We start from the raw sequence: 144179 nt of genomic DNA, 5'->3' as shown, positions 1-144179 counted from the left end.
AGTAGTTAATGAACCTGATTGGTAACCATGAGATTTCAGGTTCGATCCCTGGCCTTGATCAATGAGTTAAGGATCTGGCGTTGCCATAAGCTGTGGTGACGTCACAGATGCTGCTCAGATCCTGAGTTGCTGTGGCTGTGGCGTAAGCCGGCAGCTACAGCTCTGATTCACCCTAGCCTGGGAACCTCCATATGCCACAGGTGTGGCCCTAAAAAGACAAGAAGGAAGGAAGGAAAGAAAGGAAGGAAGGAAAGAAAGGAAGGAAGGAAGACAGGAAGGAAGAATGAAAGAATGAAAGAATGAAAGAAAGAAAGAAAGAAAGAAAGAAAGAAAGAAAGAAAGAAAGAAAGAAAGAAAGAAAGAAAGAAAAAGAAAGAAAGAAAGAAAAAGAAAGAAAGAAAGAGAAAGGAAGGAAGGAAGAAAGAGAGAAAATATCAGTGATCTAAAAGATGTAACTCAAGGGAGTTCCTGTTGTGGCTCAGCAGGTTAAGAACGCAACTACTATCCATGAAGATATGTTTGATCCCTAGCCTCACTCAGTGGGCCAAGGATCTGGGGCTGCCACAAGCTGTGGTGTAGGTTGCAGATGTGACTCCAACTGGACTCCTAGTCTGGGAACTTCCATATGCCACAGGTGTGATGTAGCCATAAAAAATAAATAAAATTTTAAAAAATATAAGAAATAATTCAATGTTTACCTTAAAAAGTCTACTTTGATCCTTCATTTACTGTTCAAAACTACAGTGGAAAATTTATGGATGATCTCCTTGGCACAAAGTAAATTTTCAAAGCAGAGATAAATAACCAGCCTTACTCTGATTGTGCTGAGAGTTTCTATTTAAAAAGTTAATTATGTACTTTGGATATGGGAAATATTATTCCGGTGAGCTTTTATTCTAGAATACTGATGCTCTGTAATTGGATTGATAGTCACAGATCATTTACTTGATAAACAGGGAAAGAAAACTTTGTGGCTGTTGCTGCTTTCACCTCACAATTAAGAGTGACATAATTAGATACTATACCTTAGCACCCTGTTATAAGATACAGGTTTAAACCTATCCCTTACATCATGAAACCAACAAGTTTCCGTCTGTGTGCACCAGCAGCCCTTCTCAGTGAACTGAAATGCATTAAATGTTCTGAGCAGACAGTGTTCTGCTGAAGCTCTCAAACAAACATGGAACACCCAAGTTCCCCACTATAGTTCCAAAACTATAGTGCCACCTAGGTATCATTGTTTCCTAAACTTTCCTGATCACAAGAATTAACCTAGTTAACAGTTTACAACACTTTTTCCTAAGGCAGGTCTTCGAGAAATTTCAATTTAATAGTCTGGGGCATGAGGATCTGAAGTGTAGACAAATGTCACAGGCGACCAGGCATATTTGAGACACACATCTTTTAAATTAAAACAAATTTTTAAAATTAAAACAAAATAAAGCATTTGTACCTCTTACTGGGCATTATTAGAGTAATGGAAATAGTAGGAATTTTACTATAAATCCAATTTCAGTGTTCTGTATTTATGAATTTTCAATCTCTTTTTCAAATTCTGCTATAAAAGGTAATAATAATATATATATATATTTCAGATGTATTTTAAGTATTAAATATGAAAGATCTAAGCTTTTGCTACACAAACAGTGGTCTGGGAGTTCCTACTGTAGTGCAACAGGGTTAGTGGTGTCCCGTTTCTGAAGCTTCTGCGATGTAGGTTCCATCTGGCCCCACACGGTGGGTTAAGAATCCTGTGTTGCTGCAGCTGTGACAAAGGTCACAACTGTGGCTTGTCTCTGGTCCCCGGCCAGGGACCTCCATATGCCTCAGGGTGGCAAAAAAAAAAAAAAAAAAAAAAAAAGCAGCAGACTCTCAGGCTTTGCCCCAGACCTGCTGAATCCAAATACACTTGTTAAGAAGATGCCCTGGATGATCCATGTGCACATTAAAGCTGGCCAAGCACTGACCTGAGTAAAGGTTCAGGAATCTTTCCTTCTCCTTGTAGTCATTGTACCAATAATTTAATTCACCTGGGGTTCAGCGAGTGTCACCACCATTGCTTACTGTTGGTGTAAGCCTATCAGGCACACAGTAGAACGGTAGAAAGGTATTCATAAATAAACAAACACATGGGCTGGACATCACGCTCCTGCAAAAGAGCTTTACCCTCAAGTCTTTGCTCCACTCACTGCCACAGGTGTGAAACCCACAACACAGTTTTCAGTACTTTCTAAGGATTACTCTAGAGCTTCTCACATGTGCCTCACTACTACTTAGCAATTCATGGTAGCAGGGGAAGCCTACAACTTACAACTAAACTGGCCGCTGCTCAAATAAAAATTTGGGAGGTTTCATAAAAAGGTTTTGGGGTTTCCTTTTTTTACTTTCTCCTTCCATAGTTTATCATTGAACCCTGCAGAGTCAGGAGAGGAGAATTAGGTACAACCTGTCTTACTGCATCAAAGACCTTTTCAGTAATTGCCTGCAGTTAAGGTGTAGAGCACATGTCAGTACATGACAAATGGAAATGAGGACTACACTTTAAATGTTGGGGGTGCACTCAGGGAACAATGGAAAAGGTTGGGTGCTGCAATGAATGTTTTATTAAAACATCAAACAAAATTAGTTTGTTTAAAAATAAATGAATGAGCTAATTCTCAGATTTATAAATATCCCAGCCACATGCACAAAAAGGAATTCTGTGCCTCATGTTACTTAACAAGTGTGCCCCCCAACAAAGTTTATTAAAACATGGCATTTGTAAATGTTCCATTACTGATAAGATCATATAAAAATATTCTGTCTCTAAGCCATCAGCCTGACTTCAACCACAAGCATGTCACTCCCAATTTCTACAGTTTTGCAGAAAGTGGTAAGGTGGGATCTCACATATTAATACTAAATTTCTAGGGAGAGATCTGTGTCTTGAAAGACTGGAACACCATAATTGTCATTCCTGGAATACTATTCAGTAGGCCTTTTCTTGTTTTGTTTTCTATCTTATTGAAATATAGTTGACTTACAATGTTGTGTTAGTTTCTGGCGTGCAACAAAATGATTCAGTTATACAGATATATAACAGTTTGCATTTGCTAATCCCAAACTCCAATCCATCCCTCCCCCACCCCAGTCCTTGGAAACTACACATCTCTTTTCTTTGTCTATGAGTCTCTTTCTGTTTTGTAGATAAGTTCATTTGTGCTGTATTTTAGATTCAACATATAAGTGACATCATATGGTATTTGTCTTCTTCTTCCTGACTCATTTCACTTAGTATGATAATCTCTAGCTCTGTCCATGTTGCTACAAATGGCATTATTTAATTCTTTTTTATGGCTGAGTAATATTCCTTTGTATACATGTACCACTTCTTCCACTTTTCTGTCAATGGACATTTAGGTTGTTTCCTTATCTTGGCTATTGTAAATAGGGTCGCTACGAACCCTGGGGTGACTGTGTCTTTTTAATTTATAGTTACGCCCAGGAGTGGGATTGCTGGATCATATGACAACTCTATTTTTCACTTTTTATGAAACCTCCATACTGTTTTCCATAGTGACTGCACTCGTTTACATTCCCCCATGCACTAAGTCTTTGAGTTCTCTGCCAATTCTTTTCAGTATTGTGGAGGCAAGCTTATCTCTTCTCCCCCATTTCAGTGAGATAGATCAGCAGTGGAAATGAGACAGGCCCTGAAATTGAGAAAGTAAATAAGGAAGAATCATCTTTCACAAAAATCAATGGATCATCAAAGCCTTCAAGAAAAAGACTTTGTACCTGTATTCACAAAATAAACCATTCTTCATATTTTGGATTAAATTGTCTCACCCCTAAACCCATATGTTGAAGTCCTCACCCCCTCCCAATACCTCAGAATGTGCCCTTGTTTAGAGATAGGGTCTTTATGAAGGTGATCAAGCCAAAATGTGGTCCCTGGAGTGGACCTTACTCCGCTATGACTGTTGTCCTTCTAAGAAGAAGGAATTTGGGCATAGACACTCAGAGGAAGACTATGGGAAGGGATCTAGGGAAAAGACAGTATCATCAAGTCAAGGACAAAGGCCTGGAACAGATCTTTCCCTCACAGAAGGAGCCAACCCTGCTGATACTTTGATTTGGGGCTTGGAATTTCAAGAAGGAGAGACAATACCTTTCTGTTATTTAAGCCACCTAGTTGTGCTACTTTGTTACAGCAGCCCTGGCAAACTAGTATCCTTCATGAATCATTGGGAAGAGAAAAGAGCAGTGGATTAGTAGCTATCAGAAGTAGGGCAGCTAAACTCTCATTATGTGCTTATAGCATAAAAAAAAAAAAAGTCTGCCAGTTTGATTTTTTTTTTTTCATGCTAGCCTTGGCTTTCTTTTGGTTTAGGAGTAACAACAGGGTAAACATTATACTGCCATAGTTCAGAAATGCTTTCATTTTTATGATTTCATTCCATTAGTTGAGTTGATCTCCAGGGAAATCTTGAGCCAGAAGGGAGTTTAGCATACCACTCTCAAGAATGGGACCACAAACCAGGACATAAACATCACTAATATCTTCTGTCTTTGCCGATCACCTATATGCTTACAGAACTGGGTGGGGTTTTATTCCCCGGTCAGAAATAATTGTGGCATAGAGCAACAGCAAGCAGAAAGTGTTCTGGTTTGAGATAATTTTTTTCTGAACTATTTGGGCAAAGGGTTCATCCATCATGCCATTTACCCTTTAATATTTCAGTGTGTATTTCCTAAATCCTATCATACTTTGGCATATCGTCTGGCAGTCACAAATATTTTTTATTGTAACTATCAAGTTTATACCCTTTCCTGCGCTTAATTCTTTCCAACATGGTATATATCTGTGTTTTTCATACGCTATTGCTTTCTGAATATTTTCAGTCTCTGAGTTCTCCTACTGGACCTAGCTAAATAGTGAGAGCTTCCCAATTCTTTGTCTTTCCTCATGGCTTTGTTCCTCTACTGCCTGTACGTTATCTCTGTATTTCAGGTAAGGAGTGGTCATAACTGAATCATAACTTTGTTCCATACTGCAGCTTTAAACTTACCCACCCAGAGCTCAGTTGTTATCTTGCAATCCCTCAGAATTATCCCATATTCATATCACAATAAAGCACTGGTCATTTTATTACTTTTTCGCTTTTTTCTTTTTAGGGCTGTACCCATGGCACATGGAAGTTCCCAGGCTAGGGGTTAAATCAGAGCTACTGCTGTCAGCCTACACCACAGCTACAGCAATGTGGGATCCAAGTCATCTCTGCGACCTACACCAGAGCTCACAGCAACACCAAATCTCCAACCCACTAAGCGAGGTCAGGGATTGAACTAGAATCCTCATAGATACTAGTCAGATTGGTTTCTGCTGAGCCATGACGGGACTCCCATTTTATTACTTTTGTTTCTGTTATTTACTTTTACTTTGAGTTTCGTGTGGTTTGAGTAACTAAAGGAAGTACCACTTGTAGAAGCAGTTCATGCATGTGAATTAGTGATTCCAAACAATTATGATTCTCCTGCATCTTTTTGTGGCCACAGGCATTTGCTGGGGTCAGAGGACCCAAGCTGTTGCTCCACTTCTGCCATTTGTCAGATAGGTAACTTTTGCCAATCATAATTTGCCCACAAGCTTAGTTACCACAGTTACAATGATACTCAACTTCTCTCTCAGTTCTCTAAAAACCAACATTATCTACTTCAATGATTCTTTTGAGGATAAAATTATAAGATGTGTGTGAAAGGGCTTTATAAGAAATGCCGGAGGAGTTCCTGTTGTGGCACAGTGGAAACAAATCCGACTAGGAACCGTGAGGTTTCGGGTTCCATCCCTAGCATTGCTCAGTGGGCTAAGAATCCAGTGTTGCCGTGAGCTCTGGTATAGGTCAAAGATTCGGCTTGGATCTGGCATTGCTGTGGCTGTGGTATAGGCTGGCAGCTACAGTTCTGATTGGACCCCTAGCCTGGGATCCTTCACATGCTGAGGGTAGAGCCCTTAAAAAAAAAAGAAGGAAAGAAATGCCAGAGTGTTTTGAAACAGTACATATATAAACATTCACAATTGGAAAATTCATAAGATTAGAAAATGAATGACCAGAAAGATTAATTTGTTCACATTTATTGAGCTATTTGCAAAGCCAGGCTTCTTCGTACCTAAACCAGTGTTTTTCTATCTCAGCAAACTGTCTTCCTGGACAGAGTCTACCTCAAGTTGCTCAAGCTTATGCTTTGAAGTTATAAAGAACATGATGCCAGGTGCCAAATATTTTTAAAGCACCAAATGTACAGTGTATAAAAATACAAGTTTAGAAAGAGAGAAGCAGCTTAAAGAAAATGCACAAGGATTATAAGAGACTTAGAGCTTTGACTGGCATTGCTTGAAATATCTAAGAAATCATTCTTGCTCATTGAAGTGCAGGCTTTGTAAAATCACCAATGACCACGAACTATGTTAAATTTGAACAGATGAGCCCTCAATTCATCATCAATAAATGGTCAATAATCATCAATTTTCAACTGATTTTATTCCAATCATGCAAACACAGTATAACAGGTTAACAGTAGAATAGTTCTGCCTAAAGCTTAATTGAATGCTCTAAAATTTTAGACTTTATTTATTGAAGAGTCTACTAGCATAATTTTTAGATAACACAGGCAACAGATTAATTTGTTTATAGTGCTGACTGTTGGAAGAATATCCTCCTGGACATTGAGTTGCATCTATTCTGTGCTGATTCATACAGAATCTCACTGGTATAAGTTTTAAAAAGGTAAGAAGGGACACAAGGCTTGAAGCTCAGCAATCTAAGAAGATTTTAGAACTATTCTGATAGCAAATGTCTTCACTGTGTACCCTGTTTAAATCAATCTTTTTATCCCAGTTAATTATATGAAGATTTATTCCCAGGTTTCAATCAGAGAAAAGGCTACAATCTATGAAGTTCAGACCAATTGCCTTGGCATGTTAGAGCTGAGCAGACCTCCAAAATTTCTGTCAGGGCTTGTGCTTCTATAATCTTATCAGAGTTATTCTACCATCCTCAGTGAAGTTCTCAATGGTCAGATCCGAGATTTTATACATATTTTTACAGACAGTAAATTTATAATAAATGCTTGCGTTCTCAGCCTCATCTAGATTGTGCCTCATGGAAATTTAAACATGAGGAGGATAAAATCAGTTTTAAGTTGCTATTGATCTGTTTTTTGAAAGCTGAGGGAAATTTCAATAAATAATAGAATTTGAAAAGTCCATGATTTTCAACCAGGCTGTGTAATTTCTTTTTTAATTTAATAACTCCCCCCCTGAATATAAAAGCAACATGGCAGTCCTTTATCAATTACGGAGGTTAAATTCCTAAAAAGTACTGTGGTTGGCAAAACCACCATTGTTAGGATCTAAACACAAAGAATATACCACGTTAGGAGAAAAATGCAAGCCATAAAAATATGACATGTGTTTTTCACTCAGTAAATAAAAGTAGAAGCCTTCCACTTTAGAAAGAAACAGATTTATTGGCATTAAACATCTGTTCCAGTAAGTCACCCTTTTCCTGAGTCAACTTTAATTCATTATTCAGGAAAAACTGTTGAAGTGGATTTTTAAGTTAACATCATGTTATCAGACTATAACTATATTGTGCTTTTGAATCAGCATTCTCTACTGTAAAATGTAATTGTTGTTGTTATTGGGCTTTGTTTTTGTTTTTTCACTTACGCTTTTTTTTTTTGCAAGTCTCAGAAAATATTTGTGTAACACTCAGATTTTTTACAAGTTTTCTCAATACTTAAGTCTTAGGGGAGAGAGGAGGAAGGATGGTTTTGAAGGCATAAACAGAGAGGGTCGGGCAAAGAAGAGCTGGCCGTGAACATGTATGTGTTCTCTGAACTGGGTAAGGATTCCACTGCAAGGAACAGAATGAAGCCACACATAAGTCAATTCAAGCTTTTTTTTTTTTTTTTTTTTTTTTTTAAATCTCAAAGTCCATAGCTCAAAAATCCTCTCCAGACTGCACTAACTCAGAAATAGATCCAACGAGATAGAAGACACTTTCATTCTACATTTTATTAGCAACAAAACTAGGTTTGCAGTATAAAGCTTCCTCCTGAGGCCTCTCCCCTACCGCCTGCATTGCCCCACCTACGTTGAATTGATGGCAAACAGCCAAATGTGAATAGCCAACCTGATGTTTACACCCCGTCACAGGGTAAGAGGCTGGTTCTGAGAGAACAGGACCCTGTCAGGGCCTGCGGGAAACCAAACACACCTGCCAGCTTACTGATCAGAACCTGGAGGTACAGAGAACCCACCATGCTTGAGGGAAGCAGTCCAGAAAGGATTCTAAAGGCTAAGCCCACCTGGCCTTAGGATGGTCAGGCTTTTCCCACTAATTAAAAAGCTAACTATTCTTGCCTTGGGGAAGAGAAAAGAGAGGATGAGGAAAGAAAGAGACAGAGAGAAATAAAGTAAATACATTGTCTCTGGGAGAGCAGAACAAAAGTCCTCTTCATTATGAAACTGACAAGAGCAAATCATCAACAACCAAACCTCCCCACTTCCACACACACACACACACATACACACACACACACACACACTTGCAATAGTTGGAAAAATAGATAACCATTATTATTTTGGATGTGACTCCATCTTTCCATATGTATTTTGTTTTATCAGGTGGTAGTGATTTCAAAAAATACAATTATGGGCACAACTCAAGTTGGAAACAGCTATTCAAGATTTAGAATAAGATGTCAGTCACAGTCCACAGAAACCAAAGAATAGACCCTGAGGATGGGAGAGAGCCACGAGAGCTTAACTGTTTTTCAGTTTCTCTCTCTTGCTTTCAAAAGATAATGCTAAGTCTAAGAATAAATATAAGGTACTTACAAAGCATCCTCTAGATTTCTACTGGAAATATCTCATTTACTTATTGATACAATTAGAGAAAATTTTTCTAAGTTGACATTCTTTCCCTAAAAGGATAACCATGAAAACAAAACAAAAATAAAAATCTTTCTTCCATCCTACACTGATTGCAAGGCTTTCAGAAGCTTCTCCACCAATTCTAGTGCTCATATCTCCAGTAATAATATGTACCACAAAATATGTGAAATAAAGAGGGCACCAAATTTAACAACGAGCAGCATATACCCTGGCAAGAAAGATATGAACACAGAGACAGAACACATCTAAGATACTAGGTGATCAGATTGAGCAGTCAAGAACAGATTCTTGTTCTACAGAAGAAAATAGAAATCCCCTCAAGTTTGGTAGAGATCAAAGTGGTTAGCTTATCATTTCCCGAGCCAAAATGTTCAACATAAGGAAATGCATTGTTTGAATGCCAAATCTTTCCCAGAGACACTCATTAAAAACACATCAGGGAGTTCCTGCTGTGGCACAGTGTACTCATAATCAGACTGCAGCAGCTCAGGTCTTTGCAGAGGCCTGGGTTTAATCCTCCGCCTGGCATGGTGCAGTGGGTTAAAGGATCCAGTGTTGCTGCAGTTGTGGCCTGGATTCAATCCCTGGCCCAGGAACTTCCGTATGCTGCAAGTGTGGCCATAAAGAAAATGAAACAAACAAAAAACATCAGACAACCCAGGAAGAAAACAGGCAAAAGATTTGAACAGACACTTCACAAAAAAAAAGATGCTTAACATCATTAGTCATTGGGAAAATGTATCTTAAAACCACTACACACCCATTAGAGAGTCTAAGCCTCTAATGTGTAGATGAGGTTGTAGAGGAACAGAAACTCTAGTACACATTGTTCATGGAATGCAAAATGGTGCAATGACTTTGGAAGGCATTGTGGCAGTTTCTTAAAAAGTAACATGTACTATATGCCAATTCCATTCCTAGTTATTTATCTTAGAGATGAAACAGATGCCTGCATATTTCAGGCTTATTTGTAATGTTGAAAATTTGAAACAACCCAAATGCCCATCAATAATGAATGGACAGGAGTTCCCGTCGTGGCGCAGTGGTTAACGAATCTGACTAGGAACCATGAGGGTTTGATCCCTGCCCTTGCTCAGTGGGTTAACGATCTGGCGTTGCCGTGAGCTGTGGGGTAGGTTGCAGATGCGGCTCAGATCCTGCATTGCTGTGGCCCTGGCATAGGCTGGTGGCTACAGCTCCGATTGGACCCCTAGCCTGGAGCCTCCATATGCCACAGGAGTGGCCCAAGAAATGCCAAAAAGACCAAAAAAAAAAAAAAAATAATAATGAATGGACAGGAGTTTCTGTCACAGCTCAGCAGAAACAAATCCGACTAGCATCCATGAGGACACAGGTTCAATCCCTGGCCTTGCTCAGGGGGTTAAGGATTCAGTGTTGTTGTGAGCTGTGTTGTCACAGATGTGGCTTTGATCCCACGTGGCTGTGGTGCAGGCCAGCAGCTATAGCTCTGATTAGACTCCTAGCCTGGGAACCTACATTTGCTGCAAGTGTGGCCCTACACAAGGCCAAAGAAAAATAATGAATGGATAGACAGTGGTAAATCCATAGCATGGGATACAACTCAACAACCAAAAAAGGAAAGGACAGTTAATTTTCACCCCACGTAGATGAATCTTAAAATGAGTAACTGAGCAAAAGAAGCTGGGCAAAATAGAGCACATAGCAGATGACACCATTTAGTTTCAGAAAATGTTAATTAATCTATAATAACAGAAAACAGAGTAGTGGTTCTCTGGGGAAGGGGGTGGAAGCAGAGAAGGATTACAAAGAGGCAAAGGAAACTTTTGAGGTTGATGGAAATGTTCATTATCCTGGTTGTGTTATGGGCATATGTTAAGCTGGATGAAAGTGTATACACTAGATGTGTGTGCTTTGGTACATTTCAATTATACCTCAGTTAAGATTGGGGATGGAGGAACACCTTGAGAAACCTAACACTTTAATACATTTAAATTTAGGTCTTTCTTGACTCCATTCCAGGAAAGGAAATCTTTGTCACTTAGGAGGCACAAACCAGAGCAGACACTGTATTGGAAAACTGCATCATGGACTTTAGACAGCCTACAGCTGACAGTTGAAAGAATTGACCTTGTCTGATAAAATGCATATAGTCAGATCTTTGTGGTAGGAGACTTACTTATTCAGATTTAAGTCTAACTCAGTGACACAAGAAAGGCTATTGCAGATCCTTGTAGCTGAGCATGAACAGGTTCTTGATCAAGTTGAACAAATCTTAGCCTTAGGAGGTGATGTCAGTAGTCCTATAATCAGACTGTGGTGGCTATATAAGTGATCAAATTATATAGAAGTTCTATCCATTCCAATAAAGAAAGAATTGAATTAAATTATTACTTGGTTAGGCTCCTGAATTTCCTAGACCCATTTACTAGATGAAGATCCAGGCTTCCCAATACTATCTTCTTTGAACTCTTCTATGACTTTCAATTTTTTTTTTAATTTTTTCTTTTTAGGGCCACACCTACAGCACATGGAAGTTTGCAGGCTAGGGGTTGAATAAGAGCTGCAGCTGCTGGCCTCCATCCCAGTCACAGCAACACTGGATTCGGGCAACATCTCTGACCTATGCCATAGCTTGCAGCAATGCTGGATCCTTAACCTATGGAGTGAGGGGATTGAGCCATCATCCTCACTAACACTGTGTCAGGTTCTGAACTTGCTGAGCCACAATGGGAACTCCTCAAACTTTTTTTTTTTTTAAAGAAATAGACTTCTTAATCAAACAAAATCTCACTCAAAACACTCACGTCAGGGTAAATAAAAGCAGAAACTTAGGACCATATGTTTATTTTATAAGGTTATATTTTAAAATCCTTTTTGACAAGTATAATGCAACGAGAGGATAAAATACAGGCTTGGATGACTGTTGCTGATATGTCAACTTCAGCCTCCACTTCTGTATCTTACTGAGATTGCAGAATTTTCAGAAATTCTAGATTCATACAGATAAAGAATCTCAAGTATTTTTTTTAATAGGTGCCCATGCAAAACTCTTCACTTAAACGGATCCAGAAGCTTCAGAGGATGTTAATCAAAGTTTGTCTCTAAGAGGAATCATCAATAATATCGAACAACTAATTTCATTCCTTGTGCAAATGGCATGCAAAAAGCCCTAAAGACTTATAATAAGTATTAAAATCATTTAACATGAAAGTATTGGAGTTCCTGCTGTGCATGCAGTGGGGTAATGATCTGGCTTGTCTCTGCGGAGGCTCCAGTTCCAATCCAGGCTCCTCACAGCCATGGCATAGGTTGCAGCTCCAGCTCGAATTCGCTCCCTGGCCTAGGAGCTTCCATATGCCACAGGTGTGGCTGAAAAATGAAATAAATAAATAAAGAGTGAGAAAACACTAAAAAAACAAAACATGAAAGTATCACAACTCCACGTCCTGTGCATTTCCTTTAATTGCACAACTCTACTCCATTGTGAGCACACACAAAGCAGTCATAACCTCGCCTAGCCTGATATTTCACAATGGTGCACACACGTAACAGTGTCTTTACTTGTACAGCTTTATGTGTTCAGACATGCAAAAAAATTAAGATTGGGAAAAGAAAAAGCTGAGTCAGACCTGAGTGACAAACTCAATAGCTGGTGAAGCGATACAAGGGGTTCGAGTGTCTAATCCAGATGGCAAAGGTAAAGGGGATTTGCAGGTGTAATGAATATGCCTGATTAGTTTACATTGGGTTGATCAAAAGGGAGATGATCCTTGGTGGCCTAACTTAACCAGGTGAACCTTTTGAAGAGGATCCTAAGATCAGAAGCAGAAGCCAGAGAATCTTGTGTGGATCTTGAGGAAGCAGTCTTCCAGGAGTTCTATGGCCACAAGGGATGAATACTGTCAACAACCATGTGGGCTTGGAGGAAGACTGAGCTTCATACTGAGACCTGGACCCAGTCAATGCCTGGACGATTCCCAAGAGAGGAGGACCCAGCAAACCTTGCCCAGACTCCTGATTTGCAGAAACTGTGTGATAATAAATGTGTATTGTTTTCAAAGACTAAATGTATGGTAATTTGTTATCCATCAATAGAAAATGAATACAGATGCTTTATTCCAGAAAAATAAATGCTGTGAGCACTTCACGAGGGCTGTTGTTCAGTGCTAAAACCTCTTTAAGTTCAGAGGCATAGCTGATAGTGATCTCAGATTAGCTCAGAAAATTCAGCTCAGTGAAAGAAAAAACACAAAGGGAATCATCCAAAATTACATTGTAACATTCTGAGGAAGACAGTAAACTAGCCTAGGCTCTATGCAAACACACGTTAAGCCAGCAATTTGAAATGGTTTCCAATGTGTTAGAAGTTGATTTCTAACATATTCCAGTGTGTTTTTTCATCATTAAAAATTTATAGCCTACATACTAAAATATGTATAAATTACAAAAGTGAAAAAATGTAAACTTACAACCACTATGGAAAACAGTAGGAGGTACCTTAGAAAACTATACGTAGAACTATCTTATGACCTAGCAACCCTACTCTTAGGCATATATCCGAACAAAACTTTCCTTGAAAAAGACACATGCAACCACATGTTCATTGCAGCACTATTCACAATAGCCAAGACATGGAAACAACCCAAATGTCCATTGACAGATGATTGGATTAGAAAGGTGTGGTATATATACACAATGGAATATGACTCAACCATAAAAAATAATAAAATAATGCTATTTGCAGCAACATGGATGAAACTAAAGACTTTTATACTGAGTGAAGTAAGTCAGAAATAGAAAGACAAATACCATATGCTATCACTTATATCTGGAATCTAATATATGGCACAAATGAACCTTTCTACAGAAAAAAAAAATCATGGACATGGAGAATAGACTTGTCGTTGCCAAGGGGGAAGGGGAGAGAGTGGGATGGATTGGGAGCTTGGGGTTAATAGATGCAGACTATTGCCTTTGGAATGGATTAGCAATGAGATCCTGCTGTGTAGCACTGAGAACTATGTCTAGTCACTTCTGACGGAGAATGATAATGTGAGAAAAAAGAATGTTATACATGCATTTGTAACTGGGTTGCCATGCTGTATAATAGAAAATTGACAGAACACTGTAAACCAGCTATAATGGAAAAAAGAAAAAATCATTATATATGTACATATGTATATATGTATGTATGTATAAAATGAAACCTTACAGCAGGGGAGCTTGCCAGACTCCATCTTAATCAAGTGATCAAAGTCGACTGACCAGTAATGGAACAAATTGAAATCCTGTATCTACTGATAGGATATAATGAGAAGAACACAGTATCACTTCTGTGGTATACCTGCCCAAGTTGCACCCCTGTATTTAAGGGAACAATGTTGCAAAAGTTGCAACATTTTTACCTGCATTTAATCACAAGAAAACATCAGACAAACCCAAATTGAAGAAAATTCTACAAAATTACTGACTTGTAATCTCCAAAAGCTTCAAGGTCGTAAAAATCGACAAAAGACTGAAGAATTGTTTAGTAATTGAAGGAGACTGAAAGAATATGACAACCAAATGAACTGTTATGACTCTAGATTCTTTTGCTATAAAAAATGTTGGGACAACTGGCAGAATGGGGCCTGAGGATCATAATCATATATAAATGTTAATTTCTTTTTTCTCCCTCACCTATTTTTTGTTTCTGTCTTTTCAGGGTTGCACCCGAGGCATATGGAAGTTCCCAGGCTCGGGTTCAAATTGGAGCTGCAGCTGCCAACCTACACCACAGCCACAGCAACACAGGATCCAAGCCTCATCTATGACCTATACCACAGGTCATGGCAATGCTGGATCCTTAACCTACTGAGTGAGGCCAGTGGTCAAACCCGTGTCCTCGTGTATCCTAGTTGGGTTCATTCCCACTGAGCCACAAGGAGAACTCTGTAAACGTTAATTTCTTGATTTGACGGTTTTATGTGATTGCTTTGGAGGAAAATATTCTTGTTTGTAAGAATCACACATTAGGAGTTTCAGCTGTGGCTCAGTGGTTAATGAATCCAATTAAGAACCATGAAGTTGTGGGTTCGATCCCTGGCCTTGCTCCGTGGGGTAAGGATAGGGTGTTGCTGCAAGCTGTGGTCATGGAAGAATGAAAGAAAGGAAGAAAGAAAGAAAGAAAGAAAGAAAGAAAGAAAGAAAGAAAGAAAGAAAGAAAGAAAGAAAGAAAGAAAGAAAGAAAGAAAGGAAGGAAGGAAGGAAGGAAGGAAGGAAGGTAGGAAGGAAGGAAGGAAGGAAGGAAGGAAGAAAGAAAGAAAGAAAGAAAGAAAGAAAGAAAGAAAGAAAGAAAGAAAGAAAGAAAGAAAAAGATGGAGATGAGTAAGGGAAGCAAATGAGGTTATAATACTCATCAAGAGAGCTGGCTTTGGAGTTCCCATCACGGCTCAGTGGAAACGAACCTGATTAGCATCCATGAGGATGCAGGTTCTATCCCTGGCCTTGCTTAGTGGGTTAAGGACCCTGCATTGCTGTGGCTGTGGCATAGGCTGTCAGCTACAGCTCCTATTTGACCCTTAGCCTGGGAACCTCCACATGCTACAGGTGCAGCCCTAAAAAAAAATAAAAATAAAAATAAAAAAAAAAAAGAGAGAGAGAGAGAGAGAGCAGGCTTTGCTCTTTCTTGTTCCTAAGGCTGCTGCTATATCATATTTGGTTCTTCAGTGGGGAAGCCTGCAGAAACTCTGATTTTCTGGATATAACTCACCTTCTTCAACTAGCACTTTTCTTCTCCCTCCACCAAGCGATCAGACTTGCAGATGAACATGGTCATGTGTTCAGGCCTGTCATTCAGAGCTAAACATTTCTTTAAGCTCAGAATTAGAGCCAAGAGCAATCTCTGAAACTCAGATCAGCTAAAGAGGAAATAATATGAAGAGTTATCAAAAATGATGCACCATAAACCTGAGAAAGATAAATAAGCTCCTTGCTGAAAATGTCAACTTAAGGAGGAACAGCATAATGGACAAACAGGGCTTTAGGTAACATGTGCAACATGTACAAATATTAAAATTATATATAGTCAAAGGTAAATCTGTATTTCACCGCAATATATAATTCAAAGAGCTCAGTTTTGAAGCCAGATGGCCACACTCTAGCTTTATTATTTATCAGTTAGGTAAGCTCTGATGGGTAATTTAACCTCTCAAATGCCTTAGCTTCCTCATGTGTAAAGATACGGAGATAGTGCTATTTACTTTACATGGTGTTGCAATGATTAGCTATAATGTGAAGGTAAGTATCCAGCCCAAGGATGGCCATGTAATAAACACCCAGGAAAAAATGGTAATGATCCTTCATATTCATGACATGATGAGTGGAAGTACAAAAAAGGAAGTATCGTTTCAATTTTTTAAATTGTTACACTTTTTCCAAAATCATATGTGGACATGGTTCAAAAAGTAACATAGTACTAAGAAGTAGATGAAGAAAATATGCAGTACTCAGCCCCATTTCTCCAATCTTCATTCCCACTCTCCAGTGGCAACACATTTCTGCATTATTAGTGGCTTCCTCTAGGGTGGAATCACTTTCCCAATATTTGGTTGAATCACTGAAATATTGTTACCAATTACATAATATCAAAATACTATAACCACAATTATATTTCATTTCTTTTTTCTCATAAAATTAATGATTATTTCTTTTAAAAAACTTCTTAGTGGTCTATGTAATTATAATTGATTTCCTCTGCCTCCCCATCACCACAGTCTCCAAGAGCTTTCTTTTCTTTTTTCTGCAGCTGCCAGCGTATGCCACAGCCACAGCAATGCCAGATCTGAACTGTGTCTGTGACCTACACCACAGCTCATGGCAACGCTGGATCCTTTAATCCACTGAGTGAGGCCAGGGATCAAACGCACATCCTCATGGATACTAGTTGGGTTCCTTTCTGCTGAGCCACAACAGGAACTCCTCAAAGAGTTTTCTAATATAATCTTCTGCATATGCATTAGCATAGATAAAGCAGTCCTCTATTTTTTTTTCCTAGAAATATTCCTTCTTTGTCCTCTGCCCCCAACCCCTAATATTGCTCTCTGGGCCTACTGCACATCTCTTAGGAGTTCTTTTCCCCATCACCAAAGGCATTCCTTTGCCTCTCTCCAGTGTTACCACAAGCCCCCTTTCCTGGATCCCCCATCTTCCTCAGTCTTGCTTTATCGTCTGTTTTGATAGAACACATCATTCAGCAGCCTCCTTGGAAAGGATCCTTAGAAAATTTGTATATCTTCATTACGCTGGGGTCTCAGTGGGCCTATCAATCTGGAGACTCCTGCCTTAGAATATTCCTCAATTTACTCTTCTTTGCTTTTCCTGTTTCTTAGTTCTGAAAGTTTTATTGCTCAAATGTTGGACTTCCAATTTTTTTTTCCCCCCCCAATCTTTTTTCTGGAGGATTAAAAAATTTTCTAATATGTTTATTGATTTTTTAAAAATTTTGCTGTCATAGTTACATTTCTAAGAGCTCTTTTTAAAAAAAAATTATTGTATAGAAGTATAGTTGATTTACAATGTTGTGTTAGTTTCTGGTGTACAGAAAAGTAATTCAGGTATACATATATATATATTTTTTCACATTCTTTCCCATTATGGTTAATTACAGGATATTGAATATAGTCTCCTGTGCTATTCAGTAGGATCTTTGTTGATTATCCATTCTACATATACTATTTTGCATCTGCTAATCCAAAACTCCCAATCCATCTCTCTCCCCCAACACTCCCTTGGCAACCACAGTCTGTTCTAAGATCTCTTATTCTCTGATTATTCCTTTTATATTAACATTTTTTTCACCTTGAAACATCTTCTCAATATGTTAATCTCTGAGTATGCAAATTAGAATTCCTTAAAAAGTTTATTCATTCTTTTCATTGCTCTGTTTCTTCCAAAGTTATTTTTTCCCACCACTTTTTACTCTGTTTTTCCATGTTAAGATTTCCCCAAAAGTCTGGGGATTCTAGGCTGCCCATATTCAAGAGTAAAACATGAGAAAACTGGAAGCAAATGTACATGGACAGGAAATATTTTAAGAATGACTTCAATGAATAAAGAAATAGTACAATACACAGAAAGAAGGGCCTCTATGTCCCAAGAAAAAGACTTGATGCTGAAGAGTTAAAAAAAAATCCTCTGAGAAAAAAATTCATTGTACACAAAATGAGGAAGAAACAGGATAGGATACCAAGTAAACGTGCTGAGGCCAACTTGGTGAAGCATTTGAAATGCAATCAATTGAAGGACTTGGTTTGATTAAGATACAGTGAAAAGGTACCATAAGAACCTAAGAATGGGGTGATGGGATCCAAGTGATAGTGAGAGAAGACATTGGAAGTGAGTTACGTACTGGCTATTTTGCTGAGGAATCTAATACTACAGTAATACTATAACATTAGTTCAAGGAAGAGAAGTCTGCAGTCTGGGCATTGTGCTGCTTCTATGGGGGTGACAATGACATATGGCATAATCTGCCTTTGGTTATGAGGACAAGGTCAACAACAAAGTGCCAATGAGTAAAATGAATATTAAAATATGATGTTCTGATTATCTCTCTTATTTCTACACCCCAATGGTCTCTGCAGGTGATGTGCAAAAAGTTACATCAGCAACAACCCCAATCCCATTCAGGTGTATCTTGAATGATTAAATAGTACATACTCACTCTAAAATGATGTTTCTTTAGCAAAGAAAATTCACATTCTCATTACGTTCAAAAGAGTTTCACATTTCAAAGTATGTTTAGAGATTATTCCCTTGTCTTATCAGTTTCATGATTATCAAGGTTAGGCAAAAACTAGACCTGAATAAAATTACATTTCTTTCCAATCACATTACTGACTTTCCCTGTGTTCCCCCCAACTCTGCAGTATATGCCCCAGTGAAATATCACAGCATGCTTCACTTTACCATAATATTGCAGCAGTATCTTGTTCTTCCATCTTATTAGACATCTCAGGTCTTATTAGTTATTTAGAGTTAACTCATTTGCATATTTTCCAAACTTCTCAGGAAAAAAAACTTTAATAACAATGATATAAAGATATTTTAAGGGACAGTTTTTGGTGCTAGCAAATGATACTGTTATTAGAAGGAAATTTCTCTCTTCTGCTTTTGGTTTTTGTTTTTTGTGTTTTGGTTTTGGTTATTGGATGTACTCGAGGAGTGTATAAGTTCGTGGACCAGGAATTGAACCCGAGAGACAGCAGGGACAACACATAAACCTTAACTGTTAAGCTACCAGGAATTCCTTTACTTTTGTTTTTAAGGAGAGAGTTGATTTTGTTTTATTTTGTTTTTCCTAAATACTCCTGTTCTCTTGCCCTGATTCCCTGAAGAGATAAAGCAAATTGTGCATTTGGGAAATCTTTGGAGCACAGGCCCCTTCTCCCTTCTCTTCCTCTTTGGCATTTTGATGCCTATCCAGCCCATTTGTTCTTGATTATTTTTGGCCATGTTATAAAGACTAAAATTATAAACAAGGCCCCTGGGGTGAAGGGAGAGACGCTACACAGCCTAGTCCTAACCAGACAGTATAGTTGATTACATTTTGGGGGCTGGCTCACACAAGCCCATTCAGCTCTCATACTGTGCTCTGTCCATCCTCTAGCCAAGCTTTTTTCAGTAAGAAAGGAGTTATTTTGGATATTATATTTCTTATTCCTTTTCTTATTTCTTTATCAGATTCACTATTCAAGAGGTGAAGGCGTTCCAGGCTTTGGGTCTCTCAAGACCTCATCAGAAGCCAATGAGTGTGGTCACTTTTTTCATCTGGAGAACTGGTATGGAGTATCTATGGTAGGATGATCTTGCCATTGCTGCCTAAGTCACGCTGGCGTCAGAGGGCAAAGTTCAGCTCCTGTGGCTAAATCTCCTGAGTAGGTCACACTGCCAAGGGTGAGCATGCAGAATGAGAAAATGAAGCACCTAAAGATGAAACCTCGAAGAACACCATCACTTAAGAAACTATTCAAGAAAGAAGGCAACTGGAAATTAATAGGCAGAATGAGAACCAGAAGAGTATGATGTCTCAGAAACCAAGGAAGGAAAGAATTTCAAAAAGTAAGGGGTAGCCAGAGACAAATATTAATTTTGAAGAATTCTCTTTGCTTAGGAAGAAAGGATATGCTCAGGAGAATGCAAATTATGGTACTTCTCTTAAACTTGAGAAATACACATATTCTTTTTACAAGCAAAAAATTATTGAGGACATCCCCCCACCACTACTGGTGTGGAGGTAAATTATTGTCTTGATGTTACTCAAATATGCAAAACAATGAAACTTGTTTTAACCTCAATTTGCGTATGATTCTTATGTAATTAAAAAATGAACACATTTATAAGTTAAAGGTAAGTGAAAATTTCAAATAAACAGTCATCAAATTAAATCAATTTACTATTGTGGATGATTCCCAACCCTTCCAATGACCCTCCCCTCACTCTGCCCCAGACCAAAGCCAAATCACTGATTTCAAGTGAATATGGTACAACTTGCCACTAGGCAGATAGTCTGGGTTTGGATCCATGAACACCACTGTGTTCTTCAGGTAACAAGTTTTTCCCACCACTTTTCTCTGATTGAAAGACAGCAAAACATTTATTCACTGTGTCCTAAAGTTATTTGGCTTTCATATGGTACAACCTTGTCATTCACCTATTAAGTTGGCATCTGTTCCCTTGTCATTAGTCAGTGTCATTCAAAATAACACTTTGTTACCATCTAGATCAATCTTGGGCAGTGAAATAAGGTGGCATGACTTAGACTTCAGGTGTTTTATACTTATATTAGGGCCTTTTTAAAAAAACTTGTTTAATATAATGATTTTTTTTCCATTATAGCTGGCTTACAGTGTTCTGTCAATTTTCTACTGTTCAGCATGGTGTCCCAGTTACAAATACATGTATACATTCTTTTTCTCACATTATCATGCTCCATCATGTGACTGACATAGTTCCCAGTGAAGAAAGATTTTCTTGAAATGCAATGTTCAGCTGTGGAAACACTGATTAGGCTCTCCTTCCCCATATCTACTTACCCTACTCAGGGCTCAGAGGACAGTTGCAATGAAATGATGAAGTTCAAAGATAATTTACTGGACCATGTTCCCTGGAGCTGGAACTGTCATTGCAGAAGCAAGGGGATAAAAATTAGAGCCAAAGTAGAGGGGCTCTCTTGGACTACATTTCCTTCCATCAGTGTATGAAAGGGAGGCCTTTCTTGGTCTGCTGCTGCCTGGTCAAAGCCTACCAACCATTCTCCTTTGCTTTCTGTCTCTCCTCTCTGACTCTTCTCTTGACTCTTTGGAATCTTTTACCCAGAGGTCTTAAGCTTGGGAGCTGCTCAATTTCCAGCAAGATACACACACTTCATCAAGGGAAGGAATCGTATCTCAGTAAAGAATGCTTTCTGCTGCAGTGATATAAACACCCAATAGTGGTTTAATCCCCAAACAGTCTAGTTTCTCAAATAACCCAGAAGCCTGGAGATAAAGAGTTGCAAGATGTGGTTCGGCTGCTCAATAATGCCATTCAAGCTCCATCCTCTGGCTCACCTATTCTTAGGATGTCTGCTTTTTATCTCTCTGTTCTTTGCTTCCCAGTTGCAAGCTTCGGAAATCATGTCCACGTTTAAGGCAGGAACAAAGGGAAGAGGCTAGTGCCAATCATGTTGCTGTTTTATTTTGCTTTAATAGAGAAAAACTTTCTAAGAACCACCCCCAGCTCTTCCACATTCTCGTGTAAACTAGACTGGGATAACTGGTATTCAGATTTTTTTAGTCCCTAATAATGCAGGTACACAAGGAAGATTGGTAATGGGTGTTGCTTTAGGCCAACCAATGTGTCTGCCACAGGTGGTGACAAAGTTTGCTGGATCATAGCTATTTGCAGCTTCCATCTCAAAGGACAGGCTTACAAGCTGTGCAGAAGAATATGTGACTTTAATAATAGATGCTTGGAAATGTCCATCAACAGAGGAGTGGATCAAGAAGATGTGGTATGTATATACAATGGAATATTACTCATCCATTAAAAGGAACTAAATGATGGCATTTTTAGCAAACTGGATGGACCTAGAAATTATCATGCTAAGTGAAGTCAGTCAGACAATGAGACACCAACATCAGATGCTATCACTTACATGTGGAATCTGAAAAAAGGACACAATGAACCTCTTTGCAGAACAGATACTGACTCACAGACTTTGAAAAACTTATGGCTTCCAAAGGAGAGAGGTTGGAGGGTGGGGGGATGCACTGGAAGTGTGGGATGGAAATACTATAAAACTGGATTGTGATGATCACTGCACAACTATAAATGTAATAAATTCAGTAATAAAAAAAACCAAAAAACACTTCCTACTTCATAGAATTATGAGAATCAAAAGGAATAAAGTGCTTAGAAACAAACAAACAAATAATAGATGCTTGGAGATGAGCCATATGAGTATTCAAGGTTATCTGTAAAATTGTGATTAACTTGTTTGGGAGTCTTGAGGTCATTGAAAAGTTGGAATGTAAAGTCTGAAAGTATTTCAGAATGGAATCATTAGGCCAAATCGTGGGATTGCTATTATTATTATTATTATTATTACTGTTATTATTATTTTGTCTTTTACAGCTGCAACCATGGCATATGAAGGTTCCCAGGTTAGGGGTTTAATTGGAGCTGTAGCCAATGGCCTACGGACAGCAACAGCAATAGCAACTCGGGACCCAAACTGCGTCTGCCAACTACACCACAGCTCACGGCAGGGCCAGATTCTTTAACCCACTGATCGAGGTCAGGGATAGAACCATTGTCCTCATGGATACTAGTTGGGTTCATTACCGCTGAGCCACAACAGGAACTCTGCCATTAGTTTTGTAAACTATGCTAAAAAGTACCACAAATTAGGGGTAAATCAGAAATTAGCAAAGAACAAAAGAAAAACTCTAAGAATTTTGTAAAAGTTTCCAAAATAAACAAAAGGACATTGAAATATATGTGTGCATGTAATTTCAGAGACTATTAGGATGAGTCAAATTATTTGAAGTCAAAGAGCAGAAACATAAATGGTGATAAATATACAAATTCAGAAATGATTGTTTAGAAGTAGAGTCTCATTTTGTGATTAGGTCTTTTATGATACATATTCCACGAAAGTTTGGAGAGACCACTCTGAAGAAAACAATATAACTGTCTTATAATTAAACATATTTATAAAATGAATTTAAACCTCATTTTTTAATTAAGTCAAATTTATTGTTAAATAACTCTTGGGTCATGGAAACCTATCCACATTTTCTAAGACAAGAACAGCTGTTAATACTCTGATTTTACATAATCCATGTGATTACATACTTCCATTGATAAGAAAATACGCTGCTCATCATTTTGAGAGTACACAATTTTTATAAAAATGTCTTAATTTCATTTACTCATCAAGTATCTAATAATCCCTCCCATGTTCCAGGCAAGCCAAGGCATAGGCAATGGGAGATTCAATGGCGAACATGAAGCCTGGCCTTCTAGGCTGGTAGGGGAAGAAAGACAATTAAATAAGCAATTACAATAAGGTACAATAAACAGATGGGGGAAATACCTAATGGTAGGGTGACATACAGTACACAACTCAGGGGGGTGCAGGAGGGCAGGGGTTAGAGGAAATCAGAAAGGGCTCCTTGGGAGAAATGATGTCTCAGGTGAGACCTAAAGGATAAATAGGAACTAGTTAAATATAGGTGCTAGGATAGAGATGGGGTGGACGCAAAAGAGCTTTTTCCATTTGCTATAGGAACAAGTTGAAGAGTGAAAAAAACCAGAGACAGCAGGGCAGGTTGAAAGCAGCTAAGGAGACAAAGCACTAAGCCTGGAGTCTGGAGATGGGTTCTAGCTCTAGCTCTGTTACTTGCAAGACTTAGAGAGAGACATTGGGAAAAGCATTTACAGCAAGAAATCTCCTGGCAAGAGGTATTTTTCCATTGACGCAGTGACTACTCTTTCCTCTCTTGTGAACAGCAGCCATTGTCAGCCCTTATTTCTCTAGATTATGTGTCCCAGTATTCTGGTATTTTGTAGCCAGAATTAAGTTAAAACAATAACAACAAAACCCTACTGGTTAGTGTGTTAAGTGGTACCTCAGGGCTCTACAATCTAAATGTGGCTTTCTTTCTACACTTAGTACTGTGTTTTCTATTTTTAGGAAGTTAAATCAAATAAGCGTCTCTCCATCCCTTAATCCTAAACTCTTAATATTAGCCACTCACCTATGGCTAATGTAACAAGCAGCAGGAAATTTAAAACACACAAACACTATCTTCTGAAATAATTTCCCTTGGTTCAAAACTTACCTCTCCTTGTTTTCTCTTGCCTTTCAAGTAATTAACTCTTCTCTTTTTAGTTTGAACTGTGCAGTGTAAGATTTCTCTGTAGCCATTCCAAGTGGAAGGTAATAAAAAAAATTATTTATACTGCATGTACTTGAAAGTGTCATTCAGCTTCCCGACATGCCATGCCAGCAGTATTTTGTTTTAGTTGGAAATTAGGTGAACAGTAGTGGGGCCAACTCAGTGAATCATAAAACCTGCTAATTAGGGCTGGAAAATGGTTTTCGGCTATGCCCTCACTCCTGTTTAAGGTCTTGATAAATTCTGACCACACTGTTTGGACTGTAAAGAGAGGGAAAGTTATGCCCCTGTTAACACTTGACGTAAATATGCTCATTAGAAAAAGTAAGGCTTCCAACATTTAAATCCTTCTTTTATTTTCTTATTACATCCAAAAATTCAAATGCAGGTTATATATTTGTTAATAGATATAAAGATCTCAAAACCATTCACTACGTCAGACTCTTTTTAAGTTCCATTTTCTGAATTTGTTCTATTTTGATTAATAAAAATCCAAACTAACATTGATTTTTCTTGAAAACTGCATTTTCTTTAGCGGCTTAGTAAATAACAAAGGGAAAATATTTTAAAGAATAGGTAGGCTTCCAGGAGTGACAGTTGGTGTTTCAGCACCTGCTTTTCCACCTGGGAGTAAGAGATTAAAGGTGGTTAAATCTCTATTGTTTGCTTAATGGACCAGATTTCATACATAATTCTCCCTTGCTGACTTCTACTTTTTCCATAAGGCAAAGCCTGCAAGAACTTTTCCATTGCAAATGAGATAGAACTGAAAAATTTGGTCACAACTTTGCTGCCTGAGAAAAACAGTGTTGCTATTCTTTGAGGAGTGATAGAAAAATGCATCTTCCCAGAATTATAAAAGGATTATTATTTGTCCAGTGTTTTAAGAGAAACAAAAGGATTTATCTCTTAGGCATTTTGCATTCATCCTCTCAATACTTTTAGGTGTCATCTAGTCCCTGTGAGAATGTAACGGTTTCCATAATTAGATTGTTTTCTTCTTTTTGTGAGAGAATAAATAAATGTTTTTGTTTGTTCATTTGTTTTTATACTTTCGTTTAAGGTATCAGAAAAATTCAAGTGTGACCAAAAATGCTTTTAAAATGCCTAAATTAGGTTTTTCTTAACAGAGGGAACATTCCACTATATTCCCTAGGATTTAGCAAATAGAATCTGGTAGTAGAAGTCAAAATACCTTAAACTGATAGTGATTTATTCCATTAAACATGCTTTTATATCCATATATCATCTCATCTACAGCCTTGTTAGACACAAGTAAAAAATTCTGGAGCTCCCATTGTGGCTCAGTGGAAATGAATCTGACTAGTATCCATGAGGACGCAGGTTCGATCCCTGGCCTCGATCAGTGGGTTAAGGATCCAGTATAGCCATCAGCTATGGCCAGCAGCTACAGCTCTGATTCCACCTCTAGCCTGGGAACCTCTGTATGCTGGGTGCAGCTCCTAAAAAAAAAAGAAAAGAATAAGGTAAAAAATTCCTAACTCTGTCTTTTCCCACTATCTCAACTATCATTTCTACTAGGATCATTGCTCGTGTTTATCCTTTACTTTTTAATTAGGTGTGAAAAAGCAAAGCTCTTCCTCTTAGAGAGTGTTGATTATTCAACTTCGATCTTATGATTCTCTGACTTTTATTCCTTCACCTGAGCTTTAAATGTAGATGTTCCTTAAGGTTCAGGTTTTTGTTCCTCTTTCTTTTATTATTTTTCTAAAAATTTTAATTAATTAATTTTAACCAAGCATGCTCTTCCTTGGAGTTCTTCCTTGCAAAGTTTCCTTCAATTGTTACTTTCACAAGATGACTTCTATTTCTTTCCTTCTTCTTCTTCTTCTTTTTTTTTTTTTTTTTTTTTTTTTTTTTTTTTTTTTTTTTGGCTTTTTTAGGGCTGCACCCATGGCATATGGAAGTTCCCAGGCTAGGGGTCAAATCAGCTACAGCTACCAGCCTATGCCACAGCCAGAGCAACACAGGATCTGAGCTATGTCTGTGACCTACGCCACAGCTCATGACAACGCCGGATCCCTGACCTGCTGAGCAAGGCCAGGGGTCAAACCCACATCCTCATGGATCCTAGTCAGATTCTTTTCTGCTATGCCACAATGGGAACTTCCAAGATGACTTTTAAATGTATGTTTCCAGAACTGACCTCTCTCCTGAGAACCTGACTTTTTCAACTCTTTGCTAGACACATTTCTAGATAGATTTCATTGAGGAAGCCATAGCTTAGTGTATCTCAACATTAAAAGAAGACTACGCTTCTTTCTACGTTTGAGTTGATGTTTGTTTGCATATGTTGCAAAGACAAATCAAATAAATTTTGATTTTCCATTATTTTTATAAATTGATTTTTTCATGCACTAAACTTGGCTCTCAATTTTTAGGTCCTATGGATACAAAAACTGAAGATAGTTTAACACGATTTTCAGCATTCCATATCATCTTGAATTTCAAAAGCTTAAACATAGAAACTGTGCTCCTCTGAAATGGAAATCAGTTTTCTTAATTAGTTTGGTATTATTCTTTAAAATCACTCCTGACTATGACTTCGTAAGTCCAAATGAGTTCCCTGTAGATTCATAAAGGCTGGTGACAGTGGGGTTAAGTTGGTCTTTCAACATAAGGGTGTATTCACAAGTCAAAGGCCATTCATGTTTCTCAAAGAGGCTATTAGACAAAGAAGTCTAAATTAGGAAAAGATCCTAAGAAATTTGGTAAATTTTAGGTGGATTCAGGGAGTCCTGTCATTTTACTGGGAATTTAGAGGTAAAGCCTGTAGAACTGGAGGAAACTTCCAAGTTGTCATTTTCCTTCCTAGCCTTACAAAATTCTAGGAGGATAATCAATCTAGCCTCCTAAGGCCGGGAAGCCAGACTCCGGAGGATAGTGAAATCCCTTTATTGGGCGCTTCCACTCAATCCATCGACCTGAGCTCCTGGGCAAGTTATGAGGTAGAGGCAAGAAAAGGGGTGTCACCTATGCCTTTAAATGAGTAGTCGAGTTAAAAATATGAAATACATATTTTGTTTGTTCTTTAATTGGGAAGCAAACGTAGGTAAAATCACACGGTGGGAGAGGTTAACCCAACTGAAACAAAATTACCGCAGTCACTCTTTTTTTTTTTAATTTAATGATTTTTATTTTTTCCATTATAGTTGGTTTACTACTAAACTCACCCTTAACATTCCTTCACCCGGCGACTCCGGGTCCAAATCGCGCGCCCTGAGGGGGCGGGGGCCGGAAGGGCGAGGCCGGGTGCGGAGCGGGTGGGGCGGGGGGCGTGTCCTCGAGGAGGCGGAGACAAGATGGCGGCCCTCAGAGCTTGGAGGACCTAAGAGGCGGTGGCCGGGGCCACGCCCCGGGCGGGAGGGCCGCTCTGTGCGCGCCCGCTCTATGATGCTTGCGCGCGTCCCCCGCGCGCCGCGCTGCGGGCGGGGCGGGTCTCCGGGATTCCAAGGGCTCGGTTACGGAAGAAGCGCAGCGCCGGCTGGGGAGGGGGCTGGATGCGCGCGCACCCGGGGGGAGGCCGCTGCTGCCCGGAGCAGGAGGAGGGGGAGAGCGCGGCGGGCGGCAGCGGCGCTGGCGGCGACTCCGCCATAGAGCAGGGGGGTCAGGGCTGCGCGCTCGCCCCGTCCCCGGTGAGCGGCGTGCGCAGGGAAGGCGCTCGGGGCGGCGGCCGTGGCCGGGGGCGGTGGAAGCAGGCGGGCCGGGGCGGCGGCGTCTGTGGCCGTGGCCGGGGCCGGGGCCGTGGCCGGGGACGGGGACGGGGCCGGGGCCGGGGCCGCGGCCGTCCCCCGAGTGGCGGCAGCGGCCTTGGCGGCGACGGCGGCTGCGGCAGCAGCGGTGGCGGCGGCGCCCCCCGGCGGGAGCCGGTCCCTTTCCCGTCGGGGAGCGCGGGGCCGGGGCCCAGGGGACCCCGGGCCACGGAGAGCGGGAAGAGGATGGACTGCCCGGCCCTCCCCCCCGGATGGAAGAAGGAGGAAGTGATCCGAAAATCTGGGCTCAGTGCCGGCAAGAGCGATGTCTACTACTTCAGGTACCGCCTTGGAGGCGGGGAGGGGGCGGCGGGGTCAGACCGAGGTCAAGGGTCAAGAGCTGACCTGGGTAGGGGATGTCCAGATGGGAGCAGGGGCCCAAGGGGAATGGCAGAGACAGGCCGGCCTGGTAGTGGAAGGTACCTGAGCCCTCGGGTGAGAGTTGACCCCAGTGCAGTGACAGTCACAGTGTCTGAATGGTGAGAGCCCATAGGAGGGCGTCTTACATTGAAGGTGTTGCAGAAAATGATTTGCGAAAAAAGGGTTACTCTGGCGGGGATGACTGGGCTAGTGAAGGGTTAAAAGAAGGTGTATTCATCGAAACTATAAAACCAGTCACTGTTGGCTCTTGTCCCAGCCTGTCCCAGATTCATCATCACAAGAGTGTTTAATCATGCACATGTGGAAGAATTAGCTATCTACAGTAACAAGGTTTCAATTACTTTGTGGGATCCAGGAAAGTTTCATATAAAGTAGCCGTTTGGAATGTAGATTCTTGAAACTTTCTTGGTGCTGCAGAATTCACTCCATTTTGAAAACAAACACTGTATTGAGTTGTTAGATTCCCAGACCAAAATTTGTCCCTCAGGGAACATTTGGCAATGTCTGGGGACATTTTTGATTATCACACCTTGCAAGGGGGTGCTACTGGCATCTAGTGGGTAGAGGCTGGGGATGCTGCTCAACCTTTTATAATACACAGGACAGCTCTCACAACAAAGAGTTGTCTGGTCCAAAATGTCACAAGCGCTGGATTGAGAAATCTTGGTCTGAATGATAAAAGGTTTTCAGCCTGATGGTGAATCCTGTGGTCAGCTGTCCATATCATTAATTTTGATGTCCTGGTAAGCTCAGAAAAGAGTCTGTCGCTGTTGATACCAGAGGAAATTTTTTTTTTTTTTTGGTGTGTGTCTTTTTTTAGGGCCGAACCTGAGGCATTTAGAGGTTCCCAGGCTAGGGGTCGAATTGGAGCTACAGCTGTCAGCCTACGCCACAGCCACAGCAGCGCCACATCCCAGCGGCATCTGCGACCTACGCCCGCAGTTTACAGCCACGGCAGATCGGATCCTTAATCCACTGAGCTAGGCCAGGGATTGAGCCCACATCCTCACGGATGCTAGTTGGGTTTGTTAACCGCTGAGCCACAGCAGGAACTCCCAGAGAATTTTTTATCGGCAGATTTACTAACATTTCTTATAAACTATATCATTTCTAGAAGAAAATATAAACATGTTATGGTCCGTGCTTGGAGGGCCATGTTTGTGGGCTGATTGAATCATTTTTAGGACATGTATGGTAGTTATTTGTCATTTAGCTGTTGGAATATATTATGAAGGATTTCCTTTTTTCCAACATCAAGTAGGTTTAATACATTATCCCTGGGAGAAAGTACATGCATGTACACACACACACACACACACACACACGCACGCACTACATTGTTTATTAGTTGAGAATAATCTTAGATTTAAGAAGTTAAATATACATGTATATGTGAATATATGTACATATATACATACAAGATCTGATCATTACTGGTATAACATGTAACTATGAATATATTCCTATTCCCGATGATTGCTAAAATATATGGATGAGTAGTTTCAGTACAGGTATTTCACCTCTTCAAGTGAAAAAAATAAAATGAAGGTGGTGTTGCATTAGAATTATTTGTCACTTAATCTGAGATCACTCATTTTGAAATCTTAAATGATAAATAGAAAGCTTATTTTAAACATACAGAGGTGATAATCTTGTTTTGTACTTCCGCATCATTAAATATTAGATTTACTTCAGGAGTACTAAGAAAGTTATTGTGGAACAAACCGTTACTACTCTCTAGTTCACTTGTTTCATGCAGCGTTTTTCACAATTGCTCCTTTTTGGATAGTGTTTCATTAGTAGCTCCTTCTGTTTACTTTCTAAGCAAGTAGTAGGCATACTCTCGAACTCTGTATTGATGTAGTCAACATTTGTCAAGACCATTCTGTGTCTGGGATTGAACTCCTTGAGGAATAGGTGACTGGTCTATTCTTAGCAGGGTGTCTTCAACTTTGAATTTCACTCCCTATGGTATTTCTCCTGGGACATTGGTTTGTTTGGTTTGGGGATGATGTGTTTCTTCAGATGAACTTTTGGTTGTTTCAGAGTTTTTTCGTTGTTGTTTTTCTTGAAGTGGCTGGAACAGTTATTTCAAAAAGGCAGATTGCTATCTATAATTTTCATCCTGATATGTGGTCGCCTTTTTTTTTTTTTTAAATGTGTTGTAAATTTTGATGTTAACTTTTTTTTATACGGAGTCAATGGGTATCTTATGGTAGAAAAGCTGATACAATCAATCTAAAACAAACTTTCACATTCATCCTAAGAGGAATCACAAACCGGTTTAGTGATAATTACTCCCTAAAGTCTGATGGTTAGAATGCAGCGTAATTTGCTTTTTACTTGCTCAGGCCAAATGAAAAGACATATTGAGAAAATTTGTGCCACATGTGCTTAGTTCAGGGCTGCAGGGAGTGTTGTCTATTATTTGTTGTCTATCTATATCCAGTCTTGATTTCTTTCTGAGAGGTTACATTCTGAGTCAGGAGGACACATACGGGGTGATGTGATACTTGTGATACAGTAGTTACCCTGACTTTGACTTCTGCTTTCAGCGATGAATGATGGAGGTCACCCTCTCATATTAAAGGTGAACACACTATTTTTCAATCCACAGTGTCATTGCTTTGCATGTTAGCATCTGCATATAAATGCCACCCATTAAAACCAGTAGCTCACAAAATACTAGCTTTATCTGTTAACAGGTGGGTTCAGAGGTAACTTTGCTGTTAGTAACATGAACACCTGCACCCAGTTGTTCACACAGATTCTAATAATGCAAACTCCTGATTTAGCTTGCCCCTGGGGAGATTAACCAAATCTGTGCGTGTTAACGGAGGGTGTGTTTTACACTTAGTGATTGGACTTAAATTAAGCTCATGGAGAAGGCCTCAAATTTTGGTAGAATGTCTTTTTTGCCATTTCCTAAGATTGCCAAGTTCTAATAGGAAGGCGTGCTTCTGGTTGCCAGTTAAGCAATATAATTATGCCTCTGTCAGGATTACCGATAGTATTGTGGCAGCTTGTATATTATTCATGCAAAGTTTGTTTTTAAAAAGAGTGTGGTTTGATAAAGTGTGGGATCCATTGGTATAGTTTGTGAAAAAATTCTTTGCCATCCTGTGAACCCATTATTGAACAGTACTTTTCTTACTGGTCTACTTGACCCCTGTCATGTCTAATTTTTGGTTCCCTGGACTTGTAGATTGATGAGAGTCATGGTAGACCATTACAGCTTCTCCCATAAAATAACATCTAGTTGGGGTATTGGAAACATAACAGTAATCATTTTGGATTCTTTGTCAAATTATGATGCATTTGCATTTGATCACTTCTCTGAAAAAAATATAAAAATGAAACCAGACAACAATTAATCATTAGGGAGCAGGTGCAGGCTGAGAGACTAAAGAGATTTCACCTTGATCTGGGAAGAAGAGGACTCACGAGGCAATGTAATTGAGGGCTTTAAACCATGAGGGAGATGATAAAAGCAGGAGTCCCAGGGAAGGCAGCACTTAGCAGTGGGGGCAACCTTGAGTAAGTCTTAACACTTCCCAGTGCTGTGGATTTTCCATTTGTGGAGAAATGGGTATGATGGTACCTGTGCCTCATAGTGTTACAAGGATTCAACTTTAGAACACCGAAGTAAATGCATCAGTGTCTTAAAGCTTTGGATATGTTTAAGACTAATTAAGGAAAGTAGTTCATTAAATAACTCAGGTTGTATAAAAAGTGTGTACGCATACCCCATTTGTTGTTAAAGGCTGGTATGGTCTTTGAGAGCATGAATTCTGAATCACTGAGGATGCCAAAGTTCACCTAGTCTCTCTCTCTTTTTTTTTTTTTTTTTTTTTTTGGTATTAAAAAAATAGACTCTCCCATGTAGTTTTGGGAAAAACTAGCTCAGTGCACCAAGAGTTACAGTCCTTAAATTAAAGTCTCTTTGACATTTGGCAAGATCTGTACAGTATCTTTCTCTCTATATATATTTTTTTTCTGGCTCTCACCATGTATTTAAACGTGGTATCTCCTGTATTACTCACATGTTTATCTCCTTAGAACCTGTGGCTTTCTCACAGAGTTGTCTTCCTCCTCCCAGATACAATGCTGAACACACAGATACCAAATAAGTGTTTACCAATTGATATGGCACCTACAATTTTGTAAAACAAGAGAGTTCCCACTGTGGCTCAGTGGAATCGAATCTGACCAGCATCCTTGAGCACACAGATTCAATCCTTGGCCTTGCTCAGTGGATTAGGGATACGGTGTTGCTGTGAGATGTGGTGTAGGTAGCAGATGCAGCTCAGATCCCATGTTGCTGTTGCTGTGGTGTAGGCCAGCAGCTGCAGCTCTGGTTCAACCTCTAGCCTGGGAACCTCCATATGCTTCAGGTGTGGCCTTAAAAAGACAAAAAAAAAAAAAAAATGTGTAAAACAAGGCTTATAACTTCCTAGCCTTTGCTTTATATTACCTGTGATATTATGGTGTACAGTTATCTCCATTTTACAGGTAGGGAGTTAGGACAGGGAAGTTAAGTGATATGTTTGAGGTTATACTTCTACTAAGTGCAGAGTTAGAATCCTGATGCTGGTGGTTTAACCCACCATTCTTAACTACTCTGCTGCCTCAGATAGAGATCCCTACTTGTATTCTCAAATATTGCAATATCTCATGCCTAATCTACTTTATTGAGCTTGGGGTACCTCTAGAATGGTGTGATTATTTACTGTTATGCTGCATTCTGAAGTTGACAGAGGGTAAATTTTAAGCCCTATTTTGTAGTGAAGCCATTGTACCAAAAGATGATCTTCCAGTTCGATGTAATACTGAAGGGGGAAAAATGGAAAAATTGTGGTAAATTAGCATAATTAAAGCAGTCTTATTCTTTAATAGAAGTGATCATTTTGTTTAGAAATGTTTCTTTCTCTTGTTTATCCTAGGATTGACCTCTTCTTTCTCAGATCTTCAGATACGCAATGCATTCCCCAAGGAACAAGCTTATATAGGCCTTCTTCACTTTAAAAGCTTTAAAAAATCAAAGCATTTTGATTTTAGAAGAAATCAAATGCAGATTAAATACCGCTTATGAAATAGTTTTGTAAGGTTCCTGCAAAAAGTCTATGTTTCTTTCAGAGTTGAGATACAGTTGAAATGTACCCATCAGACCAGTTTAAAAAAAAAAAAAAAGAAAATCCCTTTAGGTGGAGAAAGGAACAAAATGCAATATTTATTAAATGCTTATTGCATCATTGAAAGTTTGAATTGCTTTTAGTCTCTTTTCTTGATAATGCCTGTTTGAAGCCAGGATCCAGAAATAAAAGACATAGGTGTGGTGGAAATTGTGCTCTGGTAATTATTAATTGTACCATCACATCTTTTTGTGATGTGCTGGAGGGATTTTTGTTAGGGTGCGACCTTGCCATCTGTCCTATCTCTGATTTTTAGAGTGTGGCATGCAAAGTCTCAGCTGCCAGACACCCACAATACCTGTAGTAGAAGAAATGTGTAGCTCAAAAGGAACCGATACATGTACATTCTAAAAATAATCTCCAGAGCTCCCCTTGTGGCTCTTTGGGTTAAGAACCTAACATAGTGTCTGTGAGGCTGCGGGTTTGATCCCTGGCCTCTTTCAGTGGGTTAAGGAGCCAGCATTGCCGCAAGCTATGGTGTAGGTTGCAGATGTGGCTCAGATCTGGTGTTGCTGTAGCTGTGGCATAAGCCACAGCTGCATCTCCTGTTTGACTCCTAGCCCGGGAACTTCCAAATGCTGCAGGTGCGGCCATAAAAACAAAACAAAACAAAACAAAAAAAACCTAAAAATAATCTCCAACAGAAATTGATATATGATTTTTTAATTGCTTTTAAAATTTTATTTGTGAGATATAGAATCACAATTTAATTTTTCATAATGTAGTTTAAATTAGTGGAACCAAGCAGGCGATGATTTTATTTTGTATTTGTTTAAAAGCTTTAGCCTGTGTTTGAGATTTTTCAGACCTGCATGATGGATTAGATATAAATCATCAACTCTTATTTCGTGGATTTACTGTTTGACTTGACAATAATACCCTTTGCAGTTCTTGTCTGTTGATCTTTTATTACTATTTGCATTTCCACTAAAAAATAACTAGGCAAATTGAAAAATGAGGTTTTACTTAATTCTATCAGGAATTCTAAAAACTAAAACTTCTCAAGGAAGGAGAACAGAAGTATGAAGTAGAGTGAAATTTGAATAATGTTTGTTACGATTTTGCCTTTTTTATTATAGTATAAATTCAAACTCATTTGTATGGGAACTTGGTTACATAAGCAGTATATAAATATGAATAATAGTAAATATGTTTAAAATTAGATCTTTAAATTGAACACTTAGCATTTGTCAGGAACAATTATGAATGATTTACAAATGTGAGGGAGAAAAACATCCTCTTGATGATTTTTTTCTATTTATAATGATTTTTATTTTCTCCAATATAGCTGGTTTATAGTGTTCTGTGAATTTTCTACTGTACAGCAAGGTGACTCATTTACACATACATGTATACATTCTTGTTTCTCACATTATCATGCTCCATCATAAGTGACTAGACATAGTTCCCAGTGTATACAACAGAACTCTTGATAATTTTTTTTTAATTTAATTTTTATTTTACATTGGAGTATAGTTGATTTACAATGTCGCTTTAGTTTCAGGTGTACAGCAAAATGACTCAGTTAAACATATACGTATATCTTTTTTTTTTTTTTTTTTTTTTTTTTAATGGTTGCTCCTGTGCTTATGGAAGTTCCTGAGCTAGGGGTTGAATCAGAACTGCAGCTGCTGGCCTCTACCACAGCCACAGTAAGGCAGGATCCAAGCCGCCTCTGCCGCCTACACCACAGCTCATGGTAACATTAGATCCTTAACCCTCTGATCGAGGCCAGGGATCCTCATGGATTCTAGTTGGGTTTGTTACTGCTGAGTCACAATGGGAACTCCCATATATCCATTCTTTTTCAGATTCTTTTTTTCATGTAGGTTATTACAGAATATTGAGTAGATTTCCCAGTGCTATACAGTAGGTCCTTGTTGATTATTTTATATATAGTAGTATGCATATGTTAATCCTAACGTCTCCCCCAGCTTTCCCCTTTGGTAACCTAAATTTGTTTTTGAAGTCTGTGAGTCTGTTTCCATTTTGTAAATATGCTCATTTGTATAATATATTTTTTTTAGATTCCACATGTGATAGCATATATTGTCTTTTCTGTCTGACATAGTTCAATTAGTATGACAGCTTTTGAATAATATATCTTGGTATTCTTTCCCTTTTCTTTTTATACTAGAAGAATCCATAGATTAAAGCAAAGATGAAAGTCTTTAGAATTCTTTATAATATATATGCAGTGATGCATGTCTTTAAAAAGGTCTTCCCTGGAGGCCCTAGCAGAAATGGGTGATGTAAGTGGGTATATGAAATACGTGTTTCAAGTCATTACTGTTACATGCTCCAAGTCATAAATTTACCATATCAGATTACCATAGCAGTTTCTAAATGCTTTCTCTCCACTTCTGTACTTATTTGAAAACCTTTGAAGTAAGTCCGTCCATAGACTACACTAGCATAGCACTGGTCTAGAATTAGAATAGGGACTTTGAATCAGAGGATTGGGACTTGAATCTTGCTTTACTGTCTTAATGTGGACATATTTTAAACCTCTCTAAGCTTCTGATTCCTCAGCTCTAAATCAAGGGTAAGAATTTTACTTTATGGAATTTTTTTGAGATAAAATGAAGAGACATGTAAGGCATTTGGCATACAGTAGATGGCGAGTAGGTCAGTAAGATGTTAGTTTCTTTGTCTTCACTTAATTACTCAACATAAATAGAAGCATGTGCTGTTAATTATGTGAGGATTTACAATATTTTGCTTTGTTTTGCAGTGTGATTAGGGTAGAGCTTAAGTTACACACTTTTTCAGAGTTTTAAAAAATACTGATTTTTTTTTCTTGATTATAGAAGTAACCCAGGCTCATGTGGCAAATTGGGAAAATACAGAAGATTATATAAAGAGAAATGACAGTCCTTATGTAGTCCTAAAGAGAATCACTGTTAATATTTTGACATATTGTCTCTAGGCTGTTTCCTGGATATATTTGTCTGTGTGCATACATATTCACTCATACATGTATGTTTGTGTATGTTTTTTATAGTTTTTTTTTTTTTTCATATTGGAAGAATCTATAGATTAAAGCAAGGCATAATGAACTTGAAATTCTCCACTCCACCCCTCTACCCCAGCTGCTAAAGAAATTCTTTAATGCCTGAATTTACTTTCCTAAACTCTTCATATTTTTAAAAAACAACTTTGCAGTTTTCAAGGGGAAATATTTAGCTTGCATACTTTAATGTTTATATTTTAAACATTGTTACAGAACATTTCAAACATATATACAAAAATAGAGAGAATTTATATAAAAACTACCAAGTATCCAATTTGGCAGTTGTCAGTCTTATTTCATCCTTACCCAAATCTCCTACCCCTGACTAAGCCTTCATTATTTTGAAGCGTATCTGACATTTTATCATTTCGTTTGAGAATAACTGCAGTTCAGTATGCTTTTTGTGAAGAAAGGATTTAAATTTGTAGACGTTTTACAACCGTGCAGAACCCAGTGTTTCAGACTAGAATACAATAGATGCCAACAGGCAGTTCATGATTATTTGTCTGATTCCTATCACTTCCGTTTTATTAAGGCTTAATGGAAGAGGTATAAGATGGATTAGTATTTTCATAGAAGCATGCATGCTGAACCAAGTGAAAGGCATGGTTTGCATAGGGCTGAAGAGGGAAACCTTTCAGCCTGTTTATTCAGAATATACTTGAATAAACCAGTATGGTTGGGGCAAAGGTCACTTTGTAGGAGGAGTGGAAAATAGGATTGAAAGGTTAAGAGAAGAAGAGATGAAAAAAAAAAAATCTCAAATTCAGGCCTTGGATGTTTGGTTCCCTTTTGCTAATGGGCTGAAGTCCATTGAAGGCTTTTAAACTGGAATTGTGGTAATAGTGGTAATTTAGGAAGAGAAATCTGGATAGTTAAGGATGCAGAGAAATTAGCATAAAGAAAGTCAGCTTGTCTTGGTGATATAGATCTACGATAATAAAGAGTTGATTTAGGAAGTCAGTGGCAATGGAAATGGAAAAGAAGGGTGGATTCAAAGGTGATTATGGAGGAATTGTATTTAGTAATTGATCAGAGATGGGGGGGTCCTAGATTAAGAGTACATAAATTCTATACAGGATAAACTATAGAGGAAGGTTGATGATCATTTTGGGAAAGGCCTACATTTAAAGTTTAGGAGGAGAGGAGTTAAGGGGATATGGGAGGTGAATTTTTGATGGATTTTCTTTGTGTGTATGTCATGTATATTTGAAAAAATCATATATATTTCTTTGAATTAATTGTTTTGGCAGTTTTATGACTATGTTTTATACCTCCATACAAAAAGATAATTTTAACTTCAGATTTTTAGTCTTAGCTAAAATTTGATTTCTGGAGGTAATTGTTATTTAAAGTTGGAGAAATCTTTTTTACAGTACGGAGACCCTTGTAAGTAACAAGTAAACTTTAACTTTTAGAGAGATGGGAAAAATAGGAAGTTGTTTCATTCTCAAACATTTCCAGTGCTGTAGCTTATAGAATGTTTATTATTCCCCACAAAGCCCTTCCTGATATTGTTGGAGAGTGATGTTCCTCAGAACTTGATCTTGAGCCCTAGAGCTAACTGTCTGCTGTCCACAGTGCTCCTTGCTGCTTATAGGCCGGTCCATCCTATTCTGCTCTGGGAGCTGCAACCCCCACAGTGCATCCTTTTAGAAAATGGTTTGCTCAGACTTCTGGTCTCCTTATAATGGTTTGACTAAACATCAAGATTATCCATGTTATCAAAGTAACATGAAAAAAAATCCATTCTGCTCTATTACTCGTTTTCAGAGTGCAGTTTCCCATGCAAGTAGCAGTAGATTTGATTTTCATGTCATAGACTGGCGGGGCATGCTACAGTTATCTAGCCCAGGTAATGCCGATTACAGATGAGTTTATAGAGAGACAGTGGGAATATCACTAAGTTAAGGTGACCGTTATTTAAGTCTGTCTGGTATCTCAGTTAAGTTGTTTTTAGATTTGAAAGTCATTTGGCAAATAAAATTTCTTTCTTTTTGGTAATCTATAGTTAGAAACCTCTAAGATAGGGTTAGGTTTAAGAAATACTTTAAATCAACTATGCTTCAATACAAAAAAATAAAAAAGTGCTTTCAAAAGTTTAATCAAAATGAAAGCAAGCAAAGACATAGTTCAAGTGATGAAAATGTTCTTATATGACCTGGAAAAATATAACTCATGCTTTTGATTTTCACTTAATAGTTACTTTTCTTCCCCTGAAAAAAAGCAGAGGATAAGTTAAAGGTGAGATCACAGGTTGGCTCTGGGTAGGCCGGTATAGGGGGGCAGTTGGTAGGGAATTTTTTTGTGGTTGAAAGTGAAATATTAGTATTTCGTTACTGGGATTAGAAGTAATCGCTTTGGGCAGAGAAAACTGAAAATGACTAATATCCTTCACTAGTCTACTGGAGTTTAAAAAAAAGTAATTTCCCTAAGTTACAATTTGATGCTTTTAGAATAAAAGCTTAGTCAGGTTAAGTCCTGGCATGTCTGAGACTGTTACCTAACAGCAGCCATCTTAGAGGGCAGACAGATGATAACTTAGTCACTCTGGACAAGACCAGAGCTTTAATGACATACAGTCATTTTGTTTATCTACCATTGACTTCCTCCACCACATCCAGTCATTTTGCCACTATACAGATGGTACCTACCCGACGGACAGAATTTCTGCTTAACCATTCCCGTGGGCCTTGCCTTCTCCTCCTGCAGAGGAAGGTAGTTGGTCTTAAAATCCCCGGGGCAGCCCAGCTGACTTTCCTTAGCATGAGCTATAGCAGTTATGGAGAAGAAAATGGCTTGTACCATATTCTGAAGGTGACAGTATGTATAACCAGTACTTTTAGCTGTGCAGTACATATGCTTATATCTGTATATCAAATAGTTTATCAGAATCTTGTTTACCAGTAACTGGACATATGACTATTTTAGCTTAATTAAAATTAACTGTAATTATGTGACATGATAGCAGAGTAATCTTTACCAATTTTTCATTAACTTGGGTTTTCTAGTAATACTTCATTTCTTAGGTAGTGTAAAATTAATCATGAGAATACTTTCCAGTTCAGTTTTTTTAATTCCAGGCAATGTAAGTTTTAAATATGCATGGAATTTTCTATTCCATTGTGTCTGCAGTGAGAACCATTTTCTTAACTATTCAACTGGTAGGTGTTTTTTTTGCTCTCAGAAGTTACTTTGGTCAGTGCTAGCTGATATCAATTATGTTTTTGGGTTTAAATAAGAGACATAATTTTTGGTTGTTTGACTAATAAAGGGAATGTATAGAATTGTGATGAAGTAGAATTGCAGGGATAGTAGAATTATTTCTAACTGGACTTGGAGAATAACAGACAACTTCATAGATGGAGTGACATTTTAGCTGGTCTCGGAGGATTTAATAGTTTTATTGCTTGTGCTCATCCTTGGAATGACATGGTTGAAAGTCAGAGGTCCACAGCATAGTCTGGTAACATTGAGTTTAGAATGTGTGGTGTCTTTAAGGCTGGTGGGAAAAAGGGAAAAAAATATCTGAATAGATTGAGGGTTTTTAATGTTTTATTAAGGAGGCAAAGCTATATTGTCAGCATTGAGGAGTCTTTGAGCATTTAGACTTAATATTGGATGTGTGGGCTGAGGGATGGAGCATTGAACATTGTGATATGGCCTTCTAGCTTGAAGATGACTTGGTAGGTAGATAGTGATGCTGCAGTAGAGGGCAGCACAGGAAGCTCAGGTATGGGGGTAGATGTTTGCAGTGGGCAGAGATGATTCAAGTTTTAGACAGTATCAAGGGTTACATGCTATTTTGTGATATGGAGCATATTTGGAAATTTGGATTAGAATGAGAGCTGAGGTTTGTTAATACATAATTTTGTATTCTTTCCTCTGCTGTGTTCTGGTTGTTGTTTGCTTCCTTCTATTCTGTTACATTCTAGTTTTACTCGTTTTCTTCATCTGTAGGCTGAATTCTATACCTTGAATTGTGTTTCAGGAATAGTTATATGATTGTGGAAAAAGAATATTGATACAGTCTTCAGTTGTCTTGAAGTCCCTGGCGGCAGAATACCATGGAGGTTGTGACAGACTTGGGTGTGTTGATTTGAACTTGACCCAGCCAGAAGTTTTGCTTTTCGAGGAAAATGTAAATTACTTGGTTTTCCAGGCTTTTCTCTTTTGACTTCCTGATGGATTATTTTTCTTTTCATGTGGTCAGTTAGTGCGAGGTTAAGAAAATGTGACATGTTGTCTTCTTTGAGAGGTATTCTAGAATTCTTATAATTCTCTTGTGATGACATATTCCACTGAAGTTTATTCTAGCACATTTGCTTCAGAATATTTCTTAGGTAATACTGTGGGTCATTCTTCCTATGAAATTTTTCTTACAGATCAATTCCACATGAGAAAAAAATTTTTTTTAGGGAAGACTGGTTTAATTTAGCCCTCTTTATAGTTCTAGCACTTTTGCAATTTTCCAGTTTTATTAAATTTTCTTACAAGAAATAGGTTATTTTCAATACACTTGTCTCAAATAGGAGTTAGGCTAACGGAAGTCATGTCTGCGTTGTACAAACGTATTTGCAGATGTTGGCCTTAGTTTTCCCCTTTCAGTGGTTGCATTAAGGAGCTTTTAAATATTGTCAGGATCCAATCATTTTTTTCTGTTGTAAATGTTAGGAGTTCAAATTGGTAGCCCAGAGATTAGATGAATTCCAGGTGTTATGTAAGTGTGTTTTTAACAAAACTTACTGACTCCAGAACAATTTGTTTTGAAATTCTTTTGGATTACTGTTGGCATTTTGTATATGGAATACACAGAAAAAATAGCATTGCAAAGATCAGTTTGGAAAACGTGTAAGGTTGAAGACATTTGCAGTGTACATGCTGTGCTGTGGCATGCAGTTTGGTCGGGGTTCTGTTAATGGTTGCTGAATGAGGGACATTGGGAATCTGCATTAACATCTGTTATGTGCTCCTGGGTTGTACCTAGTGGCCTGTTAGATTAGGTGCCGCACTATCTCTTTTTATAGGAAGTTAAGAAGTTCCTCTAAAACCTAGTATTTCTTTGACAGAAATAAACAGTGTAAAATTGTGATGTGGTATACGTTGGAAGCAGAAAGGAAAGCATGAAAAAGTTGATATAGTGATCTAGGGTAACTATTGTTGTCTTTTATACAATTAATATTATCTTTCTTCCAGTCCAAGTGGTAAGAAGTTCAGAAGCAAACCTCAGTTGGCAAGGTACCTGGGAAATACTGTTGACCTCAGCAGTTTTGACTTCAGAACTGGAAAGATGATGCCTAGTAAACTACAGAAGAACAAACAGAGACTGCGGAATGATCCTCTCAATCAAAATAAGGTTGGTTAATTTACTTCTAGTATATGATGCTATTTCAAAAGCTCCCCAAACATATCTTACATTGTACTGTGTTGCTGGAATTTTGATTGTCTGGATGTCCCAGTTTTTTTTTTGTTTTTTTTTTTTTTTTTTTTTTTTCTCCTCCTCCTACAAAGCATTTTGACTTACAAATCTGATTAATTTTCTGGTAGTTGGCAGCACTTATAGAGAGAGGACCTAAGTACATTGTGCACAGTTGAGAACAGCATCACGTTATCTCTCTAGGCCAACATACATCACACTTTTGGTCAATTGGGACTATTTATAAAATATTTCTGTATTGATGTTAATTGTCTCCTTTTTTCCCCTTTAAAATATTTCCTGTTGTCCAAAGAAGCAAAATTGTGGCACGTGTCCTTATTTACCACATCGTTTATACTTGTTAATTTTCAGGACTAGGATTTGAGAAAGAGCAGTATTTATTTTGACTTTTTTGATGGTGTTGAGGATAGTGACTTTTAGAAATAATGTTCTCATTCTAATGCTGTGATTGGAGATTTTTTCCATTAGCTCTTTTATTGAGTTGCTCTGTTAATGGTTTATTACACAGGAATTTAAACAAGTAGCATTTGAATTATGATGCTAATTTAATTGTATTCAAGTGCCCATCTCTTTACAAAGAAAGCCCCCCAAAATTAATCATATATAACCTTTTTTCCCCCCCATTTTTTCCCCTCTAAATTTCAGAGCTATATGTGTATGTGTGTTGCCACCACCATTGTCACACTTACTGTGAAAATGATAGCGTAAAAAGTAAGGGCTTTCCTTTTAGGGGTAGCCCTGCGTGCCCTTTGGGAGTGTGGTGTACATCTGAGGAACCCTGAGGCAGCGTATAGCATGGGGAGGGCTGTGGGTCCAGGCAAGTGTGCTTTTATGTACTGGCTCTGCCCCTTCTTAGCCCACATAGTCATGGGGAACTTTATTAACCTGTGATGGCTTCAGATTTCTCATTTGTAAAGTTAAGGTAATAAAACCTTTCCTTTAGCATTGTCGTGAGGAGTAAATAGGAATGTATATGAAATCACCGAGCACGTTCCTTTCCTTTTCCCATTATAGGTCCTAAGCACCAAACAACCTTAGTGGACAGTGTTGCCAGGTGGCCAGTATAGGAAACTTTCTGACCCAAGCTCTCTTCCTCACCTTTCCCTTTTCCTTGAGAATATGAGATCTCTGCTTCATATCTCTCTTTATTCAGAATTTAACTTAACAGTTTGTTTACAAGAGTTTGCTTTCCAAAAAATGGCGTGGAGGTAAGAGCGCACTATGTCCTTATGTATTTCATTGGTTACCTGGCATGGTTTCTACAGGAGCTTTGGGAACTTCCTTGTTTAAGAGAGGCAGAGAGGGGAAGGAAGGCTGCAGTTACCTCTACTGCTTAACTGTGGGGTAACTTTGGGTTGATGGTTATGAAGGTGTTAAGAAGGATACCAGACAAAATGGTAGGAGCAGATGCTCTTCAGGTTAGGACACTGAATGTGTATAGGCAGAGCTGTGTGATTTCAGCTTAGGAGAATCTTTATTCTGGGTTTATTTGGCTTCTTAATTGTATAGAGGAAAATTAAGATCATTTTTCTAAAACTACCTTTTTAAAACTCTAAACAGTGCTGGTTGTCTTTTGAAGGGGCTTAAATATTTATGAAATCAGTGGAATGCTTTCAGACTACCCTATTGTTACTAGAATTATAGTTAGACGACACTAAGTGTAATGTGAAGATATACTTCCTGATACTTATGATTCACTAAAAACCTAAAACTAATTCGTCTCTTTAGTTTGTGTGCACCTTTCCGCTCTAGCTGCGCTGGACCGCTCGACATCCTGCACCATGGCATGTGCTTTCAAGATTCCGCTTGCTCATGTGCTGTTTCCTCTGCTTGGAATGTGCTTCCCCCTTCCCCTCCATCTGGTGAACTGCTACTCATCCAAGGCCCAGCTCCATTGTCTCCATCTCTGTGAAGCCTGCTCTGCACTCTCCAAGCAGAACCGGTCCCTCCTCCCATAATGCCCTCCTGGTGCTTTGCATTGTATTTGTGATTGTTTGTCTGCTTCAGCTAGACTGTGAGCTCCAAGAGGGCAAGGCCCATGTCTTTTGTTTTGTTTCTGTATATGTAGTCCAAAGCCTAGCACACGGTAGGTACTTATTAAATATTTGCTTCGTGTTTATTTATTATTTACTTCATTCCACAAGTTTATAGTGATCATAAATGTTTATTGAATAAATTAATATACCATACATACTTTGGAAATGCCTTTTATTATCATTGTTTTCTGAAGCTGTCTGAATTTGGGGGGGTGCATATTCTTATTTTTTTGCATCTGATTTTATTTTAGTTAAGTAGACCAAAAATGGGGTTTTTCTTTTCTTTTTTTTTTTTTTTTTAAGGTAACCTCTCTTTTGGAGTAACACTAACATTAAATATCTCTATAAAGCAGAAAACATATTTATGGGTAGTTAATAATAACTATACTAGGACTTTTAAATAATAATATAGTGTAGAGAAAGTTGAGAGCTTTAAAGTGATAAATAGGAATCTAAGGTAGTGTTTTGTCATGTAGTGAACCCAGCTGAACCTTATTAATTGTATATATATTTTTAATATTCTCTAGTTTGTATTTTAGATTCCACACATAGGTGATAGCTTACATTATTTGTCTTTCTCTCTCTGACTTACTTAGCATAATCCTCTCCAGGTCCATCCATATCGTTGGAAATGGCAAAATTTTTATTCTTTTTTTTGCTTTTTTTTAGGGCTGCACCCATGGCATATGGAGGTTCCCAGGCTAGAGGTCGAATTGGAGCTATGGCTGCTGGCTTATGCCATGGCCACGGCAACGGTGGATCCTTAACCTGCTGAGCAAAGCCAGGGATGGAACCCACATCCTCATGGATCCTAGCTGAGTTCGTTAACTGCTGAGCCACAAAGGGAACTCCAATTTTATTCTTTTTTTATGGCTGAGTAGTATTTTGGTGTGTTGTATTTTGTGCGTTTTATGGGTGTGGGTCTAACTACCTATTGTATGTATCGTATCTTCTTTACCCATTTGTCTGTTTGTGGATACTTAGGTTGCTTCCATATCTTGGCTGTTGTAAATAATGCTGCTCTAAATATCAGGGTGCATGTATCTTTTTAAATTAGTGTTTTTATTTTTTTCAGCTATACAAACAGTGGAATTTTTAAAAAAGATTTTTATCTTGAAAGAATTAGGAATGTAATGAACAAAATAAACTTTGAAACAGGCTACATTGTATCTTATGTTGACTGATTATAAACTGATTTCAATATATCTTTTATATCAAAGGGGAGTTTACTGGGTGAATGTCTTCAGGCGTGTTTGGAAGGATATCTCTTGAAGATTTTTAAAAAATGGTTTTTAATTCTTTTAGGATTGGTGGTTACAGTGGAGTGGGAATTGTCTTTTGATTGATATTTACTAAGGTTTCTGCAGTACCTATTCCTGCTTGTCTCAAGACTCAACTCTTAACCTTACCCTGCAAATCTGTATCATTCTTGATTATATTCTCCCTTACTGATTTTCTTGCCACTGCCATAGTTATTTCTAGCTGCTGCCTCTATCTCTTCATCTGATAAAGCAGAATTGAAATATTAAGTATGTTACTGAAGATGTTCCATTAGGTTAATGGAGAAAAACTATAGAGAAAGATTTGCAAGTCATCAACCTCGAGTCGATATTTGAAGTTGTGACCAGCTTTCTCAGAGCTTTACCACAAGGGAGACATTGTAGAGCAACACTGCCCTATAGCAGTTACTGTGACGATGGAAATGTTTTAGCCACCGGCCACATGTATCTACTGAGTACTTGAAATGTGGCTAATGTAACTGAATAACTAAACTTTTGGTTTTATTTAATTAATTTCAATTTAAATGGACACATATCCCTAGCAGCTACCATATTGGGCTCCACAATTCTACAACCATGCCTCACAATATGTAAATAAGACAACAAAACTTTTACTTGGAAAGCTGAATATTGTTTAGGTATTTATGCAGGCTATTCTTCCCCGAAGAGATGTTTAAAGGTTTTAGAGATGTGATCCTTAACATTTTAAAAAGGAAGTTAGTTTCTTAAAAAGGTAAGTTTCTTTAAAAATTTAATTAGAAGTTCTCATTGTGGTGCAGCGGAAACAAATCCAACCAGTATTCGTAAGGATGCAGGTTTGATCCCTGGCCTTGCTTAGCAGGTTAAGGATAACAGCATTGCTGTGAGCTGTGGTATAGGGCAGACCTGGCTCAGATCCCGAGTGGCTGTGGCTGTGGCTGTGGCTGTGGCATAGGCCAGCAGCTACAGCTTTGATTTGACCCCTAGACTAGGAACTTCTATAAGCCATGGATGTGGCCCTAAAAAGCAAAAATAAATAAATACGTTTTTAAAAATTAAAAAAAATTAATTAGAGGATAGTCTAGGATTGGATAAAGAAGAGTAAGGTGATTCTTAGTGCAGGATATGTTTAAGGAAAACCATCTTTCACCCTTCAGTCTCTTAGGCCTGGTCTTCTTCCCTAGAGATAACTATTGTTAACCAGCTTTTTTGTTTTCTGTTTTTGGTATGTTCTCCCAGAGCTTCTGTGTATTTACAAGTGTGTTACACATATGTACATTTCTACCTCTCTCCTTATAAAATGGTTAGACTGCTCTTATGAAGCATGAATGAAGGGTGGAGAAAAGAGGACAGTATTAGGAAGAGAATGCACAATCAGGTAACATTATTATTGCTGTTTCATTTTTCCTTTGAAGGTTGAAAGAGGCCAGCTTGGAAGAAACCAGTAGAGAGTCAGGGAGGTGACTAATCTGAGTCCATGCTTTCAGGAGGCTCCATAGCAACCCTTGAACTATGTGTAATATTGTCTGTTGTACATTTTTCTAAGGAGAGAGTCTGTCTTCAGCCTCTCAAAGGAAAATGTAGCTGGAAAAGTTAACTATTGTTTTTTTCTTCTTTTTTTCCTTTTTTTAGGGCCTCACCTGCTGCATATGGAGGTTCCTGGGCTAGGGATCGAATCAGAGCTACAGCTGCTGGCCTACACCACAGCCACAGCAATGCCAGATCCAAGACGTGTCTGCGACCGACACCATAGCTACTGGCAACGCCGGATCCTTAACCCACTGAGTGAGGCCAGGGATGGAACCTGCAACCTCATGGTTCCTAGTCGGATTCATTTCTGCTGCGCCACGATGGGAACTCCAATAACTACTGTTTTAGAAGCAGGAGAGGAAGCAAGGCTTTGGCAGAAGATGTCAGGGACCAGCTCACTTACTGTGGCTCAATTTAGGCCTTTTAAAACTGATTAGGAATTTTTCATTTATTGAAGCAGTACCTTATTGGGGTGACTTATTTCTGTCCTAGGGACCCTATTGTCAAGGGTCCCTAAAGGGCCCTGTGCTAGGATCAGTCTAATTACCAGATACTGGTACTTTGGTAAGAACTACCCCTTGGCTTCTACCTTCCTAGAATCTTTCCATCCAGACTGAAAACAGAGACCTCATTCCTTCCATCAACATTCCTGGCCTGTAGAGAAAGTAACTAAAACTTTCCCAAAGATGCTAGTGCTCTTTTCATCATTGTATTAAGCCATTGCTGAATGGAGGGTTTTCTGGTTTCTGTCTGTTGGATATAGTTGGGAGTGGAAAGGGCAGAGAGTAGATACAGGTGAGGAGTCTAGCTTTTTTCTATTTTTCTTTTTTTGCTTTTTAGGGCCTCACCTTTGGTATATTGAAGTTCCCAGGCTAGGGGTCTAATCAGAACTACAGCTGCTGGCCTGTGCCACAGACACAGCAATGTGGGATCTGAACCACGTCTACCACCTACAGCACTTGGCAATGCCAGATTCTTAACCCACTGAGCAAGGCCAGGGATCAAACCTGCATCCTCATGGATACTAGTCGGGCTCTTACTGCTGAGCCGCAATGGAAATTTCTGAGTCTAGCATTTCTTAAAGTCCTTAAAAGGGATTACCAACTTCTCCCTTAAATATGGCCTACTCCTGAGTACAGGTGTCTGTTAATTTGAAGTGAAATTGACAAAAGAAGTGAGGAGCAAGTATTTGTTAATGATGATGACCTAGACATACATGATAATAGAAGTGAGTATTTCCTAGTTCTGCTTTGAATATAGAATTGACAGAATTTATTTATTTTGGATGGGAAAGATAACAAGATTCAGGTGTGAGCCCTTTGATTTTAGATAGGTTGAGTGACTAGATGGACTGGGTTGCCATTCACTGAGATTATCTTAGTAAAGAATTTATATAGGTGAATACAATGAATTAAACTTTGAATATGCAGCGTTTGAGATGCTAATTAAATATCCAAATGGAGATGTCATGTCGTGTATGCAGTAGGTATACTAATTGAGAGATGTGGGCTGGAAGGTCATTAGCACATAGGTAGTATTCCATGTAATGGGACTGGAGGTTATAGGTAGGTAGGTAGCTAGATAGAAGAATCCAGAACCAAGGTCTGAGAAAATCCAATAATTAGAATTTGGTTATAATAGAAGGAACAAGCAGAGTGGATTGTGAAAGAATGGCTAGTAAGGTGGGAAAGATATGGGAGAGGAGAATGTTTCAAAAAGGAGAGTGGTCATTTACATTGATTGCCACTGAAAAGTTGGAGGAAGATGAATTTCCACTGAATTTGGCAGCATGAAGGTTATTAATACCTTGATAACAGTAGTTTCTTCTAACTGGAAGAGAAGCCAGTTAGATTGGGCTGAAAGTGGATGAGAGTTAAAATTGGTCAGTATGGACAATTCTTTGAATAAATTTTCTTGTCTAAGAAGGAGAATCACTAGATGGTAGGTGAAACAGATGCTTATTTGGCTAATCTCCCCTTTTAAAGACTCTGGAAAGGTAAAGAATGGGGTCTGTAGCACAAGTGGGAAAACCATAGGGTTCAAGAAAGTTAAGCACATTTGTAGTGTCATGACAATGATGTCATACTTGGAATCTGTACTTCATAGAGGAATGCAAAAGAGATTGTAGAAGAGTAAGAAAATAGGTCAGGGTAGCTTGAGGTTATCAGATACAACTTAGAATAGATTTACAAGGATATCCTGCTGAGTAGCATTGAGAACTATGTCTAGATACTCATATTGCAACAGAACAAAGGATGGGGAAAAAATGTATACATGTAAGAGCAACTTGATCCCCATGCTGTACAGTGGGAAAAAAAATAATAATAAAAAAAGAAAATAGGTCAGGCAATGGGTAGGAGTTGTTGATGGGTTCAAAGAACACAGAAGGCAATTGTGAGTTGCATGGATAGGAAGTAGAAATTGGAGCACTGGATGCTTGATTGAGTTATTGCACATGATGAAGTTACTAGTGTTGGCAAGCCTGTGACTATAATGTTAGGTGGGTGAGGTTGGGTAGAATAGGTTAAAGGACTCAGGATGTTGGGTGAATTGTCCACAGGGTATTGAGGTCTCCAAGAATGAGGACAAGAGTTGCAGTGGAGAGGAAGACATGGAAAAGAAATGAAGTGAATGAAAGAGAAAGAGAGGCTGGGGGTGAGGGAAGTAGAGAGTAGTATAGTCAGATCCTATGAGCTTCAGAGGAGCTTCTGTTTTTGAAGGGGGAAAATGGAAAAATGACTTGAGGAAAAAAGGGGAGAAAGGAGGAAACTAACTTATACCACTTCCTAGCCTTTATATATGTATTTGTAAGACAAAGAAAGAAGAAGCCTTTATTTAAGAGAACTTGAGGGAGATAGGATCTTTGAGGGACAGCCAAGCTTCGGTAAGGCCAGGAGCTGGAGAGAATGTTCAGAGAAAATATTGAGGTTACAGTAGAGCCTACTGATGAATAATTCAAGAGTATATAGTGTAAAGATGGGGGCATGGGATGGGCAAGGCTAGGAGGTTGGATCTAGTCATGTTGATGACTCTAATTTTTAAGATATGAAATGCAATAGGATAGAAAATCCCATTTAGTACGAGTAAGTAGTTTAACTTTAGTGTTACACGCATACTTGTGTATACTGAGTCATAATGTTAAGTATATATTTCTATCCTTAGTGGAAGTCAAAGTTTGAGAGCCATTGAACTATGGGGTGAATGTACAGAATATTTTAGTGATGAATACTGGGTTGTGATGTATGATCTGAGGGACTTGGCTGTTTGATTATTGTGAAGATAGGATGTGGGGTGCAATGGCATTCATTTTGATAATTGCTAGAGCAGAGTACGCCAACAGTTGAAATAGTATATGTGTACCTCTGCTGGATACCTATTATAAATGAACTTGGAAGAACTTTCTTAGGCAAGTACAGCCTATCTGGAAGTCTGAACCCCCAAAGAACTGGCTTTATTCCTGCCTTAATTCTCAGCATTCTATGTGAGTGATATGTTATAGGACTTCTCAGCAGAGTAGGGGCTCTTTATATACTCCTTTGCTTACCTCCCCAAGCTTATTCTCCCTGAGGGAGAATAGTTTTACCATTGGGGCAAGCCGAATTCTCACCAAAGTTTTTGTAATCCAAAGTTGATTAGTTCTGTTCATTTACAAGTTAATATTATTTCTACCAATTAAACATTCTAACTTAACCAAGAGATCACCTGTCTCATCTCTATAACTTACCTATTGACATCCTATTAATTGACCTTATACTTTGCCTCAAGGTTTTAATCTCCCTACCAGTCTCTGTCTAGAACCACTGTGCTAAATTTTAGGTTATTTTACTATACAGATACAACATTTTTATAGCAAGCAGGTTGCAGTGAAATAATCTTAAATTTTCAGATCCATAACCAAAGAATATTTTTCCTGAACCATAGCTAAGAGAAACATAGCGTGCTTTCTGCCAGTATGTGTTGTTTGTTTTGATGTCCTAATCTCATGTTGCAGTCTGCTGAGTTATAAATTCTTTGTACTCTTTATTTCCTTTTATTTCATGATGTAACGTCATTATAATTGACAGTGACTTTGCCAAAAACACCATCTGTAGACTGAAGATTTTTTTCCCATGGGATGCTTGTTTAGGACTGGCTGGCTGACTCAGAGAAACACACTGGCTGTACATCTATAAGCATAACTTCATGTTAAATAGTAATAAATCAAACAAGTCTGGGAATTATTTTTCCTTGGCAAACTTGTGTGTAATGCAGATGACTATTTTTAATAATTTTGACACAGATATTGTAGGCTGTATTAAGTCAATATTGTCCACTTAGGTAGCACGTGTAAGTTTAAGGCTGAAATGTGACTGTTCAAGAGTAAAGGCTGTATAATACAAGACCTTACATGTAACAGACATTTTATGCATCATTTATTTCACAGAAACTTTTTAAAGCATATTCTATGTGCTCAGGCATTGTTCCAGATTCTGGAAAGACATTAGAGGTAGTTTTTATGTTTGTGAAGTGTATAATTCTAGTGGGGTGACAAACTAATACACAGTTTAAATATTAAATGCTACGTGGTAAAGTAAGTTAAGAATGGTTGAGATTGACTAGGTGGCTATTTTAGGCTGAGTGATCAGGAAAGTTTTCTTTGAGGGCATGATTTTTAGGCCAACATCTGAATGATGACTCAGCTCTACAAAAAACCAGAGGGCCTAGCCAGTGCAAAATCCTTAATTAAGGCAGGGTATGTTTAGCATATGAGAGTAGAAAGTTGACCATGGTGGCTGGAGGTGAGTGAGTGGAAGAGGATTCCTAGGTGGGGTCAGGCAAGCAGACAAACCTAATCACTGGACTTGGCAAGCCACCATAGGAATGGTACGGAATGCTATTTGTGGACTTTATTTAGGGAGCAATATGATTACTTTGCTGCTGTGTGGAGAATGTTCTGTAGAGGTGCAGAAGTAGAAGGTGACGGCCAGTTACAACAGGAGGCTTTTGTCTTTATTCAGGCAGGGATGATGGTGACTTGGCCAGTGCTCACTGAATAAATAAAGGATAAGATGGAGCAGGAGACAGTAAGACTTCAGTTTACCTTTGAACAACATGGTTAAGCTACATGCACCCACTTACACGTAGATTTTTTTTCAGTAGTAGATACTGGAGTACTATACAACCAGCAATTGGTTGAACCTGCGGATGCAGAACTGCGAATCCAGAGAACCGTGTCAATTATAAATTATATGCACATTTTCATTTGCACAGAGGGTTGATGCCCCAAACTCCCACATAGTTCAAGGGTCAACTGTATTTAGTATTCCAAAGAACTTCTAATTTTCTCATATGCAGAAATAGCTTTAATAAATAAGCAAAAAATAGTTATTTGTCTTTAGCTGATAAATGAAGATAACTGATAAGTTGTTATCAACTAACAGCACTTCCATTTTTTGGCTAATTTGAGCTAGGTATTTAGATATGGATTGGATAAAGATTGCTAGGAAGCAAAAAAGCAGAACTTGAGCCATGTTAGCAAATAGACTTGCTAATGAGAATAGTTTCTTCTGTATGAGAGTAAGTTTAGCATGTTCTAAGTGCGTCAAAGGTATCCAAGTGTAATAGACTTTTTGAGAGGGTCTTTGCTTGGTTTTTGTGCTAATAATGAAGAAAGATTTGGGGATATAGTTGCCCATGGTATGGTTTTGTCAAGACTTATTTTGGATACCTGGATTTCTGTTGATGATTGAGTCAATTTCACTAAGTTTATAGGTCCTGAAGAGTTACCTGACTTTCTAGACCCTAGCTCAACCAGAAAATCAAGCCCTACAGAAAACGATTTGTGTGACTATTTCCATAATTCTAAGGATGTGTACTCAGCTAATGCCAACCCAGATATAAAGGAGGTAATGGATTCCATGCAGTAGATGCCTTAATTTGAGTAGAGCTGCCCTAGGTATCTGGTTGAAATTCAGTGTCTTTTGCATCAGTCCTTTTATGACCTCATCTGAACTAAAGCTCCAAGAAGTTATTTTTCAAACAAAGCTCTTCAAAACTTGCTTTCAGTGATGAATTTTGAACTTCCACGTCTTCAGTTAACTGCAAGTATATATCTTTTTTTAATGAACTCAAAGTGTAGTAGTCCAGCCATAATAAAAAATAATATTTTAAAAAATATTCCATTGGTCTCTTTCAAAAGTAATATCGTATTTCTCATTTAGGATATTACATGAAGTGCTTTTTCAGTACAAAATCCCAGATCCCAGATAATATTTTTCTTTACTTTTTGCAGAAAACTGTGAAGGTTGCACAACCTTGAGAATATATTAAAACCCACTGAATCGTATACTTTAAAATGGTGAATTTTATGGTGTGTGAATTATATAAAAAACTGAAGAATATAAAGCTCTTCCCATGTTGACTTTTGCTTTTTGTGGAAAGGCATTAGCCGTTGGCTACTGTGCATATTCTGGAGCAAATCTAATGTGACTTTTTGAGGACAATCTTGGTTCAACCTAAAGATATATTCAGGCTCCCCTTTGTGTCAACCAGGGGCAGGGTGTCCTTATGACAAGTTTCTAAATTTCAATAGTATGTTCAATAACATATTAGTGCTAATAATAGAAATAGCTGCTATTTATTCAGAATTTATGTGCCAACATGACTATAAACTACAAAATTATTTTGTTAATTGTCGTCTTCTCCCCACCCCAAGAATGTAAGTTCTGAGGAGTTTTGGTATTTTGTGAATGGCTGTATACCCAGCATGCAATCAGTACCTGGCAGATGGTAGGCACTAGATATTTGCTCATTGACTGGTTGAATGAAACCTGTATCAGCAGCAGCATCATACATGCATTACCTTGTTTGATCTTTTGTTATTGTTGTCACCTACATTTACAGATGAAGAAAGTGACCTTAGAAAAAAACAGTCTTTGTTTCTCAAATTGGGGCATGAGTATTTCTTGGGGGTATGTAAAGCCACAATATTAAAATGATACTTGGAAGTGTACAGTTTTTTTTTTCTTTTCTTTTTTCATTTGTGTGCATGTTTGAGGTATAGTTGCTACGCAATATTGTAAGAGGTGTACAATATAGTGATTCATTTTTTAAAGGTTATACTCTATAGTTATTATAAAATATTGGCTATATTTCCCATATTATACAAAATACCCTTGTAGCTTATTTTATACCTAATGCTTTGTACCTCTCAATCCCCTCCCCTTTCGTTACCCCTCCCCCTTTCCCTCTCCCCACTGGTAACTATTGGTTTGTTCTTTATTATCTATGAGTCTGCTTCTTTCTTATTATATTTACTAGTTTGTTAGATTTTTTAGATTCTGTTATATAAGTGATATCATACAGTTTTTGTCTTACTCTGACTTATTTCACTTAGCATAATATCCCCCAAGCCCATCCCTGTTGCTGCACTTGACAAAATTTTGTTTTTTATGGCTGAGTAATAGTCTTTTGGAGATGTCCAATTTTATTTGTGCATTCGGGGTCGGTAGAGCAACATTTTTACATTAAAACAAACATGGCTAATTTCTACAATGCAAAATTTGCGTGAGCTTTTATGATAAAATCAATCTTCTAGATTCTTGTTATAGAATATGTACAATTCTGAGCTGTCATATTCTCAAAGCTAGGCTGAGAAAAGTGGTTTTTAGAATATATAGTTTACGTCACCCTGTTCAGACTGTGCAACGTGAAGGCTTTACATGGTATCCACAGCATGGATGGTTTTTATGTCCTTAGCTTCTGTGAATATATCTGAGATAGTACAGGCTCTTTTTTCCCCAGTTCCCCTTTTATAGTCAGCTTTCTCCTATTTTACAGAAGAATAGCACTTTTTTCACTTACCTGCAATTTTACCATGTATAAAATGTTTGATCTCTCTTGGTAATTTGTGCAGGTACAAGTTTTGTCTGCAATAAAATTTACAGATGATTTAATGTAGATGTCAATTATTGAAATTTTTGATGATTCACTATGTGGTGTTTTGATTTATATCTCAAAAGAAGTCCAAAGAATTGGGTTACAGGCTAAAAACTATTCATTTACATAAACTAGGTTTCATAATATTACATCTATTAAAACATGAGGAATAGGAGTAGAACTGATGTTAAATCTTGCTCTGTTCTAGCAATTAGAAATATTCATCTAAGGCCCTGAAGTTAATTTTTAAATAAAAAATTATTTTCATGTATGTATATATATATACATATATACATGCTTAATAATTATTAAAGTGTATAGTTTATCATTTTTGATCAGTTAGATACTAACAGTTATAATAAGCCAGAAGAAAAATGTTATCTCATGCTTAATAATTATTAAAGTGTATAATTTATCATTTTTGATCAGTTAGATACTAACAGTTATAATAAGCCAGAAGAAAAATGTTTTCTCAGTAAGAGATTTATGGTCACAGAAGGTTAAAAAAACAAACAAACCTATGATATATAAATGATTAATTAAAGATTTTCAAGTTTAAGGAATAATTCTGGAAGTGGAATTATTAATTTCAAAGGAAAAAAGTGAAATAAAATGTATTACTGTTGAAGAGTTTGTTCATGTATACGTGGTTGATGGTGGGTATATTTAGATTTTTGTTAGATACATTTTAGCATGATATAACAGTTTATCATTAAAGTATAAGTATTTAAAATACCTTAGTAAGTTTATCTTCCACAACTCTTTACCTTAAAATATGAAATACTTCAAAATGTAGGTGGGGTATATATATTCAAAAAATAATTAAGGGATAGGAATGAAACAGTATTTGAAAACTACTGGTTTATGACACATGCTTTTCATCACCTCTTTACTCTCTTCTCTGTGTTAGATCACTAAAAGTCTACAATGATAATCAGACCACACTAGTTTAGTCCTTTTCAGAATCATCTTCACTGAGTTGTCCTTTAAATATGTTCTTGACTTTTATGGAAGGTCACTGGAAAAAAGAAAAAGCATTTGAAATCTCCGTATATTCGTTATGATGTTAATTATCTTTAATTTTTTTCTAGATTTATATTATACCAGGACAGCTTTTATTTGCCTCATTAATTGGTATGCTTCCTTCTTTCTGACCATGATATCTATGTAATTTAATGTTTCTTTTTTCACCCACACCCCTGGTGTGGAAAGTTAAGATCCACATTTGATGCTCAGTTCTAGTATCAATCACTATTAACCTTTCCAAAGAAATTTTTTCCCCTTGTCTTTGACTTAAAAAATTTTTTTAATTAATTTTTATTGCATATTTGGTTTTTTTTTAGAGATTCAGGAGCCATCTCAAATATTTATTGGGAAGAGATGAGTTCAAAAAGTGAAAAAAAATTATTTTTATGTTCATCCAAGGGGTATAGAACAAACCCTCAAAAATTGAGTTATTTGAATAGTTCCAGCTTAATATACGCATTATTATAAAATACAGTAAATTTTGATTTGAGCGATAGACTGTATACTAAGATGATTTATCAAATGTTGGAAACTTTTAAGTATAGAATGTGTGTGTTTGTCAGTTTAACTTTATGATATAAGGAACTTATTCATTTTTTTGTATACTGAAAGGGAAGATTTCAAATACATGAATAGTTTTAATCTTGCCCCATAAAAATAGTTTGCTTTATAACTCCCAAGTTTATGGAAAATTGTAGTTATTTAGAAAAATACAAATAACTGGGCGTGAATTAACAGTGACTCTTTGGAGTTCCCGTCCTGGCTCAGCATTTAATCTGACTAGCATCCATGAGGATGCAGGATTGATCCCTGGCTTTGCTCAGTGGCTTAAGGATCTGGCATTGCCCTGAGCTGTGGTGTAGGTCGCAGACGTGTCTCGGATTCTGCGTGGCTGTGGCTCTGGCATAGGCTGGCAGCTATAGCTCCGATTCGACCCCTAGCCGGGGACCTCCATATGCTGCAGGTGTGGCCTTAAAAGACAAAAACCAAAGCAAAACAAAACAAAACAAAAAACAGTGGCTCTTTGACAATCCTCAGGGGAGAGGTAATTTAAAAATAGTGTTTTTGTGGAACAGTTTCTGGGAAAACCAGTTAGTCCAGCTTTTTAGTCTAGTCAACATGATACTGTTACGGAAAACAAAATTAATTAGTTAAAAATTCTGTCTTCAGAGCTTCCAGACCAGTTAAAGGAGGATTCCCCCCCCCCCAAAAAAAAAAACAAAAACAAAATAAGATCAAGTGAAGAGCAATACAGTACACTCTTGGTAATCTCATTCCACTCCCCTGGGGAATGAACTGTCTCATTGTTAGACAGTGGAAGTTAATGGTATACTTTGAATATTTCTAGCCAAAATTTTTCTTCTAATTTCTATTTTTATCTTTAATTAAAAATTTTTTATTGGAGTTTAGTGGACTTCAATGTATGTTAGTTTCAGGTGTACAGCAAAATGAATCAGTTTTACATATATGTATGTCTGTTCCTTTTTCCCAGGTAGGTTACTATGGAGTATTGAGTAGGTTTCCCTATGCTATATATTTCCCTATGCTGTGTGGTTTTTGTTAATTATCTAATTTATATAGAGTAGTGCATACTGTCTATGTTATTCCCATCCTAGTTTATCCCTCCTGAGATATACTGCTTTTAACCAAAAGATTTCTGTAAGAGGAATACTGTTTTCATCAGGCCAAACTAAGGTTTAAGAAATTCAATAAAATTGAAATTCCCTGAACTAATAATGCATCATCTCTCTTAATTTTTATTTATTGTACCACAAACATAAGTTAATGAAAAAACTATCAACATTACCATTGTAGCACCAATAGTTTTACACTTTCCATGCTTCTTTCCAGTCTTTGTGGATTCAGGATTTTATAGTTTAAAATAGTTTAGACTAGTGGAGTTCCCGTCATGGTGCAGTGGAAATGAATCCGACTAGGAACCATGAGTTTGAGGGTTTGATCCCTGGTCTCGCCCAGTAGGTTAAGGATCTGGTGTTGCCATGAGCTGTGGTGTACATCACAGACATGGCTCGGATCTGGCGTTGCTGTGGCTATGGTGTAGGCTGGCAGCTACAGCTTGGGTTAGACCCCTAGTCTGGGAACCTCCATTTGCCGTGGGTGCGGCCCTAAAAAGACAAAAGACAAAAATAAATAAATAAATAAAATAAACTAGTACCTTTTGCCTGCAGGCATCCTTTGTAACAATGAGAATCTTAACAATGAGAGTCTACTTATGCCATGTTTGTTCTAATACCAGTAGAGTATGTTGTTCTTTATTAACAAAAACATTAAAAACAAAAGGTATTGTTTAGTGGCAGTACTAATTATAACTAATTAGTGACAGGAGAAGTTCTTGGTGAGCTTTTAGGTGTTAAGCTTCTTTAGGATCGAATATTGACCATGTTATAGATTGCGGGCTTCACTTAGGTACTCAGAAGGCTCTAGATGTTGTAAGTTAGAGGAGTTCAAACCTTCTGTGTGTCACAGAATTACCAGGAGAGCTTTGAAAACTACACATTCCTGGGCCTCACACTTTTTAGAGTTGACATCCTAAGTGGTTATTTTGCAGCCTGTCAGCCAAGTTTATACACCTCTAAATCATTGTTTTTGGGAAACCACAAAGTTAAAGTGCCTGACAAATAATATTGTTAGAATTATTTAAGATGAATATATCTCTTAAAGGTAAGTAAGTACATTGGGAGAAAATTGAGTGAGAAAGAAATGACAGGCATGCCTAGTATGTACAGAAGAGTATGTGTATGTGTGTGTTGGGGGGGGTAGAGGTAGAGCACATTTAATAGTCCAAATAATACCGTAATTATAATAATGGTCAAATTAATTTATTGTGATCCTTACCTTTCTAGTCATCCTAAATAAGCAGAGATCACAAACTCAATACCTAAGGGCTCAGATAGGCCTTGCAAATGTGAGCTGAGGACTTCTGCAAAATGAAAACCCATCTCTAGTGCAGCCATTACTAATCAGTCATAGTCTGTTTTGGCAAAATCAGTCCAGAGTTCTGTATCTTTGAGTTTTTAAGAGAAGCTAGAATTCTGGATTTTATGTAAATTTTATTCGTAGATGTTGGCTTAGTTTACTAAAGAGACTAAAAACTGAACAAAACACATCTATGAGTTAGACTTGGTCTCCCTGCCACCAAATTGCAATCTTTGTTTTAGAGATGTGGTTGTCCAAGTTTGGTCCCTGGACCAGCAGTATCAGCATCACCTGGACCTTAATAGAAGTGGAAATTCCCAGGCCCTACTATAGACATCCTGAATCAGAATTTCTGGGAGTGATGCCCGGTAATCTGTGTCTTAATAAGCCCTCTGGGGGATTTTGATGCATGCTTAAGTTTGAGAATCACTTTTTTTGAATCTGGACATTGATGTAATTTTCATTTGGAGATAAAGAGAAAAGTTAATAAGCCTGTAGCCAGTATATTTCTATCCTAAAAAATCTGATGTATTTCATTTTCAGGTATATATGAGTATTTTTTTTTTTGCCAGAATCAATACACAATAATTAAGTCACATTTTATTTTTTTTTTCCTTTTTACCCATCCCCACCTATTGTTAGAAGAACAAATCAACTTAAGAGCCATTCTGTGCCACCTCATTACATTGGAGCACATCTCACATTTTTTTTATTGGTTGATTAAAAGTGTATAAGTATGTTGCCTTCCTATCTGAAACTTCAATTTTGTTTCTTTTTTAAAAGTATTAAATATGCTATAAAATATTAAAAGTAAAGAATATTTCCTTATTTTGTTACCTTTTTCTAAATTGAGCTCTTTGCAGGAATTAGAACTTGCATTTTTAATCATCTTTTTAATGTAAAGGGGAAGGATAACTTAATGTGGTTTTATTTAAGCCTGGCCTCCGAACAGCTGATGAGATTGTTTATATTTTAATGGCCAAGTACACCATTATTTTCCTCCATTCTCAAAATGTAGAAATGATTGCCTTCCTGATTATTGTCATGAAAGCCTTCCTTCCTTTTTTATAACCCGGTCTTAAATGTATTTGTTCACTTGAGAGTTCTGAGTATCCCACTAATCAAATTATGAATTTTATATAGAGAATTTTCTTACCTTTAAAAAATACAAGAAGCTTTTTATTATGAGAAAACGTAAGTCTTACATAAATATTTAAAATGTACTTCAGAGTATTTAAAATGCTGATATTGAGAAGTTTCAAATAATCCAACTTAAAGTAATAAAAAATAATTATGTATATTTGTTAATTAAAACATGCTTATGTCCACAGGGTAAACCGGACTTGAATACCACATTGCCAATTAGACAAACAGCATCAATTTTCAAACAACCAGTAACCAAAGTCACAAATCATCCTAGTAATAAAGTGAAATCAGATCCACAGCGAATGAATGAACAGCCACGTCAGGTAAGGATCTAATTGGTTTTCCAGTCTTATTTTTCAGAGATTCTGGTATCTTTACCAGATCTAGTTCAAGTAAACTCTGATTAAAATGGAATATATTTGGAAAGAACACTGTTTTATATCCTAGGCTGTTACATGAATGCTGGAGAATAATACAATATTTGGGTAAAATGTTTTAAGAAAAAAATTTAGAAACCTAAAATTAATATTATGGACTACAGTTTTATGCCTTTGTGTGGTAATGTACATCAGACTTGGTTCTGCTCTTCTTAGTTTTTTAAAGATTATCTTTCCAGGGATGAAATTTCCTAAGGGGATGAAGCCTGCAGTTTGTGTTGCTTAGTTTAAAAATATTTCCTATTATTTGGAAACTATTTTTTGTTCTGATTTCTTATTACGTGAAAGCAGCCCCTCCCCTTTTGGAAAACAGTAGTAGATAAACTTTGTCAATATGGTATATTGTCCTGTGACTTCCATTTTTGTATAAATTGCATTTATTTTTCTCTTTCTTTATTGCTTTAAGCTGTATTCCACCAGAATCTTTTCCTAGAAAAAGAGTATTATCTGAAAGGCCTCCCTGCTGCGTAATAATGCCACATAGCCAGGGAGGGAGACTTGACAAAATGCTTAAACTTTCCAAGTAGTCTTGCTTACTCACTCCCTAATTGTGGTCGAAAAGTTTAGGTACTTCGTGAAATTTTCTTAGCAGTTGGGGTGAGGGATTGGAGGGAGGAACATCTGTGCATTTTTTTTCTGTCCTTTTCTGCCTCCTCCCACTTAAGGATTAGAAACACTGATTTACCTACGACCATTATCTTTTGCTCTCAAATTCCCCTTTCATATGTCTTACTCCACATTTTCATTTGAATTTTGTTTTTCACTAGTCCCTCAAGTGTCTCATCTCCAGACTTCATAAAGGATTGGGCCAAAACTTTCAGACAGTTGCTCTAGAAGAAACTACATAAAGAAATTCAGTTCCCACATCCTCTGTAGTGTTTTTTCCTCTTCAGGTGAGCCAGGAAAACAGAAGATATTTGGAGCCACATTGGATCAGCATCTTGCTATAGATGTCTCAAGATTTGAAGTTCTAAACTTGCTTTACTGTTGGTCCCCAAGAGATTCAACAGGGGCCATGTAAGTGTATCACATCCAATATAAAAGATGCGTACCTGCATGTGCCTTTAGGCTCTTGTCACCACTTAGGTTTTCTTTGGGCTGTTCAGCTTTCTGTACCAGGCTTGTCCCTTCTGTTTTACTGTTGCCCCCAGCAATAGTCCCCAAACCACGAGCAGTTTTAGTATATTCATTACAGCAGGGAAGAAATTCTGCCATTCTGAACTTTGCCCACCTTGACAAAGCCATTCCCTGATTGTATTCTTTCTTAGATACTGTCTCCGTTCTTGAACATCTTGTCCTTTGGCTTTTTGGTGATTTTAAAATCATTTCCTTGTAAAGATTTTTATTAATTGAAAATTTTGAAAGTGTGTAATTGGGTAAGACAGTTTGCTTCAAAAAGCCCAAAAGATAAAGAAAGTGGAGTAACTAATAATATTAGTTCCATGTTGAAAATTTGAGTTGTCTTATTGAGAACAGATAGCATTTAGTAGATTTTTATCCTCATCTTTTCCTTGCCAGATCAGTATGATCTAAAACAAGTATTGTGGTTAAACACCAACTGAGTTAGCAAATTATGGTCATTTTAATAGTAATTTGTTTTCTGCACCTAAATTCAGTCACAGGTTGTTAAAACTGTAATAATTATATTTACTGTGTGTTTTTCTGGCTACAGAGATATTGGTAACCTAGATTTTTAAAGTTGAAGTAACCAGATTGGTTTGCTCCTTATTCTTTGGTGTGTTGAGTAGTTTTACTTTTTCCTTCTTTAATTAAGGTTTATCAGATTGTCCTCAAATGAAAAGAATATGTCAAAAAAGCTAAATCGCCCCCCAGCCCCCAAAACTCCACTTAGGTCATTTTAACCCCAGATTTTTTGAGGGTTTTATCATCATTTTAGGTTTCACAGACAGGAAGTGTTAAAATTATTTAGGAAGTTACTTCTCCAAATGTTTGGACTGTTTTTCCACATTATCCTCTTGTCACCTAACATTTTTTGCTGAATGTTTTTGATTATACTAAGGTAGTAGTTGTCTCTCCCCCTTCTTTATCTTGAACATAAGAATTGAGGTAATATTTGATTATTGTCTCACTGCTAGGATTTCAAAATATAGAACTGTGCATTGAGTAAATATAGGAAAATAATAAAGGACAACTTTTGTACTAATGTTTTAAAATCATGATCTGTCATCCTGACTATTCCAGTTTAGATTTGGGTTTTTGTGATAAAGGAAAGATGTTGATTTTAATTGTATTTTGACATAACATATGGCAGATATCTGCCAATGAGCTGTTATTGTTGAGGAGATGGTTGGCAAAAAGTGTGTAGGCAAAATGATTCTTCCAATTCTACCTTTTGCACAGCTTTATTGAACTAGATTGGTAATATAAATGGCCGAATATTTCATTTGGAGAAGTTGTTTTGATCATAGAGTAAATAAGTTAGACAATGAGGTTTCTATTTTTGAGATACCTGTAGATATAAAAGTTTTTATCTTAACTGTAGTCCATTCTTTTAATAAGATGTTCCAGTTAGTGGTATTGTAATTCCTTGTGGAGTGCTGACTTTTGGGACTTAGAAGTAGGATTGGATTTTTGGATCTTTTACCTTGAATAAGTTTGAAGTGATTAGATGCGAAACAATCATATAAATTAAAAATTCTGCTTTTATGTAACAAACACCCTATGTATGCCTAGGTCTGTCTATATGGCAGTCTAATTCTGTAAAGTGTATAAATTAGGGATTTCTGATGTATTGACTCCTTGAAAATACCTTAGATTTAAAAGTGCGAATGAGGGTAGGTAAACAAAAGTGCATAAACAGAATTTGGTAATGATTTCTGCCTATAATTAAAATTATAAGGTAGAGATGGCAATTGTAAAACCTGGTTATGATAGAGGAAGTAGCCAGCCAGTTTTATATATACTATCAGCATATTTAATAAATGCTTGTCTTTTAATTATGTTAAGAAATCTGGAGTGGAATGGAGGGAACTCCAACTATAAGACTCTTATCCCAAACAGTAGGATCAGTGAAATATCCTTATTTGGCCAAATATATAAAACAAGTCCAAAATTCTTTTTAATCTAATTGAATTTTGCTATTAAGGATGTCTTTCCTAGCTTCCTTCTTTTAGTATAAGAAGAAATCACATATCTGTTTCTTTCATATTTCTTTGACGGTGTCATTTTTGACACTTTCTGGTCTCTTGCTTTTTTCTCTTTTTTCTCCTCAAATCAAATAAACTGTATCTTGGAGCCATTACTTCTTCCTTTTAATTAAAGCTGACAGACTTTAGGTGTTTCTGATAGTCCTTCTTACAAAATATTCACTTTTTTAAAACTAAAATGTAAATATTTAAATCAGTGAAGAAGTGGATTTAAATCTTCCATTTGATCCTAGAATTTTCCTTTTTCTTTTTGTTAGCTAATTATTTGTTCAAAGGGTATGAAACTTTCATTTACTCCCTTCCAGAAACATGTCTTTTGTTTTTTTAATAATGATTTTTTCCAGCTTTATTGAGATGTAATTGACATATAACATTATACAAGTTTAAGGTGTACAGTATGATGGTTGGATACATGTATATATTGCCAAATGATTACCACAATAGGATTAGTTAACTCATCCATCAACCTCACGTAATTACCAATTTTTTGTTGTGGTAGTGGTGGTGAGAACATTGAGGCTATTTCTTAGCAACTTTCAGGTATACAATACAGTATTGTTAACTGTAGTCACCATGCTGTACGTTAGGTCCCCAGAATGTCTTCCTCTTATAACTGGAAGTTTGCACCCTTTGACCAACATCTCCTCATTTCTCCACCCCCAGCCCCTGGTAACCACATTCTGCTCTGTGTTTCTATGAGTTTGGCTTTTTCACATGTAAGTGAGATCATACTATAGTCGCTTTCTCTGTTTGACTTAATTCACTTAGCATAATGACCTCAGTGTTCATCTGTGTTATTGTAAATGGCAGGATTTTCTTCTTTTTTATGGATGATAATTTATTGTGTCTGTGTATATACACATGTTTTCTTTATCCATTCATGATGCACATTTAGGTTGTTTCCATGTCTTGGTTATTATGATTAAAGTTTCAGTGAATATGGGGGTGCAGATATCTGAGATGATGCTTTTAATTCCTTTAGGTTTATACCCAGAAGTGGGATTCTTGGATCATATGACAGTTCTGTTTCTCATTTCTTGAGGAACCTTCATACATAATGTTTTCTATCATGGCACCAATTTACATTCTTACCAATAGTGCATGAGGTTTCCTTTTCTCTATATCCTTGCCAGCACTTATTTCTCACCTTTTTGGTAATAACTAAGAATACCTATTTTTAAATATGTTAGAGGAAACTTTCTAGATGAAAGATACGTTTTTTAAATGTGCACTTTAAAGACGTTGTGTGTGAAAAGTTTATAAAAATTTTAATTCAGTTATTATAACCCTGAAAATTACTGTTCATTCCAGGCATTCTTAACATTTACTTTTTTCTATCCTCTGACAGTTATTTCTAGTTTAGTCTTTAGTATAATGCTTTTATGATTAAGAAATAGGTATGCTAAAGCACAGAGTTCCATGGATATATTATATTCCTTACCTCTAGACAGAAAAATTGGCTGCCTGGGCAGAGGAAAGTGATAATATATTGTCCTGCACTATTTAAAAAGCATTATTCTGGGAGTTCCCCTTGTGGCTCAGTGGGTTAAGGACCTGACATTAGCTCCCTGAGGATGTGGGTTTGATCCCTGGGCCTTCCTCAGTAGATTAAGGATCCAGTGTGTCTGTAAGCTACAGCTTAGGTCACAGATGCAGCTCCGGTCTGGTGTTACTGTGGTTGTGGCATAGGCCCCAGCCAGCCGTGGCTCTGATTCGACCCCTGGCCCAGGAACTTCTATATGCCATGGGTGCGGCCATAAAAAGAAAAAAAAATAAAAAATTTTGTCAAACATTATTCTTGGTGATGCTGAAAAGATGTCATGTATGTATACATACTTTAAAAAATTTAACCTAACATATTATACACATTTAATCCATGTTTTATGTAATTTTTATGATGTAATTTTATAATTAACTGTGTATTATTTCAACAAGTGTTAATTGTGCTAGCGTACCCTTTTTACTTAATCATTTCCATGTTGTTATTTACAGTTTTTCACTGTTAGAGGTAGTACTCCAGTGAGTATCCTTATGTATGTAAGTTCCTTCCTATATTTTTCAATGTTTCCTTGGGCTGGATTCCCAGAAATATATTTAGTGTGAATATTATGACTTTTGATACATACTGGCAAGTTAATTTCCAAAGATTTGTACCAAATTAAAAGAATGTTGACAAATTATGTGTAGTTCAATTTAAGCTTACTTTGGTACTATTATTAATACCTCATCTTCTTGGTAGTTCATTTAAAATTTGCATTTATTTGAATATTTTTGAAATAGAACAGATTAAAGCATATGTGTTTAATTTTGCAAATGAGAAATGATTAATGGATTTTGAATAAGGGAATGCTTTTTTTATTACTCCCTGAACTGAACTTGACCATATCTTGTGACCTAAAGGTAATAACCAAGATCTGTGCTTCCCAGGTGTGTTCCCTCTTAGCTTCTCAGAGGTCTCACTCAATGGATTATATCAACTACCTTTCAACTCTTCTCTCTCTAAACTGGCTTCTTCCTTGAAGCATTTAAATATATATATATACACACACATGTATACATACATACATAATATATATATTTTTGTCTTCTAAAGGCCGCACCTGCAGCATATGGAGGTTCCCAGTCTAGGGTCTAATTGGAGCTATAGCTGCTGAACTACGTCAGAGCCACAGCAAACATCTTGGAGTGGTGTGAGCTTGCTATGTCCTTGACCTCTTGATTTTGAGATCATGGAAATACAGTGTTTGTTCCCACTATGCCACTTGAACTGTTCTCATCAAGATTGTTGATGATCCTAATTAAATTGCATGGACAGATTTCAGTCCTTATATTACTTGACCTGCTTTTGCATTAGGCATTCTGACTATTCCTGCCTTCTGAAATACTGTCTTTATTCTGTGACACTGTACTCTCTTGATTTTCCTTTTTTCACATTTGTTCTCAATCCTCTTCCTAGGTTCTTTCTGAAAATGGTAGGATTTCCTAGAGAATACTATGCTTCTTCTCTGTAGGAAAACCCTCCATGGATGATTTTACTCATTGTCATGGCTTCAGTTATCATTTATATGTTAATGATTTCCAAATTTACATCTTTATCCTGAGCTTCATTTTTTTGGTATCAATCTATCTACTAACACTGTTTGCTTGGAAGTCTCATTAGGAACTTTAATTCATCTTACCAAACTTCTTCATCATATTTTCAAACTAGCTCTTTCTTTATGCTTTATATCAGTGTAAGTACCACTGTCCACCAGGTTGCCTAAGCCAGAAACCAGAGTGTCATCCTTGACTCTTCCCCTCTTCCCATCTCTTACCCCCAAAATCTAGTTAGCCAACAAGTCCTATTGAATTTGTATCCTAACATATTCACTTGCTCCATCTCTCTACTAAGTAGCTATCATTTCATCTTCTCTGCTTCTTGTCTTATTCTCTTATTGCATCCTGAAGCTCTGTTTGATTTGATGATCTAATAGTATTATTCCACTGAAAAACATTTTGATAACTCCTTTTAGATTTTAGGTCAAAAAACCTAACTATTGGGTCAAGGCACCTAACATGACTTACAAAATTCTTCATGATTTGGCTTTTGGCATCTCTCTCTGGCTTCACATTCTTCCCTTGTTCTACAATTGCATCATGTGAAAATTTGCACATTTTTGAATGTGGTATTCATCTCCCCCCTGCACCCCACCCTTACGTTTCCTGATCATATTTCATGCTGCTTTCTTTCTTTTTTTTTTTTTTTTTGTCTTTTGTGTTGTTGTTGTTTTTTTTTTTTTTTTTTTTTTTTGTTGTTGTTGTTGTTGCTATTTCTTGGGCCGCTCCCGCGGCATATGGAGGTTCCCAGGCTAGGGGTTGAATCGGAGCTGTAGCCACCGGCCTACGCCAGAGCCACAGCAACGCGGGATCCGAGCCACGTCTGCAACCTACACCACAGCTCACGGCAACGCCGGATCGTTAACCCACTGAGCAAGGGCAGGGACCTAACCCGCAACCTCATGGTTCCTAGTCGGATTCGTTAACCACTGCGCCACGACGGGAACTCCCTCTTTCTCATCTTTAATTAGCTATTTCCTACTCATCCCTCAAGTGTGAACTTAGACATCACTTGATCTGTCCAAGAAACCTCTGATTCTTTAGGTCTGGATTTAGAGACCCTTCTTGGTATGGCATGGTAGATGCAATGATGACAAAAAGCAGAGGAGTGACAGAATATGTAGTCTTCAGAAGCAGGGAAGTATAGGGAGAACATTCTAGACAGAAGTTTTCTCTGGCATTATTTCTTGACCTCCCACACTGGTACATAAGTGCATGGTTCTTGCTCTGGTTTATGCTCCCATTGTAGTGGTATCACATTTTAAGTTAAACAGTTTAAATAGTCGGGGTTTTTACATTATTATGATTGAAAATAATTCATGGTTAGGGCAAGTAATGCCCTATCATCATCAGAATTCTTTATTGTTGTCAGTCTTAAAAATTGTATGCTATATTTTCTTTATAATAGTTTTTCCTAATGCTTTAACATTTCCACCACATGCCCATCAATGATACTTTCCTTGTGCTGAAATCCATGGGGTTCCTTCTTCTGTCTGGAGTCAGCTCTTCTCCCCTTCAGTCTGGATTCATTCTCTGTTCTTATTGTGTAACTGTAGGTGGGATTTTCTTTGCTCTGCTTCTATGTGGGGAGTTTGTTTTGTGGCATTCTGGCTTCCTTTGTTTCAGTAGACATCTTCAATTTGTAACAGATCCTCCAGTAGCTTTCTAGTAAAAGATAATGGGAGATAAAGTTTTTGAGAACTTGCACATTGGAAATAAAATTTATTCCAGCTGGAAACAATCAAGTTTGTCTGGATATGAAATCTTAAATTGAGAATTGTTTTCCCTGGAGTTTGGCAGGCATTGCTTCTGTTTTCTGGAGCTTCATTGTTGCTGAAGAGATGTTTAATGCAATGCTGAATCTCTCTTCCTTTTTTTTTTTTTTTTTTTTGTCTTTTTAGGGCTGCACCAGCAGCATATGGAGTTTCCAGGGTAGGGATCAGATCCAAGCCTCAGTTGCAATCTATGCCACAGTTGCAGCAGTACTGGATCCTTAACCCACTGTGCCAGGCCAGGCCAGGGATCCTGTGCTCCACTGTGCCTGGTACTCCAGAGATGCCACCGATCCTGTTGTGCATAATGGGAACTCTTCTGATACTCTTTTTTATGGTCAATTTTTTCCCTCTCTGAAAACATTTGTATATTTATGATTTTAAAACATTTGCTAATATGTGTCTGTAGGCCTTTTTTTTCATTCACTGGGCACTTAGTAGGTGATACAGGTGACTAATGTCCTTTGCGTGGGAAATCTGTCTTGTTGTTTTAATTTCTGGGTGATTTTCTTGATTTTAACTTTTAGTCCTTTTTTGAATTTTTTATTTTGGTGATCATAGTTTTAATTCTAGCAGCTGCTGGCTTTTATATATAAAATGTTGCTATTCTTGCCTTATGGATACAGCCTCTACTTTTACCTCTCTGAATCTATTATTTACAGGGGTTATTTTTTTTATTTATTTGGTGTTTGCTTTTTCTCTGCTCCCTATTGACTATTTTGTTGTTGTTTACTTTAGTTTCTGATTTCTTGTTGGCTATTATGTATATTGCGTCAGTGAATATTCTAGTACGCATTTTTGGTTTGGGGTTTATACAGGAGTAGAAATGCTAGGTCATAGAGTTCATATGTTCAGTTTTATTAGATGCTACCATGTAGTTTTCCAAAGTGGTTGTATAAAGTTACCCGTCTACCAGCAGTGTACAGTTGCTTCAAATACTTATCATTACTTGATATTGTCAGTCTTTAAAATTCTGAACATTCTTGTATGTGTTGAGTTTTAACTCTCATTTCCTTGATATTTAATGCTATTGTGCACTGACTGTATGTCTGTTGGCCATACAGATATCCTTTCTTTTGAAGTGCCTTGAGTCTTTTATGCATTGTTCTGTTTTGTCGTTTGTCTTTTTCTCGTTGACTGGTGTGAGTTCTGTGTTATTTGCTGTTATTTTGTTTAGGATTTTTTGCATTTATATTCACAAGAGAGATTGACTTACATTTTTCTTTTCTCATAACTTTCTTCTCAAGCTTTAGTATCAAGGTTTTTCTGGCCTTGTAAAATAATCTGGGAGGTGATCTCTCTTTTAATATTCTCTGGAAGAGTTTGTATAAGATTGATACTTTTCTTTAAATGTTTGGAAGAATTAATTGTGAAGTCATCTCAGCATAATTGTTGTTTTTAAATGGAGAGGCTTAAAATTACAGATTGAATTTAGTAAGTAATAAGTAGACGAATGAATATCTATAGTTTCTGTTTCTTCTTATGCCAACTTTGAGAATGTATTTTTCTGGGAATTTGTGCATTTCATAATTTTCAAAGTTAGTAGTATAAGGTTGTTCATGATATTTTCTAATAATATTTTTAATGTTTGTAGTATCTGCTGTGATATCCTCCTTTCTCTGATGGAGGTAGTATCTAGATGAATGGTGGAATGAAGTATTGGGGAGAACATTTTTAACAAGTTTTAAACTCAGTCTATATATGCACTTTTGCCCATGGAAATTCAAACTCCAATTTTATCATCAAATTTATTAAGATATATTTATTAAGAATAAGTTGGCTAATTATAATGGGTTATGCTTTGTCTTATTTGACACTTATTGCCTTGAAGTAATTTTCTAGTAATATTTGAGACCTTTGCTTTCTCATTGTCTGTATTTGCTTACCGTTTCCTTACTCTTTATTGTCATCTTTCTGAGTCCCTTTATTTTTACGGACTTTTTTGCATAAAACATAACAGTTAATTTTTTTTTCCTGTCTGATCCGAGGATCTTTTTTTCTTTGATAGCTGAGTTGATCATTGCCTTTATTGATTTTAAAGATATGTTTGGTTTTGATTCTGTCATTCTATTTATATACTGTTTTAATATTTTATGGTCATTTTCTAGTGTTTCTATTTTTGTTCTGAGGTCTAGGTTTTCCATTTAAATGAATACATCTGATAATTTTAAGGATTAGTAACATGATTTAGTTCTAGTTGTGTTTTAAATGATACATATATACTTGTATTTCTTGATTTATTGATCATAAAAAGGAAATAGTATTTATTGATGTCCCAAGATTAAAAAAATGAGTCAATTTACACTGTTGGAATTAGTTTTAAGAAAGCTTTTCTGAAGGGCATCTCTTCTGATAAAACAGTTGAGTGGGTTTTGAAGTCATTAATTCATTTATTCAATAGCATATATTGCTGCTTATATTATAGGTACTGTACAAACACAAAAATCAGACATGCACCCTACCCTTGTAAAACTTCCAGTCTAATAAAGAAAACAAACACTGAACAAATTATTACAGCTGTGTGGAAAAGTGACAAACAAGTGAAATAAAGGATCACGTATACATCCCTATGTGGACTTACATATTAATAAGAAAATGGTTGTTACAACTTTTGCTGTGGGAGTAGCACATGGAGAACTTACAGGCCTCGTGAATGAGAACTTACTCCATAGTTGTCTTAGGATAATGGTACCTTTTTAGGCATTTGAGGTATTACCTGCCCCCTGTGTGTGAGTTTGTTGGTGTTCATGACAAAGTTTAGACCAGCAGCTGCAGCAAGTTACTGCACCTCCATCCTCTTCAACTCGAATGTTTGCCTTTTGCTTCATCTTTCCATCGTCTTTAGCCCAGATTATTATCTTTTGCCTTAACAAGCAGCCACATGAATCAAGCTTTTCCTTGATTTACATAATAATTTTCTTCTCATTATATAGCCTTTCTTCCTAGGCCACTCCCCCCAAATAAGGGGGTAGCCCATGTTTGACTTTTGATGTTTGCTGGCTGCGGTATTAAGTTAAATTGGTTTTGCTGACCCAAACTAGACAACTCAGACATCATATGGGGTTGATTTGAAATAGAGCAGTTTATAAACTGGACAGTGAATTCCTTCTGGGCAGGAAACACCGTTCCTCTGTGTAGCCCTGATCCAGTGTCTTGCATATTTAGCTTCCCATGAGTCACTAAATATAAAGTGTACATTTTTGGGGGTTTGCTTCATTCTACAAATACATGACAAGATCTTTTGTTCTTTGATTAGATTTCACAAAAGCCTTAGAAAAGTGAATAAGATATTCATTGAACTTATGAAATCCTAACATTAGAAAGTATTCTGATCAATTCAATAAAAATTTTATATTTTCAAAGAACTTTCTCATCTTTTTTCAGTGTTTTGATAACCCTCTGAGATAGATAAGACAGTTATTAATATTTCTATTTTACTAGTGAAAATACATACAAAGGCAATTAAGTGACTTCCCTAAGACAGCACATCTATTTCGTGGTTGAGTTAGAACTAAACCATTAAGCTTCCAAATGAGTTTTTTTTTACTGTTACCCTATATTCCCTTTACTACAGATTCATCCCATGCAATTTGAGTGTCTCATATGATGCTTTTCTGAGGACTGTGCAGGCTAAAACGCATAAAATGGTTAGTTTTTTTTGTTTGTTTTTAGGGCCGCACTTGTGGCACATGGAAGTCCCCAGGCTAGGGGTTGAATCAGAGCTGCAGCTGCCGACCTACGCCACAGCCACAGCAATGCTGGATCCTTAACCTACTGATCGAGGCCAGGATCGAACCCTCATCCTCATGGATTCTAGTTGGGTTTGTTACCACTGAACTGCAATGGGAACTCCCTAAATGGTTAGATTTTAAAGGTAATTTTTTCATTCTTCTACTTTACAAAGTATTAACACTTCTGTCCTCAAATACTTGGCAAGGTATATTATGTCTTACATGTTTTAAATATTTGTTTTCATTGGAAAAATGCTTGTCTTATTTCTTTGACAGTTACTGCTAGAAGTTTTAATTTGTTGCTTAAGAGTAATAGAAAATGCAGAAAAATACGGAGAAACATAAATGGCAGACTTTCGAAAGTCTTCTGACAGTAAGCAATGACGGTAGTGAAGGCGGGCAAAGGAGGCTTGAATCAGGAATTGGATTTAGTAATTAGAAGGTTACTGTGGCCTTGGGCAGGTCAGCATTAATATAGTGGGAGGAGTAGAGTCCAGGTTAGAAGGAAAGAATGAATGGAAAATGGAGAAATCAAAAAGTTTCTCTCCTAGTGGCAGGAGGAAGACAGATGACTTGAGGGAGAAGTAGTGTCAGTAACGGCATTTTTAGGTTCACCGTGCACCAGTGTATCTGCCACTTCAGGAGAAGATGCCCGAGGAGAGGAAGGGGTAAAATGGAAAGTGTGAGAGGAGGATTTGGTCAAATTGATGTGTAGGATCAGGAGGAGGCAGGAGAAGACACAACCAAGCACCAAGTATAGAAATAGTCTTAAGAAGACAGCAGGATGCTTAATCCTTTAGGACAGGAGAAAAGTGGAAGAAGGGTAGGAGGGTCCAGGGATGATCTCAGGGGATCGGAGGAGGGGTAACTGAAGAAGCTCAGAGCCTTTGGGTTAAAACTGCTGGTATTTCTAGTCAGCCTCAGAGTCGTTTACTACAGGCTTCTTGGCTTGTAGTATTTAAAATGAACAATTAGGTTCATTTTAATTTTCACCTTGTAGTATTTAAAACGAACAATTAGGTAGAGGAGTTTGGATATATAGGAGTTATAGATTTAGTTTCATTTATTGAAATCTCAGTGTGTTTCTATAGAATCAGTTTAATTTTTTTTCTAATGGGGATTATAATTTCAAAAGGTAAGGGAAGATGCATTTTAAGATAAGATATGAAACTGATAGGAAAACACAGGTTTTAAGTTTTGGTGTGGCTCAATTTAGTGGAGTGCTTTTTCCAGGGCTTTTTATTTAGAATTGGCAAGGCTCTACTGTTAGCTACATATCTAAGAATTCACAGAAGTTAAAATTCTAAAAGATCAACCGAGTGGTTCTATTTTGTTGCTCTGCCCATACTTGAACACCTAAGGTCATTCTGAATGGAGCTGTGTTTTTTCTCAGAAGTCAATGACAGATCTGCACATACTTGTGGTCTCTGCTCCTGTGGTAATAACAGAGAGCTCCCTCTAAAACCATACAGATGCTTTCTAACTTACGGGTTGGGATACAAAATGTCATGTTTCAGTTGTTTGGAACTCCACATCTTCCAATAGAAATGATACTATAAATGGTTCCAGCATCCCAGACCAGCCCATAAAAGACCATTGAATCTAAAGTGTGTCTGAGTTATTAAAAATAGGAACTGTTTATGACCATGTTTCTATCAGGAAATGTGTTAAATTTCACCTTTTAAGGGTAGAAGTGTTTCTTCCACTTCTACTTTATCTTTCTCAGCCCCTAGTTGTCTGGCAGTGCTGAAGGAGGCCCCCAGCTCTTTATTGTGGTTCTGATAAGGCCCAGGACAGAAGAGCTGGGATAGAGACTTTTTGAAAGTGGAGAAAGGAGCTGACTGCCATGATGCATGTGCCAAGGGAGAGGCCCCCTTCCTGTTTGAGCCGTGACACCTGCCATTGTAACCCTCCTACCCTCCTGTTCCCTTTCTTCTTCCCTGGACCCATGGTTCTCAGCCAAGACCTGATTTTGTCCTTCCCACCCAAACTCCACATAACCGGGGACATTTGGCAGTGGCCACAGGCATTCTTGGTTATCACAGCAGGGGTGTACTGCTGGTACCTAGTGGGTGTAGACCAGGGATGCTGCTAAACATCCAGAACCAAAATTGTCCAACCCAAAATGTCAATAATGGCAAGATTGAGAAACTCTTGGTCTAGGTCATTGCTGCTGGTTCAAGTGTTTTTCCATTCTTGCTTCACTGCAGAACAGAAATGTAGTTGGTTTCCAGATTCTCTAACTTCTATTCTTGAAACAAGCGCAGAGCCTTTATGAGGTTTTCCTGAGGGCTCTACTCTCATCACAACATGGAAATAGACTAAGTAAAAATAACAAGGAAATTACAGTTTCAGGGAATCTTAATGAAAAGCTTCCATGTTATCCACTGGACCTTAAATAGAGCAAAATTCTGATCCTTCTTTAGGCCTCAGGTCCTTCTTCGCCATTATGGTTTCCTCCTTCCCTGGGTTTCCCTCTTTCCCACCCTTACAGCTCCACCATAGAGCACCTCGGCAGGGGTCCTCTTTCCTCTCCTCCAGATGAGGATCTTAGGCTACTCTACAAGGAGTGAGGGGATGTTCCCTTTGTTATTGCATAGATCTGGCCCAAAGTACTTCCTCCTTCTTTCAGGGAATTCACAGAATGAAATTATACTGCAGCATTTCCCGAAGTACTGCTGCACAGGGTAGGGGGTCTCCTGTCTCTGCTGGTCTCTCCTCTTTTCCATCCTGCCTGGTACCACCCCTCTGGCTTCCGGGTCACGTGACCTGAGCAGTGGCTTAGAAGGGCCCTGTGCCTGGTCAAATGCTCTGCTTTCTTCATGATATGATCTTAGTTCTTTCTGAACAGGGGGGCCTCACGTTTTCATTTTGAACTCAGCCCTGCAAATTATGTAGCTGGTCCTGCCTACCAAAGTTCTCCCAACCAAACTTGGGTCTAGGAGAGACTGGCTCAGGTGAGAAAAGGAAGAGGAAGGGATTTTTAGATGCTTGTAGCAGCAAGAAAGCCCTGGTGGAAAATCTGGGTGGGAAGGGCAGATTCGAATGAATGTTTCAGTCTTCATTCAGAAATACCTCACAGAGCAGACTCTTTCTGGTTTGCTGATATTTATCACTTTTAATAAGATGACTATTTTTTTTTTTTTTTTTTTTTTTTTTAATTTTATTTTCCCACTGTACAGCAAGGGGGTCAGGTTATCCTTACATGTATACATTACAATTACAGTTTTTCCCCCACCATTTCTTCTGTTGCAACATGAGTATCTAGACATAGTTCTCAATGCTATTCAGCGGGATCTCCTTGTAAATCTATTCTACGTTGTGACTGATAAGCCCAAGCTCCCAATCCCTCCCACTCCCTCCCCCTCCCATCAGGCAACCACAAGTCTCTTCTCCAAGTCCATGATTGATTTTCTTTTCTGAGGAGATGTTCATTTGTGCTGGATATTAGATTCCAGTTATAAGTGATGTCATATGGTATTTGTCTTTGTCTTTCTGGCTCATTTCACTCAGTATGAGATTCTCTAGTTCCATCCATGTTGCTGCAAATGGCATGATGTCATCCTTTTTTATGGCTGAGTAGTATTCCATCGTGTATATATACCACATCTTCCGAATCCAATCCTCTGTCGATGGACATTTGGATTGTTTCCATGTCCTGGCTATTGTGAATAGTGCTGCAATGAACATGCGGGTGCATGTGTCTCTTTTAAGTAGAGCTTTGTCCGGATAGATGCCCAAGAGTGGGATTGCAGGGTCATATGGAAGTTCTATGTATAGATTTCTAAGGTATCTCCAAACTGTTCTCCATAGTGGCTGTACCAGTTTACATTCCCACCAGCAGTGCAGGAGGGTTCCCTTTTCTCCACAGCCCCTCCAGCACTTGTTATTTGTGGATTTATGAATGATGGCCATTCTGACTGGTGTGAGGTGGTATCTCATGGTAGTTTTGATTTGCATTTCTCTTATAATCAGCGATGTTGAGCATTTTTTCATGTGTTTGTTGGCCATCTGTATATAATAAGATGACTATTTACTAGGTGCTATTGTGTGATCAGCAGTGTGCTAGATGCCATGAGTAAAACTAAGCAGTAAATTTGATATTTGTTCCCTACTGGGTGTATTCAAGTGTTTATAAAACCTCCTTATTTAGTGTCCATCACCTTTTGAGATTGTTTTTATTGTCCCGTTCCATAGGGTAGGAAACTGAAATGGGTTTAGTTGTCCAGCTTTCTAAAACTAGTAAATGGCAAAGCAAGGATCTGAACCCAGGTTGGTCTGATTGTAAAGGCCAGTCCCCTTGATTCTGCTACTCAGAAGTTCAGTATCCCTACCCTCAGGGTTGACGCTCATTTTGAGGTCATAGTATACATAGAAAGTCAATTTCTTTTAATCAGTTAATTTTTTAAAAACACCACACATGTTTTTCATTTTTCAAATTAAATGTAATGGTAGATGAAAATGTTACTGGTGTATTTGATCTAAATGCTTTTCCATGTGTTCCTGAGGAATAGATATTAACATAAGTAACCTAAAACAGTATTCTTTTTTTTCCCATTTAGTTATTTATTTATTTCAAATTTTTTATTGAAGTATAGTTGATTTACAATGTGTTAATTTCTGCTATACAGCAAAGTGACTCAATTATACATATATACATTCTTTTTTATATTCTTTTCCATTATGATTTATGCCAGGATACTGAATATAGTTCCCTGTGCTATACAGTAGGACTTTTTTGTTTATACATTCCGTAGGTAGTAGTTTGTATCTACTGCTTCCAAACTCCCAGTCCATCCTTCCTCCACCCCTCTGCCCCGTGGCAACCACAAGTCTGTCTTCTATGTCTATAAGTCTGCTAAAACAGTATTTTTTTTTTTTTTTTTTTTTTTTTTTTTGTCTTTTGTCTCCATACCTGCAGCATGTGGAGATTTCCAGGCTAGGGGTCAGATTGGAGCTGTAGCTGCTGGCCTATGCCAGGGCCATAGTAACTTGGGATCTGAGCCACATCTGTGACCTACAGCACAGCTCACGGCAACTCCAGATCCCCAACCCACTGTGCAAGGCCAGGGATCAAACCTGCGTCCTCATGGATGCTAGTCAGATTGTTTCTGCTAAGCTACGACAGGAACTCCTAAAACAGTATTCTTATAGAAAAAACTCAAAAACCTTCAGTTTGGTATGCTTTGTAAATCATTCCCTCTTTTTTTTTTATGAAATGTCTGCTAACACTCCAGATGTAACTTATCTGAAAGGTTTCTTGGAGTGGGGGTCTCAGTCTTTAATTTCCATCCACCAAGTAAAAAAATGTGGTATTCAATGTCATTGATATTTGCAGTTAATTCTAAGAAAGCTAATTTTTAAAGAATATATATCATACCTATTCTTTGGTTTTTCTCATGTGAGCTACTCCAAATTATTGTTTGATATCAGTTTAATACCCATGCCGGCTTTAGCCTAAATACATTACACGACTAGGCCTCTTGTAGGAGGAGGGAGGCATCGGCACCAATCACCTGCAGTAGGCAATTTGCACAGTACTATGTAGTAGGTAAGTGGATTAAAAGCAACTTCATAATTTTCTTAGCAGTTACCAATCTTTCATCCGCTTTTGATTTCATGAATTAGTAGGGTCTCAGGCCTCTTACTGTTACCCCGGAGCCAAACCTATAAATGTTCTTCCAGAGCTTTTACCATTAAGATCAGGACTGTCTAATTCCCACTGACCTGAATGTTTACTCCAACTGCGCCATTGACTAGTTGCGCATCCTTGGTAAGTTACTGTACGTGGGAGTGATGGTATCTTCAAAATGCTATAGGAAGGACTAATCAAATTACTGCTCATAAAACCCTGAGCACAGGGCCAGGCTGAAGAAAGGGGCTTGGTGGGTAAGTGTAGTTTGTCATCTTCCTCCTCTTATCCCACCAAGAGACTATGACTGGGCATAAACAGAACTTTGGGCAAGCCCTTTCTCTGTTTACACCTAAACAGTTTAGCATACTCTTAAACATGCTTTGACACATGTCCTCCTACAGTGAAAAACATAAAGACAAGTATCTTCCTCCAGTGCTCTTCAAGGAGAGGATAGCATAATATGTTTTTATCTTCTGCTAAAATTAGGAATCAAACTTGGTGGTGGGGGGGTGGTCCTCAGTGATTGGTATACACAGCTTTGTGTGGGCCCTCCTGTTCTCTCAGCACAGATCAGACCAGCCTTTCTCAAACTGAGATCCCCAACCTGCGTCAGAATTACCTCAGGCACTTGTAAAAAAAATGAACTCAAATTAGCTTTCTAACCCCAGCCCTAATGAGCAGAATCCCTAGGGCTGAGGCCTTGGAACATGTATTTAAAATAAACCACCCTGGTTATTCTTGTGTATAAAAAACATTTAGAAATACTGGCCTGTTCTCTCCATCTCACCTCCCTGCCTTTGCTTCAACTGTTTCCTTGGGTTGGAGTAATCTTTCCTCTTCTGTAGAATTCTTACACATTTTTCAAGAGCTACTTCTTCCTAAAGGCCTTTCCAGATTCTTCCAAATTGAAGTTAATTTTGTATCTTCATTATTCCAGGTATCAGAGTCTACCTTACAGAGTTTCATTAGTTTTCCACCAAATAGTAAGTTTTGTTAGTTTTCCACCAAATAGTAAGATTTGTTAGTTTTCCGCCAAATAGTAATAGGCGGTGATAATAATGACCAGCCCCGGTGCCCAGCAACATATATAATAGGCACTATAAGAATATTTGTTGAACTTGGATCAGTTCTCTACTTACTTTTTTCCAGTAAACCCTTCTGTTCTGACTTCCTGGAAAGAGCACAAATACCCTCTGAGGACATGTATATTAAGCTCAGGGTGGTGGAGGGCACTCCCAATGAACACAAACAGCCTGAGCTCCCAGCACCACAGAACAGGGATGTGTGTTTGTGTATGTTGTGAGGAGTTGTTTGGTATCCCCCTTCCTTACTCTTTGGATATCATTTGTTTTTGTTTTTGTTTCCTTTTCTTTTTAGGGCCACACTTGTGGAATATGGAGGTTCCCAGGCTAGGGGTCTCATTGGAGCTGTAGCTGCTGGCCCCACAGCAACTCGGGATCCGAGCCGAATGCCAGATCCTTAACCCACTGAGTGAGGCCAGGGATCAAACCCGTGTCCTCATGGATGCTAGTCGGGTTGGTTAACCACTGAGCCATGACGGGAACTCCTGGATATCATTTGGAAGACAAGTTGAACGCCCAAGTCCCAAATAAGTTCACGGCCAATTAGAAAAGAAAACGCTACAGTTGTATTCTGGGTTGGTGCCATTTTCAGGAAACCAGTTTGATGGTTCATCTCACTCAAGAAGCAGCTTTCATAACACACCATCATGTTTGTCTTTTTAGTCTCTAAGATAAAAGCACATGCAGCTGTGCATCCACTGATCTCACAGAGGCACTTACTCCATTCATGTGAGGAGCAAAGGTGTAGAGCTGAACTCCATTTCCCAGTAAGATGGTTTCTCCAAAGCTGTGCTATCCCTGCCAGTGATATTTTAGGCACTTTTTGGATTTTGGATGACTTTTAATCCCATTGTATGCTTCTCCATCTACTAGTTTCCAGGATAGGGCACTGGGGCCTTGCCTAGATGTTTGGCAGTATAAAATGATGCACACATGGGAGCTCTCCAGCTTGCTTATATACTGGAGAATGACAAAGAAAACATGATATTTGAGACATCAGGACAGTCTGATTAGTGGGGATTAGACAGGGATGTAATAACTGAGGGTGATAGCACATGAGGGGATTTCTCCAAATATTACATCACTGATCCTCAAAAGTATTACACTGATTATTTGACCTCACACCGGTCAGCAAGGTTAAGCAGAGAAAAATCATTGGATTTGGCAGGTCAAATCAGGTTTTCATTGGGTCGGTTAGGATTTATGAAAGCAGTAGGGTTCATGCAAGTTTGGTGGCAGAGACAGGACAGCTCTCCCAGAAGGGGACTCCTTACGAATTTAGGGAGACTTGTCTTTTTGTTATTTCTTTTTTTTTTTTTTTTTATCTTTTCAATATTTCTGTCTTTAGATTTCTAATGGTAGTGCCATAGGAAGAACTCCAGATGACCACAGTCAGTCACCTATAAATACATGGAATATGTAAATGAGTAGACCTGAAGTTTTAAATTCAGGCAGAGGAAGACCCCTCCCTTGCCCTGCACCCTTCCAACACATGCAGGGCTCTCAAGTGACCAGAGATGATGAGAAAAGGTCACTGAATTTGGTAACCTAACTTAATGGAAATTTATGGTATAGGGGATGGGGTAATAAAGTTGCAGTGGGCCTGGGAGAATAGAAATAGTGCATTTTAATCAGTCTTTGAGTAAGTGGCTTGGGGAAAAAAAAAAAGGAAGTCGTAACCGGATAAAGTTTGTATTTATAAATAAACCAGAGTACAGTTCTAGCACCCTAAGGAATTCCGTCCTGCTGAGCCCTTGCAGTGAGACCCTTCCTTCACCCCTAATGCCTGGCAACCATCCCTAGAGTTTTTTTCTTTTTCAGGATGTCATATAAATTCACTCATACAGTATGCCAAAGACTGGCTTCCTTCACTTAGCATAATACCTCTTCAGTGTAAAATTTAAAAATATTTTAAAGTGCAGAATCTCCCTCCTCTCCAAAACAAAACAAGTAGGAGCCTAAGAAGATGGATGTAGAGAAGATGAGTTAGGAACACATTGAAATGTAAAAGAGATCTGGCTCAGGGCAATGGTTCCAGTCCCCACAGTACCTAGGTGAGCTTTTTAGCTTTGAACAAGGGGTGGACAGGAGGGAGAGGAGGACCGTGGTGATCCTGACCAGTTAAATGTTTTCTTTTCTCGAACTAGCCTCCTTTCCTTCTCTGACCTTTCCTTCTGCCCTTCTCTCCAGGATGGGGGTAGGGATGGGAGGAAAATACACATACACACACTCATATAAATACATGTAGCTCTATTTTCATGGCATATGTTGTTCCTTTAGAGTCATTGTCGTATTAGATTCAACTTTGGTTTTAGGTGAGGGCTGTCAGGTGATGCATGGGGGTACCCAGACTTATAATCTAGAGCTGTACACTCACTTCTCAATCCAAGATTTATTTTGCAAAATTTTTCTTTCTAAATTTTTGTTTTTATCCTCCTTCAAAGTAATAGAAATTTAAACATTAAAAATTATAGAATGTAAAAAATTTAACTTTCGATGTCTAGAATTGGAGTTTTTAGATGCAATTTATTGGTAATTATCTGTGTACATAGTTTTTATGCTTTGTTTTTGGTAGTGTTACTTTATTTTTATAAATTATTTCATTTTATTATAAGAGCGCTAACTAATCTCATATTCACTGATTCCTCTGTATACTTTTTCATTAGGAATTAACTGTACTTTTGCTTTTTTTTTTTTTCCCTTCTCTAGTGATATCCAAAGCTTAGATGATGTTATTCCTTCATAGAGGCAGGGTTTCTTGGGACATTTATCACAGTCATCAATTATTACCTTCCCCTAACTATTTTTCATTCATGATGGTTAATGTATTCATGTCCTCATGTATGCTGACCACACATTCTGTTGCTGATATAACTTGTATGGAGATATGACCACATGCTAGAGGTCTTCAAAGGACAGTGAAGCAGGTTACTCTTGGTGCTAGCATTGTGGTTATTATATAATCTAACATATTACTGTTCTACCATAAATAGAATTATTTTACTGTATCTTCTCATTCATCTGGAAGGTGATTATCTGATACTTCTTTTATACTCAGAAGTTAGAATATAAGCCTGAAAAGCCCTCAATTGGTCATATCTTTTTAAGTAAATAAAATAAACCTTGTACCTACTCTGTGACAGGTGTTTACATAGATTGCTTTATTTAATCCCCCACAATGATCGTATGTGTTAGTCATTGCTGCCACATTTTACAGAAGAGGAAATTGAAACTTCTTAGGTTATAAAACTTGTCAAAGGTCATACACCTATAGCTGGGGTTTCAACTTAGGTTTGTATGTCCCCTAAGATCCTCATTCTGAGTCCGTTTACTACCATATTGAATTATCTACATGAATATTTTTTTCACTATTTACTATGTGACAGGCCCTAGGTATCCAGGATTAAAGATAGCTATACAGAATCCTAAGGTATTCCTTTATCTATTTTTTGGGCTGTAGCAAATGTGAAACAGACTAGAAGAGACATGAGGCTTGAGGACAAAGACACTGTCTGTGTCTGTCTTACCTGCTGTTGCATCCGAACAAGCACAGCACATAGTAGTAGCTCAATAAATACATGTCAAACAGATGAATGACATTAGTGTAGGAAGGATATAAAATCAAACAGCAGAACTTCCCAGGACCATTTCGTGTTGAAATAAGCAATCACATACCTCAGTAGCCATGTGGGTATGAAGAGCCTTCAGTGTGCTCACTGAGGCCAGAATGATGACCTGGGCCCACCAAGTGACTAAGGCGACCCAGGCTCTGTGCAACAGGAAGAGAGTCACTCATGAATGTGACATCCTGTTCAAAAAGCAAGGAAGTATGTAAGACATTTTAGAAAAGTTTCCATAAAAAATGACTCTTTCCCCCCTTAAATTATGCTGAAGGGCTAAACTTCAGTGTCTTGGAAAAAAAAATCACATAGACAGAGGAGTTCTTTCCCTAATGCTATTGGATAATAGGATATTACATCATGTAGTTTGTTTTCTTTTCCCTGACAAATTATAACTTTAAACTTTCATGCCGAACGAATCTTTAAAAAAAGGCCAGTTATACTTTGGGAAGATACCTTATAAAGGGCTACATGTATTACATAGCACTTAACAATCTATAGTATGTAACAAGTGACTAGGTTGCATAGAATAACAAAACAATTTTTGCGTAATACCATTTGAAAGAGTTTTGATGTGTTCATCAAAGTTATTCATGTTTGGAATATCATTTAGTTTTTCATAAGGGAAAAAATGGAGAAATTAGGAGACTATTGAAATGATTTCAATTTCATTATTCAACAGCATCGATGCGCTACTTTCTTGTTCCAAGAATGTATCTATTAACAGTGATGTTTTGCCTTACAGCTTTTCTGGGAGAAGAGGCTACAAGGACTTAGTGCATCAGATGTAACAGAACAAATTATAAAAACCATGGAACTACCTAAAGGTCTTCAAGGTATTATCCAAGTTCAGTTGAGCAGTACCTACTATATGCCAGGCTCTGTGTTAGATGCAGTGGAGCCGGGCATAACTGAGACAAGTCTTTGCTGTGGGGACTGTATACCTTGCTGGATGATGGACCTCCTGGGTTTTGGTAAACCCAGAGGAAATGTACCTGAAAAACTTGTGCATTGCAGAGATTCTTCAGGGAGGTGTCATACTTAAGATTTTTTCTGTGTGTACATTTTGGCTTTAGATCAGTTAGGTTTCGCACGTAAATTTACCCACGTGCTGCTTTTAGACCCAGATGCAGCTGAGTGGCAGAATATCCCAAGCTTCCTGCTTGAAGCAGCATCTGGCTCCGGCACTTGTTCTTTCTCTCCTGCTCTCGTCAAGAGAGCAGCCAACAGCTCTCCTTCTGCTTCTCCCTCCACAAACTGCTGCTCCATGTAGCAGTGGGAGCAGATGCCCATTGGTCCAGTGACAGCAGGGAGTGGGATGGGAATGGAGAACTCAGCTGGTGGCGTGCTTGTCATGTCTGTTAACTCCAAGCTCTAGAGAAGCATTTGTTTTCAAGTATTAGAACTTTGACTTCTAAACCTCAATATATCCTGGATTGTGCAAAAATGCTTGTGATTCATGGTTAGAATATTGTCTCATCCCTCTATGTTCTTGGAAATCATTGCTTTAACTAATTAACACGTTTAGGACATTAAGCAATGCACTTAAATGTAGCCATGGTTCCAGTCTCCTCCTTATAGTCAAGGTGTGCAATTATTAATTCTGTTAATTTGGATATTTTCTTAGGTATTTGAAAGCCCTACACAAAAAAGATAAGTGTTGAGATATGACTATAAGTTAATGTTAAAAGCTACAGTAGAAACTATTCTAGGACCCTAGGGACACATTAATAGGGATACTTGAGTATAATATAACCTTAGAAGGGACTTAGATCATTAAAATAATTATCCTTGCATGAGGAAATGTAGCCAACTTTTAAAAATTTTAGTACGTTAGAAATTGTATTTTTAGATTGTGTTAAAGTGTTATTAAAAAAAAAAAAAAAAAAAGGAGTTCCTGTCTTGGCTGAGCAGTTAATGGACCCGACTAGTATCCATGAAGATGCACGTTTGATCCCTGGCCTTGCTCAGTGGGTTAGGGTTCCGGCGTTGCCATGAGCTGAGTGTAGCTCAGCTGCAGCTACAGCTCAGATTCGAACCCTAGCTTGGTAACTTCCAGTGTGGCCCTAAAAAGCATAAAAAAAAAACCCCAACAAACTCAAGTATTTTGTTACTATTTCTTTAATGTTAATTCTTTGGTGTTTAACAGTGAAGCAGATGTGCTTTTATCCTTTCCTCCTTTGGCTTGTGTCAATTTTAAATAGCTGATCCCAGAGGAATATAAAAATATCAGTTGTTTTAGGTTACATAAGGTTTGCTCAGCACATCTAGAAATTTTCCTTTGACTCATACATGTTTCTGATTGCAGGAGTTGGTCCAGGGAGTAATGATGAGACCCTTTTATCTGCTGTTGCCAGTGCTTTGCACACAAGCTCCGCACCAATCACAGGGCAAGTCTCTGCTGCTGTGGAAAAGAACCCCGCTGTTTGGCTTAACACATCTCAACCCCTTTGCAAGGCTTTCATTGTCACAGATGAAGACATTAGGTAAGGCAGCTTAATGTGACTTCAAAACTTTTCTTTTATACTTGATTCATTTTTTACTGCCTCTTAGGTCCAGTGGCACATCTAGTAAGTGAGGAGCCAATCAGAAAGTTATATGTATATGTATATATTTTTTTGCAGAGATTTTGTGAAACTAATGTAAGGTAATATAGGACATTTAAAACAAATGCATGTGTGAAAAAGGTAGCAGTTGCTGTGTATAATGCATATCATCATGATTATGTCTAAAGGACAGCTCAGTTGTACTCTCTCTCCACATCATTTTTGCAGTGTCTTATGCAATTTGGGGTTCTGCCTTTCTGCTCTGAAGAACCACTTTCATTCAGTTATACCTTTTGTGATTGCTTACTGCATTGGTTTGTCTGCAAACCAATCTCTTTAAAGCAGATCGTAGCCATGCTACTTTAAGTTCAGTTGTGTTTTCAAAGTTTAATTTGCTTGTCTTGATTATGTTTACCTCACATAAACTCTTTTAGATATTTATTTATCTCTACTTTTCCTTGTTTCAAATAAAGATTTAAGGTGGCTCCAAAAAGGCATGTGGGTGCACACACCCACTTACCCCCAACACACACATACATCCTGTGAAGCCAAATGAGAAACAAATGAGAAGATGAAGCAAAAGCAAATAAACAAATCCAAGGAGGGTTCCCATTGTGCAGTGAAATGAATCTGACTAGTATCCATGAGGATGCAGGTTTGATCCTTGGCCTCGCTCTGTGGGTCAGGGATCTGGCATTGCCGTGAGCTGTGATGTAGGTCACAGACATGGCTAGGATCCTGCATTGCTGTGGCTGTGGTGTAGGCTGGCATCTGCATCTCTGATTTGACCCCCAGCCTGGGAACTTCCATATGCTACAGGTGTGGCCCTAAAAAAAAAAAAAGCCAGGAATGAGGAGCAGACAGCCTGCATCTGTTAACATCCTTTACTCTTTCTAAAGCTGGGCCAGAAATTAGATTTTTAGCAGCAAATTATGAAAGGAAACACATAGCTCAGATCGATAATGCCCAGGAAGTATAAGCAAACCATTGCTCAAGAGAATATTCCAGGTATTGAAACCACAACTAGATTCTTATATGGAATTTATGGACTTCAGTATTGTTACTTTACAGTAATTTTGTAGTACACTGTATTTTCTATAAAAATAGGAAAGTGTGTATATACTTCACTCTATCTTCTGAATGTAAACTAGGTTTTACTGGAGTCTTATTCTAAGACAAAACCAGCAGATGGCACTTTCGAATTAAAAATATGTATTATATCCGTATTTGTTTCTAAATCCATGAAAGTTGGCATGGGAATGTTTTTAAATGCATGAATCTAACTAGGTTTATAATTGGAAAGCCTTTCCTGGGTTTTAAAGTAAATATGTAGAATGGTTTGCAAATATGTGGAATGGTTCAAAGTTGCATTCAGATGCCTTGATCAGATGTTTTGATTACATAGAATTTATGATCAGTGATATTATTATTTTTTGGTCTTTTTGTCTTTTTAGAGCTGCACCCTTGGCATATGGAGGTTCTGAGGCCAGGCGTTGAATTGGAGCTGTGGCCGATGGCCTACTCCACAGCCACAGCAACTCGGGATCATAGCTCAGGGCTCACAGGATCCTTAACCCACCACCGAGTAAGGCCAGGGATTGAACCTGCATCCTCATGGATACTAGTCAGGTTTGCTAACTGCTGAGCCACAATGGGAACTCCAAGATCGTGTTATTTTTATTTATTTATTTATTTATTTTTGTCTTTTTGCCATTTTATTGGGCCGATCTTGCGGCATATGGAGTTCCCAGGCTAGGGGGCAAATCGGAGCTGTAGCCACTGGCCTACACCAGAGCCACAGCAACTCGGGATCCGAGCCGTGTCTGCAACCTACACCACAGCTCATGGCAACACCGGATCATTAACCCACTGAGCAAGGGCGGGGATTGAACCCGCAACCTCATGGTTCCTAGTTGGATTCGTTAACCACTGCGCCACGATGGGAACTCCGATCGTGTTATTTTTAAAGAAAAACAAAATATAGAATCAGGGTGAGGGATCAGCGTGCTTTTTGGACTGTTCTTACCCTTGAAGAAGGAAATTACTTGGGAGACAACTTCCTATCTGTCTTGGAATGAGGACCCAGTTAGTCAGCAGGGATTCAGCGAGGTCATCATGGTGTTGACAGAGGTTCTCTGAGTGATGTCATGGGAATGTTGATGACTTCAACACCAGATCTTTTGATAGTGGAGGAAACTATCTCAAAGCCAGATCCGGATGCTTTCCATTTAGGGAAATCTTGTCTAACAAATTGTCCATTTGATTTAATTGTCATAACAGAAGTTATCAGGCAAACATTAGTACAGGCACAAAATAAATGACTGTAGATGAAATTTTTACCCTTTCTTCAATTGTATAGTCAATAATCTGTTCATATTAAACCTTCAACTAAGGATCTCAACATTAGCCAGATATTTTTTTGGCAATCTTGATATTATTTTCATCCGTGGGTGTATCTATTTTCTAATACTTGCTCACAAATTCTTACAAACATAGCAGCTTAAGACAATAACTGTTTATAGCTCTCAGTTCTGTAGGTCAGAAGTCTGGGCCAGGCATGACTGGATTCCTTTTCCAGGGTCTTACAAAGCTGAACTGCATTCTCTTCTGGAGATTCTGGGCTCCTCTTTCAAGCTTTTGAGGTTGTTACAGAATCCATTTCTTTGTAGGAAAGAGGCCCCTGTTTCTTGTTGGCTGTGGGATGGTTGCTGTTCTCAGCACTTAGAGGCTGCTGGCAGTTATTTGCCCCTTGGCTCCCTTCATATTCCTTCTCCTGCTTCTTTCTGGAAGGGCGCAGCCCCTTAAAAGCCTCTTCTTATGAGGTCAGGCCCTCTGTGAGAATCTCATTTGATTAACTAAAGGTCATTTGATGAGTAACTTAATCAAAGAATGATATCCCATCATGTCCATAAGTTCTGCCTGGCCTTAAGGGGAGAGAATTCTACTGGGAATGTATACAGGGGCAGGTGGGGACATCTTGGGGCCTGTGTTAGAATTCTTCCCACCACATTGGGCAAATGCTTTAATTTCAGCTTTCATGAATGTGGGAAGCAGTGCTCAAGACAAAAGAGAAGCAATGGCCAATGTCGGAGTTTAAGATATAATTCTTTAGCAGAAAGCACCATTTCTTCCATTTTGTTTGGTCTTCCTGCTGTGGTGACTTTAGGGCAGTTGTACAGATTCTCATACTCCGTTATTCGATGTAAGAGATTACCAATGAGACTGATAGGCCATTTATCATAAATCTTGGGTCACTGAGCCAGAGGCAAGACTAACTATATAAGACATAAAGTGTGTTCTTGACCCTGCTCCACTGCATGGAAATCTGTTAAATTCCAGTTTCTATTAATGTAATAGAGTCCATAGAGCTCGACTAACTCAGTGGCAGGTCCCCTCTTTTTAAAAACTCACTTGAGGAGTTCCTGTTGTGGCGGGTGCAGTGGAAACAAATCCGACTAGGAACCATGAGGTTGCAGGTTTGATCCCTGGCCTCGCTCAGTGGGTTGAGGATCCGGCATTGCCATGAGCTGTGGTGTAGGTCCCAGATGCAGCTCAGATCTGGTGTTGCTGTGGCTCTGGTGTAGGCCAGCAGCAACAGCTCTGATTATACCCCTAGCCTGGGAAACTCCATATGCTACGGTGCAGCCCTAAAAAAGGACAAAAAAAAAAAAAAAAAAAAAAGACACACACACACACAATTCACTTGAGGATTTCCTGTCATGGCTCAGTGGGTTAAGAACCCAACTAATATCGATGAGGATCCAGATTCAATCCCTGACCTCACTCAGTGTGTTAAGGATCCGGAGTTGCCATGAGCTGTTGTGTAAGTTGCAGACATGTCTCAGATCCTGTATTGCTGTGTCTGTGGCATAGGTCAGCAGCTGCAGCTCCAATTTGACCCCTAGCCTGGGAACTTCCCTATGCCACAGATTCAGTCCTAAAAAGAAAAAAAAGAAAATTAATTTAAAAAGAGGATGTCTAAAACCCTTTTATCTCTTTGTGCTATTTTTAGTGTTTAGTAAAGCTGACATCTAAAGTTTTTGTAGGTACACAATATGTTAATTTCACTACCTTAGACATAGTCTCATGAAATAAAGAGACACAGGGGCTAGGCTATAGTAAACATGAATTTACAACTGGTTGAGCACCCAAGAGGTGAGTACTCGGAGCATCTTAATGGAGTCTTGTAGAACCTTGCTCCTCCATCCTTCTGCTTTCCCAGATTTGGGGCAGTTCTACTGTTTGTCTTCCTCAATCACTAATGGAGAACATAGCTTTTTTTTTTCAGTAGAACTCTCAGTATTCCTTATTGCATCTCTTACTTGTCACGGTGCTTGTCCATCTCTCACTCTGTATCCATCCTAACCAACTCTCCTTTGATCTCAGAAGATGATTCATCCTGTTTTCTAGCCAAGGCTAACACTCCCACATGGGCCTTTACCTGTCTCCCTTTCTTGTTTTTTTTTGTTTTTTGTTTTTTCTTAAGACTTTTACTTACTGGTCTTGTGCCTTCTCTTGGGTTTCTTCAACCTTTGCCTCTGCACTGGATTCTGGATGTGAATTTCTATTTACCACCTTGGTTTGCTAGGAATCTCTGTTTTGCCATGTCAAGGAGCCATTCCCATTTTTTCTTCTGCTTTTTAAAGATAAAATATATACCAGTAGCCTCTCTTCTTGTGCTTTTCATCTCATAAAACTGTTTTTATGAGTTGGTGTTACTCTCCCTTTTGAGGTTCCTTTACAGTCCTTGAGATACAGATAAACTTGAGGCATATTCTTCACCTACTGGGTTCATCTCAATCTATTCATTCACCATCCTTGTCATACAGGATCACTGGTCTTGATTCCTTCAGCATGGCCTGCTGCCAGCAGGCCTGGGAACCCAGGAGAGAGCTCCAACTACATTTTCCCCGAATGCCAGCTAATCCCAGCTCCTCATGGCCCGCCTCCTCATCTTTCTCAGTGCCTCCTTGAACACATCTCTTTCCCTTCTCTATTTTCCTTATTACTTCCCTGCCCTTAAGTTCTAATCATCCTTTGTAAGAATAACCCTCAATCTCCACATACCTGACGTGTTAGTTGAAGAAAAGTTCACCGACATAATTCAACTCTCGCTGCAGCTCTTTGTGAGATGAGGGCTACCTGCCTGTCTGAACATCCCCCATCCCCAGTGTGACTTGGTTTGGTGAGTGTAGAAGCAATTTTTGCAAAGCCTAAGAAGAAGGAAATGTCTGTTTCTCAGGAATTTTCATGATAGCTTCATCCTTCCAATATTTGCCACATTATTGGGTCTTTTCACTCTGTTTTTCAAAAGGAAACAGGAAGAGCGAGTACAACAAGTGCGTAAGAAGTTGGAAGAAGCGCTGATGGCAGACATCTTGTCCCGAGCTGCTGACACGGAGGAGATGGACATTGAGATGGACAGTGGAGATGAAGCCTAAGATTAGCATCAGGTAAAGCAACACCAGAGAGACGGGGAACTTCAGGTCTTTTATTTCCTTGCTTTTGCCCTTGGAGCCTACTTCAGCAGTGGCTAAGAAGCCTTTTCCTCTGCTTGTCTTGCGCACCTGCTGTTGTTTGTCCCCTCTGCATTTAAGGACCATAGGAATAGTGCATCCTTTTGTTTTCATTATGCGAAGACATTCACACCCCTGCAGTCACTTGCAAGGGATCTGGCCTCCTTTATTAACACCAGGTGGCAAGCTTCCAAGGTATCACTGGAGAAAAGCAGGGGAAGAAGGAAAGGACCCTGCCGGGGAGGGAGGAACGGCTGCAGGAGACAAAGGCGGCCGTCACCTCCACCACACTTGCTTCTGGGGTGTGTTTTCCCCTCTGTAAAATTATGGGCACAAAGTAGGCAAAAACTCTTCCTTTCCCTAGCTTCTCTCTAGCATAGATTGATGCAGGGAGAGCGAGAAGGACATTTTAAAGTATAATAAGTAATTTACCTTAAAAAATACAAGTCGTGATCCTGTCCTGAGCTTATGTATGAGTTTCACAGGCTCTGATCCATCAGGTGCCTGTTGTCTTTAGATAGTTACTTGCCAATCCTCAAGGGTTTATGTGGCGTCTTGCTTCCCGCCTTATCTCCTGCTTTATTTGAGACCATGTCTTTCTGCCACGCCAAGCCAATTATTTATTTGTGTTCTTTGAGGCCAAAACAGAGTGGGGGTGGTGTTGGGAGGGAAAGAGAAAAGATGAACTGAGGGGGAGAGTGAGCAGGGTATGAGAGTTCTTACCCTGGGTGTTCCTGGACCCTTCCCCTCATCCCCTCTCTTGGTCTGGGGACTCGCACCTCTTTCTGAGGGTCAGTCTTCCATCCAGTGCTGGGTCCCAGGGACGAAGTGAACACAACCACACTGTCTGTGTGCTCACAGAACTTACTGTTCAGTTGTGTGAAACAAATGCTCGAATAACTGTATAAGCATTACGTTCTGTGCCGTAAAGGAAAAATGAAGGTGCGAGAGAGTTGGCGGCAGGGGAGCTAACATGACCTGAGGGCCAACACGATCGCCCTGGGGCAGTGGCATCTACAGGGAACCTGGAAGGCGAGTAGGAGTGAGCGGGAGAAGGTTGGGTGAACCGTGTTCTCATCAGAAGAAGTAGCAGGGAGAACTCACTTCCTTTAAGGAACAAAGAAAAGATGACCTTGGTTGGAATGTACGAAGTCTGGGGAGGGTTAGCATGCTCTGAGATGAACCGAATCACGCTGAGCCCTGTGGATTATTGTTAAGAATTTGGGGAGTTCCCCTCGTGGCCCAGTGGTTAACGATCTGACCAGGAACCATGAGGTTGCGGGTTTGATCCCTGGCCTTGCTCAGTGGGTTAAGGATCCAATATCATCCCTAGCTGTGGTGTAGGTTGCAGACGCAGCTCGGATCCTGTGTTGCTGTGGCTCTGGCATAGGCCGGCAGCTATAGCTCCGATTCGACCCCTAGCCTGGGAACCTCCATATGCCGCAGGAGCAGCCCTAGAAAAGAGAAAAAAAAAAAAAAAGAATTTGGAGCTTTATCATTAAAACCGCTGGGAATCCACTGAAGGCTGTGTAATGTGATTAGATGTGCTTATTTACAAGATCCCTATGGCTGCTGCAGGACAAAAGGCTTAGAGTGGGGAAAGCTTGGAAGCAGGGAGACCAGTTAGGAGGCTGCTGTGGCCCAGCCCAAGTTGACGGTGGCTTCACGAGGGTCTTGGTTGTGGGTGTGGAGGAAAAGAGGACAAGGCCTCTTTGAGGTGTCTTGAAGCTAGAATCTACTCGGCCAGGTGACTGACTGAGAGTGGGGAGAATGACTCCAGGTTTTTGACTTGAGCCACTGGGCTGATGGAGGGGGTCCTGTTTGGTACAGAAACAGAATCTGAGGGTATTGGGTGCCAGGAGGAACAAGTTCATTGTTAACACTATCTTTCCTTCCCATCAGTGCTTTTGTCTTAATTCAGGGAGTGGCCCAGGCCACAGTGACACAGCAATCTGACATTTACATAGTGACAGCAACTATATCTGGTCACACAGTTTCCTGACCACTCAGAACCATTTAAATCCAGTTCAGTACTATTTTAAGTATTTTTGTTTAGTTTTGTTTTGTTTTGCATACTGAGGACGGGAACTTGCCGTGTTGACACTGAATCTTGCTTCCCACTCCAACAAGGATGTGTTTTGTGGACTTTGAGGAGCATACTTAGTATGTATAAAGCCTCCGAGAGGGAAGTCTGAAGTGTGTTCCTTTTGTCTGGAGACATGAGTGCAGTGTGGGAATGAATCTGAATCATGGTGCCTGGGCTACTTCGGAACCGACTTTCCTAAGCTCCCCTCTTCTCCAGAGCTTTTTAGCTTTCTGATGTTTTTCAGACTTTTTTCCTGAAAACATTTAGGGTAATCAAGGGTCATTAGTTGAGGTTTTACCAGGCCCTTGCTTACTTCGCACACTGTCTTGCAGGCTGACCTCAGGGCGGCACCTCATCCACCTGAGCAAGCATGCATTTGAGGGAATGGGCTCCTGACTCACATAAAAGCTGCCATTGCGTGCTACCTGGCACAAGTGTGGTGAATGTAGGAAAACACTAATTAATGTTGAGTGATTAAAGCTTTAATATGTACTTTTAAAAGTAGCCATCATTTTGGCCTGTTGCACAGGGAGAGATTTGTATGATGTATATCGTATTCTAAACTTGAGAATGACCTTATTAGACCAGGCCATTAAACTTGTAGGTTATGGAAGATTTAGAAGTGCTTCTTAGTTATCAAAACTAAATTTACCTAAATCACTAATTTAGCCACACCCACATACACCTAAAGTGTTTAGTAAACCAGAACCTGCCACATGACTTAAATAAATGTTCATAATAACCTGTGGAGTAGATAGGATTCAGCTTGACCAAAGGTAGGACATGGCCAAGTTCACTTGGCTGGTAGGAAATGGAACCTGTAACATGCAGTTCCATTTAGGTCTGTCCACCTCATGGCTGCTCTTTCTGCTGGTCCTTATTAGTAAGGTGGACCTTTATTTCTTATATGTGTGTGTGTGTATGTATATAAAAATACACACACACACTCCCCCCCAATATCAGGTTGAGGTTTACTGTGTTACTTAAGAATTTAGACTCAAGAGGAGCACCCAGGTAATCAAACATTTTAAGAGTGATTGCAAGAAGATAACCATTAAAACAAAGGTGTTACAATAATTAGCTGCAAATGAGATATAGTATCAAATACATGAAAAGTTGAATTTGCAATTGCACAGTACCATTTTACCCAAGTTAAGCAATAATAAGGCCTCAGTGCATTTCTATCATCTCTAAATTATCTGAAGTAAAATAAATGATTGTGAAATACAATAAATCATTGTTAGAGGAAATTTTCCTCAATTTTGTGAAGATATGTATTATAGATAGAAATTATTTTCATAAGCATATAAAAGGTTACATATGGTTCCTATGAGAATGAAGTGAATATTAAAGGTTATTCTTGAAATAAAATACTTGAAACAATGAGAGGAGAGGCAAAGCACTTTTTATGTGCAAAGTGCTATAACTAGATGCTATCAAGGCTTTAAAAATCCTCTTCTAAGTGAAATTTGGCCTCTAACTGCTTTTCCAAGTTTTGCTGACCTCGCCTGAGAAATCACTGAATTACTTAAGTTTGTTTGTTTTTTTCTTACAGGTAACTTTCGACCGACTTTCCCCAAGAGCAAATTCCTAGAATTGAACAAAAACGTTTCCACTGGGTTTTGCCTGTTTGAAAATACGTACCTGAGCACATAGAGCTTTTTAATAGCACTAACCAATGCCTTTTTAGATGTATTTTTGATGTATATATCTATTATTCAAAAATGATGTTTATTTTGAGTCCCAGGACTTAAAATTAGTCTTTTGTAATATCAAGCAGGACCCTTAAGATGAAGCTGAGCTTTTGATGCCAGGTGCAATCTACTGGAAATGTAGCACTTAAAAAGGAATATTTGTTTCCCCCACAGTTTTAATATGAACGGATCAGGAATACCAAATAAATTTCCCAATGAAAGATTATTGTGACTTCACTGTATATAAACAGATTTTTATACTTTATTGAAAGAGGACACCTGTACATTCTTCCATCATCACTGTAAAGACAAATAAATGATTATATTCACATACCGATTGGAATTCTTTCTGTTAAAGAGCACACACAATAAGTAGCCCCTCCTTAGGATTCCCTGATTCACATTCAGCTGTGATCCCTGGGTCTGATGTTTGAAATGGAGGTGGTAGGAAATGGCTCATACATTTGCAGTATGCCTCTGGATATCATGAGAATTGTGCTGCTTTCACCAGAATTCTAAGTTGTCATGAGCATGAGCGACTTTTTTTCCCCTTGCCTATAACGAGCACTACTGTTATTTCTAGAAAAATAAGGCATTTCTTCCCCCGGGGCATGAGTTAGGTACATAAGTGCCCTTCAGATGTTACTGGAAATCGATGTCTGTTTTTTCTAGAACACTTTACTTTTTCCAGTGTCCACTAGCTTACAGAGTTAACAGGTGTATGTCAGACCCTTTGCTACAGAGAGGCAGCTTTCTATGCAGAGTTGCTTAATGAACCAAATTGTAATATTTTGCTAATAATTGGTACCTGGCCTCCAAAGTATTAGCATTTTTTTTTCTGATGAAATTCATATGCGTTAACTTCATTAAATTCCTTGATATTTAATTACTGAAACTGGCATAACATTAATAAATGAGTTTTACAAATTCAAAACATAAGTTAATCTGATACCAAGGAAAGGAAGGAGTGGTTATAATCAAATTTAAGTACATTTTGAGAGATAGAACAAAAATAGTACCTTTCTATAGGAAAGGTTTCTGTACTTCTTAACTCTTAAGTTCTTTTAAACTTAGACCCCAAAATGATATGTTCAAGGATGTGAGCATTTCCATATAAATGTCACCTGTATGTTTTTCCATCACTACCTCCAGCACCCTTCCAGTTCCCGAGAAAGGACAAGAAGAGAAAATAGTGAAAGCAATACACCTGGCTAGGTTTGAGTTCCCGTCTATCTGGACCTCATGCCAAACTACGTAAATCACACCTTCTTGGAATTCCTGATGTACTTTCAACTTTGATCTCTGGCCCTTAGGCCACAAGTTTCCTCAGAGCCAGTCCCGCTGGCAAATAAGCAGAGATGCTTGCAGACCCTGGGGAGACAAGTGAAGGAGGGTGCCTGCTCTTGGCCCTTCCAACTGTCCCAACTGGGGTGGCCATGGGACATTAGGACTGATTTCTTGCTAAGAGCTTTTGTGACTAGATAGAATGATGCCTGAAGGCTTTTCTTAGACCCCTCCAAGTCCATGAGTCTTCATTTGTAATCAAGCTTGGGGTACCTTCACCTCAGCAATCAGATATATGTTCTTTTCACAAAGCAATCCAACCAAGATCCACATGCTTTTAAAAAACAACTTTTGTAAAAGGAAAAACACAGTGTACATGCATACAGAGCTTTGATTTTTGTTCTTATGTACTTTGCTCAGGTAGAGAACAAGATGTGAAAGCCATTACATGGTGTCCAGCTGGGAACCATCCTGTAAGTCAAGATGTTCCCAGTATACCCACAGGACATGTCCAGAAATACATGCATCATCTCATCCCCCACACCCACCAGCATCTTGCATCCCCTCACTTGGGTAAAAGCAAATCACCTGATCCAGATGCCCAGGGTGGAAGCCCAAGAGTGACTCCAGATGCCACTCTTCCCCTGGCATCCAACATCCCATCAGTCCTGTTAGAGTCATTGTCCAGGTTTCTCACATCTACATCTTTATTCCCACAACCCCTGCCTTTATGCAACCTCTTTTCCTCTCCTCTAGGCTTTCAGTGGCTTCTTTTTTCCCCCACCTATCCACTTTCCCTTCTCCTTCCTCTCCATTCTTCCTTTTCCTCCTCCACATAGCAGAATGGTCCTTGAAGCAAATGTTACTGTATAATTTCCCTGCTCAAAATTCCTCACGTCTCTGTGTATGCAGTTTTGAATCGTGCTTAAGAGCCGAGCGCTTTGAAGTGCAGAGTCTGTGTTTGAACCTTGGTTTTGCCATGCGTGTGACTTGTCAGGTTAATGTCTTTGAGCCTGTTCCTCCTCAGTGAAATAGGAATAGGAATATCTACCTCATAGAGTCGTGAGGACTGAACAAGATCCCATTTGTAAAGTGTTAGCACAGTGCCTGGCACATAGCGAGGGCTCCCATTGGAGCCGTCTCATTATCTCTGCAGGTGTCCTTTTATGTCATTTCCAAGAGGCATTTGCTGAAAACCCTCACTACCCTCCACTTTATAAATAACCACAATACTTTATTTTCTGCCTTGGCACTCTGTTTATTTCCTTTGTAGCCACCTTCTAAATCTGTATTTTATTTATTTGTTGACTTTTTGTCTGTCTTTTATCTACTAGAATGTAAGCTCCGTGAGGGCAAGGATGTATCTGTCTTGTTCCCTATTATAACCCCAGCGCTTAGCCTAGTGCCTGGCACATAGTAAGCACTCGAGAAATGTTTGTTGAATAAATGGACGAATGATCAAAAGACTCTTCACGATCTGATACCTGCCTACTTGTCTAGCTCATCCTGTCACTGTTCCCACTGCATCTTTGGCTCAAGAAAAACCACATCACCTGCTCCTTCGAAGGGCCCTTTGGGCCTCTGTCTTTGCGCCTGTCGTCCCCTTTGCCTGCCTGTCTACGTGGTGAATTCCTGAGCACTGGTCACATCGCGGCTCAATGGCTACCTCCTCTGTGAAGCTGTCCCTGATTTCTCCAGGCAGACGTTCTTTTTCCCGCCACCTTCCAAATTCCCACTGCACTTTGTAAATACCTCCACGGAAGCACTTTACTGTATTGTATTGTAAATTTGTTCGCATGTCTGTTTCTACTTTTAGACTGTAAACACCATGAAAGCAGAGATTGCATCTTTTCATCCTAGTATCCCCAGAGCCTAGCATAGTGCCTGGCGCATAACAGTTTGTCAAGAAATACTTGTTGAATGATTTTGTGACCGAACGGAGTGTCTTGCAGTTGGAAAAGTGTTGAGAGACACGTATGTATTATCATGGAAAGGAATGCCCCTGGCAGTTTCCAGGGTAGCTTTTTGTGCTAGAGAGGAGATCTAGAAAGCATTATGTACTCTTTTTGCATATCAGATGACTTGTTTGAATTTCTGAAATAAGTTGAATAACATAGATCTTCTTAAATGGTTGCGAAAGATACCCAAAAGCTTTGTGATCCCTCAAACGCTACAAAGTCCAAAATAAATATTTGCACTATTAGTATTTCCATAGTAAATGCTATGCGAAAGTGTACAGCAATAAATTTTGAAGCTTTAAAAATGTTCGTGTAAGTCATCTTCAATGACTTCATCTGTGGAGGACATTCTGGGCCTGTGTTGCTTGGACACAGAGGCTTCAGACTGGGGTGAGGGCCCAAAACTTTGAAACTTGTCCAGTGACCCTACTTTCATTTGTTGCTGAGACACTTGATTGGTTGTACTGCCAGTGTGTCTAGTGAACAGAGAGGGCTGCAGGTTCTCCACAGAATCAGGTGGACTCCACATTGGACCTTGTGAGGCTATAGCCTCCAGTCTCCACTAGGACCGCCATAGCTCTCTCTCCTGCCCACCTTAACTGTGTGGGTGCATATGTGACCCCTATACAAAATCAACTCAGTTGCTTCTACCAGGTCCATGGATGGGGTCATCCCCTCACTCACTCAGGACAGGATTAGCTGTGGTATTGCAGTTCAGAGCCATGGGCTAGCAAACCAGCATGTCTCAAAGGATCTGGGGTGGACTTTAGATTTCCAAGTTGCATACTCATTTCTTCAGCACGGCACACCTAAGTTACAGTGTCATTTGGCTTTTGGGTTTGTTTTTTTTTTGTTGTTGTTGTTGTTTTGTCTTTTTACCATTTCTTGGGCTGCTCCCGTGGCATATGGAGGTTCCCAGGCTAGGGGTCTAATCAGAGCTGTAGCCACCAGCCTACACCAGAGCCACAGCAACGCTAGATCTGAGCCACGTCTGCAACCTATACCACAGCTCATAGCAACACCACATCCTTAACCGACTGAGCAAGGCCAGGGATCGAATCCGCAACTTCATGGTTCCTAGTCAGATTCGTTAACCACTGAGCCACGACGGGAGCTCCTGGCTTTTGTTTTTATAGCAGGAGGGGGCATGCTTTTATTTCCTCTCATTTATAGAACTTTTTATAACACACAGAACATGTTTACTTACGTTAACGTCATGTTTGAATTTTAAGCCGCAGAGAAGCCATATCATATTCACATGCTGTCATCCCCATTTAAGAGTTGAGAAGTCTAAGAAGCAGACAAATTATTCACTCAAGCCAGCGAGGTGCAGGGAGGGGCATTTGAATGCAGACGTCATCTGTTTCTGGAACACAGTGCAACCTTGTAACACTCTTCCCCACTCACATCCAAAGCTGATTTTCTCTCTGTGACAGAGAACAAAACAGTCTGGTTTATCAAATATAGTGCAACTGTGGCCTGAAAGCAGAGTGACTCTTTGTGGGAAACTTGGTTCTTTTCAGTCTGTATAGTCAGAGCTTTTCTGTTGAACTCTTCTGCTGAGAAAGCCTTACTTGGATTATTTATCTTTCATAAGAGGGGGGAAGAAGTGCAGCTTCTCAGTCAGAGAATGCTGTTGGTTATTTTTATTTAAGGGGGCTAGCATTTTCTTTCTGCTGTAGTACTTTCAACATTTTGCTTCATGAGCTTGATACTGTGATAAGTCTGGCATCAAGATGCAGCTGGAACAGAGGGCCTGGGGACGGGGCTGCAAAGTGGGGTGTGTGCATCTAGTGCTTTTGTAAAAGCATCTCCTGGGGGTGGAAATTTTACCAGCCCAAACTTGGGTCCCCCTGGTCCACACGCAGTAAAGCCAACCTTCTGACCCCAGGTTGTGGTGAAGCAAAGTGCAGCATTTATTCCAGTGCTAGTGCTCAAAACACTGGGACACCCTGATGGGTTTCAGCAAGGCAGTTTTTGTTTGTTTGTTTGTTTGTTTGTTTTCTAAATAAATTGTATTGGAGTATAGTTGACTTACAAAATTTTGTTAGTTTCAGGTGTTTAAAGGTGTCATCTACTCATGCACAATTCTCTGCTTGGCTGATGGTGAGGTAACAGTGGTGTCACAGGGGTCCACATTATCAATCCTTAGGCACAAGAAGTTCTGGGGGCTACTGCTTATGATCATCAAGTCATTAATTTCTTTCATTTGGTGGTGTTTTTAGCATTTGATAGACCCCCAAAAGTATTCATCAGATTTTATTATCTTGATACTTCAGAGGGGAGCTACAGCAGAGAATATGGGGGAGGGCTCTGTCCTGGGGAGACCCCACAGGGTCCTTCTTGGTGATAGGAAAATATCTGACTTTTTTTTTTTTCTCTTTTATGGCCTCACTGGTGGCATATGGAGGTTCCCAGGCTAGGGGTCGAAGGGGAACTGCAGCTGCCGGCCTACGCCACAGCCACAGCAACTAGGGATCCAAGCCATCTGTGACCTACACCACAGCTTACAGCAACGCCAGATCCTTAACCCCCTGAGCGAGGCCAGGGATTGAACCCACATCTTCATGGATATTAGTTGGGTTCGTTTCTGCTGCACCATAACAGGAACTCCCTGACCTTTTAATATTTGTTTTATCTCATCTTTTTGAGATTTTACTTTTTCAGAGTTAAGCACATAATTTATCAGCAGAGTAGTACATGTGTATAATTTATAAGTAAATATCCATAAATTAGGGACATATGATTGCGGTGTTTTGTTTTGTTTTGTTTTCCTTTTGTTGTTTTCGTTTTAGAGCTCCACCTGCAACATATGGAAGTTCCCAGGCTAGGGGTTGAATTGAAGCTGCAGCTGCTGGCCTACGCCACAACCACAGAAATGCCAGATTGGCATCCTCACAGAGACTGTTAGGTTCTTACCCTGCTGAACCTCAACAAGAACTCATATGCTTTTGTTTTTGAAAGAGTTTATTATTAAGAGTTTGGAGACTGCTACTCCAGTGCAGTATTCCTCATCCAGGTTTCATATAACCCAGAGTCAAGGAGCCCACCAAGATCTTGCCGTCATGTGCCAAGTTCTGTGATGACATGCCTTTCTCCTGGCATGGTATCCACAGCATCCATAAAATTCTCAGACGGGACTATAGATCACAGTGCCTCATAGGTACATGGTCTGCATTTCATAAATGATAGCAACCCCTTCCCTCAGAAAACACCCTGGTGATTTTGGGGGGATTGACATCTGCTTTTGGGGGCGTTGTCCTGGATTTTGCTGACTGGACAGATACCTCTTGGACCAAGTTGGGAGCTGTGTGTGTAGAGGGGAGACTGGTAGCCAGTGGCCAGAGTGCCTTTTGATCACAGCACCATTTATACTGAAGGCCTTGTCCCCAACAATAGCTAGTTGTATGAAAATAGAAACATTTGGAAACTTAAGGGAAAAGATACAAATAGTAACATAGTAGAATGTGCTATTTATGATGGGAATGAAAGCCTTCCTTGAAAAGCTTTCTCTCATCTGTCTCCCCCAAAACATAGAGTTGCTTAGTATAACATTGTAAATGAGAAAACCACAAGCTCACAGCTATGACTATTATTTTTAAAAAGGATTGTGGCTCTTTGGAGCAAGTCAGATTTTAGTTTATCAGAAGCTGCTGTGAGGAGGGGGTGGATTAGTCACCTAACTGAAAACGCTTAGCACTTGGGGGGAAATGCAGTATTACTCAGTGAGTCAGAAACACACTCAACTTTCCTGGAAATTTTCATTCATTCAGGAAATAGTTGTCTTTGTTCTTCTGATTTTTTTTTTTTTTTTTTTGCTTTTTAGGGCCACACCCTCAGCATACAGTTGTTCACCGGTCAGGGGTCAATTGGAACTACAGCTGCCAGTCTACACCACAGCCACAGCCACTTGGGATCCGAGCCACGTCTGCGACCTAGACCACAACTCACAGCAACGCCCTATCCTTAACCCACTGAGTGAGGCCAGGGATCGAACCCGCATCCTCATGGATCCTAGTCAGGTTTGATAACTGCTGAGCCATGAAGGGAGCTCCTGATTTTTTTTTTTTTTAATGAAACCCGATAGCCTCCATTACCATATCCTTAAAGACTAATAGAGAAGCAAGAGGAAATGTGGGTGAGAGTTAAAAAATGGAGACAACTTGAACCACTCAAGGAGATTTCTACTGAGTCCAGAGATAGGTATCTCAGAGGACAATTTGGGGAAGAAATAATTGTGACAAGGAAGAAATGTACAGTCTTACAAACACGTCCACTTACTACTTGTTTATTATTTATTTATTTGGCTGTGCCCATAGCATGAAGAAATTGCTGGGCCAGAGGGCCAGGGATAAAAACCTGTGCCATAAAGCAACCTGAGCCACAGCTGTGACAATGTTGGATCCTTAACCCGCTGAGTCACCAGGAAACTCCTTAGTACTCATTTTTTAAGTCAGATGTCTATAACAAACTTGGCTTATATGCTCAGATAAAAAGGGGAACTTCTTATCTTTTTTATTTGCTTATTTAACCATCTGATGTGTGGCAGGCACAGAAGGTTAGCCATTGGCAGATGTACTCAGGCCACCCTTATGCTCTGAATGAAGATCTGATGCCTAGGCCTTCTGTAGCCATTGTGTGACCTTGAAGGGACAACATGAAGATGGGAAGTCAACCCTGTAGGGATGGTGGATTGGAAGGCCAGCAAGAGTCCAGCTTCTCATGACATTGCATTCTTGGACCTGCCCTGATAATACCCCACTGGGCTGCTTGTTAAATCACCAATAACAACATACAGTGAATACATATCTTTATCGTTTTAAGATGTTGCTAATTGGTACAAACCTGAACTTGAGACTCAGCCTTTTTTTTGGTCTTTTTTAGGGCCACATCCACGACACATGGAGGTTCCCAGGCTAGGGGTCAAATCGGAGCTGTAGCTGCCAGCCTATGCCACAGCCACAGCAACGCTGGATCCGAGCCATGTCTGTGACCTACACTGCAGCTCACGGCAGAGCCAGATCCTTAACCCACTGAGTGAGGGCAAGGATCGAACCCTCAACCTCATGGTTCCTAGTCGGATTCGTTGCCACTGTGCCACAACAGGAACGCCGAGACAGCTTTGAACAGTGGTATTCAATTAGTCACTGGAAACCCTGTCGAGTTTTCTTTCTTTCTTTTTTTTTTTTTTCTTTTTACAGCCGCAACTGTGGCATATGGAAGTTTCCCGGCTAGAGGTTGAATCTGAGCTGCAATTGCATGCCTACACCACAGCCATAGCAATGCCAGATCCAAGCCACAGGCTGCATCTGCAACCTAAGCTGCAGGTTGCAGCAACACAGGATCCTTAACCCCCTGAGCGAGGCCACGGATGGAACCCGCATCCTCATGGACACTATGTCGGGTTCTTAACCAGCTGAACTACAATGGGAACTCTGAGTTTTCTTTCTTATTCTCCTGGTTTCACATGTTGTCACTCATCTGAAGGCTTTTGCTAACCCCTGCACAGATTCCTAAAGTGATTTCTATCTGCTTTCCATGCCAGTTTTTCCAGCTCCATTCCATGCTGCATATTGCTGCCAGATCTTTCTCATATACCTCTTAAATGACTTGATGTTCTCTGTCACTTTAACAGTGGGCTGCTTTCTTTCTGGACAAGGTCTGAATTCCTCAAATGACATCTGTCCCTTGGTCTACACACCTGACCTGTGGATACTTCCAACTAAAACTTTTAATCAGTTCAGACATTGTATATTAGTTTGCTATTGCCAGGGTAACAAATTACTGCAATTTTAGTAACTTAAAACAGCATCCCTAAAATTCATGCTGTGGCACAAAGGGATTGGTGGCGTCTCTGCAGCCCCAGGATGTAGGTTCAATCCCCACCCAGCAGAGTGGGTTAAGGGTCTGGCATTGCCACAGTTGTGGTGTAGGTCCAAACTGCGGCTGGGATCTGACCCCTTGCCCGGGAACTTCCATATGCCAAAGGGGTAGCCAAAAGAGAGAAAAAACAAGACAAAATAAAATGAAAAGCAGCATCCCTTTATCTCATAGTTTCTGTGGGTCAGAAGTCCTGGCACAGTGTGACAAGCTGGTTCTCTACTCAGAGTCTTATGGTTGAAATGGAAGTGTTGGCCAACCTGAGAGTTTATTTGGGGGTTCTGGGGGGAGATTCTGTTTCAGGGTGCATTCAGGTTGTCAGCAGAATTCAGGTGTATGCCGTGTGGCACTGAGGTCCCATTTCCTTGATGACTGTTATCCATGGATCATCCTCAGCTTCACAGGCCCCCTCATTCCCTAGCTCATGGCTCCTTTCATTTTTAAAGCCAACAAAAGTGGGTCAAATCCATTCTAAGCTTTGTATCTCTCTAATCTCCCCTTCTGCCTTCTCTTTTTAACTCTAGTCTCAGAAAGTTCTCTGCTTTTAAGAGCTCATTTGATTAGGTTGAGTTTAGCTAGATAATCCAGGAGAATTTTCCTGTTTTTAGGTCTGCAACTATGTTTCTCTTTTCTTCTATAGCTGCACCTGCAGCATGTGGAAGTTCCTGGGCTAGGGGTCTAATTGGAGCTACAGCTGCCTTCAGACACCGCAGTCACAGCAACACAGGATCTGAGCTGCATCTGTGACCTACCCTGAAGCCTGCAGCAACACTGGGTCCTTAACCCATTGAATGAGGCCAGGGATCCAACCTGCATCTTCACTAACATTTTCAACCTGCTGAGCCACAACAGGAACTCCATAAGGTCTGCAACTTTAATTGCAAGTGCAAAGTTCCTTTTTCTAATTCTACTAAGAATTAGAGCATGGACATTTTTGATGGACCAGTCTGTCCCATGCTGTTAGCTGCAAATAACAGAAATATCAGTCTTAAATGGTTTAAATGAAAAAACATGTATATTAAATGTATATAAAACACAGATCACCAGTGTAGACCATCAAGGCCCCGGCTTTGCTTCTAGCTAGGCTTCCCCTCCATGTATTGTATTTATCCTCGTCTTAGTAGCAGAGTGGTTCCAGATGACATGTTTAGATATAATGGAGGCCAGAGGAAGAAGATAGACTCTTCCTTCCTATGTCTGCATTTTAGAAGCTCCAAAGACTTCCCTCCATCCCTCATTGGCTAGAATTGGGTGACATGCCCGTTCTTCAATCAGCCACTGAGAAAGGTCATTGGAATTACCCCAAATGGCTTAGATTAATCATATGGGAGTGCTATGGCTGTTGTAAGTCAACCACAATACCTGCTTCGAACTGTTCACTATTCTTTTGTGTCATGCTTTCTCCACTTTTGTGCTTTCATTTTTACTCATTTCTTCGTAAAAATGAGCTTTTTTCTCTCACACTCCACCCAAGTCCTATATTTTCTTTAAGCCCAAGAGCATCACATTTCTTTCCTAAAATCTCGTCAAATGCATTCCTCCCTCCAGTGTCTCCCTTCTTGGTAGCGTGCCTCTGTCTGACACACTGTTTGTGACCCCATGTGGCCTGTTTCTCCAATGTTCCTCATCTTAACTAGGTTATAACTAGGTCGTTGCTAGGACATGAGCAATGACTTTTACAAACAGTGACTCTGGGGATGAGTTCATCAATTTTGTACCTAGCATTAATTGCAAAGTTTGAGGGTGCTGTCCTCACAAGACCACCATCTGAATACATATATATATTCTTTTTCATATTCTTTTCCTTTATGGTTTATCACAGGAGATTGCATATAGTTCCCTATGCTACACTGTAGGACCTTGTTGTTCAAATTCTTTACTATACACTTCACGGTAAGTATTTTAGTGACAGACACCAACTTGGTTATTACCAGGGCCTTCAGCAAAGTTTTGCTGATAATCAAATTAATATTTAGAAAGTCTTAAAGGCCAATACTTAAAGAGCAATGAACATTTTGTGCCATTCCTCTAAAGCTTTATTTTTCAACTTTCTTCCTTCTCTACGGGAATGCTTCCTCTCACTCATAATGTAGAATAAGCAAGAGTACCTCTCTCTTGCTTTTTCTTCACGAGTTATATAAGATAATTAAGACATAATTGCTTTCCTTTTTTCTTAATCTGGAACAAAGAAATGGTGTAAGAATAAACAACAAGGCCACAGGCTGAGTACTCTTGCAAACACTTTACCTCCTGGAAAGAAAAAGCAAATGATCTTCATTAAACATTAACAATATTAGTTAATTATTGCAGCAATTACAAAATCATGGGCCTTTTCTACCTCTAATTCAATATTTTTTAGACTTTAAAAAAACCCATCCTTTTATTGATATCGCATTAGAAACTTTTTTGTTTCTAATCTTATGACTCTAGTCCTAAGAATCTAGTAAAAGGGATAAACCAGCTGAGTGAGGTTATAGGAGAGGACAACAAGTCTTGACACATATTATTGATACAAAAGAGTCATCGTCTCTGGGGGATTCTGAGGTTCCAAAATATGCAAAGTCAAAATGTGGAGATAGGAGTTCCTCTTGTGGCTCAGCAGTTAACAAACCTGACTAGCATCCATGAGGACTCAGGTTCGATCCCTGGCCTCGCTCAGTGGGTTAAGGATCTGGCATTGCCATGAGCTGTGGTGTAGGTCACAGACGTGGCTTAGATCCCAAGTTGCTGTGGCTGTGGCTGTGGCCAGCCACTACAGCTCCGGTTGGACCCCTAGCTGGGAATCTCCGTATGCTGTGTGTGCGGCCCTAAAAAAAGGGGCAGGGGGATATATATGAGCATTTTATTTTGCCTTTCAAGTTAATGTCACTCTTTAGACATGAATGGCAGTGGGTGGATGGGCGGATGGGTTTAGGATTCTGAAGTGCTCTTGCAAGCCTAGAGGAGTATATATCATCCCATTTTCCTATAAAATTGGATTGTGATGATCATTGTACAATTATAAATGTAATAAATTCATTGAGTAATAAAAAATAGAAAAAAGCAAATAAAATATTTAGTTTTAAAATTATATTCACTAAAATTCAGTCTTTTCGATGTACAGGCCAGTGAGTACTGATAAAAACAGTCATATGTCCACCACTCTAGTTAGTATAGAAATGTTCTATCATCATCACCCTTCCAAATTAATCATATGGGAGTGCTATGGCTGTTGTAAGTCAACCACAATACCTGCTTCGAACTGTTCACTATTCTTTTGTGTGTGTGGTGTTAACCACTTTCTAAGCCCAAACCCTTGTCAACCACTGATCTGTTCTCTAGCTCAACAGTTCGCCTTTTCCAGAGTGTCATGTGAATAGAGTAGCATTATAGGACTAGCTTTTTTCATTTAGCATAATGCATTTGAGAATAAGTCATGTATTGAAAGTTCATTCTTTCATTGCTATGAACATTTGTTTATTCATAGTTATCCATGAATCTGTGGAAGGACATCACTCCTCTCTGTTTTAGTATCAAAACGTGATAATCTTAACACATCTTGTTGTTGAGAGGACCAAACAAAAGAATAGCCTCATATTCTACACATAGTGAAGTTCTGAATTCAAGGAACGTCAAGTAAAAGTATGAGACAATTGCTCTGTTTTTAATCATTACGGTTTTTGTTTCAGAGAGTTGCACCTTAATGTAAGCTTAGGATTATGCTAGATACAATAATGAAAATACCAAATACTCTCCAAATACAACACATGAGTTAGACATCATCTTTGTCCTCTGACCTAATCCAATATGGGACTGCTGTTTGCTAGGTAATCACAGTCTTTGTGAGACTCAAGAGGAAAAGAAAAAAAAAAACAAAACAAAACACTTATTGTATAACCTAATGACATTCTGAAATCATAACTGAATTCTAACTTTCATCAGTACAATTCCCTATCAAATATTTTGAGTGACATTTTTCTTGTCTTAGCTACTTTCATCCTTAGTGATCAGAATTTCTTTGGCTGCCCTAATATTAAACAGATGTGGACAGGAGGGTTTTTTGGCTGCAACACCTCCTATAGTGCTGATCCAGAGGGTAGCTCCAGTTGATCTGGCTGGAAGGGGGTGTGTTCCTTTGTCATCTATAAGTGCGAGACCCTTCTGAGGCTCTGGGAAGGGTCAGACTTTCCAAATGGATTGTGGCCAGCCGTTGTCAAATGTGAAACTTATGTTACAGTAGCATCTTCCTCATTGTAAGTTTCACTTTTAGTTTCCTTCCTTCCTTGGTGACCAACTTGTTTCTTTGTTTTGTCAGATGGTTTTGGTGGCAGTTTTTGTTAATTTCTGAAGAAAATTACTGACTTCTGACTTCACCCTCTGTGATGGTGTTAAGTAATAGAAAACTGGCAGGCTGAATTAGTAAACTTAGTAAATCCCCGTCAGTTTGACCCAGTGATACACTTTCAAAGGATCTAACCATGTTTAGAACTGCATGTGAAGATACAAATGAGAAGGTGTGAAGTTACATGGGCTGGAAACCCAGAGTTGCCCTTGTGATCACATTAAGTTGCCACATAAGGCAAGTTCCTGTTGTGGCGCAGTGGAAACGAATCTGACTAGGAAACATGAGGTTATGGGTTTGATCCCTAGCTTTGCTTAGTGGGTTAAGGATCTGGCGTTGCTATGAGCTGTGGTGTAGGTCGCCGACCTGGCTCAGATCTGGTATTGCTGTAACTGTGGTGTAAGCTGGCAGCTGTAGCTCCAATTAGACCCCTGGTTTGGGAACCTCCATGTGCCGCAGGTGCCGCCCTGAAAAGAAAAAAAAAAAGTTGCCACATAAGGAAGGGAAAGGGTTTTTGCAATGACTAGGCCTTCTTCCACAAGGTTCTACTAGCACAGAGGCAAGTAACCCAGATCAAACACTTCAGGAGAAGCATTCTTTTGGTTCCTATTACAATGCAATTTTATTTCTAAGGAAAAGGCTTGTCAGTTCTTACTGAGTTGGAGAACTCCCAGAAAATAGTTCATGATAAAGCATTGAATAATGGCAGACATACACATACCCCCATTTCAGATTCACAATCCCCCTGCATGAGAGATGTTACTATCCCCATATTGCAAAAGAGGAAACTGAGTCTTCTTTTAAATTTTCTTTGCGTTTATTTTTTCCGCACAATTTATTCCTGACCCATAAGTTTTTGTTTCTTCTGGGCTATCTTTTTCTTCTGTGCAACCTCTTCTTCTGGCTTAGAAACAAACTGCTCTTTTTCAGTAAGGATCATCTCAATGTGGCAGGGAGAACACATGTAAGGGTTTATCTGATCATGAGCGCTGTAAGTCCTGAGCTGCATCTTGGGGGCTTTGTTCACCTGGATGTGCTCAATGACCAGAGAATCTATATCTAAGCCCTTAAATTCAGAATTACTCTACATTTTTGAGCATGTGCAATAAAAATTCAGCACTTTTTTGGGGCCAGTGACCCTGGATCCAGCCCCAAGGTTTGACCTGGGCACACCTACCAACTCCACCACTGTAATGACTGAATGGCACACATTGCTTCTGTAAAGTGACATCCTTAAGATACTTGCTGGCTTTTTGGATATGCATACCCTTAATGGCCTGGGCAGTTTCACGAGTGTTCTTAACGTGAACACGAAGATTTGAACTTCTTGACTGGCATGATTGTGTAGGGTTTTCTAGGTCAAGTGAATAGAGGTCACCTCAGGCCGCTTACCAGAAAAGGAGGAAATTGAGTCTTAAAGGACCTTTATCAAGGCCACCCACCTGGTGCCAAAGTCCATGCAGGACACAATCTTCACCTCTGCATTCTGTCTCTGTGGATGAGGTCCGTATATTTACAGAAGGAACAGCATGAGGGACTCCCAGTTCTAGAGAAAATGGATTATGTTAAAGTGAGAGAACAACCTTTTTGGCAACATTCCTGTCAAAACCCCAGAACTGCAGGAAATGGCATGACCTCAAATGAATGAGAAGTGAAGAGATGTGAGTGGAGCTGAGCAGACTTGGGGATGAGAAAATGTGACTTGAATTAGAAATAAATATGTTTGTAACAGGGAGTGATAAAGAAAAAAGTAAAGAAAAAGGCTGTGTCAAAATCTGAAAGAAAGTAGAGGCAATAGCCCTATGTTGAAAGAAGCCATACTGAGATATTTTAGAAAATATTGCTTCTTCAGCATTTTGCATCTTCGCTCAAATGGCACACTTTGTTTATTTAATGCTTCACTTTTTCTAGCCTTTGGTCAGAGAGGCAGCCTCATTACCTTCATTTTTTACTGGCTGTCGAGACAGCTCAGGTTCAGATGGGCCAAACCGAGGTAATGACCCAGGCAGGGTAAATGGGAAACTTTCTGTTCTCTTGGGAACAAGTCATCAGTTTATTTCCTGAATGCTAAATTCTTTCTGAAAATAATATACAAAATCAATGCAAGCTAGTTCCTGAATTTTTTTTATTCAAGAAAATTTAAGCTGAGCATTACCAGCTCATGCATCAATGTCTAGGAAATACTTACAATGAAATGGGCTCTGGGAAAAGGCATCAAAAAGTCAGTGCTAGCAACATGGATGGAACTAGAGACTCTCATCCTGAGTGAAGTAAGTCAGAAAGAGAAAGACAAATACCATATGATATCACTTATATCTGAAATCTAATATTGGGCACAAATGAAACTTTCCACAGAAAAGAAAATCCTGGACTTGGAGAATAGACTTGTGGTTGCCAAGGGGGAGGGGAGGGAGTGGGATGGATTGAGAGCTTGGGGTTAATAGATGCAAACTATTGCTTTTGGAATGGATTAGCAATGAGATCCTGCTGTGTAGCACTGAGAACTATGTCTGGTCACTTATGATGGAGCATGATAATGGGAGAAAAAAGAATGTGTACATGTATGTGTAACTGGGTCACCATGCTGTACAGTAGAAAAAAAATTGTATTGGGGAAATAACAGTAAAAAAATTATAAAAAAAAGTCAGTGCTGAGTTTCTAAAAGAACTCTTGAGGTTCCATCTACCATTCTCTCTCTGAATTCTGTCCTGAGTCTTTTGTGGAGCTGGTGGGTCATTCTTGCCCAGGATGGATGGAAGAGAAGTGTTTACATGATGGGGATGCTCTTCCTTCCTTACCTGTTCTCCCCTCTTCCTTCTCATCAGTCATCACCAGAGCAGGCAGGGCTTCATTTCAGCACTTGCTCTAAGAGTGAAAACAAAACAACCAGGGTTGGCTCACAACATTGGGCTATTATTTTCCTAGAACCATTTGTGTTAACAGTCATACCCTCCCCTCCTGCAGTCACGCCTTGCCATTACCCTTAATTATGGCCAAAGCTGAAGTATTATTCAGGGAAATACAACCTCTGCTGTCTGGCCAAACCTAACCAGTGCTTTTTGGTTTTGGTTTTTTTTTTTTTTTTTTTTTTTTTGCTTTTTAGGGCCCTACCCGCCACATTGGAGGTTCCCAGTCTAGGGGCTGAATTGGAGCTACAGCTGCCAGCCACAGCCACAGTCACACTATGCCAGATTCAAGCCACGTCTTTGACCTACACCACAGCTCATGGCAATGCCAGATCCTTAACCCACTGAGTGAGGCCAGGGATTGAACCCACAACCTCATGGTTCCTAGTTGTATTCTTTTTTTTTTTTTTTTTTTTTGTCTTTGCTATTTCTTTGGGCTGCTCCCGCGGCATATGGAGGTTCCCAGGCTAGGGGTCCAATCGGAGCTGTAGCCACCAGCCTACGCCAGAGCCACAGCAACGCGGGATCCGAGCCGCGTCTGCAACCTACACCACAGCTCATGGCAACGCCGGATCGTTAACCCACTGAGCAAGGGCAGGGACTGAACCCGCAACCTCATGATTCCTAGTCGGATTCGTTAACCACTGCGCCACGATGGGAACTCCCCTAGTTGTATTCTTTCCCACTGTGCCACAATGGGAACTCCCCTAACTAGTGTTTTGACAAAAGACCGCCACAGTCCCCTGACCCTCCCCCAACAGAAATATCTATATCATTCATGCTTGTATGTGCTTTCCTATGGAATCTTTTCCTCTTACCATGTGATTCAATTCATCTGGACATGAAGCCTTTGTATTTAGTGCGGGATCATGTGCACCATCTCATAAAGTCTCACTTGGTATAATAGTTTAAGAATTTCAAAGGAGGCAGTATTGTGAACAAGATCTCAGTAGAATTCATAACAGCAACTGTTTCTCTTCACCTCTTTTCAATATCCACCCATCAAAGTGTAAAGGAATAAGCATTCTTCCTCTTTTTTGCAACCCTTTCACTTCTTTGGTGTAATACACTCCAATGCTCTCAGCTTCTATTACCCTGCTTGCTAGGGCTGCCATTAGAAAGCACTCAGACTGTGAGGCTGAAGCAACAGAACTTTATTTTCCCACAAGATCATGCTGTCAGTAGGTTCAATTTTTCCTGAGGCCTCACTCCCTGACTTGGGTCATAATTTCAGCAGATGGCAGAGCTAGGATTCAAATCCAGATGATTCAGTTTAAGAGTGTAATGCTGCCCTCCACTAACTGCTGTTTTATCTTGTTGTGCACGAGGGTTCCAAGCCGTGTTATTTGCACCCATAGAATCAGAGGTCTTCACCATCCTTTGGATAACTTACATTCTTCCCCAAAACTTAAATGGGGAAGGAATTTGAAGGTGATCTAGAAACCTGTGCAGTGTATGCCTCCCACTTTTGGCAATCTTTAGTATCAACACCATTTAGTCAATAGTTCTGTGTATGTTTCTATAATCATGCATTCAGGCAACTCTCATGCCTCTTTTATTTTTTAAACTTTATTTTATTTTTATTATTTTTTTAAAAAATGGCTGCGCTCGAGGCATATGGAAATTCCTGGGCCAGGGATTAAATCCGAGCCACAGCTGCAGCAACACCAGATCCTTAACCCACTTCGATGGGCCAGGGATGGGACCTGCACCTCTGCAGAGACCAGAGCCCCCTCAGTCAAATTTCTAACACATTACGCCACAGAAGGAACTCCTCATGTCTCTTTTCAACTCTTATTATACTAGGATGTATGGACAGTGATAATTGCTTCTAATTGAATAATAGTCAGTAGTCATATGAAAAATACAAACTGCAATCTTTAAAACTCTACCAGGCCTTCTACCATGTCCTAATCATTTTGTATAGATCCAACATTGTGAGGGAAAAGAAAGACATTCTCAATAGAATTTTTGCTTTCCTGTAGGCTTTGGAAGAACAATAGTATTTGTCATTGGGCTTCTTTCAAAATACAATTGGAGGAGGTCATAGAGAGGATATGACCGCCAGTTGACCAGGACAATCAGAGATTCCTCATTCCACCCCCTATCCTGAGGGCATATGTTTTGCCCACTGTTCTCAAACTAGCAGCTGTTTCAAGGAACAAATCTTCTTTTTTTGGTGTGTGTGTGTCTTTTTGCCTTTTCTAAGGCCGCTTCCTGCGGCATATGGAGATTCCCAGGCTAGGGGTCGAATTGGAGCTGCAGTCTCCAGCCTACACCACAGCCACAGCAACGTGGGATCTGAGCCGTGTCTGCAACCTACACCACAGCTCATGTCAACGCCAGATCCCTAACCCGCTGAGCAAGGCCAGGGATCGAACCCTCATGGTTCCTATTTGGATTCGTTAACTCCTTTTTTTTGTTTTTGTTTTTGTCTTCTTTTTTAATTGCTGCACTTGGGGCATATAGAAGTTATTGGGAAGGAACTGACTCCAAGCCACAGCTGTGACCTATGCTGTGGCTGCTGCTGGATCCTTTAACCCACTGCCCTGGGCTGGAGGTTAAACTGGTGTCTCTGCAGTGACCAGAGCCACTGCAGTCAAGTTCTTAACCCACTGTGCCTCAGCAGAAACTCCCTCAAAGGAACAGGTCTTGAGAGAGCATGGTGGTTTTGTTGAGACCATCTGGTGGGTGTATGTGACTGAGCCCCAATAAGGCCTCTATATAACCTTTGAGATTCTGGCGGGTGGATGTGGAGATTGAATCATCTTGCAGCAGTTCAAGACAAACCTCATAGGTAAGTTCTCTTGCTTATTACATCTGCCACCTAGCAGTCTGGAGTGGTCTGTCTATGGCCTCTCCTTGCCCTCTGCGTCCAGGGACTGGCTTTGACTTTCACCTGGGGAACTTCTGAGGATGCAAACCAACAACATTCCATCATTTCCAGGCCAAAAGATTGAATTAAAGGGGCAGTTGCATCCTTGCATGAGTTAGCCAGCCAGCCAGCACTTGCTTTTCCCCCCTACGTAGCCCCTTTATTTTCCACTTTCTTCTACCTTCTGAGCCCAGAGAGCAACTAGAAATGCTTCATTTCCTTGGAGAAAAGGTGTTCAACTAACAAAACAAAACTTGAAAGTAAGTATAGAATTTAAGTATAAATCATCTCTTGTAGTTTGGGAAGATTGGTATGCTCCCAGTTTTTCAGAAATTATAGAGGTAACTATGATGCCTTACAAGTTGGTGGCAGGTGTTTGCTCTGATACTTTTTTAAAATACACGTGAGGGGAAAGGCTACCTTTGAAGGTACAAGTAGTGCTATGAGGCTGTGTAGGGATTCCTTGTAAATCAAAGTGGGGACTGCAAGGTTACCAGCAGTAAGGTGGATACGTTCGGTAGTGCTCACATACTTGTGTATTTCTCATGCTTGGCTTCTTAACGTACTTTCTGAGTGGCAACTGCAGTGGGAAACTGGAAGATTCTGTGAATCATTATGACGCCCTACAAATCTAGTGAAGGAAATGAATGAGACCCTAATGGGTGAAAGATAGTGAGTAAGCTCATCCGTGGAAACTGTCAATCCAGTTATTTCAGCTAGCCCCCCACCAAATCAAATCCCCACTTCATCAATTATTAGACTATCAGTAGAAAAGACAGCCTGAATTTCCAAATGGATAGTGTCAAGGACAGTGACATTAACAGAGTTTCTTTTCATGAAACTGGCAACGGGTTTAGCCAGAGGACATGAGTTGTTTAATTACATTCTATGTTACTGTTTTTTGTGTCAAATCAAGAATCTAAGTAAGAAGTCATCCCCTCCCCCCCATAGGTATACATTATTTATTCATTTTTTTCTTTTCGACTGCCCCGCAGCATATGGGAGTTCCCAGGCCAGGGACTGAATCTGAGCAATGCTGGATCCTTAACTCAGTGCACCAGGCCAGGGCTTGAACCCATACCCTTGAAGCAGCCGGACCCACTGCAGAGACAATGCAGATCCTCCTATGCCACAGCGGGAACTCCTAGCTATTCATTTTTAAAAAGCAAAAAAAAAGTCACCCACGTATATACCAGCTTAAAATTCCTTCTTTCACAGTTCACTGTGGATAAAGAGATTTATCTGAGATTGTATTTCTCAGGCTCACCATTTTTCAATAAATTCAGCCTCTTCCCAGGTGTATGCTCTGGAGAGGCTGGCTTGTTTGAGATGTTAACGATTACCACCGCTGAGGAGAGGAGCTTTAGTGTTCTTATCTTGTAGATGAGACTATTAACTGCCCAGAGGAAAATCGATTAGAAGCCTCACTGGAACTCTTGCCTGCTCAGACCAAGACAATCGGGCACCAAGGAGCCGACCCCACGTTGCTTCTCTACCAACCTCGGTGACCTCTCCAGGTTAGTTGGCAAACCCTTTGGGGAGCGTCCTCCAATGCCAGTCAGCTAGCCCTGAGCCCAATGCACTGTCAGGTGCTTACACAGCTACTTTGAAACTAGAGATGTCCTGGAAGATGGCAGGTGGAGGAAGTGGGATGGGGGGGTTTAGGTATGTCTGTGCTGTAAGGATAGAGGATTTACATGATTGAAGTAAAGCCTCTTAGAGCTCTTTGTTTCCAAAGTTCCTTATAGTTTTTCTTTGTCCCTATTTGTTGCACCGTATAGACTGTCTGACCATTGCTGCAGATCATTTGAATTTTAATTTTCAATTACTTTAATTTTTTTTTTTTTTTCAGGGCCACACCCGGGACATACAGAAGTTCCCGGGCCAGAGGTTCAATCAGAGCTGTAGCTGCCGGCCTACACCACAGCCACAGCAATGCCAGATCCGAGCTGCATCTGCGACCTACACCACAGTTCACGGCATTGATGGACCCTTAACCCACTGAATGGGGCCAGGGCTCCAATCTGTGTCTTCATGGATACTAGTCAGGTTCGTTATCACTGAGCCACCAGGAGAACTTGCATTTGAATTTTAGAACACAAACCCAGCCCTTCCAGGGCAGATGGACACAGACTGTCTACCTGAAGAGGGGTTCATTTTTACTGCAACCTTGGAATGCACCCCAGATCACATTCCCTCAAAATCAAACTTGCATACTCAGAATCTCCGTTCCCTCAGTGTTCCATGTGCTTGATTTCCTCCCTTCCCCCCTTAGATGGGGACAGATCCCTGGGTGGATGTGTGTACTAAAAAGCAAAACTAGAGTTTCCGTTGTGGCCCAGAAGGTTGAGAGCCTGACTAGTATCCATGAGGATGTGGGTTCGATCCCTGGCCTCTCTCAGTAGGTTAAAGATTCAGTGTTGCTGTGAGCTGCTGTGTAGGTCACAGATGCAGCTTGGATACTCTGTTGCTGTGGTGTAGGCTGGCAGCTGCGGCTCTGGTTTGACCCCTAGGCCTGGGAATTTCTATATGCCACTGGTGTGGCCCCAAAAAGAAAAAAAAAAAAAAAAGGCAAATTTGCCATTGCTGGAGGTGAGTCGTTAAGATTGTTGGAAGACCTTGACATGTCACAGTACTCCTCAACCCCATCTCCAGCACTGCTGCAACTTGGGTCCCCACAGTAGGACTGTGTTTCAACCTAGTGTGCCTCAACTTCTAGATGAAGCCAGGCCAGGGGTGATGGGCAAGGTAGGCAGCCGTGAGCCTCCAAGCAGGGACACATCTCCCTGCTGCCTGCCTTCCCAGTGTTGGGAGGGATGGGAGTGGTTGGCCGCTGGCCTAGGGTCTCAGCTGCCACACGGGGCAGGAAATCAAGGATGCACATTTAAAATGCAAGCACTTGTTTCCAATCTGTCTCACTAATACAGCAGCAAGCTTAACGGCTGGTGCTTGGGGCATGAGAAATACACTGACAAAGTTTTCTCTGATTAAGGCAGTTTTAATTGATGGCGCTTGGCAGTGAGATCCCACTTTCTGGCTTCCCCCCAACTCCCTCCACCCCTTTTGATTTTAAGAAAGCAAAGTAACGTTTTTTTCCCCCCTTATTTTCTTTCTTTTCCCCTGGGCCAAATGTCTAGCACATTGTGAATGAAATGAAGAACCTCTAGGGGTCAGTGCAGCATAAAAAGTGGCGGGGGCTCACAGCTGAGCTGAATCTTTGAGGTTTCCATCACAGCCTCGCCTCTATTTCATCCCAATGAGGGTCCGGTTTCATTACTTCCTACTGTGCCTAGTTCCAGAAACAATCCCCCCCTCGTTGGCCATTTTCTTTCATATAAATTTAAACATTTGCAATCAAAGGCAGCTCTAATTTGAAATTCAGGACTGTTTGTGGTGTTTTCAGCTATGTTGCTTTTCACCTGTTCTGTCTGATCCTAGAAGGTTGCCTCCTCCCATTGTCCTTTCAAAGCTTTACCCCAGGGTGGGCAGAAGCAGGCTGCCCTTTCATCTCACTTTAACACTCATTTTTCCCTTGTAGTAAAAGAACCTGCGTGTGTGTGTGTGTGTGTGCGTGTGCGTGCGCGCCCGTGCGTGTGTAAACACGCTTTTGTAAACATATATCATTTTGGCCTTTGTCTTTCAGAGTTGAAAATCTTAATTTCTTTCCTTATGTTACCAAAGGATATTTAAGTTTCAGGGCATGGAGGTGGTGGTGTGGGGGAATCTGGGAGAGCAGGATAAAAGTGGACACATTAAAGTGGCAGGTAGGGAATGAGAACTTGAGATCCTTAAGCAGATAAGTAGCGTGTGGAGGATGCTGGAGATTCCTTGAGCTACAGCCTGTCCTTACAGAGGGGGTTTCAACTCCTCCCTTTTACTCCTCCACTCTCCTCATTTCTGCCCCCACTATGTCACAGAGATAGCTCTCAAACCCCCAAAGTCCAAATTCTAGCATCTCTTTTTCCAGCCTTAATTGTATTAGCTCTTCCTGGGGCACTTGCTCCTGTTGAACATTTCTTTTCATTGCTTTCCTGTTGGCCTTTTGCTTTTGGCCTCACCACCTCCTAGATCTGGGATGGAAGCTGCATGGCACTGGTGCCACCATCTTCTAGCCTCCTTACCCCTCCTAACAACCTTGTGGGTCCAGCCTGTCACCTGAATGTGACCCTAGCTAGCATCCTCCCTTGGGGGCTCCAAGCAAACACTGCCCATTGATCAAAGTCGACAGGATGGATTGTACCTCCTGCTCAACCTGCCTTAATTGTGCCTCTCCTACAACCCTTGGTTCCATTTCATGTTGATACCCATCCTTTCCCTGGATGGCATCATCCCTTCCCACATTTCCAATGAGTACTTATGTGCTGAAAACACCCCAGCTCTACCTCCAGAACAAACCTTTCCCCTGCCCCTTAATTCTGATGGTTCTATAGCCTATCAGATTTTCCCGTCTGGAACACTTACAATTGCTTCTAATTCAGTGTGTCTCAATCCGAGCTTAACACCATACCTCCCCAAATCTGGGTCTCCTGTATTCCCCAACTCTTTTTTTAATGGCATCACAGTCCATCTAGTGGCCCAAGCTAGAAGCTTTTCTTCCTCCCTTTCAATCTCCCTGCCCTGTTCCTACCCCCGTTACCACTGCTTTCCCCTCAAAATCCCCTCTAAGTAGCAGAGACTGTATATGATAAATATTGAATGAGTAGAATGGATAATTATTTGGTGGGAAGAGCTTTAGTTTCTCCATAATTTCCATGAAACCACGGCTCCCATCCAACAATCTCTTGTAAACATATGCTCTTAAGTGTACTGACTGGTGTACCTAATGCTACAAACACAACATCTTACCTCTCACTATAGGAAGGCAGTCCTTAATCCCTTGTATTGAATTTTGGAGTTCTCTGCAAGGAAGCATAAATCCAATTACACCATTCCCCAACTTAATAAATCTTTACTCTGTGAACTGGAGTTTGGCACTTGTCATCGGCCTCCACATGGATTAAATCATGAACCACTACAGCTGTCACCCCACAACACCCCCTGAATGGAGCTCAGGGTGGAGATCAGGAGTGAGGCACTCTGTGCTCTGGGAAAACTAGTGGAACAGGTCTTCCAGATAGTTAGATATTTTTAGGAGATGATTTTATGAGCCTACTTTTTGCATCTCCTCATATCTAGAAAACCACTAAAATCCTTTATGGTGATGTCTGCTCCTCGTGCCTATTAGTAACCTTCACGAGACTGGCAGCAACCTTTTGTAAAATGTGTACATGATGGTATGCCCCTCCCCCTTCACCTTTATCACATGTATAAAACAAAAGATGTCACACTCATTAGCAAGCACAGACACCTCCAAGGGGGGACCAGTGAGCCCTGAGGGAACTCAGGAAGGAAGCAAAGAATATCTGCCATCTAGCAGCCATCATACTGCAGCCACTCCTAGCAGCGAGCCCTGAGGAAACTCAGGCTGTGAAAACATGGGATACTGGCCCCAGCTAGCTGAAGTGCATATCAAAGGAATGTTTTCAGTGAGCCCAGACCTTTTCATCTTCTCATAAAAAAGCACTGCATTCCTTAACATGAGATAACTGGTTTTCTGTTATTGGTAATGATCTTATGTTCCTACTACCTGCCCTTTGAGGCAAAAACGCCTATGTATCCTAGCTCCCACTTTGCCTCCTGGAGCAGTTTTCTCAGGGTTACTTTGAGATGCTGCCTCCCAGACTTAAGTCCTGTTTTTTCCCTCAAATAAAACTTAACTTTCAACCTTCAGGTTGTGCAATTTTTTTTTTTTAAAGTTGACAATTGGTTTCTCTTTTCCTGTGAAATAAAGCCCCAAACCCTGAGCATGTTATCCAAGGCTCCATTTGGCTCCAATCCACATTTTTCAGCCATATTTTCTGCTCTTCCCCCTTCACATCCAGCTCTCATGCCTAGCATGATTGTTGTACACTTAATTAGTTTCATGTTTCCAGGATATTTTTGCTTGCAGTTATCTGCCAGGGTAGCTTTTCATTCTAAGGCTCTGTTTGGTCAACCAGTTCAAATGTCACTTCTGTGAAGCCTTCTCCAACTCATTCAAGTAGACCAATCAGACTTAGGAATTCTCTGCGCTGTGTTCCACTAGCACATGATACATTTCTCAATAGCATGTGCCATGTAGAATCCTGTTTGTGTGTCTTTTCTGCCACCAAAATTCTAAGTTCCTGTAGGGAAGCACATTTGCTTTTTCTTTTGAGCCCTCAGAACCTTGCAGGCACGGAGTAGATGCTCATCAATTGTTCTGTAAGTGAAGGAGGCTGTGGATGTGCTAAAAGAGGAAATGAGTTTCATCAGTGACAGATTGTTAGGATTTTGCTTCAGACCTAGTAAAGACATTTAAAATCTAGAAGGTGGAGTTCCCATTGTGGCTCAGAGGGTTAAGGACCGAAAGTTGTCTCTGTGAGGATTCAGGTTCGATCCCTGGCCTCGCTCATTGGGTTAAGGATCAGGCATTGCAGCAAGTAGGGGTGTAGGTCACAGATGTGGCTTGGATCTGGTGGCTGTGGCTGTAGTGTCAGCTGCAGCTCTGATTCAACCCCTGGCCTGGAAACTTCCACTTGCCACGGGCCTAGCCATGAAAAGAAAAACAAATAATAAAATAATGTACAATTGAAAAGTTCTGGGTTCTGCAAGACCCAAAGGAGCCCACCCTGGCCCTGCCACCTGGAATGAGGAGCATAGTAAAGGTGGTATTTGTGGAAGGAGCTCAGACATGGACTCTGGCCAGACTGTGAGTGTGTGTAGTGAGGGTGGTGGGGAGGAGAGTAGGTAATTCCCAACAGAATTATCAGTTGGGCAGACTATAAACAAAATAAACATTCCTGGCTTGCCCATGATCCAATAAGCCCAGTTGATTCTCAAGGGCTCTTTGAGCTGCTACTATGTGCAAAGGTGCAGCATGGAAAGAGGGGTCAGAAGAATGTGATGAAATTCTCATCACTGAATCGTTGACAGTCTAGCAAAGAGGGGAGATATTTACAAAGGTGGGTTTGATAAGTAGGGTGATCACATTTTATCATCTAGACTGAGACATTTTTGAGTGTGAAAGGGGGTGCTCTTATGTATTTCATCAGAAATACGGGTGCAAAACAGGATCCTCCCCACCCCCAACACTGGGACATAACGGTCACACTTAGGAAGACTCTCAAATGTTTCGTGTGGACTATAATGTAGTTTCAGAGGAGTAATCACTGGGAGGTTCGGGGTCACAGATTCTCTGGAGGAGGCACCTTGGTATAGGTCTTGAAGGAAGAGGAGGCTTTGGTCTGTTGAGAGGAGGTGGGAGAAAATGTGGAAGTGTGGGAAGGGGAGTGAGCTGAATGTGATGGTGGAGGATCCAACGGTTTGTGTAAAGGACCCAAGAGCCAATCCATCTGTCTGGATCAGAGGGTTCAGAGGAGGTGGCAAAGCACTGGGTGGAGTGGTGGTGGGGCACAGCCGGAGGGGGAGGGGAAAGCCAGGCTGGCTGGAGGACTTTGGCTTTCAGGCTAGAACACTGGCATTTCTTACTCAAGGCAGTGATCATTTTGAGGGGAGTGATTTGCTCAGAACAAAGCATATAAGTACATACACACACACACATGTATATGTATATACATACATACATAGATTTAAAGTTAACTTTCCAGTATATTCAGGATGTAGCAGGGAGAAGCAGGGGTGAAATAGGAAGTCATAGCCTAGATTATAACTAAGGTCAAAACTATGTTAAGCATCTAGACTAAGGTTGTAACAATGTTAGGCCGCAGAGGAATGGAAAAAGAAGCAGTTTGCAAGAGCCTTCGTGTGTGGGGAGAAACAAATAATCCTGACTATGGTTTGAGGCAAGAAATGGAAAGTGGGAGAATCCAGGAAAAGTCAAGGTTTTGATAGCAGTTGACTGGGAGTGTGGTGGCCCCAATTTAATAGAGAATTAAAAAAGTAGGTGGGCATGGTTTGGGGAAAAATAATTAACCTGGGAGAACTTGAAGTATATTTGCTTTTTGATTTTGATGTGGAGAGTAACTACATGCTTACTTTAGAAAACTTGGATAATGCAGGACTTATGGAAAAGAATTTCAGCATCTTGTGATTTTGATGTGTCCCATTCCTGGGATATTCCTGATGGCCTATTACTTCTGAAGAAAGAGATGGAACAGCAGGAGAGGTGAAGGTGAAGCTGGATTTCTATGGGAGTTTTTCAAATGGTTTGCCTTCTGTGCTTTAGAAAATATTTCACTCATAAAAATATGCTCATTTAAAACTTCTTGATCCCTTACTCTGTGCTAGGCACTGTGGAGAACATGGCATTTAAAAGTAGCATGGTTATAACTGAGTCACTTTACTGTACATTTGAAACTAATACAACATTGTATATCTACTATATTTCAACAATTTTTTTTTTTTTTTTTTTTTGCTATTTCTTTGGGCCGCTCCCACGGCATATGGAGGTTCCCAGGCTAGGGGTCGAATCGGAGCTGTAGCCACTGGCCTACGCCAGAGCCACAGCAACGCAGGATCCGAGCCGCGTCTGCAACCTATATCACAGCTCACGGCAACGCCGGATCGTTTAACCCACTGAGCAAGGGCAGGGACCGAACCCGCAACCTCATGGTTCCTAGTCGGATTCGTTAACCACTGCGCCACGACGGGAACTCCTCAACAATTTTTTTAAAAAAAGGTAGTATGGAAAGATTTACACGTGGAATCTTATGGGACAATTACTCCATAAATGGTGACAGAGTTTAGAGAATGGAGAATACAGATACTTGATTGAAAAGCCTTATTGAAATATACTCACTAAACATGAATGCCAGTGATGGGAATAATTAAATACAATGAGGATACTGACAGGTTGCTTGTGCATTTGAGGTTTAGACAATTGAAGATTCTCTAAGGTTTATTCTCCGTGAAGCCTGGGTTGTTTCATCCTCAACCAAAGTAGTTTCTCCCACTTCACTTTTCCTTCACTTTTTTTTTTTTTTGGTCCTTTTTGGACTGTTTCCTTCACTTTTTTTTTTGGTCCTTCACTTCACTTTTTTTTTTTTTGGTCCTTTTTGGACTGCGCCCTCGGCATATGGAGGTTCCAAGCTGGGGGTTGAATCTAAGCTGAAGCCGCCGGCCTATGCCAAGGCCACAGCAACACGGGATCTGAGCTGCATCTGCAACCTACACCACCACTCACAGCAACACCAGATCCTTAACCCACTGAGCAAGGCCAGGGATTGAACCCGCCTCCTCATGGATACTAGTCGGGCTCACTAACCACTGAGCCACAACGGGAACTCCGTGTTTTTTTTTTTTTTTTTCCTTTCTATGGCCACACTGAGGCATGTGGAAGTGCACAGGCTAGGGGTCGAATCAGAGCTGCAGCTGCAGGCCTACACCATAGCCATAGAAACACTGGATCTGAGCCACAGCTGTGATCTGTGACTCAACTTGTGACAATACTAGATCCTTAACCCACAGAGTGAGTCCAGGGATCAAACCCACATCCTCATGGACGTTATGTTGGGTTCTTAACCCATTGAACCACAGTGGGAGCTCCTGTTTCCTTCATTCTTATGTTCACTCATCAGAACTGTTGCTGTTTTACCAGCAACAGCATTTATGTTGACTGTCAGTGGTGAGGCTTGAAAGGCTGAATTCCAAGACATCATCTACAGATTCTCAGTTGTGCACAAGACTGATTTAACTTTCTTTATCAGGTCACATCAGTGGGATACTAAAAAGATACTGTAATAGTAAGTACTACTCTTCTGGCTCTTTACTCTCCTCCAATTTTAAAATCTCTGGCAGCCAGTTATTTCTAGGGCTTTTCTGAGAATCTCATGTTGCTTGTGAATAGAATCCTTTCAGCCCCTGCAAGGCATCCTTATGTTGCTTCTCTTTGACAACACATCCTGACATTTGCTGTCAAGGCTTTGGGTGATGCTCTTAGTTCTGTTCTCTGCTGCTTGCAGAGCTGCTCTGGGTACAAACATCTGATGATGCTCCTGAAGTTGTGCTGTGTCGATCCCCAAGGACCCTGCAGCTGTCGCCTTGTGCTAGAGCAATGATGCTGCTCAAGCCTTTTGATGCCCAGCCCCCTTGCTGTGACAGTGCCATGCTGCATGTGAAGGGACATCTTTTCCCTTGCTTTGTGCCACACCCTCTTGCTTCCAAGGCAGTGCTACCCTTTGCTTCCCCAAGGAAGGATATCAACTGAAATTAGATCTTTCAGTTTTTTTTTTTTTTTTGGTCTTTTTGCCATTTCTTGGGCCGCTGCTACGGCATATGGGAGGTTCCCAGGCTAGGGGTCTAATTGGAGCTGTAGCCGCCGGCCTATGCCAGAGCCACAGCAACACGGGATCCGAGCCACGTCTGTGACCTACACCACAGCTCATGGTAACGCCGGATCGTTAACCCACTGAGCAAGGGCAGGGATTGAACCCGCAACCTCATGGTTCCTAGTCGGATTCGTTAACCACTTCGCCACGACGGGAACTCCCCAGATCTTTCAGTTTTTATGAGCAGCCCTTAGCTTTCTAAGACCTTAACATAAGACCCAAGCTCCTTGGGCCAGGGGACCACCTGAGTGAAGGAGGCCTGCCATTCTTAAAATTCTTCCTCCTCTAGACTCTAGGACACTGTCACATGACCAAGTGTAGGGGGCTGTTGGCTTCCCATGGGATTGGCTCTTACCTGGAGTTTCTCTCTCTCTCTCTCTCTCTCTCTCTCTTTTTTTTTTTTTGTCTTTTTGTCTTTTTCTAGGGCCGCTCCCATGGCATATGGAGGTTCCCAGGCTAGGGGTCTAATTGGACCTGTAGCCGCCAGTCTACACCAGAGCCACAGCAGCTCAGGATCTGAGCTGCGTCTGTAACCTACACCACAGCTCACGGCAATTCCTGATCCTTAACCCACTGAGTGAGGCCAGGGATCGAACCTGCAACCTCATGGTTCCTAGTCAGATTCATTAACTGCCGCAAGGGGAACTCCTCTCCATTTCTCATGTAACTGTATCTTGGCAGAGCTGACTTGATTATTCTAAAAGACTTCCCCAGATGTGTCTTTTTAAAAAAATATTCTCAGCATAAGTGATAATGCTAAATGACCTAAGTACCCAGTAATTGTTGTTCACCATAAGGAGTCTTCAACAGCAAATAGACTTAGAAAACTGGATAGTTACAAAACATACCATCTTGGAGTTCCTGTTGTGGCTCAGTGGGTTAAGGACCCAATATTGTTTCTGTGAGGATGTGGGTTCGATCCCTGGCCTTGCTCAGTGTGTTAATAATGGTCTGGTGTGGCCATAAGCTGTAGCATAGGTTGAAGATGTGGCTTGATCCAGTGTTGCTGTGGCTATGATGTAGGCCTCAGTTGCAGTTCAGATTCAACTCCTAGCCTGCGAACTTCCATATGCTGCAGGTGTGACCATAAAAAGAAAAAAAAATCTTTATGGACTTTAAAACACAAAACTAGAATACTGTGTTTTATGGGCTTCTAACCCAGATGTGTCTTTAACATCAGGTCAGGATGGAATCATACTTTTCTGCTAGTTCAGTAAAGATGTTCCTCTAGTTGCAGGCAAATTTCTGTTACAGGATCCTGAACAGCAGTGCCTGAAAAGCTAAACCCAGCTTTCCACCAGAGGGCAGATATGTCATAGCTATTGAAACACCCAGGTTATGTTTGCAATAAAGAAGACCAGGTTAATAAAAAATGTAATATAAAAATTATGTTCATGTATCTTTCTCTGTATACCTTTAATGTTTACAAACTTGTACAGGATGTATTAGCATGTATAACATTGATATCTATCCTAAGTGACTGTGTATATTCTTAGGGTTGTTTTACTGTTACTTTCACTTATAGTGGTTTTATGGACCTGGAAAGGGTATTTAGCAATAGAAATTGTTTTGTGGTACCTCAGATTTCCTTTGATGCCTAAAACACACATCACATAAGAGATTTTAAGAAGAAATAAATGTAGAAGTAATTGGCCTGGCATGCAATTTTGCAAGAATTTCTGCTGTCATATCCCACTTTTGCCTAATACATATTTGAAACAATTCTGATACACTGATTTATTTCTGCTTCAGTTTTTTTCTGCTGCAATTTGTAAGTGGGGCTATTTGTTGTTGTTTTGGTTATGTTTATTTTTTATTTTATTTTTATTAGACTATAGTTGGTTTACAGTGTGTCAATTTCTGCTGTACAACATAGTGAGCCAATCATACATATATATGTATACATTCTTTTTCTCATACTATCTTCCATCATGTTGTATCCCAAGAGATTGAGTACATTTCCCTGTGCTGTACAGTAGGACCTCATGGAGTATCCATTCTAAATATAATAGTTTACATCTACTAATTCCAAACTCTTTGCCATCCCCCTTCCTCCCCACCCCTACTGCCCCCCACCTGGCAACCACAAGTCTGTTCTCTATGTCCATGAATCTCTTTCTATTTTGTAGATAGGTTCATTTGTGCCATATTTTATTTAATTTTATTTTAGTCTTTTTTTTTTTTTTGTCTTTTTAGAGCTGCACTTGTGGCATATGGTGGTTCCCAGGCTAGGGGTCGAACTGGAGCTACAGCTGCCTGCCTAAACCACAGCCACAGCAATGCTGGATCTGAGCCTCATCTGTGACCTACACCACAGCTCATGGCAATGCTAGATCCTTAACCTACTGAGCGAGGCCAGGGATCAAACCTGTGTCCTCATGGATGGTAGTCAGGTTCATTTCCGCTGAGCCACGATAGGAACTCCTTGTGCCATATTTTGGATTCTAAGTGGAGCTATTTTGATTTTTCGTATGCTTTTTGCTAACTTACTTCTACTATATAGGAAGTTAAATTCTGGTGAATATGATGGCTGATTTCTGGTTTTAGGGAATTCTCTAAACCACGTAGAAATGGAAGTCTTATGATGGCAACAGGGGTACATCTAATTAAGTATTTCTCTTTGGCTGTTGGAAAAATCAAGGTGCAGAAATTATCCTGAGGCTCAATAAAGGGAAGTTCTTTATAAGATTTTATCTGGGCCAGGGCTTTTAAAAATTGGTGCAATAGCATACCTACAATTTTTCCAGTAAATATGTGTTTCTAAAAATACAGAGCTATAGTCTCATAGTTAGTTTCGAAATTGATACCATCTTAGAGCCCAAAGGTGTTCTGGGGCTTATGTACTCCCTTTGCCTTAGTTCAAAGGAGAAACTTTACATATCCTGCATTATTGTTCCAGAAACATCTCAACAGAGGGAGAGAACCAGAGTAAAAGACAGTGCATTAATTTTGTTGAAAGAGGGAGCAGAGAGCTCAGTGAAATGATATTGCATGAGATCAAAGCCAAAACCTTTGACCAGCCCCAGTATGCCCTCCCTTTTCATTGCTGTGATGAAATACTACGAAGACTCTACTGAAAATGTTATGATAGCTGACTCCCTGCTCCAAAAAGAGCCCTCTCCAGCAAAAGTGAAGGTGGAGATGGGAGTGCAATAGAGAAAAAAAAAAAAATAATAACAATAAACCCAAGAGGAACAGGAAATGTTATCACAGTGAGTTCCCTTTTTCTCTTGATCTTTTTTCCTCACTGCTATAGTTTGAAGGCCTCAAAGTCATTTTGCCTGGATGTTCAAGTTGCGAATAAACTGCATAGTATAAGATCTGCTTCTAACCATCTATTTTGGAGACTCAGCTTAGATCCTTGCTACTAAAAGTGTGATCCATGGACCAGCAGCATTGGCATCACCCAGTGACTTGTTAGAAAGCAGAACCTCTGTTCCTTACCCCAGGCCTCCTGAAACAAACTGTGTTTTAACAAATCTAGGTGATTCATGTATGCATTAAAACTTGAGAAGTGATGGCTTATATAATCCCTTTTTCTTCCCTCTTTCCCTCCCTTTCTTTCTTTTTCCCTCCCTCCCTTTTTTCCTCCCTCCTTCCTTCCTCAGCTAGGGTTTTCTGCAGCTCACTTTTCTCTTTCTGTTCTGCCTATGTCTTGGTTTACGGTGTAAGTAACCAGTGTAAGTGATTATAGTCACCACTGTAAGTTATCCAAAACTAGAACAACTGAGCTCATGAACTGAATGACTAGAATACACATGGAGGTAAACTTGGCCAGTATGCTGCCATTTCCTTCTTTGTTATTTTTTAACATAAACTCTAAGGTACAGTTTGCCTTGCCTTAAGTAAACTTGACAAAACTCTAACGTACAAGACATAAAATGAGGAAGCTATTATTCACATTGTAAAAGAGACTCTGCTTTAGAAGGAGATTTACCAAATTATTTCTTTAAATTGCCCTGGGGTACATTTGAAATAGAATTTGACTCAAATGTTTATTCACAGTCCAATTTCTGAGATGGCATGTAATACACAGGTTGAGACGCGGTTGCCCAGAGAGTAGTCTGAGGGCACTTTATTACTACATTTCTGAAAGAGCTCTTGACTGCCCTTCTCATTTCCTTCTCACATTTCATTCTAATTTCTCTAAGTCTACAATCTCGAATGACTTCTTTTTATTCATAAACCAACTTATATAAATCTATGGCTTCACATTCCTGTGAAGTCAGAGACTTCACTGAGACTGACTTAGCAGAGAAGACCCTAAAGATGAGTCCAAGAAAAACAGCCCTTTAGCCGGATGACTAGTAACAGTGGTATTATGCTTGGTTTGAGTCTCTAATCCTCTCTGGCAGTAAAATCCTGCAAAAGGAAAACAGATACATTCCTGCAGAACACTGAGCCACAGCAGCATAGAATTGTTTCTTAGACTCCCAAATATTATCTACAGCTGGCAAAACACTGTGGCACAAAGACTCAGACCACCAACTCCTCTGCGTTCTCATGGCCATTGTCTAGATCTCCATTATGGTACTGAGGTTTCTATAGTGCAATCTGTGCTTTTGCAGGTGTTCCCTAGGAGTTTTGGAGGGCAGGAACTTTGTTCTTCTCATCTTTCTGCATCCAGTGCTTAGCACGTAGTAGTATTTCACTCTAGTGCATCAAAGACTTAGAAGTCAACTGCATGATTACCGATACCTTTAGAGAGGAGCAGGATTTTGACATTTGAGCAAAACATCTATAAAACTGAAGTGAAACACCCACAGGTTCTCCCTTTGCAGAGAGGCAGCAGTAGCATGGTTAATCTAAAATATCAGAAGTTAAAAATTAGTGTTTGACTTAGAAATTGTGACTACATTTGAATATTAATAACCATGAAGCATTGGAAGCACTGAAAGGCAAGAAGAAGCAGGAAGAGGAAGAGAGGGGAGAAAAGGAAGGAGGAGGAGGGCAAGGAAGAGGAGGGAGAAAATGATGGCTGTTTCACTGAAATAGTCTACAGTTGTACCTGAGACCATTGTTTAATTCGGTGGCTAACCCCTGCTCGTGTGCTGAGTCACTTCTTAGGTCAGTACAAGAACTCTACTCTGTTGGAAATCTTGCTTGTTCATATAGGCAGGTAAAGTTTTAAAATATAGGACCTTTTTTTTTTCCTTTCTATGGCTGCACCCGTAGCATTTGGAAGTTCCTAGGCGAGGAGTCAAATTGGAACTTCAGCTGAGGGTTACGCTAAGACCACAGCAATGCTGGATCTGAGCTGCATCTGTGACCTGTGCTGCAGCTTGTGGCAATGCCTGATCCTTAACCCACTGAGCAAAGCCAGGGATTGAACCCACATCCTCGTGGAGACTATGTCAGGTTCTTAACTGCTGAGCCACATTGGGAACTCCAACACTTTTCTTTTTTTTTAGACCTTGTTTAGAAAGAAGAATCAGAATCACGTTTTTGTCATCTAAGTACCAAACTAAATGTAGGGTATTCTTAGATTAAGCACCTGCTGAGGTAGCACATTAGGAGTCAGGTGACATTCTAGAGTATTATTTTTTATGGAGTTGGTGTCTTCCCTGCCAGATACTAGAATCCTGACTGCTAGAGCCATTAGGGTCCACCTTATTCAGATGTGTCATTTTCATGCTATCTGGAGGTAGTGTTTAGTTCAGAAACTTGTGAAGGTATATTAGTTCATAATGACTGAACTCATACTTTGGGATGAATGCTCCTCAAGTTTTTTATACACTTAAATATATATAACAAATCAAAAATGATACATCGGGTTGTGGACTAATTCTTCCTCTTAAGAAAATGATTCTTCGTAAAGAGAAGTGGCCATGTTCTTGTCTAATCTGAACATCTCTTCCTCATTACATAAATTGTGGTTCTCTGTTATGTTTTTATACTGTTCTTTTTCTGCACTGGTATATCCACAGACTTCACTTGCTTCTATCATGGCCTTAGTTGGTTGAAAATACTAAGTTTTTGTTTTCAAGAAGAGGCAAAAAGATGTTACTTACAGCACTTATTCACTGTATTCCTAATGAATAATACCTTTAGCAAAACTGTTGGTTGTTGATTATTCTTATCCTAAGAATGGGATAAAAGCTGTTCATTTCCTGTGGTTTTTCCATCTTCTACTCCAATTCTTCTCAAGGCTTTAGCCATTCGCTCTTGTGTTTTCCATGATCTACACTTCAGTGCTTGAGAAAAGAGGATTTTACCACTTTTGAGAGAAAAATCAGCTTTCTGATCAGAAGTAGGGCTGAAAAATGGATCTCCTGTTGGAAAGAAATATTGGCACCCATGTGCTTTCCAGCATTTAATACCCCCCTCTCCCAAATGATTCTAAACAGTGATTCTCTTTAAAAATGCCATACCCAATATCCCATAGGGTTTCAAAATAGAGTTGGTGGCAAGAACAATTCAGAAGGACAGAATACAGAAGTAGATAAAATTATAATGGCGGTCAGTCTTTGAAGATACCTGGGCTTCATAAGCAATGGTTGAAGGGTACCAGATTTCTCACGACAGGGACAGAATAGAAAGGTAAGGATTCTTCATAAGTGAGTCTCGAATTATGTGACATGCAGTCCTCTTCCTACCCTTGGGAAATAGCTGACACTTGGAGATGTGACACTTGCTGGAAACATTCACTTAAGCCTAGTTTTTGTTTTTTTTTTTTTTTTTTTTTTTTTACTTTAAGAACTTACAGCCACATTTAACTGAACATTTCAGAAGTGAAACTAAATATACACTTGACTGATTTGTGGAACGTCAGTCTCCTTTTTACTTAAGCGATGCATGGGTACTTTATGAGAGCATGTGCTCTAGGCTAAGACCTGGGAGGGAAGGGGAGCTTCCGAGGTAGGTGACTGGGTCCTCAGCAGTTTCTCACTCTTGGCCTTTCCAATCTGCTTGATCCCTTGGACTTTAGCATAATGCAGTGCATCTAAGAAACTTAAAAAAAAAAAAAAAAAGGCTGTTGGAAGTATAACCAAAATTGCTATGAAATATAGCTCAAGCATCTGACAAGTGATAAAACAGTTGAACTCTAATCTTTCACGGGCTGTTTTAATGCTCTAAGCACTCTTTTGCAGGAGCTAGGAAGAAAAGGTATTGATTTTTCTCCATTTCGGGTAGGTTGGGCTGTAGCTATATTGACAGATGCTTGTCCCTAGGGAACTTGTTGGGAGGAATAAATACATCTCTGGGTCAGACAGGCCCTTTCTCCAGAGGGTTCTAACTACGAGTGAACATGGAAATATTCCCCAGACTCATGTTTTATACTCCAAAGTATTCTTTCCACTTAGTTAGGCATGTTGACTCTTCCTATTTCTTTTGCTTGAGCAGATTTAGAATCTTTAGGATTATCCAGTAATTTAGGGTCATCAATCCCAGTTATTCAAGGATCTAAATCTCTTGCGACTGGCTATAGTAATTGGAAGAAGATGCCTAATCATGCATCTAGGTTCCTCGGCATCTGCCAGCCAATGTAGAATTATTATAATTATTTGTCTCAGTGTTCAGTTTGTTTCCATCCAGGAAGCTTTTTGGTGTGCATGATGTACTTCCCGGAAATATTTATAAGAGAAAAGTTTAGCTTTAGCATCTTGGAAGAAGTATATAGCCAGGTCTGACTCAAGAAAAAGCAGAGAGGAACACAACGTTCAACTTTAGCACCTTGGGTTCTCCTTTTGGGTGTTAATTTCCCTTTTCTATATTCCCTACTTGGCCTGGGGATGCCTACTTTTTTTTTTTTCAACTTCAGTAATAAATTGTCTACATCTTTCCATGTCAATAAAATATACATATCTATCAACAATTTTAATGGCTGCTCTTTATTCTGTTGGAGATGTTTTTAACCAAATCCTAACTGGTGGGCATTTATGTTACTTCCAACTTTCTGTTGTTTACAATGCTTAGATGGGCATCTTTACAATACAACTTTGTATCCTTATCAATTTTTTTTGAAAGGATAATTTCCTTTGAGTGGATTCACTAAGTCACATTGTAAGTATATTCTGACATTGTCCCATTTTACCAAACTACTTTCCAGAAGATGTCAATTTATGTAATTATCAAGTGTACATCACATTTCTTCTTCCTCCCAACCTAGCCTGTATTAGTCTTTAGAATCTCTTTAATCACTTGGAGAGATGAAAAATAGTTTCTAATTATTTTACTTTTGATTATCATTGATTTTAAATATCTTCTCATGATTTGTAAGACTTCTATTGTTTTAGCTCTTTTATTGAAGTCTTTGATTCATTTTGAGTTAATTTTCATGTGGGATGTAAAGGATGGGTAAGACTTCATTCTTTGGGGTGTGAAAATCCAGTCATCCCAGCATCATTTGTTGAAGACTATTTTTTCCCCATTGAGTTGTCTTAGTACACGTGTCAAAAATCAATTGACTACCAAAGGATGTGTTTTGTCTGGACATTCAATCCTATTCCATTGATATATACATCTATTTTATGCCAGTACCACATTGTGATGTTTATTGTAGCTTTTGAGTGAATTTTTTTTTTTTTTGTCTTTTGTCTTTTTGTTGTTGTTGTTGTTGTTGTTGTTGCTATTTCTTGGGCCGCTCCCGCGGCATATGGAGGTTCCCAGGCTAGGGGTGGAATCGGAGCTGTAGCCACCGGCCTACGCCAGAGCCACAGCAACGCGGGATCCGAGCCGCGTCTGCAACCTACACCACAGCTCGCGGCAACGCCGGATCGTTAACCCACTGAGCAAGGGCAGGGACTGAACCCGCAACCTCATGGTTCCTAGTCGGATTCGTTAACCACTGCGCCACGACGGGAACTCCTTGAGTGAATTTTTAAATTGGAAAATATGAGTATTCCAATTTTGTTCTTCTCAAGATTGTTTTTTCCTGTTCTTTTATGATTTGGTTACCTATTCCTCTTTTAAATTGCCTATTAATTCCTGCAGTTAATTACTTATTCATTTAATTTCTGAAAAGATAGATTTCTTTTTAAAAATAATTTTTATTTTTTCCATCATAGTTGGTTTACAGTGTTCTGTCAATTTTCTACTGTACAGCAAATGACCCAGTCTCTCTCTCTCTCACACACACATTCTTTTTCTCACATTATCCTCCATCATGTTCCATCACAAGTGACTAGATATAGTTCCCTGTGCTATACAGCAGGGATTGTGGAGTCATACGGTAGGTCTATATTTAGTTTTCTGAGGAAACTCCATGCTGTTTTCCATATTGGTTGTAACAATCTCTCCTGGTTTGTGGGAATGACATGAATTTTTGATGTGGGACCTAGCACTTTGGGCATTATCAGTCTCTTATTTACATTTGTGTGAAAAAAAATCTATATCAGGCAGAATTGTGAGCATTAGAAATATTAGACTTTATTTACTACCATGAACAAAACAACCCTAAGACAAAGATGACTTAAACTGAAAAAAAGAAGGCATGATCCTTAAAAACATAGACTGCCTCAGTTAACTCATCAATAGTTTCCAAGTAGGGCAGTAAAATTATTCCAGAATGTGCAATGATCTATTGGTGTGTGGAAAAATAACATTAACATTTATTTTTAAATTTCTTTCATCTCATTAAAAAACATTTATATTGTACATATAGTTTAGAATATATGAATACCGTGATACGTGTATATATGCTATAATAAAAATCCCCAAGAGTTCCTGCTGTGGCACAGTGGGTTAAGAATCTGATTGTAACAGCTCAGGTTGCTACAGAGGTGGGGGTTCAACCCCAAGCCCGGTGCAGTGGGTTAAAGGATCTGCTGTTGCTGCAACTGTGGCACAGGTTGCAGCTAATGCTCGGATTGGATCCCTGGCCCAGGAGCTTTCATGTGCCTCAGGTGTGGCCATTAAAAAAAAAAAAACCCAATATTAAAAATACATGCTAAAAGTACTTTCCTGATAGTAGTGAAAATAAAGAAAATTGGAGGCCACTGGTCGGATTTTATCTCAGCCCATCTGCTCTTAGACATTCTCATGCATTTTCTTTATTTCTGGGCACATCTCTATACTGGTTCAATTTCCTTGTAACTTGAACCGAGTTACGAGGCCATCCAATTTCCCTTCTTTTTGGTTAGGTGGGTTATTGTTTACACTGAAATTTTGGGATTGGTGCTAATGCCTGCCTTTGACAGTTGCCCCTTGCTTCTTACTCATTGACTTGGCACCTTCAGCCCCTGCTTATGGCAATCAGAACTTGGAAACAGAGCAACCCACTTCTCCCACTCTTTCCTATTCTTCTCATTTCTCTGGTCTTTCTATACCTTCCCATGTTTTGGTTACTCTGTAATCTCCAAGGTCTAGATCTTACTTTTGACTTCTTTTGATACCCATCAAAATGCATCTGAGGCCCATGCTCTGGTGCCCTAACTTATGTAGTAAGGAATCCTGTGCTAAAATAATGCAACATAGTGGAAAGAATATTGGGTCTGGAGTCAAGAGAGGATTCTCTAGTATCAGCTGATATATCAAGATGTATTTCTGTTGTATCTCATTTTCCTAGTCTTTCTTTTAGACGAGAGGCTTGAAAAGCTTTTCACATTATTTAAATTTGTTAGTAAATTTTTTTCATTATAAATATTCCTTTTTCAGAGTTTCTGTTGGGGCTCAGTGGAAATGAACCCAATTAGTATCCATGAGGATGCAGGTTCAATCCCTGGCCTTGCTAGGTGGATTAAGGATCTGGCAATGCTGTGAGCTGTGGTGTAGGCCAGCAGCTGAAGCTCTGATTTGATCCCTAGCCTGGGAACCTCCATATGCCACAGGTGCAGTCCTAAAAAGACAAAAAGAAAAAAGGGGAAAAAAATAAAAAGAAAATGCTGTTTTCAAGGTTTTATTTCTGATTCAAAGTCCTTGAGAGAGTTCTGTGCTATTTAAAGGCTGTTATAAACCGTTAGGATCACATTGTTATTATTTATAACAAGCTATCATTGGTTGGGGGTAAGGTCACTACTGCAGCTGAAGTATCTTTTCCTTGTTCATCAGAAAAAAGTATCTAAGCTCTGCTGACAAGAAAATTAGATCATAAGTGAGAAAGTGGGACAGAATGGTTTATTTTATAAGCAGTACCTATTTGAGATACATTGTTTAATAGGAATTTTATAGAGCTTCTGGCTGTATTCCCTCTTGTCATATTTAGTGAGGAAGTTTACAAAGCAAAAAATTAAACACCTTCAGGTTTTGCCTCAGGCCCCATGTCTGTCTGGCATAGATCTCGGCAAAGGTCAATATTACTATTTTGCTAAGAGTTTTGTGTAAGGTAATGAATGGAGAGTTATTGAAAAAATGTGTTTTTTTAAAAAAAAATTTTAATTTTTTGTCTTTTTAGGGCTGCACCCACGGCATATGGAATTTCCCAGGTTTGGGATCCAATCAGAGCTACATCTGCTGGCCTGTGCCACAGCCACAGCAACACCAGATCCGAGCTTCCTCTGTGACCTACACCACAGCTCATGGCAATGTTGGAGACTTAGCTCACTAAGCAAGGCCAGGGATTGAACATGCGTGCTCATGAATACTAGTCAGAGTCTTTTCTGCTGAGCCACTATGGGAACTCCCAAAAAGATGTTTTTGAACAATCCTTACAAGCAGGAATATTTTATTTTAAAAGGTAGAAATGAAGTCTAATTTCGTCTTTGAACAAAGCTAGTTGGCATAATGCCACACTGAACAAGGAGTTAGAGTTGCTAGGTTCTAAGTACAGATTTTACCAGCTGTGTGTCTGAGGGCAAGTTGCTTTATTTCTCTGGGATTCAATATACTCATACATAAAATCAGGGCTGTATCACTGGTTTTTAAATATTTCTGATTACAGCTCATAGTAAGAAATTTTATAACACATGTGCATATATATACATATATGAATAGATATAGCAATATAAATTAAACTTATATGAAAAAATAATTACTCTTACTGTATCTTAGGCTTTGATATTCTCTAATCCATTCCATTCCATTCTATTTTTTTTTTCATTCCATTCCGTTTTTTTTGTTTTCTTTTTAGGGCCACACCTGTGGCATATGGAATTTCCCAGGCTAGGGGTTGAAACAGCTGCAGCTGCTGGCCTACACCACATTCACAACAACATGGGATCTGAGCCGCCTCTGCTACCTACACCACAGCTCATGGCAATGCCAGATCCTTAACCCAGTGAGCATGGAGGCCAGGGATCAAACCCGCGTCCTCATGGATACTAGTCGTTTTGTTGCTGCTGAGCCTAATGGGAACTCCCATTCTATCTTTTTTAGAGGAACATGCTGTTTGGGACTCACTGAATTAATTTCGCTCATAGGTGGTTGCAATCAACAGTTTCATAAACACTGGGCTGGATAAAGTTTAAGGTCTTTAAAGCAGAAAAATTCTGAAGTAGAATAATGAGGGGTCAGTTAAGACAATACCTCTTCCTAGTGGAATGAATAACTCTTTTCTTTTATAAGACTTGTCAGCATATTCGAAGTTACCAACCACATTTTTTCCAGATGAGAATGTGATTTTCTGCATCTTACATGTGGTGGGAGGTATGTTATCTCCTGAAATCCCCTGGGTTAGTGGTTGCCTTACTGGCTACCAGACCAGCTTTAGGTGAAATCATGAAATGAGTCACCTTCATTTGCAGAATCTTCCTCACTTCCTCTACAAGCCTCCTCCTTTAGATTCCTGCTTCATTCTAGAAGGTCCAGGGGTCACTCTCTAAAGCTGGTCAGCTTGGGTCAGGCTCATCCTTTTGGAGACAGCTAAGTTTCAAGCTTGTTTACTTTAGAAGATTTAGTAGAACAAAGATTGAAATTCAATTTTAATACTTAAGGACACACTTGTCTGAAGACAAGAATCCAGTTATCCAGGCAAACTCATTTCCTCTCTGTAAGCCTTTCAAACACTGTCTTTCTTGTTTGCTTTTTTAATTTTAATTTTTATTAAAGTAAAATTGATTTACAATATTGTCCCAATTTCTTCTGAATAGTATAGTGACCCAGTCATATATATATATATATATAATTTTTCTTATATTATCTTCCATCATGGTCTGTCCCAAGAGAGTGGATATATTTCCCTGGGCTATACAGCAGGACCTCACTGCTTATCCATTCTAAATGTAATAGTTTGCATCTACTAACCTCAAACTCCCCATCCATTCCACTTCCTCTCTCCCATCTCTTGGCAACCACCAGTCTGTTCTCTATGTCTGTGAGTCTGTTTTTGCTTTCTAGATAGGTTCATGTGTACCCTATTTTACATTCCATGTATGTGATATCATATGGTATTTGTCTTTCTCTTTCTGACTTATTTCACTTAGTATGAGAATCTTTATTTCCATTCATGTTGCTTCCAATGGCACTATTTGTTCTTTTTAATGGCAAAGTGGTATTCTATCATGTATCCATTCATCTGTTGATGGACATTCAGGTTGTTTCTACGTCTTGGCTATTGTAGACTATAAGCTCAGGGAGGAGCCTACTGTTTTGTTTTTTTTCAACAGTTCCCTCAGCACCTGACAAATATTCACAATCATTTGTGGCATGAATGTTGCTGAACATAAACAATTTGACTGCATTAATATATCCTTGATCAGAATAAGACAGTATGAAGGCATTTGTCTATAGAAATAACAGAAAAGTGAAGTCTTAGCAGCACACATCACCAGTGTCCAGATGGAAATATGTTTAGCTTTTGAGTGTTTCTGGTCTCAGTAATAGGGCTGTCTTCCTATTGGAGTTTAATGTAGGGGATTCTGGATTTTGAGTATTGATGCTTCCACTGAATGAGATGGATGTTGTCAAGCCAGATTGTTAAATTAAATATTGAATGCATGTAATGGTTTTTATTTTTTTTCAGATCTGGCCTTATTTGATTCCCATTGTATTTCTATATAAAGAAATAGAGGGCTAGTCATGCTGCATAATTATTTACTGTCCATGTAACGGCAATTTCTTCTTACAAATGATTTTTTTTTTTTTACCATTTCAGTGTCTACCTTAAGCTTGGTTTGCTTTTAGCTGTTTTCAATATTTCTCCTGGGGCCTGGAAAACACCCCTGGACATTGATGGAAACCATATACTATTTCCTCAGAATGGAAGGTCGATCCTACCAATATCTCTGATATCCCTGCCAAACCAATTCAAGATCTTATAGAATCATTCATGCTGGACACCTTTACATACCTTGAAAGTAAACCAGTGTTTCACAAAGTGAGTCCTGCACCAGTTGCATTGGTATCACCCAGGAGCTCTTAGAGATACTTTGGAATTAAGTCACATAGGAATATGTGATTTTTTTTTTCTTCTGTGAAAATGTATCCCAGGAGGTCACAGTGGTCTCCCTCAGGACTGGATATGGCTCCCTATACCCTGGTGACCTAAGAACGAAAAGGACAAGATATCTGTCCCTATATCCAATAGGCAATGGTGGAGTGTCTGATCCTCTATGGATATAAAACTGCCTTTCCTGTCTTCCTTCCTTCAGGACCCTACTTCCCTGGTGAGAGGCTGGAAAAGTTAGCCCTTGAAGAAAAGCTGTTCGTGGCTACAAATGGTCTACTGAATTTCCTCTTCCAAACCAGTGCCTTGTGAACCCAGTTGTTCTCTATAGTCAAAGGAATAACCCATGTTTGAATTTTAGTTCAGGACTTGATGAAAAGGTCTGGCAGAGTTCTGTGCTAGGTGCTGCTAACTCATCCAGGAAATAGGCTGGCCCTGCTTGGGAATTTCATGGACAATGGGATTTCACCATTCATAGACAACAGCAAAACTGTGGTAACTAGCTTAACCCTCTTACAATGGCACAGCTGAACCAAATACAAAAGTTAAAAAAATAAATCAGCATATTGACTTCTTTGCTCAGAGTCTGTCAGGAAAAATGATGTGCATTATTGTTGAAAGTAAGGATTGTGCACTAATTATAATAGTAATAGCAATGATGCTTAATTTGCATAGCAAGTTACAAGCTGACAGATTGTGTGTGTGTCTATATACATACATTGTTTATACATGTAGACACACATATATATACATAAATGACTTATATATTTAATCATATTTAATCCATCTATTATGTATATATTCATATTTTACAAGTGAGGAAATCAAGGCTCTTTTAATGTGACTTGCTCATTTAAATGCATCTAGAATGTGGCAGTGTTATGATATCAACATTTTTCAGTGAAAAGACTGCCTGATCTTGCTGGTTAAGTACAAACGACTCCTCTTTTTTCTCAATTATTGGCAAATATTTTAGTGAAGTATAAATATACAAATGCAGTGTCCATTTGAAGTTTTTGCAAAGCAACCACAGCCATGAAAAACAGCACCCAGAATACACCCAGTCCCTCAGAGGCTGCTCTCATGCCCCATCCCATGTATTGGGTCTCCCCTCCTCAGCCACCAAGGAAAACCATTGTCTTGTCCTTTGACACCACACACCTCATTTGAGTGTTTTCAGACATTATGTAGTTGAAATCATAAAGTATGTACTTCCTTGTGTATTTGTATATATTAGGAGCTTATAAATAGATTTTTTATGAATATTTTTTAACTGAATGTATGTATTATCTCAGATGATGTTAATTGGTTCTGTGTGATGAGCTGTTTTGTTCGCCCCTGATGAGTCAAGAAGGCTGCCTTTAAATGAAGATGAATACACGTCTGTCAAAGGGAAGTTATGCTTGATTTGGAGCCCTGTTTGAACAGGTCAATTAATCAGAATCGTAGTGGTAAAATATTGCCACTTTCAGGAATCATTGCAGGTGGTATTAAATTATAGAGTCTAGTCTTGATGTTTATGAATAACTCATAATAAATAAATAGACTTAGTATTTTTACAGAGTGACTAATAGAATTTGACTTATTCCTGTGGGCTGATTTAATGTGTTCAATCAGCTGCCAGGAATGAGTGCCAGAGAATTGCCAGCAAACGAAGTCAGGAAGAGGCATTTCTATTAAGGGAGGATAGGGCCTTGCTCTTAATGGATAAAACCATCAGACCGTTTACGCAAACCAGGTGGGTCTCATCAACGTGGAGATGTTCCTCCTCTGCTGGGCAGGTGGCTTTGTCAACTAGGCAGTTTGGTTTTCTAGTGTAGCGTGTGAGCTACTGTTGCTGTTGAAGAAGAAGCCACAACAGACTGGATCTCAAATGTCTCAGTTTCCTCATCTGTGAAACGGGGCTGATGCCGGGCCTGCCTCCCTTTGTTGTTGTGAGGATTCCATGAGAGTCCCTGGTGCATAGCAAGCCCTCAGTCAGTATTAGCTAACGTAGAGATAGGCTAATGTAGAAGTAGGAATAGGGCTGCCCCATGGCATTTTTTTGAGGGGCTCCAGGAGAGTTCCATCTACAAAAATATTTATGACAATCTCCAGCATTTCTAAGAGATTTCCTACTGTTTTTGGTAAATATCAGGGCAACACCTCAGAGGGCAAATGTGTCAGAGCAACCCACTGAGACTCACTGGATCTCTTCTCACGTGTCTGTTCCTTCTTCCTATGTCCTCTCACTATTCTGTTACCTTGTAAAGACTGTCTATTTGCCATCTGGACACCTGCTCTGGAGCTTCATACACCTGTATCCAACTGTCTGTGTGGTAAATTTAGTTGAATATCTTACAGACAGCTCAAGCTGGACGTGTTCAAATCCAGCTTCATCATCTCCCCTTCAGCTAGATTAACTCATCACTCACTCCTACACTGGTCAGAGACATATTCAATGCCTGTACTCCATTAGGCACTGGGAATACTTTGATATACACCATGGACCTGGTCCCTGCTTTCATGCAGCTTGCAGTCCAGTGGTGCATTTGGACAGTTCAGAGCTGTGACAGGAGGATGAATTAATCCAGATGGGTAGTCAGGAGGACTTTCTAAGGAAGTCAGTTCTAAGAAAAGACCTGAATGAAGAAAGCTAGGCAGGTCACCATCAGTGCCTAAGTGAGCACAAAATGGCATTAGGATTATTTCCTGTCCCTCATGTCCCATGTGCATTCATAAAAGCTTGTTGTCTCAGATACACATGGTGTGATTGTGTGTAAGAACAAGAACGTTTACGAATATATAATACATGCCACATAATTTCTCAGCAGTATTTACTATTCACCACAACCCAATGAGGCAAATCTTATAATTGTTCCCATTTTATAGGTGAGAAAATTAAGGCATGAAAAACAGTTTAATTAACTGTGCCCAATTTCACACAGCATGTAAATAGATTCATATTATGGTGTGTTGTAGAACTTACATTCTTATCCACTCTGCCACCTTCACCTTCTCCAGCCCATCCTCTCCTCCCCTTTCCCTAATGGTCTCATACAGGGTCCTCCCTCTGGCCTGGCCTCCCAGTGATTCCACCTACCTGCATTTTTGCTCTTGTCAAACAATCTCCCTACACTATTACTAGGGTAATCTTTCTAAAATACGACTCTGCTCACATAATCCTGTCCTGCTAACATTCTGCAATATTTTGTCCAAAGCAGCAAGCAGAGTCAAGTTCAGAGCTTTCATCTTCCATCTCTGACACTCTGTGGGCAATGGATCCCCCATTTCCTACCCCAGCAGCATTGCTCACTGCTCCCAATTTGCATCCCAAAGTTTTTCCAAACTGACCCTGGGTCTCTTACGTTTTTGGATCAGCACAGTCTCACTTCCTCTTTTGTTTGCCAAGTCCCTCTCCTCTTTTTGTTGGACTGCTTCTTGCATGTGCTTCAGAATTTTCTTCCTTCCCTCGTCCTGCACTCCCTCCCAAGTCTGGATGAAGAGTCTCTACTGCCTGTTCTCACAGCACACACTGCTCCAGCCCTGCAGGCATCACCTACCACGAATGAATTTCCCATTTCTTGTCTCTCTGCTTCACTAGACTTTGAACCTTGTGTAGGCAAGGATTGCACTTATTTATTTTTACATTTCCAGCCCATTGCTTGACCCACAGTAGCGTTCAATGGATGACGAAAGAATGAATAAATAAAAGGATGTCATATAGAGGAGCAAGGCCCTGGGGCAATGGGACCGAGAATGGATGGGCCTTGACTGATAGAAGCAGAGGGTGTGAACTAGCCGATCAGGGGGTACCTTGCCTATAGTTGGAGGAATTTAACAGAGGTCAACACACAGTCATGTATCAGTAATTGGTGTGATGAAGGAATGTAGAGAGAAGCCCTAGTGACTCTGTGGCTGGCATCTCAGTGTACCTCTGGTCAGCTATGGTTTTTAAAAATTATTCTTTTACTAATATGAGCCATAGAATCATTCAAGTTGATTAACAGTGAAAAAAATCAGTCTTATCATCTTTCTTTCTTTTCTTCCTTCCTTTGTTTGTTTTATTATTATTTTTCTCTTTTTAGGGCCTCACTAGTGGCATATGGAAGTTCCTGGGCTACGGGTCTAATTGGAGCTGCAGCTGTAGGCCTATTCCACAGCTTGTGGCAACACCAGATCCTTAACCAATGAGCGTGGCCAGGGATCAAACCCATATCCTCAAGGATACTAGTTAGGTTCTTAGCCCACTGAGCCACAATGGGAACTCCTCTTCCTTCTTTTATTAACATAACCTTTAAAACTTCCAAAATGAATAGGTGTGCTTTGTTGAAAATAAAAACAGATAAGCCAAAGTTTGGAAACTATTATTGTATTAGTGTGTTAGGGCTGCTGTTATAAAGTACCGTAGATTGGGCAGCTTTACTAAAACAACAGAAATTAATTTTCTGACAGTTCTGGAGGCTAAAAAGTCCAAAATCAAGGTGTTGGCAGGATGTCCCTTTGACAAGGATTTTGAAGGGAAACCTGTAGGGGGGGGATTTCTTCCTGCCTCTTCCCAGTCCATCTTGGCTTGCAGCTCATCATTCTAATCTCTGCCCCTGTCTTCATGTGGCTTCTCTCTGGGAGTCTCTTCTCTTCCTAAAAGGAAAACAGTGTATTAGATTCAGGAAGAACTCTATTCCCCTATGACATCCTCTTAACTAATGACATATGGTGGGACCCTATTTCCAAAGGAGGTCACCTTCTGAGGTCCTAGGGGTTAGGCCTCCAACATCTTTTGGAGGGGGCACCATGATTCAACCTGTAACGCTATATTTCTACTGCTCCAAGGTAACTACTGATAACATATATCACATATCATATATGACATACATATGATAACATGTATCAGTTTATCATATATGTCCCCACATCTTAAAGAATGCACATAGCATATATTTTTCCACATCTTAAAAAATGCATATATGTATCATATATTTTCCCATATCCTAAAAAATGTGTAATACTTATCTGCAGTTTTTAACCAAAATGAGATGGTACTATATATGGCGTTTGGTAAGTCTGCTTTTTTTCCTTTCTTTCTTTTTTCTTTTTTTTTCCAGTTAATGATCTAAGGAGATTAACTTTTATTATCTGATTTCTTTTGTTTCACTTTGCAACCCTTGTTTTCTGGCTTATTTACTGTGGCTTTTAGCTATTACATCTGAAATGTGATCCTATAATGCTCTTTTGAATTGCTAAGCATATTTTCTGATTATTAAGGAAAGTTGCTGGGTTTCCTGTGGGGATAAGAAAGAAAAAAAATGAAACGGATTTAAAGGCCCCATTTCATTATGCATAATCCACGTAAGCATGTCCGCTGGATGGTTCTGCTCTAATTGACACTCAGAAATTGAAGGCCAGGCTGAGCTTCCACTCTCCACCCCAGTGGAGGGGGGCTGAGGTCGAGTGTGACCCTTGTCCGAATCTCCCTGATTAGATTCAATGAGCTGTGTGCCTAATGAATCCAAAGGCTCATTTGTTCCAAGGAACTTTTTCTTAACCTTTCTTTCCTCTACCTAATGCAAAAGTCTGTGAGGAAAATACAAAGGAAGAGAGCTTTGCTGCTGGAGCATAATTTAGATAATTGTGCAAGTGAACTAAAAATGAGACATGTTAGAAAAGAGAGGATCTTATCTGATCTTTATTTTTTCTTTCTCTCTCCCTTTTTCCCTTTTGCAGCTGACCCTGGTGCTTTTCAGAAATACGAACATGTTTTCTGCCTTAGAAAAAAAAAAAAAAAAAAAGAATACATCATGTTTGTGATGGCAGTGATGACTGAATGGGAGCTGTCTAGCTGGGCTAATGGAAAATTGATCCCCTGGTGATCAGATACATAATCCTTCAGAGACAGGGGTTTGGTTCTGAATGTTGTACAGAGAGAAAATGGCAATTGCCCATGTGGGAGGATTTACGGGATACTGGGAATAAACTTCCTGCCCACAAATATT

General features: G+C 39.5%; 1 protein-coding gene, 1 long non-coding RNA gene and 1 pseudogene across 5 annotated transcripts; 1 reads left to right on the top strand and 2 right to left on the bottom strand.

Moving 5' to 3' along the window:
• The first annotated feature begins 27781 nt into the window (after nucleotides 1-27781).
• On the top strand, nucleotides 27782-97924 carry MBD2 (methyl-CpG binding domain protein 2). 4 transcript variants are annotated; one of them, XR_014809081.1, is made up of 8 exons: nucleotides 27782-28402; nucleotides 41904-42063; nucleotides 60181-60318; nucleotides 61326-61449; nucleotides 83281-83371; nucleotides 84844-85021; nucleotides 90396-90534; nucleotides 94239-97924. XR_014809081.1 is itself a non-coding variant. In XM_013992857.3 (7 exons), the coding sequence occupies exons 1-6, from the start codon at nucleotides 27870-27872 to the stop codon at nucleotides 90520-90522; spliced, it is 1227 nt and encodes a 408-aa protein (XP_013848311.3). In that variant the 5' UTR covers nucleotides 27782-27869; the 3' UTR covers nucleotides 90523-90534; nucleotides 94239-97924. The 4 variants fall into 4 exon arrangements, 2 of the variants coding, with proteins under 2 accessions (XP_013848311.3, XP_084822736.1); XR_014809082.1 differs by having other exon boundaries at nucleotides 61309-61449; XM_013992857.3 differs by lacking the exon at nucleotides 61326-61449.
• LOC146406299 (uncharacterized) lies at nucleotides 67440-84425 on the bottom strand. The gene is made up of 2 exons (XR_014809090.1): nucleotides 76229-84425; nucleotides 67440-75328 (listed from the first exon to the last, which is right to left on the bottom strand). It is a non-coding gene; the product is annotated as an uncharacterized LOC146406299 (long non-coding RNA).
• Nucleotides 97925-108655: 10731 nt separating the features above from the next.
• LOC146406298 (large ribosomal subunit protein uL22 pseudogene) lies at nucleotides 108656-110649 on the bottom strand (annotated as a pseudogene).
• Between the last annotated feature and the right edge of the window lie 33530 nt (nucleotides 110650-144179).

Source organism: Sus scrofa, chromosome 1, assembly GCF_054392235.1.
Source record: "Sus scrofa isolate SSC_HxYL_T2T_F1_AM1 chromosome 1, Sscrofa_HxYL_maternal_Yorkshire_Landrace_v2.0, whole genome shotgun sequence".
Lineage (NCBI taxonomy): Eukaryota > Metazoa > Chordata > Mammalia > Artiodactyla > Suidae > Sus > Sus scrofa.
The sequence above is the reverse complement of the archived record's forward strand: the minus strand, read 5'-3'. Positions and strand labels throughout refer to the sequence as shown.

What these genes read in the sequence shown, in the direction of transcription:
- MBD2 (XM_013992857.3), top strand. Translation starts at nt 27,870, where the DNA reads ATGCGCGCGCACCCGGGGGGAGGCCGCTGCTGCCCGGAGCAGGAGGAG. An exon ending in ATCCTCTCAATCAAAATAAG is followed by an intron (nt 42,064 to 60,180) that starts GTTGGTTAATTT and finishes TTATGTCCACAG; the next exon opens with GGTAAACCGGACTTGAATAC. An exon ending in TGAATGAACAGCCACGTCAG is followed by an intron (nt 60,319 to 83,280) that starts GTAAGGATCTAA and finishes TTTGCCTTACAG; the next exon opens with CTTTTCTGGGAGAAGAGGCT.